The sequence below is a fragment of the Bubalus kerabau genome, chromosome 1, assembly GCF_029407905.1.
Source record: "Bubalus kerabau isolate K-KA32 ecotype Philippines breed swamp buffalo chromosome 1, PCC_UOA_SB_1v2, whole genome shotgun sequence".
Taxonomy (NCBI): Eukaryota; Metazoa; Chordata; class Mammalia; order Artiodactyla; family Bovidae; genus Bubalus; species Bubalus kerabau.
In genome coordinates, this window is record NC_073624.1 from 32,886,762 (window position 1) to 32,987,854 (window position 101,093).

A 101,093-nucleotide genomic window follows, 5' to 3' on the forward strand; every position below is an offset into this window, starting at 1 on the left:
GTTCAAGAGAACACTTTTTTGCCATTTGAGAATGAAAAAATATTTTTCTGAGTTTAAGCCAAAGTAAACTAAAAACAGACAAAGGAAGTAATATCTGTGTCATATAAAATGTTAGAGGACTTGATCATAAGATCCTATGGAATTAGCATAAATATGGTTCATGATCAAAAAATGCAAAATGAAAAAACAGTGAGTTTGCATTTTGCATCTATATTCTAAGACATAAACCATATATGACTGATGGATATGAAATGAGAGGTGCAATATATATGGAGGGTCCACTATTGATAGAATCTATCTGGAAAGCAATTTGAAAAGTGAGTTTTTAAAAGCTTACACTCTCTGAATCAGTAATTTTGGTACTAAGATTGTACCCTGTAGAAATAATCATAGACATATTCAAATATTTACATTAAAGATGTTCATTATAGTATTGTTTATAAATAGAAAAAGACTATCATAATAGCTGTCATGTATTGAAGGATTACAATATCTGATATTGTGCTTGATCCTTAATCTTGAGATAGCAGGATATGAAAAGGAGAGAAGAGAGGAGAAAGAGGTAAACCATACATGAAAATAGACGTAGTAGAGTATTGCCTATCTTCTCTGTTTATTGATAGCCTTATGATTTGGCAGTTCAATCCTTGGAAAGAATTAAGTGAAGGTAATGTTTTAAGTGAGATTTTGTGATATTCTCAGTAAAAGGTCATTCTTCCTCTGCTCCAAAAAGGTACAGATTGATACCCTGAAATTATGCTATCCAATAAAGTAGCTACTAGATATATGTGGCAATTTAAATCTGAATTAAATAAAATTAAAAACTCAGTTTCTTGTTCTCACAAGTCATCTTTGAAGTGCTAAATAGCCATGTGTAGCTAATGTTGCTGCTTTTGAGAATCCACTTATGAACATTTTCATCATCACAGAAGGAAATTTGTTCAGTGCTACCTTGAAGGCACAACACAGCCTTGAGTAGAATTTTTTTTTTTTTAATTTTTAAAATTAAAATTTTTTTTTAATTTTAAAAACATTTAAAATTTTAATAAATACTGACAGTTCACTTTCCAAAAGGGCTGTATATGATTTGCACTTCAGCTGGAATGTGGGCAAATGCCTGTTTTCCCACATCTTCATCAATATGGGTTGCATTCAATCTTTCAGATTTTTACCAATATAATAGGTAAAAATGATATCTATGTTGTTTTGAGTAGAATTTCTATGCCTTTTTGATCAGTGAGAAAATACACACCTCTATTCCACTTCAGTAAACCCATCCTGTAGCCATTTTCTGGTATTTGTCATCATCTGGAAATGCTCTAAAATAATATATTTAGATTTCCACATTTTACCTTCATCTCATTCCCTCAAATTCTCTCAGGTATCTTTTCTCCTAACTCATTGGACTTCCAATTTGTTGGATCCCCTATTTTCTCCCTATCCATCAGTACCAATAAAAAAATAACGAAGTAGATAGGTACTCTGGTAGATGCTCTATGTTATCTTAAGAAAATTCTAGTCATAGTTTGCTAAGATTTTTTATCATAAAGGAATGAAGAATTTCATCAAATGCTTTTTCTGCATCTTTTGAAATAATATATGTTTAAGAGATTTTTTTTTTCTCTTTAGCCTACTGATGCAGTGAGTTACCTTGAATGACTTTGAATGTTAAGCCATTTTTAATGATTTAATTCAGAAAAAAATAGAAATAACAAAACTTTTCTTAACCAACATCTGGATTTCTTTGGAAGGAATGATGCTAAAGCTGAAACTCCAGTACTTTGGCCACCTCATGCGAAGAGTTGACTCATTGGAAAAGACTCTGATGCTGGGAGGGATTGGGGGCAGGAGAAGAAGGGGACGACAGAGGATGAGATGGCTGGATGGCATCACAGACTCGATGGACATGAGTTTGGGTGAACTCCGGGAGTTGATGATGGACAGGGAGGCCTGGCGTGCTGCAATTCATGGGGTTGCAGAGTCGGACACGACTGAGTGACTGAACTGAACTGAAAAAGACCTACAGCTAGAATCATACTTAATTGTGAAAAACACTATCCCATAATGTCGGGAACAAAGCAAGGATGCTTGCTCTCACCACTTTTATTTTGTGATAGATTAGCCTAGAGAGGGGACTGGAAGTCCTAGTCAGTACACTAAGGAAGAGGAGGAAAAGGATCCAAATTGGAAAGGAGAAAAGAAGTACAAGTGTCTTTATTTGCACAGACCATGATAACCTATATTTAAAATCCTAAGAAACATATATTTTTTAAAAATCCACTAGAACTAAAAAATGAGTTGGGTAGGGTTTCAGGATACAATTCCAATAAACAGAAATCAATTTTATTTCTATATAATGGTACTGAAGAGTCAGAAATTGAAATTAAAATAAAACAATAATAGTATAAATTATGAAATGCTTAAAAATTTTGACAAAATGTGACAGACCAATACACTGAAAACTACCATCTGAGCTGAAATTAAACAAGATTTAAACAAAGGAGCGTGTACCATGTTCATGAATTGTATGACTCAATATTGCTAAGATACCATTTATACCAAAACTTATCTGTAGCATGACTGCAATCCCAAAATTCCAGCAGAGATTTTTTTTTCAGAAATTGACAAGCAGATTAAAAATTTTATATGGAAATGCCAAGGACCTAGAATAGCCACAACATTGTTGAAGAAGAACAAAGTGGGAAGACTTAAATTATTTCATTTCAGGACTTCTTGTGAAGCTATAGTAAATAAGATACTATGTTATTGCTGTGTAAATAGACATATTAATTAGTGGAATAGAATAAAGAGTCTGGATCTAGACCAACACATTTATAATTCAACTGATATTTTACATTCTAAGTCAATAGGAGAAAAATAACCTTTTTAACAAACAATGCTAAATAAATTAGATAATAATAGACAAATTAATTAATCTTGACCCTTGCCTCACAACTTATACTAAAATTAATGCAAAATGGAATGCAGACATAAATATAATACTAAAAATATAAAATCTCTAGAACAGAATGAGACAATTTCATTGGCCTTGATTTTGGTAAAGATTTCTCATGTAGAACACAAAAGCACAAACTGAAAAGAAAAAATAAATTGGACTCTATCAAATTTTAAATGTTTGCTCTTGAAAGTCTTTGCAAACAATTATCCAAGAAAGGCCTTCTTTGAAAACATGTAAAGAACGCTTACAATTCAATAATAAGAGGACAAAGACTCCAGTCAAAACAGGGTGAGAGATTTGAGCAGACATTTCACAAGACAAAAGTAAAAGAAAAAGCGAAAATATATTTAGGGAGATGGACAGGAAGTAAATACATAAGATGTTCAGCATCATTTAATATTAAGGAAATGTAAATTAAAACCACTATTAGATATCACTACACATCTACTAAAAGGACTAAAATTAAAAAGACTGTTCATACCAACATTAGTGAGGATATGGAGGAACTGAAACTCTTATACACTGCTGATGGGAATGCAAAATGATACAACTGTGTTAGAAAGCAGTTTAACAATTTCTTAAAAACTTAAGCACAAATCTCCCATATGAGCCAGACATTCCACAGCTAGGTATTTTTTAGGAGAAATGAAAGCATATGTACACAAAAATACATGTAAATGAATATTCATAGGACTTTTATTTGTACTAGCCAAAAACTGAAAACAACTCAAATTTTTATTAACCAGGTGAGTAGATAAATTGTGACATACCCATATATTAGACTACTAATTAGCACTGAAAGGAATGAGTCTATTGATATACATAACATGGTTGAATTTCACAATAATTATGATGAATGAAAGAAGTCAGTCAAAAAGTACTACATACAATTTGACAACATTAGTATAAAATTCTATAAAATATAAATTAATCTGTAGAGCTGGAAGTGCATCAGTGGCTTGGTCTAGGTTGGGGAATACTAGAGGAGGTAGAAGAAAATTTCTGGGAGTGACTTTATGTTCATTATTTTGGTCTCATCATTGAAAACATATGTCAAAATATTAAATTATATTTGCAAATGTATAGTGTACTATGTGGGCTTCCTGGGTGGCGCAATCATAAAGAAGCCACCTGCCAATGCAGGAGACAAAACAGACTCAGGTTCGATCCTGGGGTTGGAAGATCCCCTGGGGAAAGAAACAGCAACAGATTCCAGTATTTTTGCCTGGAAAATTTCATGGACAGAGGAGTCTATGGGGGGCTACAGTCCAAGGGATCGCAAAGAGTCAGACACGACTGAGTGACTGAGGAAACAGTGTACTCTGTATCCAATATCCTTCGATAAAGCCATTAATTTTTCTCTAAAACATTATCTATGCTTGCATAACCTTTGGAAAGCCTTCTCATTTCTCCAAGAGAATACGTATCCTAGATTTAACCTCTAAAAACTAAAATTCATAATACGATGAATTATAAGAGAAAATAAATTAGTGAGGAGCTATATTGAGGTCAGAGGAGATAATATTTAAAATAATTTTCAGAGAACACTTCACTGAGAAAGTATCATTCAGATGGGTATTGAAACATGATGATGATGAGGCAGATATCTGGAGAAGAACATTCTAGACAAAAACAACAGAAAGTACAAAGATCCTGGCTATAGGATCTCTATCTTATACAGCCTTGAGGCTAGTCTTCGGATTTTTATGCTGAGTAAGGTAGGAAGCCACTGGAGGATTTCGGTAGAGCAGTGTCATAAGATGACCTGTTTTGGCATGAGGGTTCAGGCTGCTGTATTAAAGTTTACACTGGGAAGTGAGGTTGGGAAAGAGGGGGGAGGAGGGTGAGTGTAAAGAAGGTAACTTTTAATAAAAGGTAAAGGGTGTTGCAGTAATTCAGGACCAAAGTGATAACTGCTGATGGTAAAAAAGAAAACAGTCAGATTCAGGATATATTTTTAAATTAGAGCCTGATATGGTATCAGAGAGGAGTCAAGAATGATTCCAGTATGTGTGTGTGTGCAACTAGAAAGATGAATGCATGCTCACTCACTCACTGATGCTATGGACTATAGCCCACCAGCCTCCTTTGTCCATGGGATTCTCCAGATAAGAATACTGGAGTGAGTTTCCATTTCTTTCTACAGGGGAATCTTCCTGACCCAGGGATTGAACTTGTGTCCCCTGCATCTCCTGTATTGGCGGGTGGGTTCTTTACCACTGAGCCACCTGGAATTGGGAATAATACAGGAGATGAGGTTTGGGAATGGAAAATGATGAGAACAACTTGGAAAATGCTAAGTGTAAGATGTCTATGACAGCTATAAAGGGAGGGTGAGCAGGCAATGGGAATATCTACAGCTCAGAAGTGAAGTCTTGATCAGAGATAAAAAGTTGGTAATTAGCAACATACCAGACATCCTGAAATGTGAAATCAAGTGGGCTTTAGAAAGCATCACTAGGAACAAAGCTAGTGGAGGTGATGGAATTCCAGTTTAGTTATTTCAAATCCTGAAAGATGATGGTGTGAAAGTGCCGCACTCAATATGCCAGCAAATTTGGAAAACTCAGCAGTGGCCACAGGACTGGAAAAGGTCAGTTTTCATTCCAATCCCAAAGAAAGGCAATGCCAAAGAATGCTCAAACTACCACACAATTGCACTCATCTCACACGCTAGTAAAGTAATGCTCAAAATTATCCAAGCCAGGATTCAGCAATACGTAAACTGTGAACTTCCTGATGTTCAAGCTGGTTTTAGAAAAGGCAGAGGAACCAGAGATCAAATTGCCAACATCCACTGGATCATCGAAAAAGCAAGACAGTTCCAGAAAAACATCTATTTCTGCTTTATTGACTACCCCAAAGCCTTTGACTGTGTGGATCACTATAAACTGTGGAAAATTCTGAAAGAGATGGGAATATCAGACCACTTGACATGCCTCCTGCGAAATCTGTATGCAGGTCAAGAAGCAGCAGTTAGAACTGGACATGGAACAACAGACTGGTTCCAAATAGGGAAAGGAGTACATCAAGGCTATATATTTTCACCTTACTTATTTAACTTATATGCAGAGTACACCATGAGAAACACTGGGCTGGAAGAAGCACAAGCTGGAATCAAGATTGCTGGGAGAAATATCAATAACCTCAGATATGCAGATGACACCACCCTTATGGCAGAAAGTGAAGAGGAACTCAAAAGCCTCTTGATGAAAGTGAAAGAAGGGAGTGAAAAAGTTGGCTTAAAACTCAACATTCAGAAAACGAAGATCATGGCATCCAGTCCCATCACTTCATGGCAAATAGATGGGGAAACAGTGTCAGACTTTATTTTTTTGAGCTCCAAAATCACTGCAGATGGTGACTGCAGCCATGAAATTAAAAGATGCTTACTCCTTGGAAGGAAAGTTATGACCAACCTAGATAGCATATTGAAAAGCAGAGATATTACTTTGCCAACAAAGGTCCGTCTAGTCAAGGCTATGGTTTTTCCAGTGGTCATGTTTGGATGTGAGAGTTGGACTGTGAAGAAAGCTGAGCACCAAAGAATTGATGCTCTTGAACTGTGGTGTTGGAGAAGACTCTTGAGAGTCTCTTGGACTGCAAGGAGATCCAACCAATCCGTGTTAAAGCAGATCAGTCCTGGGTGTTCATTGGAAGGACTGATGTTGAAGCTGAAACTCCAATACTTTGGCCACATCTTACGAAGAGCTGACTCATTGGAAAAGACCCTAATGCTGGCAGGGATTGGGGGCAGGAGGAGAAGGGGACAACAGAGGATGAGATGGCTGCATGTCATCACGGACTCGATGGACATGAGTTTGGATAAAATCCGCGAGTTGGTGATGGACACAGAGGCCTGCCATGCTGCAGTTCATGGGGTCGCAAAGAGTCGGACACAACCAAGCGACTGAACTGAACTGAGATAGCATTAAAGACATGAGAAAAATGAGAGCACTGAAATAGAGCAGTTAAATCCTGAGGCACTTCAATTGTTTTTTTAAAGATTTTTTGATGTGGACAATTAAGGTCTTTTTTGAATTTAGTACAATACTGCTGTTTTTATGTTTTGGTTTTTTGCCCCCAAAGCATGTGGAATCTTCGATCTCTGACCAGTAATTGAACTTGCTCCCCACCACATTGGAAGGCAAAGTCTTAACCACTTGATTACCAGGGAGGTCCCCTGAAATACTTTAAGAAGCCAAAGTATATAAAGGAGTCAGTAAATAATGTGGAATTGGAGTAGCTAGTACGTTGAGAGGGAAATCACAAAAGATAGTATCCTGAAAAGTATTTTCAGGAGAAGGAAATAATCAACTCTGGAAAAAATGCTGCTAATAGGTCTAGTCAGCCGAAGACCATTACATGTAGCATTTAGGTAATTTATAACTTAGGCAAGAATAATTGAGTGAAGAGTTGGGGGTAAAAACTTGACGGAAGTGTACTCAAGGGAGAATGTGAGGGAAGGAATAGAAGACAGTGATTATAGATAAGCTTTTGAGAAGTTTTTTTAAATGTAAAAATAAAGTGATACCTGGAAGGGGAATGGGATCGAAAGAGGGATTTTTGAAGATGGAAAAGTGATGGCATGTATATATGCTGAAGGGAAAAATTCTTTAGAAAGGAAAAATTGGTTCTTGAAAACACCAGAGGAAGCACAAGTGGACAAGTGGAGCTTGGTCTTAGCTAGAGCATAGACAGTTCATCAAGACAGAATATGTGGTACTGATGCTACAGGTTAATATATGCATTGAAAGGAGATTTGGGAAATTTTGTTCTTCATTCAATCAGTTCAGTCACTCAGTTGTGTCCGACTCTTTGCAACCCCCTGGACTGCAGCACGCCAGGCTTCCCTGTCCATCACCAACTCCCAAGTTGTTCTTCATTTTTGTTAGTGAAATCATCATCATTTGAAGGTGGAGATAGGAAAGGATGTCTTAGAGTTTTGAAAAGAGATGAAAGCACAAAATAGTTACTGAGAAGGCAAAATGTGGATTGGGAAAATGCAGCATGATACCTAAGCCCAAGAAAGACGCCCCTTGAATTTCATGATCATAAATTTAAAGCCAACATGGTTGAGAATTTTCATTTAGTCATGTTCAGCAACATGGATGAATGGACAGAGTTGTCTGAGAGTTGTATTTAATCCAGGTTGTAGTTTCGTCAAGCAATTAAAATGATACCAAGGTCATAAATAACTTGAAGATATATGGATGAAAGTGATTACCGTGACCATTAAATTTAACCCAGATACAGAGGGAAATGGCGACATGAAATACTGCACAGTGAAATCTCTGGTAGAATCCATCAGTAGTCAGATAGGTCCTGGTCATTAGAAAGTACTGTTGCATCCAGAGTACTACAATTTGTGAGCTGGCAACATAGACAGTAGAGATCCAATCCTTGTAGCTGGCAGTAGGGAGAAGTTGCAGTTTTGATATGACAGAGCCTAGGATATGTCCATTGGAGTGGACAGAAGAAAGACCATTAGAGAAGAGAAAGTTGAAAAATTATGAAGTGGAAGGATTAGAAGGATTCTCTTTATGACCACTTGTTGGGATCCTTTAATGGACCGGAACCTGGTGGTCCGGAGTCGACGATAAGAAAGTGAAAGAAAGAAAGAAAAATAGAGAGAGAGAGAGAGAGAGAGAGAGAAGGAAGGACACCAGGACCCAAGTCTCTGGTGGAACAAGGGTGCTTTATTGAATTCTGTGTGAGTAATATATACCATATTACAAGGTAGCTTCTTCAGATAAAGATCAAAAGACCAGACTTTACAAGTTACCAAGGAAACAAGGAGCAATAGAGGCCATAAGGCCAAAAGGCAATCCATATCAAGAGGGTCATAAATAATCCCTTTCACCATATGGAAAAGCTAACGAAGGAAATCCTATGCAAGAATCCCCTTTTTTTGATCTCAGTCCTGGAAGTGGCTTGCCACTCTGCTTGCTTCTATCAGGAACTGATAAGGAACAGAGGGCTCAAGAGAGATAGGAAACAGCACACAGGAATCCAATTGTTAAACATTCCCTGACAACCATTGACATTACCAATAATTATGACAGCAGGGAGACTTTGAGAGATTGGCTTTGAACCAAGAGCTGAAACTCATGGAAGAGGTAGGAGCGACTCAAGGAGCGGTGGATGATTCCACCATGAAGAAGTGATGGTCTTTAAATAGGAGATTCATAACGATGGGTTCAGAAAGGAGAAGGTTTAATAACAGAAAGGAGAGCCTTCCCTTGAAGTCCAGTGGTTAAGATTTCACCTTCCAAGACAGCGGGTGTAGGTTCAATCCCTCATTGGGGAGCTAAGATTCCACATGCCTCGCAGCCCCACCAAAAAATGAAAACATAAAACAAAGGCAATATTGTAACAAATCCAATAAAGAATTTTAAAATAGTCCACATCCCAAAAATCCTTAAAAAAAAAAAAAAAAGAAGAAGAAGCAGCAGCAGCAAAGTAAGGCAGATCAGAAACCAGTGCTTCTGATGTGGTATAAAATAGAGAACAATGCATCTAGCATTGATCGCAGCAGCCAGAGAGGCAGTGTCTTCAGGGAAAGGCCAAGTTTAAGTGAGAGCAAGAATGTGAGGCAAAATGTGTCAGGAAAGAGGCTGAAAGTAAAGGGAATTATACTTGCGATTACTTATGAGTTCCAAAAAAAATCTCAAGAGAACGATCTCATTTCAGGACTGAGAGAGAGATAGGAGATGAGGGACAAATACCAGAGTGTGCAGAGCCATATGGGAATTAGAATGGCCCTGACAAGCATGATCAGGGAATCCCTTGCTTCTCATGGTGGTGATCAACATAAGAGAGATGATGGCCACAGTAAGATCAATCATGATGATGCCAGGGCTTTCAGGGGTAGAAAGATGGGAGTTCTTTCCAGGAGTCTGCAGCCTCCTAGTGCTTCCCACTTTTTACTAAAATGCTTTTTCCACTATTTTCCTTTCTTTTTTTGGTCATGCTGAGAAGCTTTCAGAATTTGGGGCAGCATGCACAATCTTAGTTCCCTGACAAGGGATCAAACCTATGCCCCCTGCACTGGGAGAACAGAGCCTTAGCCACTGGACTGCCAAGGAAGTCCCGACTTCTTTTTTTAAATTAACTTTTATTGGAGTATAATTGATTTATAATATTGTGTTACAGAACAACCTCTTGACCATTGCCAAGAGAAATTTGGAGTAGGCTACTGCAGGTTGGCTTTGAGCCTGAAGTCTCCCCACTCAATAATGCCTGTGGACACATCTGAGCACTTTGGAAATAAAAAGCTTCTGGGAAAAAAAAAAAACTGCTGGGGGTCTGTCTTAGAGATTTAATTTTTATTCATTTCATATGAAGCAATTGCTTTAAATATTTATAATACATTAATGTAGTACAATGAATCTTAAGTATTGAATCAATAATTTGTCAAGTACTGTGCAAAGCACTTTATGTATATTATTTAACCCTTAATCCAAGTATTGTCTTCCTACTTTATAGATGCAGATATTATTGCTCAGAAAAGTTTAGATAACCTACTTGAGTTCATACTGCTAACAGGTGGCAGAGACACATTGGCATCAAAATCTATCAGATTTCAAAGACCATAATATATCATCAGAACTGGGGTGATTAAGTCTGCAGTAAATATCAATAAGGTTATTTTTAGGAAATTTTGCAATTCTATTGACCTATGGAGGTTAGCATAGTATTGATCTTAAAAGAACTGTTGCAATGTCTTTCCTCTGACCACTTTTATTCTTCCACAAGTCACGCAAAGAAAATGGTCTAAGTGCTTAAACAGTCACACAAGAAAAAGAGCAAATGTTCTTTGATCTCTGGAAACACTCCAGAATTTCACCAGAGATTGGATTAGATTAGAAAGGGTCTAGTTAACCTGTACTGTTTTACCTTCATTCTTTGTACAATTGTCTCAAAACAAGATGGTGCGACTAGAGTAGAACAGAAATTTAGAGAGAAAATCATTAGCATAGGAACACCTGAACTGTACCCCAACTCTGAATGAAAGGGAAGCACACAAAATCAATTCCTCCAGCTCTGCTACAGTGGTTCTCAAAATCGGTGTCACACCAAAGGTCACTTGAGTGCTTATTAAGAAATAGTAATCTTTGGTCAACTGAATCAGAATCTCCTGGGTGTGGGGACCCGACTGCTATAGATGCTGACTCTGTTGAGGAATATTTGGGAGGCTGAACCCTAATCTTCTCAGCCCCAAATCTTCTTTTCTCAGATCAGTTCAGTTCAGTTATCTTTAATTGAGAAAATAGAGATTTCCTAAACCTTTCCTGTCTGTACTTTCTTGTTCTTCCCATGGTTCCAACAGTTCCAAGAATAAGCTTGGATAGAACTAATCGATCAAATAACTGAGATACAGGGTTTAAATAAATATTGTTGCAGCAGTATCAAAGATTATCCTGCAGAAGTGATAAGGGATAACATTATTTTTACATATGCATCTTCATATTACAACATAATTATGTGCATATATATATTCACATGTGTATGTGCATATCTATGTACATACATATACATTCACATTGCTATCTCTATATAATAGCTAAATATATATATATACATGCACATATCTCTCTATATATATGATATTAAGTATGCTGCATAATAAATAAATAACATACATGCATAAAACATATATAATATACATTATTTATTCATGTGATAGAAGAAAGGTACGAATCTTACTTATAAGAAATAGAGTATTTCTGTCATATCAACAAATAAGAATTTCACAGCCATCCATGAATCTGGCACTCCAATGTGAATTTCTGAGCCCCAAGGGTGCCCAGGAAGAACAATACCTGCTATCAAGCAGCTCTTAGTCACTCCCTAAGGTGAGCACTGAGGAGCTGGGGGGAGGGGTGGAAAACACCAGATACTGGCCCCAGATAGCTGAGATGCATATAAGAGGAACGATTTCAGTGAGCCCAAACTCTTGTATCTTCCCACACACAAAAAAGCACTAAATTCCTTGAGATATCTGCCTTTCCTTTATTAACAGTAATCTTTGGATGTTCATACTACCTGTCCTTTCTTGCAAACCTCTCTATAACCTGACTCCTCCCCCTGCCTCCTCAGAGCAATTCTCTCAAGGTTACATGAGATGCTGTCTCCTGGGCTTGTTGTTGTTGTTCAGAAGTTAAGTCATGCCTGATTCTGTGTGACACCATGAACTGTAGCACTCCAGGCTTCTCTGACCTTCACTGTCTCCCAGAGTTTGCTCAAACTCATGTCTATTGAGTCAGTGAAGCCATCCAACCATCTCATCCTCTGTCTCCCCTTCTCCTCTTGCCCTCAGTCTTTCCCAGCATCAGGGTCTTTTCCAATGAATCTGTTAACTGTATCAGGTGGCCAAAGTACTGGACCTTCAGCTTCAGCATCGGTCCTTCCCATGAATATTCAGGGTTGACAAGTTTGATCTTCTTGCTATCCAAGGAACTCTCAAGAGTCTTCTCCAGCACCACAGTTTGGAAGCATCAGTTCTTCGGCACTCAACCTTCTTTATGGTACAGCTCTCACATTCGTACATGACTACTGGAAAAATAATAGCTTTGACTAAATGGAACCTTTGTCGGCAAAGTGATTTTCTGCTTTTTAATATGCTATCTAGGTTTGTCACCGCTTTTCTTCCAAGGAGCAAGTGTCTTTTAATTTCATGGCTACAGTCACCATCTCATGTTTGAAGTCCTAAAAATTCCCACCAAATAAAGCATAGCACTCAACTTTTAGACTGTGACAATTTTTTAAGTTGACACTTACATCATTACGTGTGAAAGAGACCTGGGTCTGATCCCTGGATTAGGAAGATCCCCTGGAGAAGGGAATGGCTACCCACTTCAATATTCTTGCCTGGGAAATCCCATAGACAGAGGAGCCCGGCGGGCTACAGTCCATGAGGTCTCAAAGAGTTGGACACAACTGAGTGACTAACACTTTCACTTTTACTTAACTTCTGTACACCTCCAGAACAGAGTCCAATGACTGGGGTAAAGAGGTATAATAGGGATTCAAAAGTGTTCGAGTGAGTGAATGAAATAATGAGAGCATGAAACTTCATACTTTTGCAAGAAAACTTGCAACTGGATCAAGCTCTCCCCTTCTCTAAAAATCAGGTTAATAGAAATCATGATCTATCTTTCTGCAGACATTGATATAAGAAATCTATCATGCAAAGTAGTCTTGACTTCCATCATCTTTAAAAAATTTTGTCATTTAGAAAATCTATCTTGTAATAAATTGGCACTTTTACTATTCCATATGGGACATCTGGTATCCGGACTCATCATGTTAGAATTGCACCCAAGTACCAAACAAAAGGGAGCTTCCTGGAGGCTCAGTTGGTAAAGAATCTACCTGCAATGCAGGAAACCTGAGTTTGATACATGAATCAGGAACATACGCTGGAGAAGGGAATGGCAACCCACTCCAGTAGTCTTGCCTGGAGAATTCTATGAACAGAGGAGCCTGGCGGGTTACAGTCCATGAGGTTGCAGATAGTGGGACACAACCGAGCAATTTTCACAACAAAAAGAATCAAACAAAATAGTGTATTTGATCCTTTGAATATTAAAGCAATCTATAGACAAGTTTTAAAAATTGCCTTGTAGTCTTCTTTATATGGAAGAGTTTTAATACTTTAGATAATCTGTTGTATTTGTATTTTTAAAGAAAAATATGCAAACTGAGTAAGCAAATATAAATTCTTCTCAGAAATAAAGCTTAACTTTTGAACTTTTATATACAAATATTTTGTAAGTTCTGAGACATTATTAACACAATTTTTAAAATATAAGTATGCAGTGAAGATTCTTATAATAAGTGGTCAATTTTCTTCTATTTTCCTAGGACAATGACCTAATAAGATAGTTAATCATCATTGGACTGAAAAAAGAAATAACCCAGCTAACTATTTAGCAAGAGACTCTGACAACAGATAAAGGGATAGACCTGTGGTTTTTGCTGTGGGATCCTAAGTCCAGGTAAGAAAGAACCTTTGAAATTCTCAAACTTCAGTGTTTCTCTTATGTGAGAAACTTCCACAACTTTCAAGGATAAAAATTGTTTTTATGGACATGATAAATATTACACATTTTATGCTGTGTGTCTTCTACATGCTTATATTCCAAGCCCTTAAAACCTATCTTCTAGAGGTAGCTGAGCCTCAGGCTTGTGTTTTTGAAAATAAAAGACAGAAAATCAGACATTGATAATTTAACAATAAAGTCTGAAATCCCATTCCTATTACTTTCTATCCAAGTGGAACTTTAAGTCTGAAAAAATGAACCTCCAGTTATCTTCTCAAAACATGCTCCAAGGCAATTATTATCACTGACTATATAGAATTATTAAACTTGCTCTTGGTTTCTTTGATTCCAACTGGATAATGTGGGTTGAAGTGTTAGCTGGCAAGCATTGAGAAATGGGATGTGTCTCAAAGCTACTTACCTACCTCGATGTTACTTGTTTCAACTCAAGTTTGACTCAAGGGGGAGAAAATAGGTCTTCAAGATTATTTTGTCTCTGATTCAATGAAAAAAATTCTGCTCAGCCCAGTTCCTGGCACAAATTATGGACTCAAAAATATCAGTTCCCTTCTCCAATTCAGGAAGATGGCTAGCCTAATAATTATTGTTAAGGTTATTTAATTAAAAATTATTAAGTTATTTACAGACTTGTAAAAGCTCTAAGAAGTTAGTGAATGCTGTTTTCCCTTTTTTCCCCCCTCTCAGTACCACCAGTACAGGTCAGACTAAAATGTCATGATGTTTAGAGTCAACTCTGAATTGATATTCCACTCTTTTAATTAATTTGTAGTGATTTATTACAATTTAATCTTTTTCCAGAAATGAGGTAAAAGTGCCTACATTTCCAACTTTTTTATCTGGATATTTTTCCCAATATGTAGGAGAAAGGTGAGGACAAGTAGTCTGTCTGGGAAAGTAGTTGGAATGATTCTGTTTAATTAATTAAAATAAAGTGGAATTGTGGTTATGGTGAGGTCAGGCATGACCATAGTCTCTCTGAGAGGTGCTTAGAGTACACTAAGCTCTTTTTAACAAGTCCAAACTCTACCTGCTTTTCCAGCCTAGTTCCACAGGTATTTTCTCTATGAAATCATATTAGGCCATTCTAATTATAATTCATTGCATTGTTTTTTCTGCTCATTTTGACTACCTACTATGTGGAAGGCAGCATTTGACACTTTGTAAAGACATAAAGATGAATTAAGGGCTTCTCAGGTGGCTCAGTGGTAAAGAATCTGCCTGCCAGTGCAGGAGAGGCAAGAGATGTGGGTTTGATCCCCAGATTGGGAAGATCCCCTGGAGAAGGAAATGGCAACCCACTCCAGTATTCTTCACAGACAATTCCATCGACAGAGGAGCCTGGTGGGCTACAGTCTATAGGGTTGTGAAGAGTCGGACACAACTGAGTACGCAAAGATGAATTAAGCATGTTTGTCTTCCTAGATCTTGTAATGTAGATATGCAGAAAATGTAACAAAATTTTCTTTCTTTCTCTTTTAAAAAAAATTTATTTATTTATTTGGTTGTGCTGTAAACAGATTTTCTCTAGTTGTGGTAAGTAGGGACTATTCTTCCTAGGGGCTCAGTAGTTGCAGCTCGAGGGCTCTAGAACACAGGCTCAATAGTTGCAGTGTGGGCTTAGTTCCTCTGTAGTATGTGGACTCTTCCTGGACCAGGGATCGATCCCATGTCCTCTGCATTGGCAGGCAGATTCCTATCCACTGTACCATCAGGAAAATCCCCAAATTTTATTTCTAATAGATAATTGCTAATAATTTATTTAATCTAATCTAGTGTGTGACTCTATGTTACCTTATTTGTTAATTCAAGCTTCCCTCTATAAATTTATCTTCCTAAATTATAATCTCACTGAAACTAGAAATTTGTGTGTGTGTGTGTGTGTGTGTGTGTTTCCCCTTCATTTTGTGTTTCAGTACTCAGTGAAATGTGAAACCCGAGTTCTGTTCATGGAGCAGAAGAATGAAATCTGCAAACTTGCAAACACTCACACAGGCAAAGTTTATCTTAAAGGATAGAGATACAAAGCTCACAGCCTAGACACTGAGAGGGGGTGAAGAGCCCCCAGAAGGCAGGGATTGCAGCAGTTTTATATCTTTACTAGTATCAAACTGTATATCTTTGGTTGGCTGGTGACTTTAATATACATCATTTTTGACCAATCAGTTTGAGTATCACAAAGTCCAGATTGTCATTTTTATGGCTTTTTTGGATCCCCCATTTCTCAGTTTCTCTAGACATTGTGATGCCATCCCTCAACCCCCTCTTAAGACCCCAGACCAAAAAAAAAAAAGACCCCAGACCATTATTTAGGAACCAAAGGTATGTTTAAAAGTTAATGATCTTCTTAGAGTTTGGTGTTTTGTTTGTTTTGTTTCGTTTTCCCCTTGATAAACTGGACAGCAAGTAATGATTGTCTTATCCTTGGTCTGAATGTTTTATGACCCTCCAGACCAGGGAGGTATTCCTCTGATGCGTCGTAATTGGAACAAAGAGTGAGATGCTTACTTGGGAAGAGAAAAAAAAAAATGAAATTAAAAAGAACCAAGGTCTCAGAGTCTTAGACTGTCTAGCATTTCTGCCTCATCAGGACATAATAAATCCTACATGAATATTTGTGGAATTATTGATTGATGGATGTTGACCTTGAGGTTTTTTTCATTTCTGAATTGTTAACGTGAAATAAAACACTTTTTCTCTCTCAAAAGGTGATCACTTTGAACTAAACATCAACAACAACTGGAAACATTCACATGATATATGCAGTTCAATGATGGACCAAAATCATCATTCAGATAAGACAGCAGAGGCACAACCTTCTGAGAAAAAGAAAACTAGAAACTGCTGCAATGGATTCAAGGTGGAATGAGTTTTATATTTTCAAACTAAAATAAGTAAAAGGGGGAATTTTTATTTCAAGAAAAGGCATCCAGTTTTTTTAAAAGAACATTTATATTTCAAATTAGAGTTTTTGAAAGAAGCATACATTAAAATACAGAATGATACTTATCTTGGTATACATCAGTCTTTAAATCAGAAAAAGTATTTCTTTAGTGACATTTCTGGCTTAGAATCTATTAATGTTGAAAATTTAGAAAGATTTTGGAATCCTCTCTTCATTCTTGATGGAACAAAAGGTACTTACAAAAAATATGATTCAAATAAAAGTAGTCTTTGTATAATGGATAATATGTTTTTTAAAAAATCTTGTATTTGACCTATTGACAGAGAAGATTTATCAGTCTTGTGAATCACTTTGTGGTCTTGATCTATTTAATTTTTTAAAAAGAAAATAGCATTTTATTCTATTAATTTAAATAATATAGTGTGATGGAAAAGAGATCTGTTATAACTAAAACACCTGGCCCAAAAGCCTAGTTGATGACTTGGGATGGTCAGTTAATTTTTCCGTATGCAATGGGTAAAAGTGATAATCCTGTCTCTTGCTTTTGTCATAAAACCATGAAACACTGAATGATATAGACTGTATTGGGATTTTCACAGACAGGGAAAAGCAATCCTTGGGCACAGTATTAAGGAAATCAAGACTAACGGAAATTGAGAAGTTTGCATGAAGCCATCTAGATTGTAAATGGAAAACTCTTGAATCAAAGCCTTTTCATAAATTTATTTTTTTAATGAAGAATAATTGCTTTACAGAATTTTGTTGTTTTCTGTCAAACTTCAAAATGAATCAGCCATAGGTATACATATTCCCTCCCTTTTGAATTCCCTCCCACCTCCCTCCCCATCCCACCCCTCTAGGTTGATACAGAGGCCCTCTTTGAGTTTCCTGAGCCATACAGCAAATTCCCATTGCTATCTATTTTACATACGGTAATAAAGCCTTTAAACCCTCATAGGGCTTCCCAGGTGATGCTAGTGGTAATACAGAACCTGCCTGCCAATGTAGGAGACATAAGAGATGCGGATTTGATCCCTGGGTCAGGAAGATCCCCTGGAGGAGAGCATGGCAACCCACTCCAGTACTCCTGTCTGGAGAATCACATGAGAGAGGAGCCTAGTAGGCTATGGTCCAAGTGTCGCAGAGTCAGACATGACTGAGCACGCACACATGCAGAGAAGACTAGAAGAAATCAAAACTCAACCAGGGCTGACGTTGATCATTATTTAAAATGTTTTCCTCAAATTTATAGTTTATCTAGTTGAATAAAGACCAGAGATTAAACTCAATTGCAATCGTGTTATATAAAGTCTTTTTTAACTTTGTCCAGGGAACATAAGGTCTGTTTGTTTTTCAGAGATTACTGGTAAAGTCTATTCTGATGAAATATTTAAGTAATATTTAAGCCAAGAAGCAGTCACCAGGAGAAGCTACTGGGCTAATGCATTTGGAACAATTCTATTGTCTAGGGGTAGTATGATGTGCTGGATTATTTTGCTTTTAAACATGGGCAGTTATAGTGATTTCATTTGTACATGTATTCAAGATGATGACAAACTAGCTAAAGCAAATAAAGTTGCCTGTGTAGTCTCTTGAAGCATATTTATAGAAAAGCTTCAAGTTAGCAAGTCATCAGTGTATATAAAATATGTTAATTGCAGTCCAATAATAAAGACCAGAGAAACAATCACAATAATAGTCTATTGAGCACTTACTGTTATGCAAGACACTATACCAGTGTTTTATTTTTTGTTTTCATTTTGGTTACACTGGATGTGTAATGATCCAACCAGTCCATCCTAAAGGAAATCAGTCTGAATATCCATTGGGAGGACTGATGCTGAAGCTGAAGCTCCAATACTTTGGCCACCTGATGCAAAGAACTGACTCACTGGAAAAGACCCTGATGCTGGGAAAGATTGATGGTGGGAACAGGGGACAACAGAGGATGAGGTGGTTGGATCTCCAACTCAATGGACATGAGTTTGAATAAACTCTGGGAGTTGGTGATTGATAGGGAGGCCTGGTGCACTGCAGTCCTTGAGGTCGCAAAGAGTCAGATACAACTGAGCGACTGAACTGAACTGAACACTGGCTATGCAGACTTTCTCTAGTTATGGCAGATGGAGCTTCTCAATGTGGTGGCTTCCCTTGTTGCAGAGCTCTAGGTGTATGGGCTTCAGTAGTTGTGGTGCATGGGCTTAGTTGCTCCATGGCATGTGGAACATTCCCAGACCAGGGACTGAACCTGTGTGCCCTGCACTGGCAGGGTTCTTATCCACTGTACCACCAGGGAAGTCCTGTCCTAGTGTTTCAGTTCTGCGTGCGTGTGTACTCAGTTGCTTCAATTGTATCTGACTCTTTGTGACCCTAGACTCTTTGTAACTGTAGACTGCCAGGTTCCTCTGTCCATGGAACTCTCCAGGCAAGAATACTGGAGTGGGTTGCCATGCCCTCCTCCAGGGGATCTTCCCAACCCAGGGATTGAACCAGCATCTCCTGCATTGCAGGCAGATTTGTTTTCATGGAGCCACTAGGGAAGCCTGTTTTAGTACTACTAGTGGGTGTATTAATTATCACAATTCAGTCAGCCATGTGCTATTATCTCCCTTTTCAGATGGGGAAAAAAAAAACTTTAAGAGGTTGAATGACTTTCTCTAGGTCCCTAAGTGGTAAGTGCTGGATCCAAGGTCTGAACTCAGGCAGCCTGAAATCCCATGATCTCAATTGTACTCCATGCTGCTAAAGTATCTGTGAGTTTCCATAATATTGCTATCTTCAAGATGTTCTGGTAAGCATGGATTTATAAATGGATTTTTAAATAATCTTTGTCATTCTATACTTCCAAATATTCCCCTTCATACCAAATAATTCAGCTTCAAGCAAACATATGTGCCCACACACATACAAATGCACATGCTGTTTCTGAGGAGTGTATATAGACTCAGCATGTAGAGTGTGTAAAAGTACAAATAGATAGCAAATAATCTTGAATAACAACAGCTTGGTTTGATTCTTTCTTACCCCTTTCCCTCAATTTTTGAGCAGAACCAAGTAAGTTATAAAAACCCTACCAGTACACTGCTCATCTTTATACTTGTTTCTGTGCTTCAGATTTCTTGTACTGCTGTGTTATAATGAAAATTCTTTAAAAACATAAAAGTAATGCATCATCATCAAAAAAATATAAATAACAGGGAAAAGTAAAAGTTGTCTCAGTCCACCTTCATTCCTATTCCTTTTCCAGAAATCATTAGGATAACTATCCTATTTTTATCCACCAACAGAATCACAATCCCACAGTTTTCCTCTGGCTCATTGCCTCTGTCCTATTGCTATTTCTCAAGATGCAAAGTGCAATTCTGACTTGGAAAAACTTGTACTCACTATTTCCTCATCTGAAATGTTCTACTCCCATATCTTACACTTTCATCTCACTCAAATCTCTGTTTAAACTTACCTCATCCCTGACCACCCCATATAAACAGTGGTATGTATATATATATACACCAAATATCACCCATATATATGGATAGCATTTCCTGTCCATAACTCTTCAACCAAATTGATTTTTTTCATAGCATTTATCACCACTTGACACTGACATGCAAATGCACACATATGAATAGGTGTGTGTGCATATCTATGTCCTTAATGGAATAAAACAACACAAATTTTTGTAATAATCATACAATTCTGAAGTCGAGAAGTCTGAAATAGGTCTCACTGGGCTAAAACCAAGGTTTTGGTAGGGTTGTGTTCCTTTCTGGAGACTCTAGAGAAAAGTTAATTTCCTTGTCTTTTCCAGTTTCTAGAAACTGTCCAAAGTTCTTGACTAATAACTCTCTTCCATATTCAAAGCTAGTGATGGTCAATCAAATATTTGTTACATTTTATCACATTGTTGTTGAATTTTCTGCTCTCTCATCCATGCTTAAAGGATGCTTGGGATTACACTGAGTTAACAAAGACAACATATGACAATCTCTTCAAGGTCATCTGATTAGCAACCTTAACTCCATTTTCAAACTTAATATCCCCTTACCATGTTACCTAATATATTCATAGTTAGACAGAGTAATGTCATGCAAAGATACGCAGGTCCTAATCTCCAAAACCTGTAAATATAATTTTGTCCTTAGAGGAAGTCATTTATTCTCTCTGTAGCTAAGATTTTTCATCTGTGAAAGGGAAATGTTAGCATCTGAGTGACAGAATTATGCTAAGAAATAAATCCACTAATGGAAGTACAACAGTAGAACAACATCTGGCGTATAGAACTATTAGTAGCTAGCTACCATTGTTTTTATTGCTTCTCTGAGCTTTATTATTGGACAGCAATTAACATGCTTTATACACAAGGCCATCTTGCTAACTCAAAACTCCTCTCCAAATATGCTGCATCAGACCATGCAGGCAATCGTGCGTGCTTTGGCCAGGTTGTCATCCCCTTGTTGTGCTTGTGAGAGTGAAACCACTGTCCCTCCAGCACACTGAAATGTAAAGCTGGGTAGCTGATTTGAGATCTTTCTTCCTTTTATATATAGACACTAATCACTATGAAATTCCTTCTTAGTACTGTATATGTACATCCCATATGTTTTGGTATGTTGTGATTTCAGTTTTGCTTGTCTTGAGGTATTTTCTAAATTCTTTTTAGCATTTTTTGCTCTACGGTTGTTCAAATGGGTATTGCAAATTTTCATGTATTTGTGAATTCTCCAGTTTTTACCCTGCTATTGATTTCTAGTTTCATTCCATTGTGGATAGAAAAGATACTTGGGATGAGATCAATCTTCTTAGATTTGTTAAAATTTATTTTGTGGTGAAACATGCAAAGATATGTGTACACTTGAAAGTAATATGTATTTTGCTAGTGTTGGGTGGGATGTTTTGTGTATGTCTTCTAGGTCAATTTGGTCTTATCCATTTCTTTATTATTTCTATTTACTATTTAAAATGATGTATTCAAATTTCTACTATTAGTGTATTGCGGTTTATTTCTCCATTCAGTGTTTATATATTTAGGTACTCTGATGTTGGGGATAGAAAGATAGAGATATTTATTAAATCTTCCTGGTCAATTAACTCTTTCATTTTTAATATTAATGTCTTCTTTTGTCTCTTGTGACATTTTTACTTAAAATCTATTTTGTCTGAAATAACTACAACCACTTTTGGTTACCTACTTCGTGGAATATCTTTTCCTATCACTTCACTTTCAGTCTTTGTGTGTCTTTAGTTCTAAAGTGAGAAACTGAGTCTTATACATAGGGAATAGTTGAGTCTTGCTTCTTTTTAATTTTTAGTTTTTTAATTGAAGTGTAGTTGAATCACAATATTATATTAGTTTCCTATGTATAGCAATAGAAACTCAGTATTTTGACAGACTATACTACACTAGAACTTATTACAAGATAATGGATATAATTCCCTGTGCTATATCTTATATCCTTGAAAGTGAAAGTGTTTAGTCACTCAGTCATGTCTGACTTTTTGCAATCCCATGGACTGTAGCCCACCAGGCTCCTCTGTCCATGGAATTCTCCAGGCAAGAATACTGGAGTGGGTAGCCATTCCCTTCTCCAGGGGATCTTCCCGACCCAGGGATTGAAACCAGGTCTCCTACATTGCAGGCAGATTCTGTATCATCTGAGCCATCAGGGAAGACTTAGTGCTTATCTATTTTAACAGTTTGTATCTCTTAATTTCATACCCCTAATTGTGTCCTTCCTCTTTTCCCCTTCACCACTGGAAACCACTAGTTCTTTTTCTATATGTGTCTTTTTCTGTTTTGCTATACAGAAAAAGCCTTTGTTTGTATTAATTTTTAGATCCCACATGTAAGTGATATCATACAATATTTGTTTTTATCAAATCATATTTTCTAGGTCCAGTCACATCACTATAAATGGGAGATTTTCATTGTTTTTTATGATTGAGTAATAGTCCTACTGTAATCATTGGGGTACATATATCTTTTTTAATTAGTGTCTTTGATTTTTCCAGATATATACTCAGGAGTGGAATTGCTGGATCATGTATTGGTTCTATTTTTAGTTTTTTTAGGAACCTCCATACTGTAAGTGTCTGCACCAATTTACATTCCCATCAACAACATACAAGTGCTCTCTTTTCTCTACATCATCACCAACACTTATCATTTGTAGTTGTTTTGATGATAGCCATTCTGACAAGTGTGAGGTTATATCTTACATTTGTTGTTTTGACGTGCATTTATCTGTTAGTGATGATGAGTATCTGTTCATGTGTCTGTTAGCCATTTGTATGTCTTCTTTGGACAATGTCTATTCAGATCTTCTGCCAATTATTTAATTATTTTTTTAAATATTGAGTTGTATGGGTTATTTATGTATTTTGGGTATTAACACTTTGCCAGTCATATTATTTTCAAATCCTATAGACTATCTTTTCTTTTTTATCCATGGTTTCCTTTGATGTGCAAAGACTTTTAGATTTAATTAGATCTCATTTGTTTATTTTTGCTTGAAATTTTTTAGCTTAGGAGACAGATCCAAAAAAATTATTGTTGCAATTTATGTTAAACAGTGTTCTGCCTATGTTCTCTGCTAGATGTCTTATGGTTTCAGGTCTTTATTCACCTCTTTATTCCATACTGAGTTGTGTGTATATATATCCATATTGAGTTATATATATATATATATATATATATACTCATACACCAAACATTTAGTGTAAGGAAATGTGTTCATTTCATTGTCTTACATGTCACTGTTCATTTTTTCCAACACCACTTGTTGAGAGATCTGTCTTTTTTCCATTGTATATTCTTTCATCCTTTACTGTAGATTAATTGACCATAGGTATTTGAGGTTTTTCCTAGGCTCTCTATTCTCTTCTGCTGATGTGTGTATCTGTTTTTTGTGGTAGTACCAGGTTGTTTTGTTTACTGTATCTTTGTACAGTTGTCTAAAATCTGGGAGAGTGACACATTTAGCTTTGATCTTTTTTCCTCAAGACTGCTTTGGCAAATTAGGGTCTTTTATGGTTCCATGTGTATAATTATAACAGTTATGAAGCTGATAATAACAAATTTGATAACAGAAAAGCTCTACATATTACATTCTCCCCTTTCGTATACTTTACATTATTATTATCACATTTTACATCTACATATACTAACTTTTAGAATATTTTAATAATTATTTTTAAATATTGTTGTCATTAATCTTTTATACTAGAATAAAAACTGATTTGCCCACTATATTATAGTAATACAGTATTTTGTATTTGTCTCTATGTCTACCTTACTAACAAGTTTTGTGCTTTCTTCTGCTATCATGTTGCTGCCTAGTATTCTTTTATTTCAACTTGAAGAACTCCCTTTAGTGTTTCTTATAAGGGAAGTCTGGTGTTGATGATCTCCTTCAGCTTTGGTTTGTCTGGGAGAGTCTTTACCTCTCTTTCATTTGGAAGGTTTCTTTTGCTCAGTATAGTATTCTTGGATGATATGGTTCGTTTTTGCTTTTTTCTAGTTCTTTTAACATATTATTCTATTTCTCCTGACCTATAAGGTTTATAATGAAAAACAACTTGCTCTTAGTTTTCTGGGGGTTCTCTTTCTATGACAAGTTTCTCTCCTCTTGATTCTAAAAAGTTCTCTGTCTTTCTTTTTATTTTAATTATACTGTGCCTTCAGTTCAGTTTAGTCACTCAGTCATGTCCAACTCTTCGCAGCCCCATGGACTGCAGCACACCAGGCTTCCCTGTCCATCACCAACTCCCAAAGCTTGTTCAAACTCATGTCCATTGAGTCAGTGATGCCATCCAACCATCTCATCATCTGGCATACCCTTCTCCTTGCCTTCATTCTTTCCCAGCATCAGAGTCTTTTCCAAGGTGTCAGTTCTTCACATCAGGTGGCCAAAGTATTGAAGTTTCAGCTTCAGCATCAGTCCTTCCAATGAATATTCAGGACTGATTTCCTTGAGAATTGACTGGTTGGATCTCCTGGCAGTACAAGGGACTCTCAAGAGTCTTCTTTAGCACCACAGTTCAAAAGCATCAGTTCTTTGATACTCAGCTTTCTTTATAGTCCAATTCTCACATCCATACATGACTACTGGATAAATCATAGCCTTGACTACACAGACCTTTGTCAGCAGGGTAATGTCTTTGCTTTTTAATATACTATCTAGTTTGGTCATAGCTTTTCTTCCAAGGAGCAAGTGTCTTTTAATTTCATGGCTGCAGTCACCATCTGTAGTGATTCTGGAGTCCAAGAAAGTAAAGTCTGTCATTGTTTCTATTGTTTCCCCATCTATTTGCCATGAAGTGATGGGACCAGATGCCATGATCTTAATTTTCTGAATATTGAGTTTTAAGCCAATTTTTTTCACTTTGCTCTTTCACTTTCATCAAGAGGCTCTTTGGGTTCTTCACTTTCTGCCATAAGGGTGGTATCATCTGCATATCTGAGGTTATTGATATTTCTCCCTGCAATCTTCATTCCAGCTTGTGCTTAATACAGCCTGGCATTCTGCATGATATATGCTGCATATAAGTTAGTCAGGGTGACAATATACAGCCTTGATGTACTCTTTTCCCTATTTGGAACCAGCCTGTTGTTCCATGTCCAGTTCTAACTGTTGCTTCCTGACTTGCATACAGATGTCTCAGGAGGCAGGTCAGGTGGTCAGGTATTCCCATTTCTTTCAGAATTTTCCACAGTTTATTATGATCCACACAGCCAAAGGCTTTGGGGTAGTCAATAAAGCAGAAATAGATGTTTTTCTGGAACTGTCTTGCTTTTTCGATGATCCAGTGGATTTTGGCAATTTGATCTCTGGTTCCTCTGCCTTTTCTAAAACCAGCTTGAACATCTGGAAGTTCATGGTTCACATACTGCTGAAGCCTGGCTTGGAGAATTTTGAGCATTACTTTGCTAGAGTGTGAGATGAGTTCAATTGTGTGGTAGTTCGAGCATTCTTTAGCATTGCCTTTTTTGGGAGTGGAATGAAAACTGAGCTTTCCCAGTCCTGTGGCTACCACTGAGTTTTCCAAATTTGCTGGCATATTGAGTGCCGCACTTTCACAGCATCATCTTTTAGGATTTGTAATAGCTCAACTGGAATTCCATCACCTCCACTCGCTTTGTTCATAGTGATTCTTCCTAAGGCTCACTTAACTTCACATTCCAGGATGTCTGGTTCTAGGTGAGTGATCACACCATCATGGTTATCTTGGTCATGAAGATCTTTTTTGTATAGTTCTTCTGTGTATTCTTTCCACCTCTTCTTAATATCTTCTGCTTCTCTTAGGTCCATAACATTTCTGTCCTTTATTGAGCCCATCTTTGCATGAAATGTTCCCTTGGTATCTCTTTTTCTTGAAGTGATCTCTTGTCTTTCCCATTCTATTGTTTTCCTCTATTTCTTTGTATTGATCACTGAGGAAGGCTTTCTTATCTCTCTTTGCTATTCTTTGGAACCCTGTATTCAAATGAGTATATCTTTTCTTTTCACCTTTGCCTCTTGCTTCTCTTCTTTTCTCAGCTATTTGTAAGGCCTCCTCAGACAACCATTTTGCCTTTTTGCATATTTTTTTCCTTGGGGATGGTCTTGATCACTGCCTCCTGTATTATGTCATGAACCTTCATCCATAATTTTTCATACAGTGCCTTAGTGTGGCACATTACATAGATATTCTTAAATTATTTATTTATCATTTTTTCCTCCCAGCATTAGTATGTATTTAAATAATTAAGGAAATAGCTTATGCCACAAGAAGTTCCAATTTTCATAAAGCTCTTTAACATTGGTAAGCACTAAAACTAATCACTTAGGCAACAACCAGTATATTACCAAAAACTCTGGATTATGACAATGAACACATAGAATTTGGCTCAAATTAATCAAATCAAAATGCATGGATAAAAAAGAAATTTACAATGATAAAATCTGTTTAAAAAAAATAGAAAGGAATTAACCACAAGATAGTTTTCCAAAGTGAATTTTAAAGCAATACAATTGCCTAATTAGTACATAATAGAAAAGAGAAGAAATATATCAAATATCAAAAAATTTTAAGTGATTTTTCACAATTATTAAAATTACATAAAGTAAAATTCAATCAAAGAGATCAAAATTGAAGACATCAAACACATTAGAAAAACATCAAAATAGTTATTAAAACATAAGCTTAATATTTAATAAAAATTAAATCTTTGGGCTAGGTATTAGATAGTGAAGTGAAAGTCACTCAGTTGTGTCCGACTCTTTGTGACCCCATGGACTATACAGTCCATGGAATTCTGCAGGCCAGAATACTGGCCCTTCACTTCTCCAGGGGATCTTCCCAATCCAGGTCTCCCACATTGCAGGCAGATTCTTTACCAGCTGAGCCACAAGGGAAGCCCAAGAATACTGGAGTGGGTAGCCTATCTCTTCTTCAGTAGATCTGCATGACCCAGAAATCGAACTGGGGTCTCCTGTATTGCAGGCAAATTCTTTACCAACTGAGCTATGAGGGAAGCCCAGGTATTAGATAAGCACTTTATAATATTTTTCACTCTATAATATACATGATTCTAACTTGGTTATGATATGTCTTACAGAGGTGGTAGGAATGGCTTTGGCATTTAACACTCTTCTTCCACTAGTGCAAAGAAATATATATATATATATTTGCAGAGTGTGAATGGAGCAAAGTTTTTTGGTTTTTTTTTTTTTAGGTTTTTAATCCATTTTGAATTTATTTTTCTTTATGATGATAGAAAATGTTCTAATTTAATTCTTTTACAGGTAGTTATCCAGTTTTCCCAACACTACTTATTTTTTGTTTATATTTATTTTTTTATTTTATTTTATTTTTAAACTTTACAATATTGTGTTGGTTCTGCCATATATCGAAATGAATCCTCCACAGGCATACATGTGTTCCCCTCCTGAGCCCTCCTCCGTCCTCCCTCTCCATACCATCCCTCTGGGTCATCCCAGTGCACCAGAGCAAAGTTTTAAAAACAAATCATATTAATAAAAAGAAAAAAGAGGATAAATCTATAATGGCCTTTCAAATTACATATATTTGGTGCACTGACAAACATTCACAAACACATGCATGACCTCATGAACATAATCTCCTTTGAACCGTGCAATGACCCTATAAAATAAATAAGCTAACTATTTTGTATTACCTTTTAATGGATTAGGAAACTGAAGTTCAGTGAACTGTGTAATTTTTTAATCTTTGTTTGGTTAGGAAATTAAAAACAAGACAACTGGATCTAGATCTTCTGATTGCAAAATACAGTCTTTTTTCTTTCATCACATGCATACCAGGTAATCCATGAATAATTTTGTATCTTTGCTAAGAAGGAAACAAAGTAGTAGGTAGGGAATATTAGAAGAAAGAAGAGGGAATTAAGAGATATAAAGTCCATATACAAAATAAAGTCAGGGTTAAAAAAAGAGATACAGTATGTCAAGAACTTAGTTTTTCTGAAACATACCAGTAAATTGTATTCCAATCTTGTTTTAATCAATAATACTTCAGGTCAGTTCAGTCGCACAGTTGCGTCTGAATCTGTGACCCCATGGATTGCAGCACCCAGGCTTCCCTGTCCATTACCAACACCTGAAGCTTGCTCAAACTCATGTCCATTGAGTCATTGATGCCATACAGTCATCTCATCCTCTGTAATCCACTTCTCCTGCCTTCAATCTTTCCCAGCCTCAGGGTCTTTTCTAATGAGTCAATTCTTCGCATCAAGTGGCCAAAGTATTGGAGCTTCAGCTTCAGCATCTGTCCTTCCAATGAATATTTAAGACTGATTTCCTTTAGGATTGACTGGTTTGATCTCCTTGAGGTCCAAGATTCATTTAAAAATTAGACTAAACCTTATGGAAATTGAGATCTAATAGTAATGTCATTCACAAAGCATTCTAGCTAGGAATTCTTCTAAGAAATTATACAATTTAAAGAAGAGAATAAAACAATATATTTTTCTCAATAATACAAATAGCACAGTGATTTGAGATTATGTGTGTACTCATCTGTTCAGTTGTGTCTGACTCTTCACAACCCTTGGACCGAAGCCCACCAGACTCATTTGTCCATGGAATTCTCCAGGCAAGAATACTGGAGCAAGTTGCCATTTCTTCCTCCAGGAGAGTTGCTGACCCAGGGATCAAACCTGCATCTCCTGTTTCTCCCACATTGCCGCCAGATTCTTTACCACTGAGCCATTGGGGAAGCCCAATTTTAGATTACAAATATTCTGAAAGTAAGACTAATTGGGTGACATCAAAATCATGGTCAAGTGAGAGTCTCCCTTTTCCATCTCCTTAAATCTGCAACCAGTAGAACATCCACAGCCTAGCAAAGCTGACTCTGTACAACACACCAGGATGCCAGAGAAACTATGCATCTGTACATCCAAAGTTGAGTGGACTGGAATACAGAGAAGAGGTGGAACTGGGGGACAGCAGAGGCAGTTTCTATGATCCCAGACCCCCATTTATGGCTGCTGAGCCAACAGCCTCAGAGAATCTAATTGCATCAGGGGAAGCAGTGCACATAGCTGCAGCCTCCCAGGCATAGCAAAGCTCAAATCCATAGGAAATTGGGCAGTAATGGCAACAGGGCCGGTGATGATTTCCTCTAGTCTGGGAGGTGCCTACAACTCTGAGCCACACCTCCCATCCTCAATAGGTGCACCCGTGAATCTGATAACTCTGAACACAGCAGAGGCACTTGAAAACCCACCTTCCAGTCTATGCTTTCCCTCTCTCTGTGGTGAAGAAGTCTTTGTGGTGAAGGAGATCCTGCCATTCCAGTGACCTGCATGGTGACATTGACAGCAGCAAGACATCAACAATCTCAGAGTCACAAGAAGGTGACAATTTTCTTAAAATGACAAGAGTATAGTGATCTAACTGATAGAGAATCCAAACTAGCTGTCATGAGGAAACTGAATGAGTTACAAGAACACTCAGAAAGGCAATTCAATAAGCTCAGGAATAAAGTTAATGAACGGAAGGGACACTTTACTAAAAAAGATCAAAATTCTTAAAAAAAAAAAAATAGAGAGGGGGCAATTCTGGAACTGGAAAACTCAATAAACAAGATGAAGAATGCACTAGTAAGCACTAAAAATAGAGCAGACAATATGAGAAAGAATTAGCAAGCTCAAAGGGGGAAATCTAGAAATGATATAGATAAAAGAGGTGAGATAATTAAGACATAACAAAATGAGGAAGTTCTTTGAGAAATATCTGACTCTTTTATGAAAGGAAATACTAGCATGATGGGTATCCCAGAAGAAGAGAGGGAAAAGAGAACAGAGCTTATTTAAAGAAATAATAGCTGAGAACTCCCCAAACGTGGGGCAGAAATTGGAAATGCAATGAGGAATATTCATTCGCTATGAAGCTAAGAGAATATTTAATTACCTCAACACAAAAAGATGTTCTCTAAGACACATTATATTAAAACTAACAAAAGTCAGTGACAAAAAGACTTTTAAAGGTAATTAGGAAAGAATAGATGGTAACCTACAAAGGAAAGAAGGTTTCTTAAATTACAGAAAATACAGGCAGGGAGAGAGTGAAATGACATTTTCAAAATAAAGAAAAACTGTCGGCCAAAAATATCCTATCTAGCTAATGATAACTTCTAGAAAGTCATCATTCAGATATGGAGAAATTAAGAGTTTTCAAGACAAACTAGGGTCAAAGGACTTCATCAACACTAGACCTGCCTTATGAGAAACATTGAAACTCTTTTACCAGAAACAAAAAGTCTTTTACCAAAAACAAAAAGTCAAAGGTACATAACACTGAGTAAGGTGATAAACAGAGTCTGAAAATTGCAACTATAGAATTTTAGAATTCTATAGAATAGAATTTTAAACACTTCATTATAGAGTAAAGGTTAAAGAAAAAAAGTAATACAAATGACTGTAGCTCCTTAAATTGGTAACAAACTCACAACATAAAAAGGGATAATCTGAGATAACAGAAACATAAAAGTTGAAAAGATGGGACTTATGTAAGCAAATGAAGATAAGGTGCTATCAGCAGAAAAACGATTATTTTATCCATGAGATATTTTATACAAAGCTCATGATAACCATGAAACATAAATCTAGAGCAGAGACACAAAACATAAAAAAGAGGAAACAGAAAAATCTGATTAAAAAAAACAAACCTACCAAACTGATTCACAGAAACACAAACACAAACAGAAAAAAAAAATGGAGATACAGACAAATCAGAAAACAAAAGACAAAAAGACCAAGTCCTCATTTATCTATAATCACCCTAAAGGTAAATAGATTGAATTCACCAATGCAACAAAACACAGGGTGCCTTTGTTGTCAGTCATTCAGTCACTCAGTCGTGTCCGACTCTTTGTGACCTCAAGGACTGTGGCACGCCAGGCTTCCCTGTCCTGCACCATCTCCTGGAGCTTACTCAAACTCATGTCCATTGAGTCAGTGATGCCATCCAATAATCTCATCCTCTGTCATTCGTTCTCCTCCTGCCTTCAATCTTTCCCAGCATCAGGGTCTTTTCAAATGAGTCTGCTCTTCACATCAGGTGGCCAAAGTATTGGAGCTTCATCATCAGTCCTTTCAATGAATATTCAAGATTGATTTCCTTTAGGATTGACTGGTTGGATCTCCTGGCAGTCCAAGGGACTCTCAAGAGTCTTCTCCAACACCACAGTTCAAAAGCATCAATTCTTCGGCGCTCAGCCTTCTTCGCAGTCCAATTCTCACATCCATACATGACCACAGGAAAAACCACAGCCTTGACTAGACGGACCTTTGTTGGCAAAGTAATGTCTCTGCTTTTGAATATGCTGACTACGTTGGTCATAGCTTTTCTTCCAAGCAGCAAGTGTCTTTTAATTTCATGGCTACAGTCACCATCTGTAGTGATTTTGGAGCCCAAGAAAATAGGCTGTCACTGTTTCATTGTTTCCGCATCTATTTGCCATGAAGTGATGGGACCAGATGCCATGGTCTTAGTTTATTGAATGTTGAGTTTTAAGCCAGCTTTTTCACTCTCCTCTTTCACTTTCATCAAGAGGTTCTTTAGTTTCTCTTCACTTTCTGCCGTAAGGGTGGTGTCATCTGCATATCTGAAGTTATTGTTATTTCTCCTGGCAATCTTGATTCCAGCTTGTGCTTCATCCAGCCCGATATTTTGCATGATATATTTTGCATATAAGTTAAATAAGCAGGGTGACAATATACAGCCTTGATTTACTCCTTTTCCTATTTGGAACCAGTCTGTTGTTCCATGTCCAGTTTTAACTGTTGCTTCTTGACCTGCATACAGATTTCTCAGGAGGCAGTAGTCTAAGGTAGTCTGGATGGATTTAAAATAAATCCCAACTATATGCTCCTTCCAGAAGACTCATCTCAGCTCTATAGACAAACATGGGCTTAAAGTGAATGGATAAAAGATGATACTTTAAGCAAATAACAGATAGAAAAGCAAGTGTAGGCATATACATATCAGACAACATGAATTTCAAGCTAAATAAAATAACAAGACACTAAGATAGGCATTATACAATGATAAAGGAGACAACTAATAAAGGAGACATAATAGTGATGAATACATATGCACCTGCAATAGGAGCAACAAAATATATAAAGCAATTATAAAAAGACTTAAAGAGAATTTGAGAGCAACACAATAATAATGCGACTTTAACACCCTGCTTACATCAATGGATTAATCATCCAGACAAAATACGAACAAAGAAACAGCAGTCTTAAATGGAACATTAGGCCAGAGAATTTGACAGATTTGTTTAGAACATTCCATCAAAATGAAGCAGAATACACATTCTTATCAAGAGCACATGGAACAGTCTGAAGGATGAACCACATGTTGGGATACTAAACACTAAATTTAAGAAGACTGCAATCATATCAAACATTTTTTCCCAATTACAATAGCATGAAACTATAAATCAAAGCTGAATAAATCACAAATATTGGAGAGTAAACAATATGCTACTGAACAATGAATACTTCAGACAGATGAAAATAAAAATATAACATACTAAACTTTCTGAGATGCAACAAAAGCTGTATTAAGAGAGATGTTTTCATTTTGATATTTGGCAAAACTAATACAGTTATGTAAAGTTTAAAAATAAAATAAAATTTAAAAACAAAAACAAAAAAAAAACAAAAAATAAAAAGGGAGGTTTTCCATCAACTAGGGAGAAGGGGCAGTGGTGGTGGTGGTGGTGATGGTGGTATAGAAATGGAGATTACATGGAGTTACCAAAAATAAAGTTATATTTCCCAAAAAAAAAAAAAAGAGAGATGTTTTTAGCAATAGAGGTCTGTTTTAACAAATAAGATTTTGTGTGTATATATATATATATATAAAATCTCATATCTAAAGGAACTAGAAAGTGAAGAACAAATGAAGCCCAAAGTCAGTAGAAGGAGTGAAATAATAAATATCAGAGCTGAAATTGATGAATCAGACTAGAAAAGACAATAGAAGAGATCAATGAATCTAAATGCTTGTTTTTTGAAAAGATAAACAAATTGACAAATCTTTAGCTCAACTCACTATGAAAAAAGGAGGGAAGACATAAACTCAGAACTGAGGAGGAGAAATAATAACAGATACCCCAGAAATAAAAAGAATTATAAGAGAATGTTATGAACAGCTATTTGCCAACAAATTGGACAATCTAGAAAAGAAATGGATAAATTCTTAGAATCATACAACCTTCCATGACTGAATTGTGGAGAAATATAAATTGTGAACAGACTGATCATTAGTGAAGAGATTAAAATAGTAATCAAGAAAGTCCCAAAAACAGACATCCAGGAGCAGACAGCTTTAAAAAGCAACTCAAAATGGATCAGAATTAAATGTAAGAACTGAAATCATAAAACTAGAAGAAAAGATAGGCAATGCACTCTTTGGCGTTGGTCTTAGCAATACTTTCTGGATGTGTCTCCTCAGGCAAGGGAAGCAAAAGCAAAAATAACAAACAAAAGATCTTCTGCACAGTAAAGGACACCATCAAAAAAAAGAAGAAGAAAGAAAAGAAAAGGCAACCTACTGAATGAGAGAAGATATTTGCAAATCATATGTCAGATAAGGGGTTAATATCCAAAATATATTTAAAAACTCACAGAGCTTAACAACAAAACCAAACTCATTTAAAAAAAAATAGGCAGAGAAGCTAAAATGCATTTTTCCAAAGAAGACATATGATGGCCTTTGAAAGGCCATATATACATAGATACAGAAAGGTACATTGAAAGATGTTCAACATCATTAATTATTTGGGCAATGCAAATCAAAACCATAATGAGATATCACCTTACACCTGTCAGAATCTATATCATTAAGAAAAAAAAAAATAAGCCAAGTGAGAGATAACAAGGATGTGATTTAGGATAATAAAGAGATGAAGGAAAAGTGTGTGAGTTTATCTGATCCAAGAACTGTTTTGCTTTTCATGTGTGAAATACTTGCATTTCAATTACAGTTCTGCTACATTTTTAGCTTTACTCCTCTGGTTCAATAATTTTGCATCTCTAAACTTTATTATTCTTATTCTGAAGACAGAAATGCATGACAGGCAAGGATTTTGTGAGCATTATAAATAACACTTGTAGAATACCTGGAACACATCCTAGCAAATATTAGCTTCCAGATAATAACATAAATTGTTTTCATGTCCTTCCTGCATTAATTGGAAAAAGAAATATTTAGTGAATGAGGAGAAACTAAGTTTTCTGTAGGGTGTCAGATGCAAACCTTCATCTTTATCTCCGCTATTAAACATTTTTCAAAGGATATATTGACTCTACAGTTTCTGTTTAAGAAAATTTCGATGTATACTAATATCTATGTCATAAGAAAGTACAGATTACAAAGAGAGTACATATACATCTATTCAGAAGATGTGGTATAAATTAGCATCTTTATTATGCATAATATTTTGGATAGTGCATTTTTCTCATTTTTATAGCTTCTTTTCAGTTTTTTTGTGTGTGAAATGTTCTGTTTTTTTCCTTCGTTTTGAGATACTTTCCTCTACATCAGAGTGCCCAGTTAGATTAGTTGCTTTAAAATTCTTGTCCAGCAATACTAACGTATGTGTTAGTTACTAACATAATCTAAGGGTTGGACTTGGTTGATTGTTAATTTTCTTGAGACTTGGCTACATTTTCCTGGCTCTTCATGTGTTGGTAATTTTGGACATTGTTATATTCTTCCAAAGTCTGTTGATATTTTTTGTTTGTGTTACAAGGCAATTAAGTTTGTTGACCTGAAATTGCAATGTCTATCTCTTAGGAAATAGTTCAAATCTCAGTTCAATTACTTTATCCTTAGCTGACTAGCTTAAATTGTTCAGAGGTCAAATATTTGGAGAGTTTACATACAGAACTTAAGGCCCCCATTCTCTGGATCTCTCCTTTATGAGATTCTCCCCTGAATTTATTTTTCAGATTAGACCAATATTTATTGCAAAAATACAAGCAGGTTTTCTGATCCAAGTGCTTTGGCTCCTCTGATGCAAGGGTATATTTAGATAAAAAATTGAGAGTTTAAGATAATACAATTCCAATCATACGTGTATACATATACATTTCTAAAATTTATGTTTGTATACTGGGTCTTCATGGGTTTTTCTCCAATTGCAGTGAGTGGAGGCTTCTCTCTACTTGTGTTCCTGGGCTTCTCATTACAGTGGCTTCTCTTGTGTAGCAGGGCTCTGGGACGCACGGGCTTCAGTAGTTGCTGCACTTGGGCTCAGTAGTTGTGGCTCCTAAGCTCTAAATCACGAGCTCAGCAGTTACGGCACACGGACTCAGCTGTTGTAAAGCATGTGGGACCCTCCTATATAGAAGATCAAATCTGCGTCTCCTGCATTGGCAGGCAGATTCTTTTACCGCTGAGCCGCCAGGGGAGCCCTTATATACATTTTGATCAGAACATTACACTGACGACCTACAGGCTTTTTTTAAATTGCAGGCAAAATGTTAATTTCTTCTTGTCTAGCCGCACTTTAATATATTTCATAGACTTTAAGAAGTATCATAAAAAATATGGAACACTTCACACACCTGCATGTCATCCTTGCACAGGGACCATACTTATCTTCTCTGTATTGTTCCAAATTTAGCATATGTGCTGCCAAAGCAAACACCCTCCCCTAAATTTTAATCTAAACTCTTTTTCCTCATTCTTCAGGTCAAAAGAACTGTGAGTTTTTTAAAAGAATTTTAACTTTTCCGAAGAATGCTAACGGTGGCCTCACCTTAAAGCCTAAGAAAAAGAAACTAACCTTAGGTGTCTCCTTTTAAGTGTCAACTCCTCTCCAGAACTTGACAGCTTTTTTTGTTCTCCCACATTTTGGGGTGTTTTTTGTTTTCCCCTAAGACTTTACAGGATCAGCCAAGTGGGAACTTATTCAGCTACATTGGAGAACTAAATGTTTAAAAATCACCCTCAGCCTGCTGAGGGCACTTAAGAATAAGAATGCAAAAAATAAGATTTGATTCATGGAAATGTAAACAAATCTTGGTTTTATTGAGAAAAAAAAAGAGAGAGAGTTATGGAAAAGTTAGGGTGCAGTGGGGCAAGAATAAGCTGTTAATGTAACAAGCCTGAATATGGATTAACTGTACAGTTATCCACTGGTAAATCTCAAAACTGCTTCCATACAAAACTCTCTCTTGAGCACCAAACCTGCTGGGTCTATCAGGTAGAAGTTTGTTTTTAGACATCTCAAATTTGATTTGTGAAGAGATGGTTTCATTTTCTTCCCTAAGACTTCTCTTTTTCTCATCCCAAATAATAGTATTACTACATAAAATGAAGCAAACTATAAAACAAAATTAGAATACTTATATTCTGTTATTTCCAAATTTTATTGGTTCTCCTCTTAAACTTTTCCCAAGCATGTCTATAACTTTCTGTTCCCCTCTTTCCATCTCTGTTCATCTTTCTTTCTGAAATCAGCTTCCTAACTAATTTCTTTGCCATAAATTCATCTTCCTCATGACTACAGAACTAGCCCCCTAAAATTTAATTTCCTTAGGTCACATTTAAAAATACAGATTGATCTCCCAGCGGTTGACATATTTCTATCCTTATATTTCACCCACAGATATTATTTTTGTTTTGCAAATGATCTGTGTTCTTACACTACTCTGGGCTTTCTGTGTTCTTCCACTACTCAGAGACAAAGTAATGTCTCTGCTTTTCAATATGCTATCTAGGTTGGTCATAACTTTCCTTCCTAGAGGTAAGCATCTTTTAATTTCAAGGCTGCAATCACCATCTGCAGTGATTTTGGAGCCCTCCCCAAAAAAAGTCTGACACTGTTTCCACAGTTTCTGACTTTGTTTAAAATGTTTATTTCTTTTACGGTTTCTAAGCTTCTTTTACTCCCTAAAGACTTCTTTCAAACGTTACCACATCTATAGGAACTTTGACCTTTGCAGACAGAATTAACCACTGTCCTGTGTACTCATAAATTTATAAATGTATAGCAATTGCGGTACTCCTTACGTTATTATACTGGCATTATTTGTTTATTGGGCTAGGAAAACATTAATTCTTTGGAGGTATTTATTATGTCTTAGTTGTTTTTACTTCTCTTCTTACTCTGTGTCTTTTTCCAACTCCAAGGCTTAGTGGAGTTAATTGCCATACTGTAGTTGCTCAACAAATGTTTGCTGAGTAAATGAATTGAGGTTCAAATGTTGAACCTCAAATGTTTATGTTGTTGATTATGGATGTACACGTGGCAATGTGGAAACTTGGAACTGCCTCTGACCTTAATTCTAGAGTTCTTGCCATAATAAACAAAGAACTGACCTGCCACTTCAGTTCAGTTCAGTCGCTCAGTCGTGTCCGACTCTTTGCGACCCCATGAATTGCAGCACACCAGGCTTCCCTGTCCATCACCAACTCCCGGAGTTCACCCAAACTCACGTCCATCGAGTCAGTGATGTCATCCAGCCATCTCATCCTCTGTCGTCCCCTTCTCCTCCTGCACCCAATCCCTCCCAGTATCATAGTCTTTTCCAATGAGTCAACTCTCCACATGAGATGGCCAAACTATTGGAGTTTCAGCTTTAGCATTAGTCCTTCCAATGAACACCCAGGACTGATCTCCTTTAGAATGGACTAGTTGGATCTCCTTGCAGTCCTAGGGACTCTCAAGATTCATGTTGATGTATGGCAAAACCAATACAATATTATTAAGTAATAAGCCTCCAATTAAAATAAATAAATTTATATTAAAAAATAAATAAATAATAAATTTTTTTTAAAAAAGAGTCTTCTCCAACACCACAGTTCAAAAGCATCAATTCTTCGGTGCTGTGCTTTCTTCACAGTCCAACTCTCACATCCATACATGACTACTGGAAAAACCATAGCCTTGACAAGATGGACCTTTGTTGGCGAAGTAATGTCTCTGCTTTTGAATATGCTATCTAGGTTTGGTCATAACTTTCCTTCCAAGAGATAAGCATCTTCTAATTTCATGGCTGCAATCACTATCTGCAGTGATTTGGGAGCCCTCCCCCAAAAAAGTCTGACACTGTTTCCACTGTTTCCCCATCTATTTGCCTTGAAGTGATGGGACCAGATGCCATGATCTTAGTTTCCTGAATGTTGAGCTTTAAGCCAACTTTTTCACTCTTCTCTTTCACTTTCATCAAGAGGCTTTTTAGTTCCTCTTCACTTTCTGCCATGAGGGTGGTATCATCTGCATATCTGAGATTATTGATATTTCTCCTGGCAATCCTGATTCCAGCTTGTGCTTCTTCCAGCCCAGCATTTCTCATGATGTACTATGCATATAAATTAAATAAGCAGGGTGACAATATACAGTCTTGACGTACTCCTTTTCCTATTTGGAACCAGTCTGTTGTTCCATGTCCAGTTCTAACTGTTGCTTCCTGACCTGCATACAGGTTTCTCAAGAGGCAGATCAGGTGGTCTGGTATTCCCATCTCTTTCAGATTTTTCCACAGTTTATTGTGATCCACACAGTCAAAGGCTTTGGCATAGTCAATAAAGCAGAAAATAGATGTTTTTCTGGAACTCTCTTGCTTTTTCCATGATCCAGAGGATGTTGGCCATTTGATCTCTGGTTCTTCTGCCTTTTCTAAAACCAGCTTGAACATGTGGAAGTTCATGGTTCACATATTGCTGAAGCCTGGCTTGGAGAATTTTGAGCATTACTTTTCTAGTGTGTGAGATGAGTGCACTTGTGTGGTAGTTTGAACATTCTTTATGCAGGTAAATACCAACTTTACCTTTTATCTCAGTACTAGTTGTGTCTTTCTGCCTGTGATATTTTAAAATGTATTTGATAATTGTAAATATTTGTATCTCTGTTCTGAAATCTCTCAATCTTAAATTCTCTATCTCATGGCATCAGTCTTTTAATATTTTTCATTGAAGAAATTAGTTTTTTATTATTTATTTATGTTCTAAGAAAGTCACCATACCATTCTTTCTCTGAACTTCAGCCCCACATTAGGAACATGGCTAAAATGCTCACAGCTCAGGTTATAGTTAGAATAAAAGAAAGCACATTTAGAAATCTATCTACAGAAACTCATTCCACAACCTTCTAAAATCCCAGTTTATGAAGAATCCTATTGTAGCCCTTGTGTTTGCACCTGTTACTCTTTTCTTCTTTGTAAATCCAATTTAGAATTGTACCATGCGAATTTTGATTTTATTGAATCTCTTGTTTTGAGCTAATCTTCCTTTTAAGATTAAAAATATGGACATTGCAAAACCTTTTTCAGAACTTTTAGAAAGCTGCTCTTATATAGGACAAGTTTTACTTCTGGTCACACTTGTATCTGCTTTAATGAGATAATGTCCTCTTACTTCCTAAAATCCCCTCCTCTTTGATTGTACCAAGTAGAGCTTTGATGATCAGGACTTAGATAAGAGTTTGACTCAGTATTTCTTTAATAATCAATAAATCATTTTGTCAGTGTGCTCATTACTGATTCTGCAGCAACTCAAATAGTGCCTGACAAAAAATGTGTTTGGCTAAATGATCAGACACTGAATGAATTTACAGCCAAAAGCTGAGTGATGATAGCTCACAGTGATAATAAAATCAGACATTTATCAATGCTTATTACATGCCAAAAATTTATGTATATTATTTTAATTAATCTTCATAATAATTTTATTGTAATTATCTCCATCTAAAAGCTGAAAATCTAAAATATGAGAGGTTTCACTGCATGTAAGCTGTATACCATATTTATAACCAGGGAACAACAATTTATTCAACAACCAAAAACCATTTATGGAGTACATACTCATAATGTGTCAGGCATCTGAGTTTGATAAAAAGCCTGATAACATTTTTTTTTCTATTTATTAGAGAATGAAAGGTAGAACTTGACTTTCAGTTCAATACAGCACACTGTGAATAATAAGGCTGAAGCCATGTCCTCCCCCCTCCAATTTTAATAAAAATGTAAAAGATATTAAAAGCAACTTGTGGATGTGCTAGAAAAGAAGAGATATATTGTGTAAATCAGAAACTATAAGAGTTTTTGAAAAACTAAGAAGGAAAAAGAATTAGGCTAAAGAAAGAAATCACAGTCTAATACAAGTGCAGGAGAAGAAAGCTGAAAAAACATGGATGTGACTCCAAGGGTGCTTCAAAGGCAAAAGCCAGTGATCATGGGATCAAGACAGGTCCCAGAGACAAGCAGCAGGCATCTGTATAGTGTGTTCCACTCATTCAGTCAGAGAAAACATGCCTCTTTCCTGTTTAACATTTCACCTGATTGTCAAATTACCCTCCCACCCCAACTTAGTCCAAGCAGCAAGCAGCAGAGGCATCTATCCTGGGCAGGAAAGGTGAGTGTGGGTGGATGCCTGGGCATATGCAGCTAACAGTGTCTTTAGTGGCTGGTGACACCCATGGAGAAGTGAAGGGCCCACAGGCAGATAAACTATTGACTTGTTTTAGTCACTACAACATGCCTGACTCTTTTGTGACCCTGTGGACTGTAGTCTGCCAGGCTTCTCTGTCCATTCAATGCTGGAACAGGTTGCCATTTTTTTCTCTGGGAGATCTTTTTGGCCCAGGAATCAAACCTCTTGTCTCCTGCATTTACAGGCTGATTCTTTACCACTGAGCCACCCTGCTGCCAAAGACTGCTGCCTCTCCATCCCAGAAAGGCTTCACAAAGACTGAATATTCAAAGACAAGGAAAGGGAGCTTCCATATGTAAAAGAAAGCAGGCAGGCAAGAATCACCAGATATTTTATTTACTTCACTACTCTTGAAAACAGGCAACAAACTCAATAAATTAAAAAATTCACCCATGGCTGTACACACACACACACACAGGCACACACACACACATAAGTGTGTATATGTATATATACATATCTATAAGATTTATTTACTTATAGTTATATATATTTATAAAAAGAACAGAACTTTAAAATTAGTAAAGGGCAGGGAAGAGGAATGGAGGAGGAAATGCTCACCAGGAAGTTCTACATCTGTATAAAATTTCATATATCAGGGGATGACAAAAGTGAAGAGAAGTTACAGGGGGGAAAAAAATGAACCTATGTAGTAACATGCCTCTGTCTGTCAGCCACAGTGACAGTTTGAACATATCCAGTAGGACATGTTACTTCTCTCAGCAGAAAGCTACCCACATTTTTTAAATGGGAAAATACATTTTTTATAGTTTTAAAAACATATGATGTTAAATTTATTGTCTTAACCAATTTTTAAAGGTACAGCTCAGTGGTGTTAAGTATCTTCATGTTGTTTACACGAATCTCTAGACTTTTTCATCTTGCAACACTGAAATACTTACTAAACACTAATATTCTCTGTTGTCTTCACCTGGTTTTGGGAACCCATATTTTTACTTTCTGCTTTTATGATTTTGGCTACTTTATTTTTTTATTTTTTTTTAACCCCATCTTGACCCCTCCTCCCTCCTCCCTCCCCGTACCATCCCTCTGGGTCATCCCAGTGCACCAGCCCCAAGCATCCAGTATCGTGCATCAAACCTGGACTGGACACTCATTTCATATATATTATACATGTTTCAATGCCATTCTCCCAAATCATCCCACCCTCTCCCTCTCCCACAGAGTCCAAAAGACTGCTCTATACATCAGTGTCTCTTTTGCTGTCTCGTATACAGGGTTATTGTTACCATCTTTCTAAATTCCATATATATGCGTTAGTATACTGTATTGGTGTTTTTCTTTCTGGCTTACTTCACTCTGTAGAATAGGCTCCAGTTTCATCCACCTCATTAGAACTGATTCAAATGTATTCTTTTTAATGGCTGAGTAATACTCCATTGTGTATATGTACCACTGCTTTCTTATCCATTCACCTGCTGATGGACATCTAGGTTGCTTCCATGTCCTGGCTATTATAAACAGTGCTGCGATGAACATTGGGGTACATGTGTCTCTCAATTCTGGTTTCCTCAATGTGTATGCCCAGCAGTGGGATTGCTGGGTCATAAGGCAGTCCTATTTCCAGCTTTTTAAGGAATCTCCACACTGTTCTCCATAGTGGCTATACTAGTTTGCATTCCCACCAACAGTGTAAGAGGGTTCCCTTTTCTCCACACCCTCTCCAGCATTTATTGCTTGTGGACTTTTGGATCACAGCCATTCTGACTGGCATGAAATGGTACCTCATTGTGGTTTTGAGTTGCATTTCTCTGATAATGAATGATATTGAGCATCTTTTCATGTGTTTGTTAGCCATCTGTATGTCTTCTTTGGAGAAATGTCTATTTAGTTCTTTGGCCCATTTTTTGATTGGGTCATTTATTTTTCTGGAGTTGAGCTGTAGGAGTTGCTTGTATATTTTTGTGATTAGTTGTTTGTCAGTTGCTTCACTTGCTATTATCTTCTCCCATTCTGAAGGCTGTCTTTTCACCTTGCTTATAGTTTCCTTTGCTGTGCAAAAGCTTTTAAGTTTAATTAGGTCCCATTTGTTTATTTTTGCTTTTATTTCCAATATTCTGGGAGGTGGGTCATAGAGGATCCTGCTGTGATGTATGTCGGAGAGTGTTTTGCCTATGTTCTCCTCTAGGAGTTTTATAGTTTCTGGTCTTACGTTTAGATCTTTAATCCATTTTGAGTTTATTTTTGTGTATGGTGTTAGAAAGTGTTCTAGTTTCATTCTTTTACAAGTGGTTGACCAGATTTCCCAGCACCACTTGTTAAAGAGATTGTCTTTAATCCATTGTATATTCTTGCCTCCTTTGTCAAAGATAAGGTGTCCATATGTGCATGGATTTATCTCTGGGCTTTCTGTTTTGTTCCATTGATCTATATTTCTGTCTTTGTGACAGTACCATACTGTCTTGATGACTGTGGCTTTGTAGTAGAGCCTGAAGTCAGGCAGGTTGATTCCTCCAGTTCCATTTTTCTTTCTCAAGATTGCTCTGGCTATTCCATACAAATTGTGAAATTATTTGTTCCAGCTCTGTGAAGAATACTGTTGGTAGCTTGATAGGGATTGCATTGAATCTATAAATTGCTTTGGGTAGTATACTCATTTTCACTATATTGATTCTTCCAATCCATGAACATGGTATATTTCTCCATCTGTTAGTGTCCTCTTTGATTTCTTTCACCAGTGTTTTATAGTTTTCTATATATAGGTCTTTAGTTTCTTTAGGTAGATATATTCCTAAGTATTTTATTCTTTCCGTTGCAATGGTGAATGGAATTGTTTCCTTAATTTCTCTTTCTGTTTTCTCATTATTAGTGTATAGGAATGCAAGGGATTTCTGTGTGTTGATTTTATATCCTGCAACTTTACTATAGTCATTGATTAGTTCTAGTAATTTTCTGGTGGAGTCTTTAGGGTTTTCTATGTAGAGGATCATGTCATCTGCAAACAGTGAGAGCTTTACTTCTTCTTTTCCAATTTGGATTCCTTTTATTTCTTTTTCTGCTCTGATTGCTGTGGCCAAAACTTCCAAAACTATGTTGAATAGTAATGGTGAAAGTGGGCACCCTTGTCTTGTTCCTGACTTTAGAGGAAGTGCTTTCAATTTTTCACCATTGAGGATAATGTTTGCTGTGGGTTTGTCATATGTAGCTTTTATTATGTTGAGGTATGTTCCTTCTGTTCCTGCTTTCTGGAAAGCTTTTATCATAAATGGATGTTGAATTTTGTCAAAGGCTTTCTCTGCATCTATTGAGATAATCATATGGTTTTTATTTTTCAATTTGTTAATGTGGTGTATTACATTGATTGATTTGTGGATATTGAAGAATCCTTGCATCCCTGGGATAAAGCCCACTTGGTCATGGTGTATGATCTTTTTAATGTGTTGTTGGATTCTGATTGCTAGAATTTTGTTAAGGATTTTTGCATCTATGTTCATCAGTGATATTGGCCTGTAGTTTTCTTTTTTTGTGGCATCTTTGTCAGGTTTTGGTATTAGGGTGATGGTGGCCTCATAGAATGAGTTTGGAAGTTTACCTTCCTCTGGAATTTTCCGGAAGAGTTTGAGTAGGAGAGGTGTTAGCTCTTCTCTAAGTTTTTGGTAGAATTCAGATGTGAAGCTGTCTGGACCTGGGCTTTTGTTTGCTGGAAGATTTCTGATTACATTAATTTTGCTACTTTGAATACTTCATGCCAGTGGAATCATACAGTATTTGTCCCTTTATGACTGACTTACTTCACTTAGCATGTCTTTGAGGCTCAGCCATGTTGTAGCATGTGATAGGATTTCTTTCCTTGTAGCTGTGAAAGGAAAAGAAGTGAAAAGCAAATGAGAAAAGGAAAGATATGCCCATATGAATGTGGAGTTCCAAAGAATAGCAAGGAGAGATAAGAAAGCCTTCCTCAGTGATCAGTGCAAAGAAATAGAGGAAAATAATACAATGGGAAAAACTAGAGATCTCTCCAAGAAAATTAGAGATACCAAAGGAACATTTCATGCAAAGATGGACTCAATAAAATACAGAAATGGTATGGACCTAACAAAAGCACAAGATATTAAGAAGAGGTGGCAAGAATATACAGAAGAACTGTACAAAAAAGATCTTCATGACCCAGATAATCATGGTGGTGTGATCACTGACTTAGAGCCAGAATCCTGGAGTGTGAAGTCAAATGGGCCATAGGAAGCATCACTACAAACAAAGCTAGTGGAGGTGATGAAATCCCAGGTGAGCTATTTCAAATCCTAAAAGATGATGCTGTGAAAATGCGGCACTCAATATGCCAGCAAATTTGGAAAACCTCAGTGGTGGCCACAGGACTGGAAAAGGTCAGTTTTCATTCCAATCCCAAAGAAAGGCAATGCCAAAGAATGCTCAAACTACCACACAACTGCACTCATCTCACACGCTAGTAAAGTAATGCTCAAAATTCTCCAAGCCAGGATTCAGCAATATGTGAACTGTGAACTTCCAGATGTTCAAGCTGGTTTTAGAAAAGGCAGAGGAACCAGAGATCAAATCGCCAACATCTGCTGGATCATGGAAAAAGCAAGAGAGTTCCAGAAAAACATCTATTTCTGCTTTATTGACTATGCCAAAGCCTTTGACTGTGTGGATCACAATAAACTGTGGAAAATTCTGAAAGAGATGGGAATACCAGACCACCTGACCTGCCTCTTGAGAAACCTGTATGCAGGTCAGGAAGCAACAGTTAGAACTGGACATGGAACAACAGACTGGTATGTCAAGGCTGTATATTGTCACCCTGTTTATTTAGCTTCTATGCAGAGTACATCATGAGAAATGCTGGGCTGGAGGAAGCACAAGCTGAAATCAAGATTGCCGGGAGAAATACCAATAACCTCAGATATGCAGATGATACCACCCTTAATGGCAGAAAGTGAAGAAAAACTAAAGAGCCTCTTGACAAAAGTGAAAGAAGAGAGTGAAAAAGTTGGCTTAAAGTTCAATATTCAGAAAACGAAGATCATGGCATCTGGTCCCATCACTTCAAGGCAAATAGATGGAGAAACAGTGGAAACAGTGTCAGACTTTTATTTTGGGGGCTCCCAAATCACTGCGGATGGTGATTGCAGCCATGAAATTAAACGATGCTTACTCCTTGGAGGAAAGTTATGACCACCCTAGATAGCATATTAAAAAGCAGAGACATTACTTTGCCAACAAATGTCCATCTTGTCAAGACTATGGTTTTTCCAGTAGTCATGTATGGATATGATAGTTGGACTATAAAGAAAGCTGAGCAAGGAAGAATTGATGTTTTTGAACTATGGTGTTGGAGAAGACTCTTGAGAGTCCCTTGGACTGCAAAGAGATCTAACCAGTCCATCCTAAAGGAGATCAGTCCTGGATGTTCATTGGAAGAACTGATGCTGAAGCTGAAACTCCAATACTTTGGCCACCTGATGCGAAGAGCTGACTCATTGGAAAAGACCCTGATGTTGGGAAAGATTGAGGGCAGGAGGAGAAGGGGACGACAGAGGATGAGATGGTTGGATGGCATTACTGACTCGATGGACATGAGTTTGAGTTAACTCCGGGAGTTGGTGATGCACAGGGAGGCCTGGCGTGCTGCAGTCCATGGGGTCACAAAGAGTTGCACATGACTGAGCAACTGAACTGAACTGAGCTGAAGGCTGCATAATATTCCATTACATGTATATGCCACATTTTCCTCATCCCTTCATCTGTCGATGCACATTTGCATTCCTTCTAACTCCTGGATATTTTGAATAATGCTGTGATAAACATGGATGCACAAATACCTCTTCAAGATTCTTCTTTTAAGTCTTTTGGCTGTATACCCAGAAGTGGGATTGCTGTATCATATGATCATTCTATGATTCTACATGAACGCTTTCCCTGCAGAAAGAAAAGCAAAAACAAAGAACTTGAGACAGTATAATAAACATGGAAGGCTTGAGGTACATACACCAAGAACATCAAGAAGGCTAGGGTTTCTGTAGGGGAAGGAGCAAGGGCTGAAGTTACAGAAAATGAGATTTGAAAGTAAAAGAGAGCAGGGGAGAGGAGAGATTATTTCAAACCTTGGAGGACTTTGCGAAGATGAGATATTACTATGAGCAAGATGGAAAAACAGAGAATGCTGGCCTGATCTACTTTTCATTTTGAAAGAATCTTCCTACCTAATGTGTTGAGAAGAAATAGTAGGCAAACAAGAGCAGAAGCAGAAAGGTCTACACGGATAAAGATGTGGTATCTATATACACTGGAATATTACTCAACCATAAAAATGAGTGAAATTGGGTCCTTTGTAGTGATGTGGATGAACCTAGAGCCTGTTACACAAAGTGAAGTAAGTCAGAGAAACAAATATTGTATATTAATGCATATACATGGAATCTAGAAAAATGGTACTGATGAACCTATATGCAGGGCAGGAATGGAGATGTAGACATAGAGATCGGACTTGCAGACACAGCAGGGGAAGAAGAGGGTGAGATGAATTAAGAGAGTAGCACTGACATATATACACTACCATGTGTAAAACAAATAGCTAGTGGGAAGCTGCTGTATATAGCACAGGGAGCTCAGCACCGTGCTCTGTGATGACCTAAACGCGTGCGATGGAAGAGGGAAGGGATATTCAAGAAGGAGGTTTTATATATATATTATATATATATATATATGTATATACATAAAGTATATATATATATGTATATACATAAAGTATATATATATAGCTGATTAACATCATTGTATAGCAGAAACCAATGCAACTTTATAAAGAAATTATAGTCTAGTGGCTCTGACTATAAGGAATCTGTCTGCAACACAGGGGACCCAGGTTCAATTTCTGGGTCACGAAGATCCACAGGAGAAGGTAATAGACAGAAGAGCCTTGTGTCCTACAGTCCATGGAGTCACAAAGAGTTGGAAACAATTGAGCAACTAACATACTCCAATTAAAAAATAAATGAAATGGGAAAAAAAGAAGCAGAAAGGTCTTCTAGGAGGCTAATGCAGTGCTCCATTCTAGACATGATGTTGCCCACCACTTTGCAGAGTAGGAGGCAATGAGAAGGAGCTGTCTTAATCAGCTTGGGCTGCTATAACAGAATACCATAGACTAGATGTTTTAAAAAGCAGAAATTTTATTTCTCACAGTTCTGGAGGCTAGGCATCTGCGAGCAGGGTACCAGCATGGTTGGGTTCTGTCGGGAACCATCTTCCTTGTTTTCAGATGACTATCTTCTTGCTGTATCCTCACATGGCAGAGAGAGAGACATATCCTATCACGAGGACTCCACTCTCATGGCCCAATTATAGGTATACCACTTTTCAAAACTTCACTTTACATCATTTATGTTTATGAAAGACTTTCATTAGTACCTGTTTTTGCTAACTGAAAGAAATTCAAAAAGAAGTTTTGCTTTTACAAGAAATGGTGAAGAGCAAAAATAACATTTAGCCTTGGTCACCTTGAATAATGGCAGCAGCATATCTAATCTCCTTCCCTGAAAACTACACTTAGCATTTCAGCATGAAGCTGCCATATGTTTGAACTGTGTTTGCAAGCATCTGTGTTTTATCTAGATTTGTTTTGTGCATTTGTTAGCAAGATGTGTCCTAAGGAAATAGATTCTTTCCCATTTTGGCTTATGAAAATTTCAGAGGAATGCTCTGCTTTTGAATAGTGGGGAAAACTTGTATCACCCCAATACCCCATCTTGAAATATCATCACTTTGGGGATTAGAGTCTCAACATATGGATTTTGTGGAGACACTAACATGCAGTTCATAACAGGATGATATTTTAATACTAGATGTAACAGGAATTTGCTAATGGATATAAATGAGGACCGTAAGAAAGATTAATCCATAATTTTTTTAAAATCAAATTGAGAATAAAACATCAATAACCAGTGGGGTTAAAAGTCTTTTTTTCTAAAAACACTGACTATATTGCTTTGTTGTCTTCATGTTAATTTGGTTTGCTCCAATATTAGTGAGGTTTTATAAATGAAAAGTATTTCAGCTTGCTTCCTAGAAATGACTTTTGAAAACGTCTAGTTACTCCCCTCACTGTTGACCTTTGTTATTTACTTGGGGCTAAAGAACAGTTTGTAATCATGGCCATCTCATATCATTATCTAGCTTCTTAGGCCTTACAAATAGCTGTGAAAAGAAGAGAAGCAAAAAGCAAAGGAGAATAGGAAAGATATACCCATTTGAATGCAGAGTTCCAAAGGATACCAAGGAGAGATAAGAAAGCCTTCCTCAGTGATCAATGCAAAGAAATAGAGGAAAACAACAGAATGGGAAAGACTAGAGATCTCTTCAAGAAAATTAGAGATACCAAGGGAACATTTCATGAAAACATGGGCTCAATAAAAGACAGAAATCGTAGGGACCTAACAAGAAGATATTAAGAAGAGGTGGCAAGAATACACAGAAGAACTGTGCAAAAAAGATCTTCATGACCCATATTATCGTGATGCTGTGATCTCTCACACTCACCTAGAGCAAGACGTCCTAGAATGTGAAGTCAAGTGGGCCTTAGGAAGCATCACTACGAACAAAGTTAGTGGAGGTGATGGAATTTCAGTTGAGCTATTTCAAATCCTAAACGATGATGCTGTGAAAATGCGGCACTCAATATGCCAGGAAATTTGGAAAACTCAGCAGTGGCCACAGGACTGGAAAAGGTCAGTTTTCATTCCAATCCCAAAGAAAGGCAATGCCAAAGAATGCTCAAACTACCACACAACTGCACTCATCTCACACGCTAGCAAAGTAATGCTCAAAATTCTCCAAGCCAGGCTTCAGCAATACATGAACTGTGAACTTCCAGATGTTCAAGCTGGTTTTAGAAAAGGCAGAGGAACCAGAGATCAACTTGCCAACATCCACTGGATCATGGAAAAAGCAAGAAAGTTCCAGAAAAACATATATTTCTGCTTTTTTTCTTTTTCAACTTTTTTCAGATTCCATATGTACATGTTAATATACCATATTTGTTTTTCAGATTGGATTTATTTATTTTTTTATTTTTATTTTTTTTATCTTTTTTTTTTAATTTTATTTTATTTTTAAACTTTACAATATTGTATTGGTTTTGCCAAATATCGAAATGAATCCGCCACAGGTATACATGTGTTCCCCATTCTGAACCCTCCTTCCTCCTCCCTCCCCATACCATCCCTCTGGGTCGTCCCAGTGCACCAGCCCCAAGCACTATTTCTGCTTTATTGACTATGCCAAAGCCTTTGACTGTGGATCACAATAAACTGTGGAAAATTCTGAAAGAGATGAGAATACCAGACCACCTGACCTGCCTCTTGAGAAACTTGTAGCAGGTCAGGAAGCAACAGTTAGAACTGGACATGGGACAACAGACTGGTTCCAAATAGGAAAAATAATACGTCAAGGCTGTATATTGTCACCCTGCTTATTTAACTTATATGCAGAGTATATCATGAGAAATGCTGGGCTGGAAGAAACACAAGCTGGAATCAGGATTTCCAGGAGAAATATCAATAACTTCAGATATGCAGATGGCACCACCATTATGGCAGAAAGTGAAAAAAAAACTAAAGAGCATCTTTATGAAAGTGAAAGAGGAGAGTGAAAAGGTTGGCTTAAAGTTCAATATTCAGAAAACTAAGATCATGGCATCCAGTCCCATCACTTAATAGCAAATAGATGGAGAAACAGTGGCTGACTTTATTTTTTGGGGCTCCAAAATCACTGCAGATGGTGATTGCAGCCATGAAATTAAAAGACGCTTACTCCTTGGAAGGAAAGTTATGACCAACCTAGACAGCATGTTTAAAAGCAGAGACATTACTTTGTCAACAAAGATCCATCTAGTCAAGGCTATGGCTTTTCCAGTAGTCATGTATGGATGTGAGAATTGGGCTATAAAGAAAGCTGAGCGCCGAAGATCTGATGCTTTTGAACTGTGGTGTTGGAGAAGACTCTTGAGAGTCCCTTGGACTGCAAGGTGATCCAAACAGTCTATCCTAAAGGAAATCAGTCCTGAATATTCATTGGAAGGACTGATGTTTAAGCTGAAACTCTAATACTTTGGCCACCTGATGCGAAGAGCTGACTCACTTGAAAAGATCCTGATTTTGGGAAAGATTGAGGGCAGGAGAAGAAGGGGATGACAGAGGATGAGATGGTTGGATGGCATCACCGACTCAATGGACATGGGTTGGGTAGACTCCGGCAGATGGTGATGGACAGGGAGGCCTGGCGTGCTGTGATTCATGGGGTCGCAAAGAGTAGGACACGACTGAGCAACTGAACTGAACTGAGAAATCAACTAATGACATTAACTTAAAGAAAAATTCAACTTGTCCTACTCTAATAATCCAAATGCTGTAACCAAGTCAGAAAATGATGTTTTGTGGATATAGTTATGTTAATGTTAAAAGGACTAAGAAGTACCAATTGAAATAGAAGAAAGTGAGTATTCTTTTAACACACACATGCACACACATACAATACTAAGTAAAGAAGAAAGCTTTTCAAATTCTGTGTGTATATATATATATATATATATATAAGCACTATAGGATCTTATGATTAATCATTTTTCTGTTTCCTGCTTTTCCTTAGATGTTTTTGGCAGCCCTGTCACTCAGCTTTATTTCTAAGGCACTGGGTGCAGTCATTATGAAAAGTTCCATCACTCAAATAGAAAGGAGATTTGACATATCATCTTCTACTGTTGGCTTAATTGATGGAAGCTTTGAAATTGGTAAGTTTTATATGCATTTTGATTATTTAGTAATCAGAATTGCAGAGGTGAAAACTATTCATATATGCTCTCCACCACTGATCCTTAACCAGAGGTAAGGATCCCCACTCCCCTGCCGTGGCAATTTGGTAGTATCTGGAGACAATTTTGTTGTCATCACCGAGGGTTAGGGAATAGTACTAGCATCTAGTGGTAGAGGCCAGAGATGCTTCAAAACATCCTGCAATGCCCAAGGCAGCTCCAAAACAAAGAATTACCTAGCCCAAAATGTCAAAAGTATAGAGGTTAAACAGCCCTGATTTATACAAGCTCACTGTCTGTGAACTAATATTTTGCAGGGTTTTAACCTTTCTTTTCTCAAGATGCACTAGTACCAAAAAAGGTTGGAGAGAGGACTATGATTCTGATGATTTAGGGAGGAAGGAACAGTTTTGAAGCAATGTTTGTTAGGTTGTACTGTTTGAAAAAAGTACAAGTATTAGTCAGTTGTGTCTGACTCTTTGTGACTCCATGGACTGTAGCCCACTAGGCGCCTCTGTCCCTGGAATTCTCCAAGATTACTGGAGTGGGTAGTCATTGCCTTCTCCAGGGGGATCTTTGCAACCCAGGGATCAAACCCAGGTGTCTTGCATTGCAGGCAGATTCTTCACTATCTGAGCCATCATACCCCAATTCCAGGTTCACAAACACACGTTGCCCTGCAGTTTCAAAGCTGTTTAAATGCGTTCCTAGGACACAACGTACTATCTGTGAATGTTGACATCTTTAGCTGTTTTTCCTACAGCCTTAGGAAATAGCTGTAGGACAAAAATACTTGAGGAAAGATATTTACTCAATGCATTTTTCATTCACCTTTCAGTTCAGTTCAGTTCAGCCCCTCAGTTGTGTCTGACTCTTTGCGACCCCATGAACAACAGCACGCCAGGCCTCCCTGTCCATCACCAACTCCCGGAGTTCACTCAGACTCACATCCATCAAGTCAGTGATGCCATCCAGCCATCTCATCCTCTGTCGTCCCCTTCTCCTCCTGCCCCCATCCCTCCCAGCATCAGAGTCTTTTCCAATGAGACAACTCTTCACATGAGGTGGCCAAAGTACTGGAGTTTCAGCTTTAGCATCATTCCTTCCAAGGAAATTCCTTCCATCATTCCTTCCATTCTGAAGGGCTGATCTCCTTCAGAATGGCCTGGCTGGATCTCATTGCAGTCCAAGGGACTCTCAAGAGTCTTCTCCAACACCACAGTTCAAAAGCATCAATTCTTCGGTGCTCAGCCTTCTTCACAGTCCAACTCTCACATCCATACACGACCACAGGAAAAACCATAGCCTGGACTAGATGAACCTTTGTTGGCAAAGTAATATCTCTGCTTTTCAATATGCTATCTAGGTTGGTCATAACTTTGCTTCCAAGGAGTAAGCGTCTTTTAATTTCATGGCTGCAGTCACCATCTGCAGTGATTTTGAAGCCCAAAAAAATAAAGTCTGACACTGTTTCCACTGTTTCCCCATCTATTTCCCATGAAGTGATGGGACCAGATGCCATGATCTTCGTTTTCTGAATGTTGAGCTTTGAGCCAACTTTTTCACTCTCCACTTTCACTTTCATCAATGGTGTAATTGGCCATAAACATTAATTTCCCTGATTTAGCTTGACATCTACCCCAATAAACAGGAGTATATTTAAAGTCCTTATAAGTAAACCCCTTACATTCCTATTTTTGTCCTTTTCCTAGAGTTTTGGTAGTATTGACATGGTTCTCATAAAAGGACAGGGCAGTAAACAGTCCAAGCAATGTGCAGAAGTTCTTTTTTGGAGGCAGGAGGAAAGGCCACGTTTGTCAATTAACATTAATACATAATTCTACTGGGCCTGTGCATAAAGGAAGGATTTCATAGCCTAGAGAAATGTTAATTAGTCTTCCTTCTTACTCAGGATGAGAGGGCCCCTCCAAGCTCCAAGGAGGAGGCATATGTACTGAGTCATTAGTGGATATGATCGGTCCTATATCTGCCCATTTTACAACCTGTAATAAAGGGGGATTAGGTATATAAGCCCAATAAGTGTGATTAATCAAGTCAGCCTGAGCAGGGGAAGCAAAAGCAAGCAAAGCAAGCATAGCAACAAAAATATTTTCAGGATTCCAAGGCATTCCCTGTTGAGAAACCAGATTTTCAGCTTGATTAGTAAGGGTTTTTATCTGTCCCCAAGTAGGGAGATCATAAGGTTGATGACGTTGAGTGCAGCGTTTCTTGGAAAATTTTTAAAGCCACCATGGCTTGTATTGGAATCTCCTCCTCCTGGGGATTTTGCCATTTCTTCTCTATCTTGAACGCCGGTGGCTCCCCTGGGGCAGATCTTCTGAAGAGGGAGCCAACTGATTTCGTTGGATCCATCTGGAGAAATACAAGCATACCCTTTCCCCTGTGATATTAATTTTCCAGATTTTCATTGCTTAGTCAACCTCTCTTGATACCAAATGAGCAGAGGAAGGGAGGTATCCTTCAATGCCTCAAAATGTTTTTCTGCTTTTGTCAAAATATCTCCTTGCAGTAAGTTTAAAAAATTTAAAACAAATAAAGCTGTATTAGCAATAGTTATAGGATTAAACAATATATTGCATTGGAATCTAGTAAAGTCTGCTCTGGATAAGGAAGATAGAAGTGTTCCTGTGTATTCCCCCTTTTTAAATTTTTTTATCTGTAGTTTCAGTGTATGATGTGCTCATTCAATTATGTCCTATGTTTGTGAATTATAAGGAATGTCTGTAATATGTTTACTAGAGAATGAATGTAAACATTGTTTGAATTGTCTAAAAATATAGGCAGGGCCATTGTCTGTTTTTATAGAACTAGGTGTTCTCATTACTGTAAAGCAAGCTAACAGGTGAGTTATAACATGTCGTGTAGTTTCACCTGGAGAGGTGTGGCCCATGTAAAAGAAGAATCAATATCGAGTGAGACATGTAAGAAGGAAGAGGGAGAAAGTTCAGGGCAATGAGTTACATCCATTTGTCATAGTTTATTGGGTTGTAATCCTCAAGGACTGATATCTTGTGTAATTGTCAAAGATGTAGGGGCCTACAAGTAGAGCAATTATTAATGATTTTTTTAGCATACTGGTATGGAATTGTCCAAATTTGATGTAATGAGCCAGCATCATAGTATAATAGAGCATGTTGCTCTTCAGGAGTAGCAAAAGAGACAAGCTTATCAGCTTATTTATTGTCATGAGCCATAGGGCCAGGAAGACAAGAATGTGTTCGAATATGGGTAATATAAATGGGGAAAGTGCAGTTTTTAACAATAGATTGGAGATTAAGAAAAAGTTGTTGGATAACAGATTGATTAGAATTTATGATAGAAGCTTTTATATTTTTTAATACAAAAACTGAATATAAGGAGTCAGAAACTATATTAATAGGATAAGCATGTAGGTGACTAACCTGAATGAGAGCATATAATTCGTTTTGTTGAGCAGAGTGAAATTTAGTATAAAAGACTTTATATTTTTTGAGAGACCAGAATGAGGCTTTGGTGTTTTTAGTCCCATCTATATAGAAAGCATCAGTTTGAGGTATAGGTTGTGATGTGACAATGTTAAGAGATAATAAATTCAGTATTTTTGAAGAAATTTTAAAGTTTGTTAGCAGAGAAGGCAATGGCACCCCACTCCAGTACTCTTGCCTGCAAAATCCCATGGAAGGAGGAGCCTGGTAGGCTGCAGTCCATGGGGTCGCTAAGAGTCGGACACACTGAGCGACTTCACTTTCACTTTTCACTTTTATGCATTGGAGAGGGAAATAGCAACCCACTCCAGTGTTCTTGCCTGGAGAATCCCAGGGACGGGGGAGCCTGGTGGGCTGCCGTCTATGGGGTCTCACAGAGTCGGACATGACCGAAGTGACTTAGCAGTAGCAGTAAAGTTTGTTAGAAGGATAATGAAATGAAAATTTTCCAAAATATTTCAGAAAGGCTATTTGGAAATTGGTAGAAGTTTGTAATGTGTTCTCCAATTGAGATTTATTAATAGGTACTACAATTTTATGAGGATCAGAGCCAATTAGAGTCCTAGCTCTATTTTTTTCATTGATAATGATTAGAGTGATCAAATCAAGATAGGGTGTAAGTGACCTTGTCCCTCTAAAATGGGTATAAATCCATTCTATTGGGTATTTTTGTTGGGTAAGAAGTCCTGTGGGAGAATGGAGAGAGGGGAGTATAAATAACTCTAGAGGTAAATCAAGTCTAATACAAGAAAGAAATTGCTTTTGCAATTTATTTTATATAAATAGAGTTCTTATATCTCTTGTGAAAGTGAATGAGGGCTATTTACATTGGGATCTCTTTTTAAAGTGTCAGTTGACACTTTAATTAGTGTTGATAAATTAGTCAGTTGATAATTTGCAATGTCTAAAGAGGGTCTAATCCAATTTATATCGCCTAAAAGTTTTTAAAAATCATTCAAGATTGATAATTTATTAACATGAATTTGTGTTAGTTGGGGAGTAATACATTATCTATTAACAACAAATCTTAAGTAATAGTAAGGTGTAGATGTTTGAATCTTTTTAGGGGCAATGATTAATCCATAAGCTTTTAAGCATTGTTGAGTTATGTCAAACATCTGTTGAGTTTCTAAAACAGATGGAGCTGAAAACAATATATCATCTATATAATGAATAACAAGAAAGTTAGCAACTTGTTTTCTCATAGGTTTAAGGGCTTTGATTACATAATATTGACACATGGTGGGAGAATTCCAAGGGGAACAAGATTTCTCAATATGTTTTGACTTCAATTGTGTATTTATAAGTTTCTTCGGTTCAGTTCAGTCACTCAGTCGTGTCCAACTCTTTGCGACCCCATGAATTGCAGCATGCCAGGCCTCCCTGTCCAGCACAAACTCCCGGAGTTCACTCAGACTCACGTCCATTTAGTCCGTGATGCCATCCAGCCATCTCATCCTCTGTTGTCCCCTTCTCCTCCTGCCCCAAATCCCTCCCAGCATCAGAGTCTTTTCCAATGAGTCCACTCTTTGCATGAGGTGGCCAAAGTACTGGAGTTTCAGCTTCAGCATCATTCCCTCCAAAGAAATCCCAGGGCTGATCTCCTTCAGAATGGACTGGTTGGATCTCCTTGCAGTCCAAGGGACTCTTAAGAGTCTTCTCCAACACCACAGTTCAAAAGCATCAATTCTTCAGCACTCAGCCTTCTTCACAGTCCAACTCTCACATCCATACATGACCACAGGAAAAACCATAGCCTTCACTAGATGAACCTTTGTTGGCAAAGTAATGTCTCTGATTTTGAATAGGCTACCTAGGTTGGTCATAACTTTGCTTCCAAGGAGTAAGCATCTTTTAATTTCATGGCTGCAGTCACCATCTGCAGTGATTTTGGAGCCCAGAAAAATAAAGTCTGACACTGTTTCCACTGTTTCCCCATCTATTTCCCATGAAGTGATGGGACTGGATGCCATCATCTTCGTTTTCTGAATGTTGAGCTTTAAGCCAACTTTTTCACTCTCCTCTTTCACTTTCATCAAGAGGCTTTTGAGTTCCTCTTCACTTTCTGCCATAAGGGTGGTGTCATCTGCATATCTGAGGTTATTGATATTTCTCCCAGCAATCTTGATTCCAGCTTGTATTTTTCCAGTCCAGCATTTCTCATGATGTACTCTGCATATAAGTTAAATAAGCAGGGTGATGATATACAACCTTGACGTACTCCCTTTCCTATTTGGAACCAGTCTGTTGTTCCATGTCCAGTTCTCTAATTTCTCTTTTGTAAGGGGCCATTGCCTATCTAAATAGGCTTGTCATTTTTCTAAGTTATTTTAAGAATTGTATTGTTTGATAAATGAGCAGTGGCCCCTAGGGAAAATGTAGAATATATATTTGAGTTTGTCATTGTATAATTAAATCTCTTTCTACTAAATTAAGGGGTGCATCTATCACATAAGGTTGTAATGTTGTAGGCTGGCCTTCTGGTCCCTCACATGGATATATTTGGACACTTTGATAAACCTCTTGTACTTTGGTTTGAGAAACTCCTGCAATTTGGCAAGAAATTCTCTATATAGGCCAAGATTTGGGCCATATAAATGTTTGGAAATAATGGCAATATTGGATCTAGTATCAAGACGACCAGAAAATCTTTTGACATTAATTTTGATATTTATATTTGGTCATGTATATTTAGATACTCTTGATGTCCATAAGGATTGCTTTTGATCTGTATTACCAAATTCATCTGTCCATATATCATTACAGGAGTTAATAGAAATGTAGGTAAAATAAGTAATTGGGCAATTTTGTCCCCCTTTTTGAATTGTCACAGTATCTGAGATGACATCATAATTTGAATTTTTTCCTTATAATCTGAATTATTTCAGGATGAACAGTAATTTCTTTAGAAGTCAGACTAGATTGGCCACATATAAGGCCAAAGGTTTGTGGGGGTAGGGGTCCATAAAGTCCAGTAGGTATTCTAGAAGGGACTGCTTAGGGAAAAAGAAGAAAATCGTTTAGGGCTGGTATATCGATGGTAGCACTGTCAGATGTTGAGGGTTTGAGGGAAAAGATGGAGTTTGTCCCTGGTTTTTGTTGATGGGGACCTGGGGAGTCCCCATCTTTGAGTTTTTTGAAATAGGATTTTTTTCAATATCGTATTTAGATCAACATTTTTTAGCCCAATGTACCTCCTTACAACGAGGGCAGACTCCTGGAGGTTTTTTAATAGTTTTAATTTTGTGCTTGTGTGTGTTTTAGGGCAATCCTTTTTTAAATGGTTCTTATCCCCACAAGCAAAACATCTTTCATTTTTTTTTAAAGGTAGCAGTGATCGTTTCAGCTAACATTTGCATTTTTTGAGTTTTCGATCCTAAGTTGCAATAAAGACATTGGCCACCTCTGATGACTTGCTTTGGATCACAGCTAAGTTCACACAGCATTTGGGGCCCCTGTAAGTGCCTGCTTGCCTTGTAGGAATGAAGGCTCTGCCTCAAGAGCTCTCTGTTTGTAGGTTTGGGGGAATGGCCAGATAAACCCACCAGATAGGAGGAAACACATAACCCGCCGAGGATAAGGGCTAGGTTTTTGGACCTCTCAACTGCTTAAACTAATTCTGGCCTCTGAGTAGTGCTGAGCCATGGAAACCACATGATGCTCAACTTCCTCTGCATGCCCCGTACCTCCCCACCCTGCTCTCTGTCTCCCGTTGAGTCCTTGCCCTTCCTCATCTTGTGACTCTGGCAGAACTCCAGGGTGCTTATTCAACCTGTCTCCAAATATTTCCGGTCTCATGAATGGGAGTGATGGCTCTCTGACATTTCTGATTTGCATTTTCATATGTAAGCAACTTTTCTATTTGCACTTTGGCTTCCTCTTCGACAACACTATGGGAGATAGCAACTCTCAGTCTAGCTAAAAAATCAGCATAGGCTTCCTTAGGCCCTTGTAATATCTTTGTGTAGCTATCTTTAGGTTCTCTTTGAGGAGTAATTTGATCTCAAGCTTTAAGGGCAACTTCTTTCAATTGTTCATGTAACAAAGGAGGGCATAGTATCTGAGCTTCCACCGAATCAAATTGTCCCATACCGGTTAACATTTTTAAAGTAATCTGGTTTGGGGGAGTGCCAGCTCGAGCATTAGAATTGGCACCATCTCAAACCACATCATGAAACCACATTATCTATTGAAGAAATTTTTTTGGTTTAAGAAAAGCTTTTATCAAAATTTGTCAATCATAAGGAATAAAAATGTTAATAGAAGATGTCATAGCATTTAGAAGTTTTTTAGTAAAAAGCGAATGAGGGCCGTATATAGTTACAGCCTTTTTCATTTGTTGCATGTGAGAAAAATCAATGTCTTCGTATTGACATATTAGTTGTCTTTGAGCATTAACATTTTTTAACACAGGAAAGGCAAAAAGATCATCAGCCTCATAGACTCGAGATTGCAAAGCCAGTAAATCAGAATGTCTTTGTCGTGAAGGAGAATGAGTGGATCCTCTGTTTTCATAAATATGAGTGTTGTGTTAGGGGCCTATCATTGTCATCAAAAAAAGTATTGTTGACTTTAGTGTCAAGAGAGCATCAGAAGAATCATCATCAGATTCATCTTGTCCTCGAATGAGGGGACCTTCTGTTTCATGCCCGTTACAAGAGGAGGAGGAATGCTTGGGACAGCCAGAGCAGAGATGGTGGGAAAGTTCTGAAACATTTTATGTTGTTCTAATTGGGCCTTCAGTAAAGTATCATCATCTAATTTATATTCATATAATGAGTATTCTGCTTATTGACGAATATCAGGGGGGCTAGAATTGTCTTGAAATGGCAAGATCATGGCTTTTAATGAGGGCCCACAAGGGCCAGAAATCTATTGGAATATTTTCTCCCAGTCTTGTGTCTCGTTCAACATTTTTTGGTTAACCCAGTTCCAAATTTTTAAATCGAAACTGTCTTCATCAGGGAACCAGGGATTATATACAACCACTGTTTGGAGACAAGCCTCTATCTGTTGACGTGAAGCCAAAAGTCCTTGAAACTTAAATAAATGATGAAGTAAAGTAGAAAAGTGGTGGGGCTTTCCAGCCATTTGTCCCATAACCCCTCAATTACCAACCTCCGTAGGTCCTAACAGTCATTCTGTCCACTTGCCAAGGGCGTTCACCAGGTCCCTGTTCAGGTGCCAATTCTCACGGTCTTTGTGGACCGGGACCTGGGGACTGGAGTCGATAAGTGGCTTCTTTCACTCAGCATTATATTTTTAGGATGAATTCATATCAATGTATGTGTCAGCATTTCATAGATTTTTATTGCTAAGTAGCATTCTATTGCATGGATATACCACAATTCGTTCATAAATTCACTTGTTGATGGACATTTTGGATTGTCTCCATTTTGGATATTATGAATAAACTTTTCATAAATATTCAAAAAAAAAAAAAAGAAGAAGGACGCAGGGGACCCAAGTCTCGAGTGAAACAAGGGTACTTTATTTGCAGAAACGCATGCTTATATATCTTCAATAAAATGATTACTCAGCCATTAAAAAGAATGAAATTCCACCAGTTGCGACAAAATGGATAGTCCTAAAAGGTCATTGAGGGGGTCCCTGAAGGGAGTCACTGAAGGGAATGCAAGCAGTTGCTCTTTCCCATGATCTCAGTCCTGAGAACTGTGTGCAGCTTTGCTCGTTCCTGTTATCCAGGAACTGATAAGGAACAGAGAGTCCTTGAGAAACAGCACACAAAGGAAGAAAACAACATATTGGATCCCTTAAAGTTGAACGTCCCCTGACAGAGCATGGCATGGCCAAAGAAAAAGAGTATATTTGTAAAAAAAAAAAAAAAATATGTAATCTATAAAGCAGACATAAATTTTCAGTCCCTTCAAACCATTAAAAATTGGGGGAAAAGGAAAATGGGCAGACTGTTTAACAGGATATAGAATGGGGGTTAAATTGTTTGTTTGTTTTTTTAAGAACATTGAGTATATTGCTTTGTTGTCTTCATTTTGATTTGGATTTCTCCAATTTTCATGAGATTTTATATAATTATTGAGCAATTGAATTATTTCTTTTATTTTATAAACTGGCTGCTGAACGCCTCTGCCCATTTTCCTTTTTTCCCCACTTTTTAATGATTTGAAAGGACTCAAAATTTATGATTTAATGATTTGAAAGGACTCAAAGTTTATGTCTGTTGTATAGATTACATACATTTTTTACAAGTATGCTCTTTTTCTTTGGCCATGCCATGATCCATGTGGGATCCCAATTCCTCAACCAGGGATTGAATCCTCTGTTCATTTATCTACTCATGTCAGTGGTATGTACTTTCTTTTAGAGCAAATACCATACAGTGTTTATTCTTTTCTTATACTTCTGGCTTCTAGGACCATGGAAGGTACTTAATAGGAATTTAAAGAATGCTAGAAGTGAATGAAAAATGCATTGATTAAATATCTTTCCTCAAGTAAGTTTGTCCATTTTTCTCCATTCCAATACAACCGACTCAACTCCAAATTCTTCATAAAATTTTGCTTCACTGATATCACCAAGTAATTCAAGTCCTTTCACTCTTATCTAAAGTCAAGTCTATTTATTATTAATACCATACAACTGTATAGTGAGCGGCCTAAGGTAAGTGAGTTTTATCCTAATTAGATTACCAGATCTTGGAGGAAAGGCTTGATGAAAGTGAAAGTGGAGAGTGAAAAAGTTGGCTCAAAGCTCAACATTCAGAAAATGAAGATCATGGCATCCTGTCCCATCACTTCATGGGAAATAGATGGGGAAACAGTGAAAACAGTGTCAGACTTTATTTTTTGGGGCTCCAAAATCACTGCAGATGGTGACTGCAGCCATGAAATTAAAAGATGCTTACTCCTTGGAAGCAAAGTTATGACCAACCTAGATAGCATATTGAAAAGCAGAGACATTACTTTGCCAACAAAGGTTTGTCTAGTGAAGGCTATGGTTTTTCCTGTGGTCATGTATGGATGTGAGAGTTGGACTGTGAAGAAGGCTTGAGCACCGAAGAATTGATGCTTTTGAACTGTGGTGTTGGAGAAGACTCTTGAGAGTCCCTTGGACTGCAAGGAGATCCAGCCAGTCCATTCTGAATGAGATCAGCCCTTCAGAATGGAAGGAATGATGGAAGGAATTTCTTTGGAAGGAATGATGCTAAAGCTGAAACTCCAGTACTTTGGCCACCTCATGCAAAGAGTGGACTCATTGGAAAAGACTCTGATGCTGGGAGGGATTGGGGGCAGGAGGAGAAAAGGACGACAGAGGATGAGATGGCTGGATGGCATCACTGACTCGATGGATGTGAGTCTGAGTGAACTCCAGGAGTTTGTGCTGGACAGGGAGGCCTGGCGTGCTGCGATTCACAGGGTCTCAAAGAGTCGGACACTACTGAGAAACTGAACTGAACTGAACTGACCACAACTTATGGGCTTCCCAGGTGGTGCTAGTAGTAAAGAATTCACCCGGCAATGTAGGAGACCTAAGAAATGCAGGTTTGATCCCTGGAAGAGGGCATGGCAACCAACTCCAATATTCTTGCCTGGAGAATCCCATTGAGACAGGAGCCTGGATTACAGTTCACAGGATCACAAACAGACCAACACGACAGAAGCAACTTAGCATGCACATACTATGTCTTATGCTTTATTTGTATCCATTCTGGGCTTTCTATTCTCTTGGACACAAATGTGGACTCAGTTACTGTTTGCTATAATGAATCATATAAAAATAATTTTGTTCTCTTTGTAGGAAATTTGCTTGTGATTGTATTTGTGAGTTACTTTGGAGCCAAATTACACAGACCGAAGCTAATTGGAATTGGTTGCATTATTATGGGAACTGGAAGTATTTTGACTGCTTTACCACATTTCTTCATGGGATAGTAAGTGGCTCTATGCTATCAATGATCATTTCCTTGTAAATTAATCATAGAATTTTATTTTTTATTTTTAAATAAGTATTCCCCTTAAGAAGAATGTCCACTAAGCATGTATAGAAATTGATTATACTTTCTATGTAATAATTAACTCATTGTTTTATCTACCGTGGCTCTCATTGATATTGAAATAGGAATAACAATAAATCAGATGCAGTTTCGTAGAAAATAAATAAGCTTTTTGTGACTTTTTACTATAACATATATTTTATGTCTTTGCCTACAAGATTTTGGTAGTATTTAATAGGACTTTATTTACTGACTCCAGGTCTAACTGCTCACCACTCAAAAATCAATACCTGAGAGGCAATTGTTGGTAGAAAGGAAACTTTGCTTTTAATCAGAATGTCAACAATCTGGGGAGAAGATGGACTCCTATCCCCCCAAAATCAATTTCCATGATTCTGTTTAGCCATAAAAGTTTTTGAAGGGAAAAGAGGAGGGATCTGTTAATCATTGAGAACGAGTGTCAAAGTCGTTACCATCCCCCACAGTGGTCAGGCTTGTCAACTTCTTGTGATCTTTCTTTAGAGGTTACCTTGTTCACACAGTTTGCTCACTGAAGGGAAAGCTAGGAAAGAGATCTGGTCATCTGTTAATTACTTAATAGATGATTAATTGATTGATTGATTACGTCTTCATTTTTACTTCTTTGATCTATGGAAGGAATAGACAAGTTAGGTAAGATATCATGTGATCAAAACATTTGAAAGGTGTGCTTTGGCTGGAGATTGAGTAGCACATGGGGTGCCTGATTTAAAAGTTAGTTACAATGTAGTTTTGCTAAAGTGAAGAGACAAAGGGACCTCCTGCAGAGACCTCTTTCCTGCCAAAAGCTTCTCACAACTTCCCCACTCAACTCACTGCAGTATGGATTTTCCCACTACCATCTGAATCTTCTACCTGTCTCTGTGTAGTTTTAATTAAAGTCAGATACTGATGACAGAAAACCAAAAACAGTGATGGCTTAAATAAGATAGGAGCTCATTTTTTACATAAAAAGTTAATGTAGCCAACCTAGGCCTTGACTGGCCTTGACTTCATGGTGTAAGTTGTGGCAATGTTGTTCCTTACAACAGGACAGAAGAAGGGAAGAAGAAGAAGAAACAGAACTCACACAGGCTGAGGCTTAAGGAACATCTTCAGAAGCATAACATTTCTACTGGCTTCAAGCTAGCCAGAACTTTGTTACACCTCACATCTAGATATAAAGTTCTTGGGGAAAAATAGACTTTATTTCAGGCATACATTTCCCAGCTAAAGATCCTAGATCCTGTTACCATAGAAAGGGGAGAATAATGGATACCGAGAGCCAATGAGCAGTTTCTGCTAAAGATATAAATTACTTACTCATTATCAATGCCAACAGCCATGCTTTTTTGTTACTATGTTAATTACTATATTTGATTTTCATAAGGTCTTTCTTCTTCCTGGTACTGTTCCTTCTTATTTCCATCATCTTACTCCCTCTTGATTTATTTCCTCCTTTTGGCTTCTCCATCATACCCACCCTTTCCTTCTGCTTCTGACGCCATAGGGTCAGTCTTGCCTAAGTTCCCTTACCAATCTTCTTCACTTTACACTCTACATGATTTCTGTCAAGTACATGCATTAAATGTAACTATCACTGTACAGTGAGTTTATCTTATACTCAAGATTTATGTAATCAACCACTTCATGGGTATCTCCAGTCTAACATCCTACAAACATTTTCCACCCATATATCCAGAACTGAATTTATCTCTGTGCCAAAACCAGCTCAGATTTTTCACATTCACTCTTTCAGCAGTGATTCATTTATCCACAGAGAGATTCAAACCAAAGGCAAGGATCTCATCTTAGACTTCTTCTTTGCTTCAGTACACATGACCAGTGGTCAGCAGATCTTGCTTTTACTGCCTCCTGTATGTCAAAGTTGTCCCTTTTTTCTTTCTCATCATCTCTGGCCTGGACTTTCTGCACCCCATCCCAACTTCATTGTAACTCACATTCTATACTACAGTATTCATTTTACTTTTTGTAATTTTTATTTTAAAAAATTATTTATTTGGCTGCAATGGTCTTATTGCACCACATGAGATCTTTAATACTCATTGCAGTGTGCAGAATCTTTAGTTGCAATATGTGAAATCCAGTTCCTTGACCCAGGCCCCCTGTATTGAGAGCTTGGAGTCTTAACCACTGGACCAGCAATGAAGTCCTACGGTGTTCATTTTAAAAACAAAAATCTTATTATTTTACTCCTACTTAAAACTCCCAATATCCTAGAGCAGTATTTTTCAAAATTCAGATCCTGAAAAACTTGTTGATCAATAAATCAATTCAGATTATTGAGACTAACAATTTTTTAATATGATAGGATAGAATAGAATAGAACAGAATAGAAGAAAACACAGTTATTCTGCAAAACTTTCTTTTTGGTTTTATAAATTTGTGTGTGTGTGTGTGTGTGGATATGTATGTATTGTGATTGTGATGCAAAATATATTTCTCACTGTTGGTATAGTCAAAGTATTGAAAGCCTCTTGCCTACAAATTAATATCTAGGTTTATTTGCATATATAGAAAACTTATTGATTTGGCCTTGACTATCTTCCCAGTTTCATTTTGCACAGCTTCCCATGGTTGAGGATCACACTATAGGTCTAGAGTTTTCCAAATGTGCCATAATAGGTCACACTTTTGTTCATAGTGTTTCTACAGCTTTGAGTATTTTTCCTTCTTTGCCTACCTGTTAAACTCCTTTCTATCTTCAAAATTCATCTCTAATGGAATCCTCGCTGTGAAGTTTCCTCTAATCCAAACCCTTCTCAATATCCAAGCAAAGTTGATCATCTCGCTTTCCTTTACAACAATTCGGGACCTGACATATTAACATTTTTGTATCTTTCATCATATACGTTTATCTTAGAGGATGTAAGATATTTTGATAACAAAAGCTGTGTGTTTTATTTCTAGTGATTTGGAGTTGCACATAATGCCTGGCATACAGTAGGTTGCCCTTGGAACTCACAGGGTACCTCAGTATTTTTAATTTATACTATTTATTGAAGTATAGTGGATGAATTATAATAGTAACAGGTGCATAACATAGAGATTCATTATTTTTATAGATTATACTCCATTTATAGTTATAAAATGCTGGCTATATTCCCTGTGCTGTACATCACATCTTAGTATCTTATTTCTTTTGCACCTAGTTGTTTGTACCTCTAATCCCTTGAACCTATTTACTCTCTCTTCCCCCAATCCTCTTCCCACTGGTAACCATTAATTTGTTCTCTGTATCTGTGAGTCTGTTTCTGTTTTGTTATATATGTTCTTTTTATTTTTTTAGGTTCCACATATAAGTGAAAACATACAATCTTTGTCTTTCTCTGCCTGACTTATTTTACTAAGCGCAATACCTTTACATCCATTCATGTGTTTTTAAATAACAACATTTGTACCTATTCTAGGTCCATCTTTCTTGTTCTAATTAAGTTCTTCCTTATCAAATTGAAGTAGACTAGAACTTTTTAAACTAAGTTTTGAGGAGTCAAGCATATGACTCTGTGTGTGTGTGTGTGTGTGTCCATGAAAGAAATTCAGGTAAATTATTGATGGAAAATGCAGGTGAATCAGTATGACTGTAAATTAAATTTGAAAGTTTAGATTGTAACCATCTTTGAAGATAATTCAAAGGGATGAATAAATGCACTTAGCAATTTTTTTAAAACTTGAAACCAAGATATTTCATACATTGACCAGAATATAAGAATTCTTAGGATGACAGTAATGTGATAATCCACCTTGCCTGGGGAGTATTGCATGATATTTCTTAGTGAACACTTCTATTTTACTTTTACCTATCATTTCTCCTAACATATAGGCTGGGAAACTGATAAAGAGTATCCTGATAATTTGGAGAAGAGAATGGTACAGTTAAAGGGGAAAATTCCTCTGCATTTCTGGGAAAAGTAAAACTATTCAGTAAATATAGTGATGTTCTTACAGTTACAGGTATTCTAAAGACACCACTTTTAATCCATCAGAGAATTCAACATCAAATTTACCAACTTGTTCGATTAACCAAAATTTGTTATCCAATAGAACGTCATTGGAGGTAGTGGGAAAAGGTAAGAATTGAACTCACACTATTGAATATTACTGTCACAAATAAATATTCTAAAATTTAACAATTATATTACATCTATAAAAACTATTATATTATCTATTAGCAAAGTTTATTTAAAAACAATAAGAAAACATTTTCATGTATGTAAGACAAAATTCATTGTTAATATATAAACAGCTTCTAGAAGCATTAAGAAAAAAGAAATATTTTGATATGCAATTGGCAAAGAAAATATGCAACTAATGTAAAAGAAGAGGAGGTGGCATGAATATATTTAAATGTAATTTTACTCTTTATGAAAAATGCAAATTATTACACAAATTAAAGATTGTTTACTTACTAAAACACAAATCTCTTTTATTATAGTACTAGTTAAAGATTTTGCTACCTATTAGATAGGAAAAGATTAAAAATAAAAAGAAATGAGGTAGAGTGAAAAGCCACATTTTATGTATTATAGAGAGTGTGTAAATTTCTCTTTTGGAGGTTAATTTTTAAGATGGTAAAGGACAAAAATATGCATATCTGCTTAAATCAGCAATTGTACTTTTATTGCTTTATCTTAAAGGAAATAATCAGGAATATACAGAAGGATTTATTTATCATTATAATCATGGCATCCATGGCACTCCACTACTCTTGCCTGGGAAATCCCATGACAGTAGAGCCTAGTGGGCTACAGTCCAGGGGGTTGCAAAAGACTCAGACATGACTCAGCAGCTAAAAACAACAAACAAGGAAAGAGATTGATTAAAGAAATGATGAAACTTATTCAGCACACTATGATGCAGTCATTAAAATCCTGCTATAAGAACATAAAGAATATTAGGCATGTTTTTGTGTTCACTAAAAATGTGAAAGATATAAGCAAACATCAGAAGTGGCTCCCTGTGTGGTGGGATTACAGATCATTTTACTTGTTTTCTTTGTGTTTCTCTACATTGTCAAATTCTGTAATGTGACTATAAATCATTCTTATAATTAGAAAAGAACAAAACACTTTAAATGGAATAATTAAAGAGTTGCATTAGTTGAGTTTTTAATAGGAATGCTAAGATTAATGTTTAAAATAAAGTATTCTCTTGTCTATGTAGGTTTGGAAAAGGATTCTGGGTCATATATGTGGATATATGTTCTCATGGGTAATATGCTTCGTGGAATTGGGGAAACCCCTATTGGACCCTTGGGGATTTCTTACATCGATGATTTTTCTGAAGAAGGACATTCTTCTTTGTATTTAGGTAATGTACAGAAAATAGTAGATTTTATGGTTACTTTCCCTGGGTGTAACTTGAAATAACATTGCTCCTCAACTCAGTCTTTTATTTAATGAAAAGTTATTTGGAGAAATATATTAAGTAGTATTACTTTTAAAAATTTAATAATAACCGTGTATTATTGGCATTTGATAAAAATGTTTTATAATGTTTCTAGGTAATTTGCTTGCAGTAACAATGATTGGTCCAATCATTGGCTTTATACTGGTATCTCAGTTTTCTAAAATGTATGTGGATATTGGATACGTGGATCTGAGTAAGTACTCTCAGAACAAGGTAACATGATAATGCTTTTGAAGTACATGACAGCATTCTTCCAAATAAGTGAATTCATTCTTTAAGTGGCTTTTTGCAGACTAATCATCAAAAGTTACAAACAGGAAATGTGTTAATATGTATAATAAAAATAAAATACATCTCCTGTCAATATCAGGTGGTGCTAGTGGTAAGGAATCTGCCTGCCAGTGCAGGACATGCAAGAGATGCTAGTTCAATCCTTGGGTCAGGAAGATCCCTTGGAGTAAGAAATGGCAACCCACTCCAGTATTCTTGCCTGGAAAACTCCATAGACAGAGGAGCCTGGGGACCTACAGTCCATGGGGTCACAGAGTCTGACACAATTGAGCACACACATAGCTAGCTAAATCAGGCTTTTACAGCTAAGCACAAAATAATAAAATTTAAGAAACTTAAGATGACTTCATCCAAAATAATTGCAAATTAATTGCAGGTCTCTCAGTAGGCCCTCTGATGTCACTTACCTGCATTTCTTAGAAAACCCTCTCTATCTACATAGTTTAAAGTCTCTTCTAAAATGTGACTCCTCTTCAGAGAAGCCTTCCTTCACCATCTTCTACTGGCACCAAAAGTTAAACACCCCTGTTGATCACCAAGAGCAGGTCTTTACTGTAGTGTTTATCACAATGAGCCACAAATATTTGTACACTGATATGCCATCTCTTTTAGAACATAACAATATAGTGTCTGCATTGACATATAATAAGTAATTAGTATTTGGAAATAAGCAAATCAGATTTTCAAATCAGATTTGCACCAGGGCTACATAGAGTACACCTCACAGCAGTCCAATGATAACCACAATCTTGCAAGCATTTTAATATAAAACTAAAATGTGGGCCTGATGGAATACATTATGTCTTCTATTTTGGATGTGTGAATCATATTCTATGTTTCTATTCATTCACTTCCAGGTTCATCATTGTTTTTACCACCAGGAACCTAGAAGTAAATGGTTATTAAAATCTTTGGAATGATAGTTTTGTAACCTCTTTTCTATAGTCAGAAATTACTACTCATAGTGTTTTAGATACATGGTAATCCCATTTCTACCACTGAAAGTCAAGACTTAATTACATCTTCTCTTAGTCAGTCATGGGTGTGATGTAAACATAATATGGCAAGCTCCAATGCCAAATGAACCAACAAGATGACAAGTGAATAAAGAGTGTTAAGTATGATGGTAAAACTTGTAAGAACTGGTGGTGGTGAACTACCCTCTGAACACACTTGAAAATGAATTTCTTACTCAGGCTCAACCTATCCTTTTCATGCAGAAATCAGGATCCAGCATTGACAAAATCTACTGATTGGTTTTTAAGAAAATCTAGAAATCCAGACTTCCATGTAGAATCTTCCAATTTTTATGATAGTGTGTGAAGCAACACTTCAGAAGGCTGTGTCTAGACAGATTATGATCTCTTGTTCTTTTGTGTAGACCAGGGATAGAGCACAAAAAAAAATGTTACCAAGGTGACATTTCTGACAGATGATGAATAAGTACTTGGCATATACATGGAGTCTCTGATTTTACCAATAATTTCTAAAGTCTACTAGAGTTGCTGATTATGAAATAATATGAACACGCAAATCAATTTTAAACTCAGATCTATGCATAGTTTAAAACCACTTCAATAAACAGAATGAATAATTTACTTCTTTATATCAATTCAATGTTTTCTCGTGTTAAAGAGTTTTTCTTATAGATCAAAGAGTAACAACACCATTCTTGTTCTTAAAATTTCTAGGGTGTGTTTGTGTGTTTGGTACTTCCTTATTAGAATGTTTACTTTATACTCACTGAAACAGTTCATTTATACCTGTTTAGGTATAGCACATGGACTTCCCTGGTACTCAGAAGGTAAAGAATCTGCCTGCAATGCAAGAGACCCAGTTCGATCCTTGGGTCAGGAAGATCCCCTGGAGAAGGCAACCCACTCCGATATTGTTGCCTGAAAAATTCCATGGACAGAGCAGCCTGGGAGGCTATAGTCCATGGGATTGCAAAGAGTCAGACACAACTGAGTGTCTGACACACACAAATATAGCACATACATACCACTCACACAGCTTTAAGGGAAAATATTATTGAAATAAAATGATTAAATTTTCCCTAAAATTTTGAGTTCAGATTTTGAACTCAGAGTTTCAGTATGTATATATCTTCACCATTATCATCCCCTGTGCTGTCAAAGAGTTGGAAATGCAGGTTCTAGTTGGGGGGAGGGGGAACCTTACTATTAGCTCTGGGAATTTCTTGCAGACTGCTATAAGTTTCATTGCTGGTGATTTCTTGACCTCAGAAGATGATGCCAATATAAGTTTTCAGACAGTGAGGGTTCATGCCTTCCATATTGCCATCGTTGTGATGCTCAGTCATGTCCAACTCTGTGATCCCATAGACTTCAGCCCGCCAAGTTCCTGTGTCCATGAAATTTTCTAGGTAGGAATACTGGAGTGGGTTGCCATTTTCTACTCCAGGGGAGCTTCCCAACCCAGGAATGGAACCTGCCATCTCTTGTGTCTCCTGCACTGGCAGTTGGATTCTTTCCACTGAGCCACCAAGGAATTCCCAAGTTGGCCCTTAAATAGCTTGCAGGCTTTAATTGTTCCACAAGGACAGCTGTTCAGTCATGTCAACACAAAAGCCACCAAGTTCACACAGGCTCCATCAATGACAACAGTGTCGTGACTGATTCCTAGACAAGAGCAATTGTAAGATGTCTTTAAAATTTAGACTTACCCTTATTTCAAAAATGAAAATGTGTGAAAAAAAGAAAACATTGTCTCAGAATGGATGAAACATCATTTACTTTCTTCATCTATGAAGTACAGCAATTATTACCAATATTTCCCAAAAATTCCTGCACTGCAAAATGATTTTTGACTGGCTTCTTCTAATTCTTTATTCTAGGCACTATCAGAATAACTCCTAAGGACTCTCGTTGGGTTGGTGCTTGGTGGCTTGGTTTCCTTGTGGCTGGACTAATAGCCATTATTTCTTCTATACCATTCTTTTTCTTGCCCAAAACTTTGGATAAACCAAATAAAGAAAAAAAAGCTTCAGCATCCTCAGTATCTTTGCCTATGAAAAATGAAGAAAAGAGTCAAATGGCTAGTTTGATGAAGACTGGGCAAAATGTTACTGACACTGTAACTGGTAAGTATTTCACATTTATAGTCAGTTTGGAGTTGTTAATCCCAGTGAAAGAGAGAGGTAAATATTCCAAAATAACGTCATACTCAAGTCATCTAAAGTGAGTGTTCTTCTGTACTAAATTTGGCTGGATTAGTCTTCTAAGATTCCTACTAAAAAACTTCATAGTATTTTCTGAACACATATCAGCTCTGTAGAGAAGAGGATTCGCTTTAGCAGGGAGAAACCAGTTAAAGGTTAAAAAACTATCTATTATTAGTAAACCAAAGAGTATATAGTCACTTCCAAATTATATAGTACAAATTATGAGTTAAAAGGACTCTCTCTCTTTTTCTTTCTTGCTTTCTCTCTCCCTTCCTTCCTTCCTTCCTTCCTTTCTCTCTTTTCCTTCTTTCCCTTCTTTATTTCCCTCCCTCCCTTCCTTTCTTTTGCTTCACAAATGGTACCAGGAATCATATTATGCCTTGATAATAGAATATTGCCTCTGTTTTTCAAGTATTTAAGTACAGTGAGGTTGTAACAAGAAGAATATAGACAACAGCCATATAGTGCCTATATAAGGAATTCTGAGTGCCTATAAATTGGGCAACTTTATACTTAGGTGGAGACATGGAGTATGCAGAAGGAAATCAGATCAAGTTTCTTTCTAGATAATTAGAGTAAGATTGTCTTCTTGGTACTTATATAGAAAATATTGCTTACCTAAATATTCAAAAATGAAGTAGAAACATGAGTAGTAACAAAGAGTATTGGAGTCAGTCGTATGAATAAGAATCCTCCATAGCACAGGATAGTGACTTTCCTTTCCAACGTAAGCTGCCAAAGACTAATAGAGAACAATTTAGGAGCACTAACCTGTGATTGATCCAGCAGCAGTCAGAGCAAGATGGTTGAAACAATGAGATGTTAACAGTGCAGTTTTCAGATCACACAGCAATAGTGGAGCAGTAAGAGTCAAAGCAGAGCAACACCTGAACCCTTGGCAACCTTTCAAGTTAAAGCTCAAGTGACGTTAGAGATTGTTAGATTAGCCCAAGTTCTCCCTCTGGTTAGTTCTTCCACCTACTCCTTTTATTGTTACTTTCTCCTCTCCATCGCCCTAATCTGAAAGCAGTGGTGTTACTTGTATGGGCTCATGAGAGATTTAATTTTTCGACTACACTGGTGACTTGAAATTGGCCAAATGGGAGAAGTTGCCACCACTTACTACCAAAATTGGGAGATACTCAAATCAGGCATTGTGCTCCCAAGAATCAGTTGTTAAACATTTACCAGCACATCACTGAAGAGGTTTTTGAAATTAATATGCACAATAAAAATAGCATCCCATTGAATTTTCATCCAATTTATGCTATTTTCATACTGCAGCAAATTAAATCCATTAAAAGTAGTTGATTATTTAAACCTGTAAGGAACATGGTTGACTGTAAGCCCAGAAAGAATGGAGAGGATAATGAAAATACAAAATTACCCCCTCGTGCTGCGCTGGTCATAGCATCCTGCTGGCCAGTTCCGCGTCGCCCTGCGCTGCTGCAGCCGCCGCGGAACCATGGCTGTGCTCGTCGTGTTCCTGTCCTTCTCGGTGGCGGGTGTCTTTGGGAACGAATTCAGTATATTAAGATCACCAGGGTCTGTTGTTTTCCGGAATGGAAATTGGCCTATTCCAGGAGAGCGAATCCCAGACGTGGCTACATTGTCCATGGGCTTCTCTGTGAAAGAGGACCTTTCTTGGCCGGGCCTTGCAGTAGGTAACCTATTCCACCGTCCTCGGGCTACTGTTATGGTGATGGTTAAAGGAGTGGACAAGCTTGCCCTACCCCCAGGCAGTGTCATTTCGTACCCTTTGGAGAATGCAGTTCCTTTTAGTCTTGACAGCGTGGCAAATTCCATTCACTCCTTATTTTCTGAAGAAACTCCTGTGGTTTTGCAGTTGGCTCCCAGTGAGGAAAGAGTGTACATGGTGGGGAAGGCAAACTGAGTTTTTGAAGATCTCTCAGTAACGAACGCTCAGACAGCTCCGCAATTGACTGTTTCAAGAAAACTCTGTTCTCACTTCACTTCCCCTCAATTCTCTGAGTAGAAACAATGAAGTCGATCTCCTTTTTCTTTCTGAACTGCAAGTGCTACGTGATATTTCAAGTTTGTTGTCTCGACATAAGCATCTAGCCAAGGATCATTCTCCTGATTTATACTCACTGGAGTTAGCAGGCCTGGATGACATTGGGAAACACTATGGGGAAGACTCTGAACAATTTAGAGATGCCTCTAAGATCCTTATTGATGCTCTGCAAAAGTTTGCAGATGACATGTACAATCTCTATGGTGGGGATGCAGTGGCAGAGTTAGTGACTGTCAGATCGTTCGACACATCCCTTGTGAGGAAGACGAGGAATATCCTTGAGACAAAACAAGTGACGGACCCCTCAATTACCTATAACCTTGCATATAAATATAATTTTGAATATCCTGTGGTTTTCAACCTGGTACTTTGGATAATGATCAGCTTGGCCTTGACTCTGATTGTCACCTGTTACAATATTTGGAACATGGATCCTGGATATGATAGCATCATTTATAGGATGACAAACCAGAAGATTCGAATGGATTGAACTTTCCTTATGACAAACTTGGAAAGAAAGAGGTTTTGAAAATTGGCTGTTTCATTAAAATAAATCTTTTAGTGTAGTTTAAACTAGATAGTACACTTTAAATTTATAAAAAAAAAACAAATTTTGTTCTCTTTTGTGTGTGCCTGTGATGTTCTTTTAGAGTGAGTTATATAGTATTGATGTGAGTTGACTTGTGTGATATAGATTCCATAATATGCTTAAATACGATGATATAACCATTTAATATAATTTCATTCCATCTACTATTTGGAAATATGCACTGTAATAAATGTAAAACATTTAGAATAGTTTGTGTTATTTATGTTGGGAAAATGCACTGAATTTGAAATGTTTAACTTCCTTACACAGGACAGGTTAAAAGTGACATTTGGGCTGTTATATACTATGAAGCATTTGTAAATGTCTTAATGTAAATATCTCTGAAACAAGAAAAGGTTTTTAACTTCAAGCAGCTATTAAGTTTGAATGTGCTTCCACAGTCATTCACATTTTCAGTTGCATCTGATTGACAGATGATAGCTGTTTTTTTAAATCTCTTCTGAAATTTTGGTGATCTGAATGGTCAAGTGTGGATATTAAACATACTACATTAATCTAAGAAGGAACTAGCTTTGTGGGGTTAAGACACTTGTAATCATATACACAAAAACATTTGGGGGACATCTTGGGGCATGATTTCAGTCATTTTTCCCCTTGTGTAAGTTACTCTGGTTTACGGTACAAAATTGTTCTATATAGAATGTTAAGTTGTTAAGTGGAAGTAGATACTCCCTACTTTTTATGTGAAAGTGGACCAATGTCTATAAAGAGTGACAAATAAAGTTAATGATGATTAAAAAAAAAGAAAATACAAAATTAGAACAATTGTTAATATCATCTATATTATCAACTGTGTTTGCAAGATAGTGACCAATACAAGATAGCAAAGAGGTCCTTCATATGTGCTACTAGGAACAGGTGAAATAACTAAGAAGTTTTAGTCAGAAAAAATATATATCTAATTTGAACAGAAATAAGACTAATTGATTAGAAAGAAATAAAGCTTTCAGTAAAGAAACAATTTGTAAACATGCAGAATCAACCAAAAATGGAGCAATTTCTTTCTGAAATAATCAGCTTAATGTCACTTGAGTTGTTTATTGATCCAGTTATTGAGGTTACATAATGGATCATGATTATGTAGAAGTACAAATGATGTCCAAGTTCTCAGTCACCTCAAAAATTCAAGGATTTGGTGAACCAATATGTCTTATTTCTTTTGATCAAATATCACAACTCACATAGAATGCCTCACAAGTCAATGGTTCTTCCTGATTGGGGAGTCTCATGGAGCACAGTTTAGCATTTTGACCTAATAATTTTAAATATTATTTATCCCTGCTATAAATTTCCATACATCTTCTTCTTTCCTCTTCTATGTCCTTTGCCCTAATCTTTTTTCTTATTATTATAAGCAGATGAAGCTATTTCTTAATTACCATTGAATAGAAGGTTTGATTCTGACTATGCTTGATGGAAACCTTTAGAGTTGTACAGCACAAGATCTTTCAAAGTCCATACCATCCATTTCTCAAGAATGATATCTGGTTTGGTCTTGCTAGACTTTGATACTTCCCACTGTTTTTCTAAGTAGTTCTTTTCACTTTAACTCCCATTGCAGCTGGTTAACCTGGTGATCATAGACTGAAATCACATAATTCTTGCTAGGTACAGAAATTATGGATTTGTTGCACTCCTGTCTGTAGGCATGGCTTTTTGCCTACTGTTGCAATAATGTCATTTGAGACACAATATCTCTTTAATAAAGGTGATTGCTCTTACTGCCAGAATTACTGAGGCAATATTTTATGGTAGAAACTATATACCAGAAAAAGAGTTTTGAGTCCTGGTACTAAATTAACCTTTATAATTTTTGAACCTTAGTATTCTATTTTTGTGAGCTTTGGGTTCATACTATTTTTAAAGTAAATTTCTACTTAATAATTATATTATTATATAATCATTTTACTATTAAATGCTAATAAATAAGAGACATTTCATTAGCTTTTGTTCCTTCAGTACCTAGCATATTACCTGGTACCCAATCAAAACCCAAATATTTGTTAAATAAATGAATAAATGAACTAACATGTATGCAGGTATAGTAGAGTGCTATTAGTCAAATATGAAGTGAATGAGCAAGTTGCTATAACAAACAGCATGAATGCTTGATCCCATTTGGGAATAAAATGAACAAAATAAATAGTTCATTTTATTTAGTTTATTCATAAAAATATGAATGTACGTATGGAAAGAATGGAAGTAATATATTTTAAGAAAACTGCTGGCAGTAGAATTGCAGAGTACTCTGACTTTTTGTGCTATATACTTATGGAATTTTAAGTCATATAAATTATATTTACCAGATTAAGATATTAATGTATATTTAAGCTGCATTATATTTTCTTTCTTTTGATGTTTTTATAGGTTTCCTCCAGTCCTTGAAAAGCATCCTTACCAATCCCTTGTATGTTTTAACATTATTTTTGACACTGCTACAAGCCAGCAGCCATATTGGTTCTATTACTTATGTGTTCAAATACGTAGAGCAGCAGTATGGCAATTCAGCATCTGAGACGAGCATTTTGCTTGGTAAGACCCATTGTTTATGTTTGCTTTATAAACGACAAACTACCGAGTAAATGAGTTCCAAGTGATATTTTGTTGTGAAGGCAATTTCCTGTTTTATTAAACATAGTTTTCCTTTTTTCAAATTTTATCAGATCCATCCATCTTGTGATATTACCATTGTTCTGCCTTTGAAGTTGCATCTCATGTAATTTTTTATAATATTATTTCTTTATTTATTGGCTGTGCTGGGTCATTGTTGCAAGGACTTTCTCTAGTTGTGGTGAGCAGGGGCTACTCTTGATGGCAGGGTGCGGGCTTCTCATTGTGGTGACTTCTCTTGATGTGGAGCACCGGCTCTGTGGAGTGCAGGCTCCAGTAGTTGCAGCACACAGGCTCAGTAGCTGCGGCTCCTGGGCTCTGGAGCACAGGCTCAATTGCTGTGGGGTCAGTTCAGTTCAGTCGCTCAGTTGTGTCCCACTCTTTGCAACCCCATGAATCGCAGCACACCAGGCCTCCCTGTCCATCACCAACTCCCAGAGTCACTCAAACTCACGTCCATCGAGTCAGTGATGCCATCCAGCCATCTCATCCTCTGTCGTCCCCTTTTCCTCCTGCCCCCAATCCCTCCCAGCATCAGAGTCTTTTCCAATGAGTCAACTCTTCACATCAGGTGGCCAAAGTATTGGAGTTTCAGCTTTAGCATCATTCCTTCCAAAGAAATCCCAGGGCTGATCTCCTTCAGAATGGACTGATTGGATCTCCTTGCAGTCCAAGGGACTCTCAAGAGTCTTCTCCAACACCACAGTTCAAAAGCATCAGTTCTTCGGTGCTCAGCTTTATTCACAGTCCAACTCTCACATCCATACACGACCACTGGAAAAACCATAGCCTTGACTAGACGGACCTTTGTTGGCAAAGTAATGTCTCTGCTTTGAATATGCTGTCTAGGTTGGTCATAACTTTCCTTCCAAGGAGTAAGTGTCTTTTAATTTCATGGCTGCAATCACCATCTGCAGTGATTTTGGAGAACTTAAAACTATAAATTTAACTCCTAATAAGGTTCTCAGCCTAATTTTTTTGTTAGAAGAACCTTCATCTTTAACAAATCTTGCAGGACTATGAAGTGAAAGTTATAAGGGGAATCAATTATTCGTGACACCACATACAGGCCTGTTTATCACCTCAGGGCATATGTGTGTTTAGATGAATAAAGAAGAGATATTAATTTAAGTATTCAAATCTGAAGTACTGGGAAATTTTATAGTAAGTTTTTAAGGATAGGAAATCCTCATTTTAACGAAATATATAGGATTTAGGTGATAGGATAAAAAGTCTCAGAGTCAGGAAGATGATACTTTGTTGTAGTTTTCCAGGGAGAGAACAAAAAGTACCTTATAGAAACAATATGTTCAGATATACAAATATTCTCAGCCACTGACTTTTGCTACTGGGAAGCTAAACCTTTAGCATTGGCAGGGGGAAATTATTTTCGTCTCTTCCACATGGTACACTAGTCCCCTACCTTCATCCTAGACTGTGAGTCTTCTGTTTAAGAAATAATAAGCTTGGATTAATTTGATTGATAGATAGCATTTCACACATAAAGACATTCGGGATAACCATATTTATATAATTACACAATTACATTTTTTTCTCTTCTAGGATCCATAAGCATACCATCTTTGGCAGCTGGAATGTTTACAGGAGGATTTATTGTTAAAAAGTTCAAGTTTACCTTGGTTGGAATTGCCAAATTTGCACTTTGTGCCCATTTGATGTCCTTCCTATTTCATCTAATAAATTTTGCACTAATCTGTGAAAACAAATCAGTCGCCGGACTAACCCTGACCTATGATGGGTTTGTATATATCAATATATCAGTTGCACAATATGTAAGCTATTTAATGTAAGAGAATGTAAGAAAAGCAAGGCAGATGCCAATCTTTACTAAAGTTTAAGCTGAGAGGACTTTCAATTTATAAATTCTTAAAACATTTCTTAAGATCTCAAAAGATTCATTTCTTAAAATCCATTTTTCCCTCCTTAAAGAAAAATTATAACTAACAAATCATTGTTAATCAACTGTACTCCAATATAAAATAAAATTCTTTAAAAAATAGACACATAAAAGAAAATCTACATAGTCTGTAATAGTAATAGTTATTACTTATGGGGTGTTTACAATGAATGATGGGTACTTTTGTCACTATTTTATAGATAAGAAGAGCAAAACTTAGAGAGAGACACAGATTGTACGATTCTGACTCAAATCTGAAGGTTTTGACTCCAAAACTCTTAGTCCTAACTACTACAGTCTTGGATGACTCATGAGAGAAACATAAATGACATTTCCCAAAAGTGACTAAAAAATCTTTATCTGCAGTTAATTTTGATGTTTAACAATTATCTTTATAAGAAAACTCTTATATTGTGCTGAGTTCTCCTCTTCTGCAAACCTATTATGTTTTCTGGTATTATCTTTATTAGCACTAGAATTGATATTCTATACATATAATAGCACATTAGGCCTAGAAAACTACTTTTCATTATTATCACACATTGTGCAGTATAGCTAGTACTACAATGAAAAGTGGAAATGTTAGTTGTGTCCAACTCTTTGTGACCCCATAAACTCTAGCCCACCAGGCTCCTCTGTCCATGGAATTTTCCAGGCAAGAATACTGGAGTGGATTGCCATTCTATTCTCCAAGGGCTCTTCCCAACCCAGGGATCAAACCTGGGTCTCCCAACTTGAAGGTAGATTCTTTACCATCTGAGCCATCAGGACTATGGTCTCTATCCCAAATCAAAGGCAAGCCTTCTGTGCAGCTTTCTTTGTTTGTTTATTGTGGTAAACATCACGTAGCGTAAAATACACTATTTTAACCATATTTAGCTGTATAGTTCAGGGCCTACTAAGTACATTCATATTTCTATACAAATCTCACCAAAATCCATCTCCTGAAATTTTAACCTTCCTAAACTGAAACGCTGTCCCCATTAAACACTAGTTCCCCATTGCCTCTCCCCATGCCCTGCACCCCAAACCTCTGGCCCCTACTAATGTACTTTCTGATTCTATGAAGATTTATTGTCATCTCCTGAATATAACCAACAATTTTGGTTTAGGAAAGTTCACATCAAGTAACAAGCAAAGATCCCTGGATCATAGTTTGGTGACCATGGTTCTTAGCGCTGCTTATTGTTGGCTTTGAGCTTTTAAACTCTGGATCTTATAAGGTGTCCATTTGAACCTGTTGAATCTTCCCACATTCACTTAACATCATCTTATTCTCAGAGGCTCGCCAACTTAATCTTGAATTATCTCCCCACTCTGTCCTCATCCTCTTTGTTGTTGAATATTCCTATCAACTATCACTCACTCTGGTTAATCAAAATACAGAGTACCTAGAACATTGAACTTTAGGGGGAAAAGAACCCTGGAGATTACACAACCCAACCCTCTTATATCCTCTTTCTTTTCTAGTTGACACCTGGAGAAACTGACTTGTTTGAAAACAATCAGTGACTCCAGAATGATGCTACTTCACATATCACAAGTATATAGGTTTTAACCTAAAGTCGAGTCCCTGAAAACAGTACAATAACAGTGCTGTCTAGTCAAAGAAGGCAGCTCGACTTCTATGTTTCTTTTAATTCAGTAAAATTGCACTAAGTGCCTCCTTAAAAATCAAGATTTACAGGCTATATCAGTGACCTCATGAAACTCATCCTCTAGTGATGACTATTAACAGAATGTATATATGCAGCATTTATGAAATGCTAGTCACTGGGGTAAATTTTTAAAGTATGACTTAGTGCAGAGGTTCTCAGAATGTGGTCTGAGAACCTATAGACTTTATCAGAGGGCCAACAAATTCTAAACTATTTTTATACTAATACAAGATAGTGTTTTCCTTTTTTTAATTTATTTATTTTAGTTAGAGGCTAATTACTTTACAATATTGTATTGGTTTTGCCATACATCAACATGAATCCGCCACGGGTGTTCACGTGTTCCCAATCTTGAACCCCCCTCCCACCTCCCTCCCCATACCATCCCTCTGGGTCATCCCAGGGCACCAGCCCCAAGCATCCTGTATCCTGCATCAAACCTGGACTGGTGATTCATTTCTTATATGATATTATACATGTTTCAATGCCATTCTCCCAAATCATCCCCCACCCTTCCTCTCCCACAGAGTCCAAAAGACTGTTCTATACATCTGTGTCTCTTTTGCTGTCTCACATACAGTGTTTTCCTTTTTCATTTTCTCATGAGTATCTAGTGATATTTTCTTTTTTTTTAATCTTATATTGGAGTATACTTGATTAACAATGTTGTGTTAGTTTCAGGTGTACAGCAAAGTGATTCAGTTATACATATATGTGTATTTATTCTTTTCAAAATTCTTTTCCCATTTAGGATATTACAGAGTGATGAACAGAGTTTCCAGTGCTTGCATAGTGATATTTTCTAAGGCTACAAGATATGTAACAATAATATCAGTCTGATGGCTAAGGATGTGTGCACTTGTGCATTCTCATGTATTAATTTTTTACTGCTATTAATTTCTAGTAGTGTGTGTGTATATATATATATATATATATATATATTTCACTAAATAGAACCCACTTGAAGAAAAAATCTTTAGGATCCTCAGTACTTTTCAAGAGTGAAAACGCTGCTGAAAACAGAAAGTTTGAGAACAGCTAAACTAATACTTTTCCAAAACAAATTTCAATGAGGATTTATGACTTACAAATGGCAAAACTGATTTTAGAAAGTGAAGTCACATTGCTACGAGGTGGCAGACCTAATGGGAGCACAGGACTGTCTAATTGAAATGTCTGGACTGGGTTATTAATCATTATGCTAAATTACTCCCCATCTGTTATATGTCTCCAAGCAGGATTAGACATTAGATGCTTTTAGTAAAATTATTGATTACAGAATTTCTGAGTCTACCTTTTTCTTTCTTTGTGAAAATTATTTTCTCATTCAAAGATAATTTATCAAGATTTTTACCAAAAACAAGAATTTTTTTTAATCTGTAGTCAGAAAATTAACTGTGCAAATAGTTTGTTTTATAAATATAGCCATAAGATTATATTTCATAAGCACAACTATGTTTTACAGTAAATTATTATAAAATTTGTTGTAGTTTCTTATGAAGCTTTTCTAGTCTCTCTCAATTGATTATATTGCTCTTGATTTAAAAAAATTGATCCTTAAGTATTCTCCTTTGTCCATGTTGAATTACTTTCTTCTGTAGTCAAAGTATAGATTTTAAAATTCAAACTAGTTGAGTAACATTCACAGATTCATGGGACTTTACAGGGAGCTGGGAAGAACTTTAGCCTAATGCCATGACCCCACTGAACAGAATCATTTTCAGAAAAATGAAGTGATTTTTTTAAAGTAATTTTTTAATAGCCTCGTAAAGACCTACCCTCTTTGGTCTCTTCTTTATGTTTTACTTTTTCTACATAATAAATAGTGTCCGGGTAGTGATAAAAGGTGAGAAAATTAATAAGCACCAAAAATAAACTTTGTCATTTTGGAAAAGCAAAAGCAAAATTTCTCTAATTTAAAGACAACACTTTCCATTATTCCTCCTCTCCTCTTCCTCTCTCATCCTTTCCCTTTCCTTCTCTTTTTCTCCTCGTCATCTTTTTTTCCTCTTTCCCCTTCTTTCTCTCTTCTCTCTCTGATACATGTCTATCATATATTTCCAGAAATACTCCAGTGGCATCGCATGTAAATGTACCACTTTCTTATTGCAACTCAGACTGCAATTGTGACCCAACTCAATGGGAACCACTCTGTGGGAGCAATGGAATAACTTACATGTCACCTTGTTTAGCAGGATGTACATCTTCAAGTGGCAGCAAAAAGTCTATTGTGAGTATTGGTTTTTACTTTCTTCTCCTTAATCAAAGTTGCAGATTTGATGTAACTTACTAAACTTTGATAATGATGTGTCAGATATTTTTACAACTAAGGTCCCCAGTAAAGAGATAGAAAAAGATTCCCCTTATTGCTTGTCATTATGATGGCCGTAATATGTAAACAAAGCCCCACATAAAATCCTACCTGAGACACAACAGGTTTTTCTTGGCTTGAATTCTCAGGAGAATACTCCCACTTTTTCTTCTTGTGTTTATAAGACTATGGCCTTTTGAAATTTAAGAACACTTAGATCTTTAGAAAGCACTTCATTTGACTAAAGGATATGATTTCCATTCGGTTGGAGGCACTCAACCCTTCAAATGCTAAGCAGAAGTCTTGAACCAATCCCTTGTCAAGCTAGATGAACAGCCATTTATGTGCTGTCTTGCATATAGATTCTAGAGATCTTATCTCTAAGCTCAATATCTTTTGACTTCCCAAGAAATTGATTAAGGCTTCTTCCTCACTTGAAAATCCTATGGGTGGAGGAGCCTGGTAGGCTGCCGTCCATGGGGTCACGAAGAGTCGGACACGACTGAGCGACTTCACTTTCACTTTTCACTTTCGTGCACTGGAGAAGGAAATGGCAACCCACTCCAGTGTTCTTGCCTGGAGAATCTCAGGGACAGGGGAGCCTGGTGGGCTGCCATCTATGGGGTCGCACAGAGTCGGACACGACTGAGGCGACTTAGCAGCAGCAGCAACTCACTTGACTGTCCAATTTTTGACTTCTAATTTTGATTTTTTTTCAAAACTGGCACTTCTCCTATCCAAGGTAACAATATTCTGCTTACCTATTGCTAACATCTCCCATAGGAATGCCATTGCCTTCTTCACTAAAAATATCCCCTTCCATGCAAATTATGAGTTCTTCCCTAGGTAACTTCCAACAGCTGGGCATCATCCATGGTGTTATCCATTCCACTTCCAATCCACTGAATATCTCATTTCCTGGGCCATTTTCCTATCACCAGTGTTAGCAATATCATCCAATATGATCATTGCTCTCTACCACATCTTTTTGTCTTTGCTTTTCAAATTTTTTCCATCATTTTTCTTGCTCATAGTCATGTTAATTGCATAAATGAATGGCACCAAGGACTTTGAAGAACCTAGGTTCTTTGAAGCTGAAACATAAATTTGCACAAAAATTCCCCAAAGACTATATGTAAAAAAAACACATCTCATATTTATGGCTATAGTTAGTGCCTTTCACTAAGACTGCCCTTTTAATATATTGTTCCCCCATGTCCATGCGTGAAGGGCTGGAAGCGACATGATGTTAGAATCCTAAAGAGAGCTCTGTCTACTATGAAAACATCTTAAAACTAGCAATGATTTTATCATTTGGGGACCACTGGGGAGTGTCTTTTACCAAATTCTTAGTAATACGTCATCCCTTCTTAATCACTCAAAATAATGTTCTTTGTACCTAAGTTTGGTTTTATTGACCAATGGACTTGCTATATAAACAGCTTCTCCATAATACACTTAGTGAAAACGTAAAACTCGGTCATCAAATAAGTATGAATTCAAATTCTTCCTCAGTTCCTCCCTCAGTATTTTGTCTTTGGCATTAACGGGTTCAAACCTCCCTTAAACATTGGTTTAGCTTAGACTCAAAAAAGAATTTATTAAAGCCATCTAGCCACATAAATTGCCTGCTAAAGTAAGTCTCTAAAATCATTTGTTCCTAAATTTTCTCCTGCTGAGCCCTAACTTTTAGGGTATTTTGCTGTGCTGAACCTCTTGCGTAACGGCATTATTTATCCTATAATCTGTCACTATGCAATCGAATGGTGTGTTTGCTGGCCAAAGCATACTTCTAGCATCTCTGCCTGGTTCCTTTTGCCTTAACCTCTGCTACGTTCTGGTGGGTGGACTTAGTCCTGGGTTTGGCCCCTCCCAAACTACCATATTTTCTGGATTCGCTAGACAGTTCCTACCCAGGGATCGTCTCACATCATAGAAATTGCTAAAGAGAGTAAGTAAGTGTGCTATAGAAAATAAAAGTGAGTAGTAGAGAAATATTCTAAACTTTCATATTAATGAGAAAATAATTTACAGAGTTCTAGACATTACTTTTTTATACTCTTTCCTAATTTTTAATTTAGGGATGACTGAAAAGTTAATAAAATATTTTTTTTATCTAGAAAGGAATCCAGAAAACTATTATGCCTTTCAATACTTAACATTGTTAGAATATTTTCTTTAAAACTGTAAATATTTTAGCTTAAATGAGTGAGATGTCTTTAAATATAATGGAATATATTTATAACCCAGTCATATTTTGCAAATATATTCTGTAATATTTCAAAAACTATTTTTTAGGTGTTTCATAACTGTAGTTGTGTGGAAGAAAATGGTTTCCAGAGCAAAAATAACTCAATGAAGTTGGGTGAATGCCCGAAAAGTGATGACTGTAAAAGAAAATTTTATATTTACATAGTAGTGCAAATACTTACCCTTTTTTCTGCTGCATTAGGAAGCACCTCAAATATCATGCTGATTTTTAAGTGAGTATGACTTCTTAAAAGGGGTTTGGCTTCCCTGGTGGCTCAGAGGGTAAAGCATCTGCCTGCAGTGCAGGAGACCTGGGTTCGATCCCTGGGTTGGGAAGATCCCCTGGAGAAGAAAATGGCAACTCATTCCAGTATTCTTGCCTGGAGAATCCCATGGACAGAAGAGCCTGGTGGGCTAGAGTCCACGGGGTCACAAAGAGTCGGAGATGACTGAGCGACTTCGCTTATGTATATTAGCTGATAAACATACCTAATAATGTACATATTTTTCCATTATATTTGGAAACCAAATTCAGATTTTGTTATGTTTAAATTTTATGAGTATATTTTCTTAGAATTACTGTGCTACTTCACTGCCATAATTATTAATAATTTTGCCTTGGATTCTTCCACTACAAAATCTACAAAATTTGATCTCCACTACAAAATTTCTTCTCTTAATAAGAATTTTAAGACAAAGACTGATTGACAACTGCCTCAATGTGGAAGAATCCTGTTGTGATTCTAAAAGAACTTCTAATTTTAAGATGCTTATCAGAGTGAATCACCTATTTATTTCATTTTTTAAACTTTGGGAACCAGACAGACAAACTAATATGAACAGTCTCTGATATTCCAGTTTTTAATCCTAGCCAAAAGAATGGCTTTTGACCTACCCTCATAGAGAAAAGAAATACCCTCATAGAGAAAAGAAACATATATGAGCAGAATTTATTCCTTTCTTCATTGATTAGGCAAATATTTAAATCACATTTGGTGAGGAATAATCCATGGTGAATAAAATACATAAAGTACCTGTTCCCATACAGATTGATGTAGGACTCACACTGCAGTGAACAATATTTTACATGATAATGATGTGTTTATGCATGAGATCATGCATGTAAGTATGAGCATGGGGGTCTATGAGTGTGTGTGCATGTGAATGTAGGAGTGTCTGTGATCATTACTGTATATGTGTGTATGTGTGTGTGTATGTGTGACTATAACACATAAATCTATCATTTCCTCAGGGCTGTCTAAGATTTCAAGGCCCCTTGCAGGAAGATACTATCTCAATCTCCAAGTCCCCTCAATTCTCCTGCCCACTATCCCACTCCTTGGGTAAAAATACAAGTTGATAACAAATATCTCAATTTTGCCTCTACTGCATCTGGCATGCATGCCAAAAGCACCCTTTAAGAAATTAACAGCAATGAAAAGTAACACTTCAGGCACTTGTTACAGAGAGTTCAACCAAGAACAAACTGAATTCTCTCTCTTTCCAAAAGCCCTTTTTAAAAATTCTGATATTCAAGAGAGACAGCTAAATGCACTAGTTGACTGTCACTGCTGGTTCCCTCATGACTACATCCTCAGGGAAGACACCACCTCCTTGAATAACATGACATCCTCTGCGTGCTAGCATGGCTTCACTGCCCTCAAGTATATTGTGAATGCTCAGTTCAGCTAGTTGGAAGTGTCCCTGTCTTTTGAAAAAACAGACAAAAACCCCTTTCAATTCATTTTCTCTTTTAATGAATAACTCTGCTGTGTTTAATTTTTATTATGCTATGCTTAATTTAATTTTTATATTGTTTATTTTTATAAGCTTTCTTGGATATTTTTGAGAATCTCACTCAACAGTAGCACTCCTAAAAGACTTAACAGACAATTTTGTGTAAAGAAAATGGAGGATTGGAGGGCTAGCTCCATATATTGGATCCTCATAACAGACAAGATAAGTCTACTAAGAAAATAGGTTCCTAGGGCTGCTGCTGCTGCTAAGTCGCTTTAGTCGTGTCCAACTCTGTGCGACCCCATAGACGGCAGCCCACCAGGCTCCCCCATCCCTGGAATTCTCCAGGAAAGAACACTGGAGTGGGTTGCCATTTCCTTCTCCAATGCATGAAAGTGGAAAGTGGAAAGTGAAAGTGAACTCGCTCAGTCATATCCGACTTTTAGTGACCCCATGGACTGCAGCCTTCCAGGCTCCTCCGTCCATGGGATTTTCCAGGCAAGAATACTGGAGTTGGTTGCCATTGCCTTCTCCGAAACTAGGGCTAAGAGAGGCTAAATGACTTACCAAAGGCATCTAGTTGGACTTCACTTGTGGCTCAGTGGTAAAGAACCTACCTGTCAATGCAGGAGATATGGGTTCAATCCCTGGGTCTGGAAAATCCCCTGGTGAAGGAAATGGTAACCCACTCCAGTATTCTTGCCTGGGAAATCTCATGTCAGAGAAGTCTGGTGGGCTATAGTCAATGGAGTTGCAAAGTGTCGGACATGACTTATTGGCTAAACAATAACAAAGGTATCTATTTACTATGAAACATGATTTATCTCTTTATTATCAAGAACAAAGACTAGCATAGAATCTCGTAGGAGGCACTTGGCAAAGGTTTGTTGAATGACAAAGTTTATCTCTGAATAAATACAGTCATTTAAACCAAGAAAAAATAAGCCTTTGTATCAGTTAAATCAATATTTTGGTAAAAACAGAATTTTTGAGCCTTAATCCCTCACCGTATCAGAGATGGTCATGTCATTAGCTAACTGAACATAGAAAAATGGAATCGTGGAAAGACCTTTCTAAATGCAAGACTGAGTTAATTTTTAAGAAAGGATTAACATGTCCTTACTACCTTTAAAATGACATTTAAGTACACTAGACACTAGAATATAGATAACTTTTTGATCTTCCTGGTTATATTTTGTTGATATGAAACATATTAGTTAACTTTTCTGTTAACAGCAATGATAGAAAGAAGGTACAAAAAAGAATTCTACTCGGTCTAAAACCTGCATAAACATATTTGCTTTCTCATATGGCCTATGTAAACTAAATAGATTACATGAAATTATTATCTTCATAGATATATAATTCTCAGGATTTCCTAAAGATAAAATATGAAAATGTTTGTAAAACTGTCTTGAACTTGTAACACAGTGAATAAGTAAAGGAATAATAACTATTAATGTCATTCAGATGTTTGCCTACTAAAACAACTGAAAATATAACTTTAAATAATGTCAATGCTTTGCTTGAGGGTTTTTATTCAATCATAAAGAATAACACTGAAAAATGCTTTAATATTAACTCAGTTTGGTATTTTAGGGATGTTTAATGTTTCTTTGCCTTTATCTTATTTCAGAAATGTTGAACCTGAACTGAAATCACTTGCCATGGGTTTCCATTCACTAACTATTCGAACACTAGGTATGATAAATATGTAGATGATAAATTCCAGATATAATTTTTCATGTCAAAGACTAAAATGTAATTGATTTCTAATTGTAAGAAAGTTTTTTAAAGGTATAAGTAAAAATTATTTGTATCTTTGTGGTAAATGAAAAATAATGAGATAAAGGAAAACTAAATGACCTAAAAGAAAATCTGATTGTCAATTCTATGTAAAATCAATCTGTAAGAATAAGGCATCATTGCACTTGTATTATATCCTTTCTAAAACAAGAATCAGTGGTCTCCAAAGATTTTTAACTTAAGATGTAGGGATATTTCTTCCCATATGCAGAGTGAAGGGCTATCCTTATACATTGAGGGGCTTAATGCTCAAAACAGCTCCAAAGGCCCACAGATCATGCCAAACAACAAATGCAGACTTTCACAGTCCCACTGACTAGTTCTGTAAAGCAGAAGGAAAAGGGAATGGATGTTAACTGAACTCAGGTTTGGCTGCTGCCTGCTCAAAAGTCAATACTCCAGTCAAAACTCCAGAGGCAAGTGTTGATAGAAAGGAAAGTTGTTTTAATCAAAAAAGCCAGCAATCTGGGGAGAAGGCAGACTCATGTCCCAAAACCAACTCTAAGATTCTGCTTTTCCCTTTGGGAGCAGTTATGATATCTGCAAAACAACTCCAGGGTGTACATCAGACACTGAAAGATTCTGTGACTTTATTAAATCGGGAAAATAAATTGTTGGCATATATTTTTCTTAAAGAGATGGGAATATCAGAGCACCTTACCTGCCTCTTGAGAAACCTGTATGCAGGTCAGGAAGCAACAGTTAGAACTGGACATGGAACAACAGACTGGTTCCAAATAGTGAAAGGAGTACATCAAGGCTGTATATTGTCATCCTGCTTATTTAACTTCTATGCAGAGTACATCATGAGAAATGCTGGGCTGGATGAAACACAAGCTGGAATCAAGATTGCCAGGAGAAATATCAATAACCTCAGATATGCTGATGACACCACCCTTATGGCAGAAAGCGAAGAAGAACTAAAGAGCCTCTTGATGAAAATCAACGAGGAGAGTGAAAAAGTTGGCTTAAAACTCAACATTCAGAAAACGAAGATTATGGCATCCGGTCCCATCACTTCATGGCAAATAGATAGGGAAACAGTGGAAACAGTGTCAGACTTTATTTTCTGGAGCTCCAAAATTACTGCAGATGGTGACTGCAGCCATGAAATTAAAAGATGCTTACTCCTTGGAAGAAAAGTTATGACCAACCTAGACAGCATGTTTAAAAGCAGAGACATTACTTTGCCAACAAAGTTCCATCAGCCAAGGCTATGGTTTTACCAGTAGTCAAATATGAATGTGAGAGTTGGACTATAAAGAAAGCTGAAGAATTGATGCTTTTGAACTGTGATGTTGGAGAAGCCTCTTGAGAGTCCCTTGGACAACAAGGAGATCCAACCAGTCCATCCTAAAGGAAATCAGTCCTGAATATTCATTGGAAGGACTGATGTTGAAGCTGAAATTCCAATACTTTGGCCACCTGATGTGAAGAATTGACTCATTGGAAAAGACCCTGATGCTGGGAAAGATTGAAGGCAGGAGGAGAAGGGGACGACAGAGGACGAGATGATTAGATGGCATCACCGACTCAATGGACATTAGTTTGAGTAAACTCTAGGAGCTGGTGATGGACACGCAGGCCTGGCGTGCTGCAGTCCATAGGATCACAAAGAGTCGGACATGACTGAGCGACTGAACTGAATTGATTTTTAATTTTACAAAGGGTGGCTTTGATTTGTGAAACCTGAGAATTCCTAATCCTGGTTTCTCAGTACCAATTTTCATCAGGTATATTTGTCTCGGACACCAGTTCCTTGACATTCTGAGGTTTCTCATTCTAAGTCTCAAATTGAGACTGACTATAAGTAAATGTGCTTCCCTTGTGGCTCAGCTGGTAAAGAATCTGCCTGCAATGCGGGAGACCTGGGTTCGATCCCTGGGTTGGGAAGATTCCCTGGAGAAGGGAGAGGCTCCCCACTCCAGTATTCTGGCCTGGAGAATTCCATGGAATCTATAGTCCAAGGGGTCGCAGAGAGTCAGATACGACTTAGTGACATTGACTTCACTTCACACAAGTGTAAACTATGAATCACTATCATTTTTATCTAATAATATAGAAGTTGAAAATCAGCATATCTCTAAAATTTTGGTCACATTACCAATGCTTAGAACTAGGGTAAATCTCAGAGTTTATTAAAATAGCAGTAAGAGTAGATGGACTTCACAAGTGGCTCAGTGGTAAAGAATCTGCCTGCCAAGCAGGAGACATGGATTCAGTCCCTGGGTTGGAAAGATCCCCTGGAGAAGGAAATGGCAACCCACTCCAGTATTCTTGCCTGGGAAATCCCTGGACAGAGGAGCCTGGCAGGCTACAGTCCATGGGGTTGCAAAAGAGTCAGACATGACTTAGTGACTAAACAATAACAACAAGAGCAGATGGGCACTTTGCTGTAAGACAACAAAAGTGCTCCTGTAAAGCCTCAAAAACTGCAAGACCATACACTACAAGTAAAAACTAGGTTAGGTAACAGACCACTGAAGACCTTGACATCATTATGAACAGGACATTAACAGAAACAAAATTTAGCACCAGAGTCTGTAATTTGGACAGCCCAGGCTGCTTCAAGAGGTATTAAAAATGAACACAATCAATAGAGGGAAAAATGCATGATTGTGGGCTCTAATGACTCCAAGATGATGGGAGTGGATCCCTAAGGCAAGAAATAAGCACAATCAGGAGCCTTGTTGTTGTTTGCTATTTAGTTGCTAAGTCATATCCAACTCTTTTGTGACCCCATTGGACTGTAGCTTGCCAGGCTCCTCTGTCCATGGGATTTCCCTGGCAAGAATACTGGAGTGGGTTGCCATGTCCTTCTCCAGGAGATCTTCTAGACCCAGGGATTGAAACTGCATCTCCTGCGTTGGCAGGTGCATTCTTTACCACTGATCCACCAGTAAAACCTGGCATTCACCTTAAATTTTGCTTACAAATAGAATTGAAAAATCTTCTGTCTTTGCAGCTTCTGTCTTTGCATTTGAGCAAAGAGTTTTTTACTTTCCCTGTGAAGTTATATCTCTACTCCTTCTATTTCAGCTGTCCTTGCCTAAGAAAAAAATTACACATGACCAACATAACTTCTGTGTTTTACTGACAGTTTTCTGCTTTTTTACCAACCAGGTTTAAGTTAATTAGTATTACAAGAAGAACAATGTAAAGACATGTAATCTCGTTTTTTCCCTATGTGTGTTGGCATGGTAAAGGTAGATAAAAGATGCCTTTGCTATTGTATGTGATTTGAACTTTGGAGATTCCTAATAATTTTGAATCTTTTTTTAAAAAAATAACTATGCTTTTTTGTAAGGCTTTATTGAATTTGTTACAATATCTCTCCTACTTTATGTTTTAGTTTTGATCACAATGCATATGAAATCTTAGCTCCCTGATTAGGGATCAAACCCTCACACCTTGCATTGGAAGGCGAAGTCCTAACCACTGGAGCACCAGGAAAGTCCCAGTAATCTTGATTCTTAAGTAGAGTTAGACCAAATAAATGGATGAGTCCTCCAAAATTTTCAACTTCTACATAATCCAACAGGTATCAGTGTGGAATGTCACTGTTTCCTTTGAAACATTCTCCTCCACTGACATCTTCTCATCTGATGTTACAGGAGGAATTCCAGCTCCTATATATTTTGGAGCTCTGATTGATAGAGCTTGTATGAAGTGGTCCATCAATAACTATGGGAAGCAAGGGTCTTGCAGGATATATAATTCCTTGTTATATGGGTAAGTTGTCATAAATATACTTCATTAATTTTTTTCCTTTGACTCGGTTAATTCCTAAAGAATGAGATATCATTTTCAGTGTAGTAACAGTATTAATAATTATAGCCACCATTTAATAAGTTTATAAATAGCTCAAAGTTATAGAATTGATTCCATTCACCTTCAGTTAAACCCAATAACTGTTCAAAGTATCTTTTGCATAAAGTTTGTCAACATTTAGTTAACAACGTTATGAGACAAGAGCTTCCTAACCTACAAGGTCAGTGGTCATCAATTCTTCTTGCTCATTATAATCACCTGAGGAGCTATACCTGTGGCAGATTTGTTTTGATGTTTGGCAAAACTAATACAGTGTTTCAGGTTTAAACATAAAATAAAATAAAATAAAAAAGAAGTCATTAAGAAAAAATAAATAAAAGTACTAATTTCTTTTTTTTTTTTTTTCTTTTTTTGGCTGTACCACACAGCTTGCTAGGATCTTAGCTCCCCAAACAGGGATTGAACCCACACCCTCAGCAGTGAAAGTACAGAGTCCCAACCACTGGACCACCAGGGAATCCCCTCAAAATGCTATTATATGTGTCCTATCTTCAGCAATTTTGATCTAATTGGTCTGGGGGGTATGGCCTGGGGAATGAGGGTTTTCAAATCTCCTCAGGTGATTCTAATGTTCAACCAGTTGAAAATCACAGGAATAGATCGTGCACGCTAGGTAATTTTATGTAGTTGTTGTAAAAAATTTTCAGTAGACTACAAGGATCTTGTGGACCATAAGCCCATAAGGTAAACATAGGCTCCTGGTTCAATCTAAATGGATTCAATTTGATTATCTCACAGTCACTTAATTTCCTTTATAATCTGTTCTCATTACACATGAACTAATCAGTCTTTGAGAAAGTTAAACATTCCAAACACACCTTACTTTATGGATAGCACTTGTGCAGATCTTGAACCAACCTTGGCTTCTGTGGTTAACATTCCTTTAAAAATAATCACAGGCTGCTTCTGCTCCTATCAAAAGAATCACTGGAATCGCTACTTCAGTATTTCTACATAAGATTTCAAGCATCATTTTTTAAGGTCTTCTGCATACTGGAGAGCAGCAATGTAAAGTGTTTTATACATGGATTCTTTTTTCTCTTTTCGCAGACATACTTTCTTTGGCTTGACTACAGGCTTAAAATTCCCAGCCCTTGTTTTATTCATTGTATTGATTTTTGCTATGAAGAAAAAATACCAAGGGAAAGATATTAAGGCATCAGAAAATGAAACAAAAGCCGTGAATGAAGCAAATTCAGGACCATTAATTAATGATGCCAAAGTGGACCATGAAACACATATTTAGGGGAGAAAAAATTCTTTTTCTGCTGCTGTGTTTTCAACTAACATTGTATTAATTGAGTAGGATGTTATTTTTGAGTAGTTCCTGGTCTTTTCACTGACAATTTCCACATTCTATACTAATGATGAAGCCAAAACCAAAGGGAAAAAAAATGGGAGTACTCATTGTTAACATATGACCATGCATTTGTGGTTAAGATTAGAATGCATGATCCATACAAATTTAAGGTGAAAGTTATAAGTAATATGTAACAGAAAAAAAAATTTGTTCAGATGATTGTAGTACAGTAAAACCAGTGACTAGAAAATAAGTATAGGTGAAAAAGGAAGAGAGAAATTAATAGTCTAAATATGGAGAAAAGCCCAATACCTTACAAATAAACCAGTTTGGACCATGTTATTCAAACCTAAAGTCTATTATAATGGAGGGCTTATGCTATCATGACATCTGTCATTTGTGAATTAAGTTATATACTTCTCAGAACTTATTATTTTATAATTTGAAATTGTGTTTGACTATCACACAACCCTTGATGCATATTCTTCCAACCTCTTATTAAAATACTACTGAAGAAATAGAGCTAATCGAAAATTTGCAAGTTGCCATTGTCAGCATATTACAGGCTGCATTAAGTTTTCTTCAGGTCCATGGAAGTGGATTAAGAAACACTGACATTAACTTGAGAAAGCAAAGCCCATTTAAAGGTGTGTCTTCACTTTGTCTGCTGTCTATAAGAAATGGAGTCTGCACTGAATCATTTACCAACTGTCTCAAAACTACCTGGCTTTTTGTGTTTGTGTTTAGCGCATAAAGAGACATCTTTCACACCTCCACAAGTCGGACAAGAAGTGGAGTGAATGAGACCAAATATCTGAACATCACATTTGCTAGTGATAACAGCTTTTTATAACAAAAGCTAAAAACTGTAGTTTTATTCTCAGGCTAAAAGATAAAAAGTTAGAGGTCATTAAAATCACCTGTGAAACATGTTTTTAAAGAAATTACAATCATACACCTACCCAAGATTCTGGTTCTAAACATTTGTGGTACAAGCCTGGACCTCCCCTTTAAAAAAAGTCCCCATAGGGCTCCCCTGGTGGCTCAGTGGTAAAGAATCTGCCTGCTAATGCAGGAGACACAGGTTCTACCCCGATCCAGGAAGATCTCACATGCAGTGGAGCAATGAAGCCGCTGTGCCACAACTAACTGAGCCTGTGCTCTAGAGCCCAGGAGCTGCAACTACTGAGCCCACATGCCACAGCCACTGACGCCTGTGCACCCGAGAACCCACACTCCATAGCAAGAGAGGCCATGGCGATGAGAAACCTGCACACCGCACCTAGAGAACAGCGCCCACGCTCCATAGCCAGAGAAAAGCCTATGCAGCAATGGAGACCCAGCACAACCAAAAATAAATAAACAAAATTATTTTTTAAAATTTACATAGAACTCTTGATAAAGAGACACAAAAAACCAAACTATATGATAGGAGACGATATCCCTGAGTATACCAAAGACACACCACACAAATGCTTGCTAGAATCTGAGAATTACATTGGAAGTTATAGATATCAACCTGTTGTCAAACTGTAGACCTAAGAAAGATTCATTAATCAAAAAAGCAGAAATTTGGAAAAATCACCCACAGGCAACATTACTATATGACAGGTCTAATGGGATCTTGTCTCATTAAAAAATAAAGAAAGAAAATTACAGAGCTGTTTTTTAAAACACTGTATGAAAATAAAGGCAGTATCTTGAATATTTAGTTCTTCAACAATTATTGAATGTCAAGAAACTGATAGGTAAAATGAAATATGACTGTAAAATAAACAAAGAAGGACACTACCTCATGGAGGTTACACTTTAAAGGGGAAGAAGAACATTAACAAGATTAAATTATAAAATTTTATAAAATTATATAAATTAAAAGATAATTTTATATTTATATGTGACATGAACAGTGAAAGAAAGGAACATTAACAGATATACAACAGATTATTTGGTCTACTTCAGAATCCAAGAATCCAGAATAAATATTAATCTTTAATTCAATTGCATTTATTAAACATAAATACAGATTCTAGGGGAAAAAATCAACGGAGACAAGAATATAATAAGAAAAGTCTTTGAGGAACCAAAATAATGCAAGACTCTAGTTAAACCATACATTGGATAAAATTGAAAGAAGTCAATGGCCCAAAACCTAAATCCATGATGAAGAAGATACATTTGGAAAAAAACAAATAATGCCAGTCGCGGCAATATGGATGGACCTAGAGATTATCATACTGAGTGGAGTAAATCAGACAGAGAAAGACAAATATCATATGATACCATGTATATGTGGAATCTTAAAAAAAGTACAAATGAGCCTTTTTATAAGACAGAAATAGAGTCATAGACATAGAAAACAAACTTATGGTTACCAAGGGGGAAAGGGGGATGGGAGGGTGAGGGATGAACTGGAAGACTGGGATTGACAAATACACACCTACTTTATATAAAATAGATAACTAATAAGAACCTATTGTATAGTACAGGGAACTCTTCTCAATATTTGTAATGACCTATAAATGGAAACCCACTCCAGTACTCTCACCTGGAAAATCCCATGCATGGAGGAGCGTAGTAGGCTACAGTCCATGGGGTCGCAAAGAGTCGGACATGACTGAGCGACTTCACTTCACCTCATGTGGGAATAGAATCTAAAGAAGAGTAGATATTTAAAAAATCAGTAAAAACGTATAATAAAAAGATAAAAAAGCAATTTGTGAAATAAAGGTAAGTTATTTAGAGGACAAACAAAGCACCAACCTAAGGAATCTATTTTTGAGGAAGAAATGGAGTTGGAAAAGAAATATTAATCAGAAATTTAGTGGTAGAATGACTTCCTGCTCTGAAGAAAGACTTGAGTATCCAGACTGAGGTCTCCTTGTTTACCTGTGTCTTCACACTCTCTTTCACCTTCATGAAATGGGGTCTTTGATTAAGATGTTTTTTTCCTGAAATGCTCTTTTTTCCATGTAACTGCTTCTTATCTAAGTTCAAATCTAAGTTCAGTCACTATTCCTTCAATGTCTCTGACTTCCTCATTTGTTGAAAAAAAAAAAACTTCCAATATATTTGTAGCAGTATAACATTTATCAAAATGGTAATTTTATACTTATTATGGTTATTTGATAACTGTCTGTGTACCCCACTAGTCACAAGCTCTAGGAGGGTAGAAACTGAACTCATTTTACCTACTTATTTTATTCCTTCTATCTAGCTGAAAGTGAAAGCCACTTAGTTCAGTTCAGTTCAGTCACTCACTTGTGTCTGACTCTTTGCGACCCCATGAATTGCAGCACACCAGGCCTCCCTGTCCATCACCAACTCCTGGAGTTCACTCAAATGCACATCCATCGAGTCGGTGATGCCATCCAGCCATCTCATCCTCTGTCATCCCCTTCTCCTCCTGCCCCCAATCCCTCCCAGCATCAGAGTCTTTTCCAATGAGTCAACTCTTTGCATCAGGTGGCCAAAGTACTGGAGTTTCAGTTTTAGCATCATTCCTTCCAAAGAACACCCAGGACTGATCTCCTTTAGAATGGACTGGTTGGATCTCCTTGCAGTCCAAGGGACTCTCAAGAGTCTTCTCCAACACCACAGTTCAAAATCATCAATTCTTCTGCACTAAGCTTTCTTCAGTCCAACTCTCATATCCATACATGACTACTGGAAAAACCATAGCCTTGACTAGATGGACCTTTGTTGCCAAAGTAATGTCTCTACTCATTCATGTCCAATTCTTTGTGACCCCACACAAGAGTGGGTTGCCATTTCCTTCTTCAAGGGATCTTCACCACACAGGGATCAAACCCAGGTCTCCTGTATTGCAGACAGACTCTTTACCATCTGAGCCACTAGGGAAGCCCCCAATATCTAGTTGGTGTCTGACAAATAGGTGCTTTATCAATTATTCTTGAAAGACTGAATGAGTGAATGAACTCCAAAAGTGCCAGTCACATGAAATATGAATGTTATAAACAAGAACTAAAAACAACATGCAAAAATAAGTCATTGGATAAGTAATGATGGTTTCTGATATTTTGAAGATTTTCTTTAATATTTTAAATGAAAAGGTAAAAATTTTAATGTCAAAAAAGTACTTTTTGACTGCCATCTGATGCTAAGCACAAGAGATTTAAAACATTTATGAAACAGAATCTTGGCCCTTTGGAAGCCCACAAATGAGGTGGACAATAGGCACACAAATGTATGATAGTATATTCTCTTGCAGTCAAGTGGTTAAGACTTCAACTTCCAAACTAGAGGGTGGGAGGTGTGAGTTCAATCCCTGATTGGGGAGCTAAGATCCCACATGACTTCTGGCTAAAAAACCAAAACACAAAGCAGAAGCAGTATTCTAGCAAATTTATTAAAGACTTAAAAATACAAATGTATGATAATATACAATGTAATAAATATTAGAATAAAGATGTTCATGTATCTCATTCATAGGGACCATGCTAGTCTTGTCTCAATTTCAATATTCATCTTTGTGGAGACTGTACCCCCTGAAAAAAAGTATTGAGAATTAATCACAACAAATTTGGCACGGTCATTGTCACTTTCCTCTTGTGCACCTTCACTAAGGTGCACTTGTGCACTGTGCTAGGTCGCTTCAGTCGTGTCTGACTCTTTGCAACCCTGTGGACTGTAGACCACCAGGCTCCCCTGTCTATGGGATTCTCTAGGCAAGAATACTGGAATGGATTGCCATAGTCTCCTCCAGGGGATCTTCCTGACCCAAGGGTCAAACCCATGTCTCTTCACTGGCAGGCAGGTTCCTTACCATTAGCACCACCTGGGAAACCCTATATAGGCTTGCTCACCACATGGAAACCAGGAACCAACATGATGAGATGATTAGATAAGCAGTGTGGTTTCAGCAACATCAACTCTAAACCTGTAGTTTATAAGACTACAAGGTTTTGTAAAGGGAATGTCCTCAGAAGTAGATGAAAAGTGGTGTCAACTACACATTGGCACTTGCCATCTATCTCTACAAGGATTAAATCATATGCTGCTGCAGCTGCTGACTTTCAACACCCTCTAAGAGGAGTTCACCGTGGAGAGCAGAAATGAGGCACTCTGTGCTCTGGGAAAAATGGCAGAATAGAGCTTCAGATAGTCAGATATTTTCAGGAGCCAATTTTATGAACCCAGTTCTTGTACCTGTACCTCTTCATCTCCAGAAAAGTTCTAAAATCCTTCATGGTGATGACTACTCCTCATGACTAGCAGAAATCTTCTGCAAAAAATATGGGCTTGATTGCATGTATTCTCCCTTCATCAAAACCACATACATACTGACTTTGCCCTCTGCCTCCTAGAAGTAGTTTCTCAGAGCTATCCGAAATCTGTCTCCTGGGTGATAGTCCTCATTTTGCCCCAAATAAAACTTAACTTACAACTCCCACATTGTGCATTTTTAAGTCAACAATAAAATTTTAAAATTATCACTAAAAAAAACCCCACAGATACACCTCTGAGTCTCAACCAATCTCCACTGTTAAACTTGAGGCTGTTTCATCTTATATCCTTAGAACATTATGCCTTTGAATTAAGACTTCACCTCTAGTTTGGTTGGAAGAGATCATATATTTATCCAGAGTGAGATTCCAATCACAGTGGGCATGAAATTTAAATTATTTTTAAGCAATATATTTTTGAAAGGAGTGGAAGTAGAAAACATGAAGATATTCAGAAAGCAAGAGCAAAAGTAACAGAAAAGTGAGATCATAAGCACTAAAAAACTTTTGTCTATTCACCATTATGTTTAAGACTGATCCTCCCATAATGATTCTATACATTTAAACCCTTTGTAAAAATGTCCTTTTGAGTCACATTCATTTCTTTTAAGTTATTTTTTTAATAATTCTAATAATTTGACTAATCTGTTTTACATCAGGGTTTGGGGTTGATGATTGTCTTGTCTATTCTGTGTTTTTTATTACCTTTTATGTCTTATAATTCTTTGTTGAAGGCTATACATGTCGTGGAGAAGGCAATGGCACCCCACTCCAGTACTCTTGCCTGGAAAATCCCATGGACGGAGGAGCCTGATAGGCTGCAGTCCATGGGGTCGCTAAGAGTCGGACCTGACTGAGCGACTTCACTTTCACTTTTAACTTTCATGCATGGGAGGAGGAAATGGCAACCCACTCCAGTGTTCTTGCCTAGAGAATCCCAGGGATGGCAGGGCCTGGTGGGCTGCCGTCTATGGGGTGGCACAGAGTTGGACACGACTGAAGAACTTAGCAGCATACGTATAGTAGCCGACAGTTGACATGGAGCTAAGTATTTTTCAAACTTGGAAATGAGCACATCTTTCCTTCTACTAGACCTTTAGTGTGGGATCTGTAACAAGAGTGAGGCTGGGTTTGAGGTGTGTTGTTGCACTGGTTACCCTCAGGAACTTCCCAGGTGGCTCAGTGGTAAAGAATCCGCCTGCCAATGCAGGAGACACAGGTTCGATCCCTGGATCAGGAAGATTCCCCTGGAGTAGAAAATGGCAACCCACTCCAGTATTCTTGCCTGGAAAACTCCATAGACAGAGGAGCCTGGCAGGCTAGAATGCATGGAGTCGCAAAAGAGTCAGACACCACAGAGTGACTGAGCATGCGGGCACACACGCATGGTTACCCTCAGTGCACCAAGAGCTTCAAATTCCTCTGGGAAAACTTTATTTAGGATCTATTACGTTTGTGGATTTGGCTCTCCCTTTGCCATGCTACCCATGAAAAATCTGTCTCTTGCCACTCACACAAATATATCCCACTCTTCTTTTTATTGGATCCTTGTTACTATGGGTGTGATCTCGGGTGGCCTCAGTCTGCAGCAGCTTGAAGAAAGGTTTGGGTTCCCAGCCTGAGACTGAGGTCAGGCCAAGTCAGTGAGAGCAGTGAATCCCAATCACTAGAACATCAGGGACCAGTGACCAGAGACAAGGCCCTGAC

The 101,093-nt window shown here is 37.1% G+C and overlaps 1 protein-coding gene, 1 non-coding gene and 1 pseudogene across 2 annotated transcripts; 2 read left to right on the plus strand and 1 right to left on the minus strand.

The window, feature by feature from the left end:
- The first annotated feature begins 13,840 nt into the window (after positions 1 to 13,840).
- Positions 13,841 to 94,089, plus strand: LOC129645969 (solute carrier organic anion transporter family member 1B3-like). The gene is made up of 15 exons (XM_055571570.1): positions 13,841 to 13,962; positions 16,734 to 16,885; positions 51,535 to 51,676; positions 62,959 to 63,091; positions 67,142 to 67,263; positions 68,357 to 68,503; positions 68,697 to 68,795; positions 71,751 to 71,996; positions 77,090 to 77,254; positions 78,896 to 79,091; positions 82,973 to 83,138; positions 85,518 to 85,702; positions 88,843 to 88,907; positions 92,627 to 92,744; positions 93,894 to 94,089. The coding sequence occupies exons 2-15, from the start codon at positions 16,796 to 16,798 to the stop codon at positions 94,087 to 94,089; spliced, it is 2,070 nt and encodes a 689-aa protein (XP_055427545.1). The 5' UTR covers positions 13,841 to 13,962; positions 16,734 to 16,795.
- Positions 36,015 to 36,121, minus strand: LOC129642494 (U6 spliceosomal RNA). Its single transcript, XR_008709764.1, has one exon. It is a non-coding gene; the product is annotated as a U6 spliceosomal RNA (small nuclear RNA).
- Positions 73,470 to 75,450, plus strand: LOC129645977 (renin receptor-like; annotated as a pseudogene).
- Positions 94,090 to 101,093: the final 7,004 nt, after the last annotated feature.

What these genes read in the sequence shown, in the direction of transcription:
- LOC129645969 (XM_055571570.1), top strand. Translation starts at nt 16,796, where the DNA reads ATGATGGACCAAAATCATCATTCAGATAAGACAGCAGAGGCACAACCT. An exon ending in ACTGCTGCAATGGATTCAAG is followed by an intron (nt 16,886 to 51,534) that starts GTGGAATGAGTT and finishes GCTTTTCCTTAG; the next exon opens with ATGTTTTTGGCAGCCCTGTC. An exon ending in CTAACCCTGACCTATGATGG is followed by an intron (nt 79,092 to 82,972) that starts GTTTGTATATAT and finishes ATATATTTCCAG; the next exon opens with AAATACTCCAGTGGCATCGC.